This window comes from Sarcophilus harrisii, chromosome 1, assembly GCF_902635505.1.
Source record: "Sarcophilus harrisii chromosome 1, mSarHar1.11, whole genome shotgun sequence".
In the NCBI taxonomy this organism is placed as follows: domain Eukaryota; kingdom Metazoa; phylum Chordata; class Mammalia; order Dasyuromorphia; family Dasyuridae; genus Sarcophilus; species Sarcophilus harrisii.
Genome location: NC_045426.1, coordinates 581661053 through 581805231, shown reverse-complemented (window position 1 = coordinate 581805231; position 144179 = coordinate 581661053). Strand labels below are relative to the sequence as shown.

The 144179-nt window shown below is 35.0% G+C and overlaps 1 protein-coding gene across 6 annotated transcripts; it reads left to right on the top strand.

Moving 5' to 3' along the window:
• The first annotated feature begins 79873 nt into the window (after positions 1–79873).
• On the top strand, positions 79874–136380 carry RNF19A (ring finger protein 19A, RBR E3 ubiquitin protein ligase). Of its 6 annotated transcripts, none has more exons than XM_031947057.1 (12): positions 79874–80085; positions 83802–83961; positions 103579–103726; positions 112635–113402; positions 116464–116672; positions 122264–122408; positions 123174–123336; positions 128643–128757; positions 129144–129305; positions 131782–131995; positions 133050–133193; positions 134142–136380. In XM_031947057.1, the coding sequence occupies exons 4-12, from the start codon at positions 112783–112785 to the stop codon at positions 134821–134823; spliced, it is 2454 nt and encodes an 817-aa protein (XP_031802917.1). In that variant the 5' UTR covers positions 79874–80085; positions 83802–83961; positions 103579–103726; positions 112635–112782; the 3' UTR covers positions 134824–136380. The 6 variants fall into 6 exon arrangements, with proteins under 6 accessions (XP_031802917.1, XP_031802914.1, XP_031802915.1 ...); XM_031947054.1 differs by lacking the exon at positions 79874–80085 and adding an exon at positions 80376–80631; XM_031947056.1 differs by lacking the exon at positions 79874–80085 and adding an exon at positions 80659–81052.
• The last annotated feature ends 7799 nt before the right edge of the window (positions 136381–144179 follow it).

The following is a 144179-nucleotide window of genomic DNA, read 5'->3' as shown; positions in this document are numbered from 1 at the left end:
TGATAATATTCACTACTGATTAAGCTCCCCATTGAATTAAAGAGACTCATTCAATTCTATTCAATTCCAGCTCAAACTCCACCCACTAGCTCCCATCAGAAGACTTCAGCTTGTAGCCAAAAGCTTCTATTATAAAAAAAGCCAATTTTAAACTCACTCTTCACAGAGGACCTAACATGCCATGCCATGCCATGCTAAGCCAAGGAAACCTCTGCCCACTGGAATAATATTCTCTTTCAGCATTACCCTCTCTTTATCCTCACCTATTTCCCTAATGGGATTTTATACCTCTCTGTCGGGATCTCTCTTACTTCCCTGCCAGGACCTTGCCATTAAGGAATTCAGTGTTTCTATTCATGCATAGCAAAGGCTGACTTCCAAATGCCCATAATAAACCTCTTCTTATCACTCTATCTTTTTGGGTTCATAAATTCCTTTATGAAGGACCTCTGCTCTGCCAGAAGGGGGTTCCCCCAACTCCCTACCTTGTGCTGGATTCTAAGGGGGTATAGGGAAACCAAATCTCATCAAGTCTTTGTTTTTTCAACCCCTCCCTTTTAAGATACAACTTGTGAAGATGATATTAGTTTAGCTTTTGACTATTCCCTCCTTGGGTCTGTTTTCCATCTTATATTGCTTTTATTTTGACTCCATGTATTTTCTTGTGGATTTAATTTATTTCTACACCAATACTTCTTGTGTGTTTATGTGTATGTTCAACCTTCCTTTTTGTGATTCAGATAAGAGTGAGGATAAGGAGATGCTTATACCCTCTTCCCTTTCCTATATGTTTACTTTCTTTCTCACATACCCCAATTAATGTGAAATAGTTAGTTCCTTTACTTTTTTCTCCATTTATTGCCTGGCATTTACTCTTTATTCTCCTTTTTCTTTCCTCTTTTAAAAGCAACAAAACAGAAAAAATCCTCTCCCAGTTTCTAAGATTTCATATTTTTAGAATTCCTCCATGACTTGAATAATGTGGAATTCTGAAGGGATACTTATCTTTTCTTCCCCTTTTATAATGTAAACAAATTAAACTTTTCCAATTGCTCAAATGTATTTATCTTTTAAAATTTCTCTTGCTTTCTTTGTTAGCATTTCAAAGGCCATATTTATTTAAGCTCTTTTTATGAGAAACTTAAAAGTTCTATATTCTATTAATGATCCAATAGAATAATACTCAATTTTATGGCATGTGTTATTTTTGGAAATAAACCTTTCTCTTTGAAGTAACATGTTTCAAGATTTTTCTTCCCATATAGTGGTTGTAGGTTATTCTTCTGAGATCATGATTATGATTCCTTGGTAATTAAATTCATTCTATCTGCTTACAGAATATATTATTTAACTTGGAAACTGAAATTTGACTTTGAAAATCATGGTGTTTTCAGTTTGATATATCTTTCAGAAGATAATCAGTGGATTATTTCTATTTTTACTTCACCTTCTGGTTCTAATAAATTTAATTAGTTTTCTTTAATAATATCTTAAAATATGGTATTTAAGGGTTTTTTTTGTTTTGTTTTGTTTTGTTTAGTCATGGCTTTCAGGCAGTCCAATGGTTATTAAATAATATTTCTTTGGCCTGTTTCTTAAATCAGTTGTTTTTTTATATTAGATATCCTATATTCTCTTCTATTTTTCCAATCTTTTAACTTTGTTCTAATATTTCTTATTATGTCATTGAGTCATTAAGTTCTGATTGTTCCATTCTGTTGTTGTTCACTCATTTCAGTGGTATCTGAATCTTTATGATCCCATTTGGGATTTTCTTGGCAAAGAGACCAAAGTAGCTTACCATTTTACCATTTCCTTCTTCAGAGGATTAAGGCGAACAGAGGATAAGTTATGTGCTCAGAATCACAGAGCTAGTAAGTGTCTGAAGTCAGATTTGAACTCAGGACTTCCTGACTCCAGGCCTGGCACTCTATCCACTGAACCACCCAACTACCCCATTTGTTCCATTCTATTTCTCAGAGGATCCATTACTTTATTAATCCATTAATTTATTCTCCTTCCAATTTTTTTTTATCTTGAGATTTTATTTCAATTTTAGTTTCATTTTTTCTTCTTTATTTCTTTTAGTTCTGCTGCTGATCCTTATAGTCAAGTGATTTTTTTCTTTGTGGCTTGGCTTATATTCATTGTAGAGTTCTTGTCATCTGAGATTACTTTTGGGCAATAACATTTCCACATTATTTCTTCATTGTATTAAGTGTTTCCTTTTATTTACTCATATTTTCCCAGATGTGGCTCCTTTTTCAGCACTAGCAAGCTTCTGGTATTTTTATCTGGACTTGCCTGGATTTCTTGATATGAATTCTTTCTCCCTCTTCACAGAATTCTAGTTCCCTTTTTCTACAGTTTCTGACCAGATGGAGAATCTTACTTCTGTTACTCTGGCTTTCTTTTGCTGGATATATCTAGGAAATTAGATCTCCTAAGTCTCCTTTATATTATCATCTTAGCTGAAAATGTGAGAGGCAGAAACAGTGATGGAATCCAGCTTCAGTGAATACCCAAAATGTGAATGAATATCTGAAGCCAGGAAGAAGATATGCTTTGTAATTTCCATCTGAATGCCAGTGTTTATATATCTTTCAGGATAGTGTTACAATTTTACTAGCACCTTCAGGTGACATCATCTATCCTCCAGGGTTAATGCATAATCCATACTTTGACATTTCAGTATACCAAGGTACTTATCAACACAGAATTATAAATAGCATATAGTTGTGATGCTTATCAATACCAACAGAATTGTAAATAGTTGTGATGTTTAGTAATACCAAAGTACCTGTGGAAATAGAATAGTAATTATCAGAATTTATCATACTAATGTATTTACCTCAAGTATGTCCTTAATTCATTGTTAAGGGGTAAATAGTATAGTTGAAATGCCTTCTTCCTGCAGTATGCACTCTCTATCAAGATTATCCTAAATCTACCAAGTATGTTTTTACAATTGTCAGAGAGATAGTGAGGCAATAGGTTGAATCTTTTGCTCTAAGAGCAGGTCTCAATTCATACCTGGACTGGACTCTAGCTGTCAAAGTCACTCTGTGGCCTCTAGAAACCTATTGACTGGATTGGTGGGAGCCAGGAAAGATCTGGAAATAATACAGTACCTGTAAATGCAGAATTGGTAGAAGAAAGGACAGAGTGCCTAGGTGTGCTAGATTAATGGAATTGGAGAATTGAAGTATTTGATCAGTGGAGAAAGGGTGGAATTCTGAAGAAGCAGCAGTGGACCAGGAAGCTCTGGGGTATGGCCTCTTGCATAGCTGGCTTAATTCTGCCATAAGATTCTTAAATTTTTTATTTAAATTCACTTCAAAAAAAATTTTTTTAATCATTTTAGATTTTCAAGAGGCAAAAGTAGTATTGCAGAAAATAAATATGGAGCATATGTTAAAAATCCATTAGGTTGAAATTGAACCTGCCATCATTAACATTATCAGGGGCTGGGCTTCTTAGGGCAAGAATGAGGTTGCAAGATTTAAATCAAACTTAGATACATGGTACTTTGCTTGTAATAATCAGCTAAGGCTATCCACACAGTGAAGATGACAATTTGTCCCCAATTTTCATGGCCCTGTTTTAATAAACTTCCTAGAGTTATTTTTAAAAGGAAAATATCTGTCTTTGGAAAAACTTTAAAAAAACAAAAACAAAAACAAATTTGACCATTTGAAAATTATGCAAATACTCAACAGAAAAACCTTGACAAAAGATATTAACAGGCCTTTCAAGTCACTGTCCTATTCAGAAGAGAAATGGTTCCCTATGGTCTATAATAGACCTCAAACTTTTAAAATAGGGGGCCAGTTCACTGTCCCTCATACTGTTGGAAGGTCGAACTATAGTAAAAACAAAAATTTTGTTTTGTGGGCCTTTAAATAAAGAAACTTCATAGCCCTGGATGAGGGGGATAATCGTCCTCAGCTGTCGCATGTGGCCCATGGGCTGTAGTTTGAGGACCTCTGGTATCAACCCTAACCTCCTCAGGCTTTCTATAACCTATAACCATCCCCTTTCACATTTCTTATCATAACTTTCTCCTCATTGCTTGCACATTGTCTCAAGGGGACTTTTAAAAATATTTTTCTCAAGGTTATAACCTTCTTTCTAGTTACCTATTATTAGCAATTCATATTTTTTGGATAATGTGTCAAGCACTACAACTTAGGGATGCTTAATTAAGACTGAAAAATTAAGACACTAGGGAAATATCAAATCAGTATTAATAACACTGAAATTTTTTTTTAAGAGTGAAAATGCTATGTTGTGGTCCACACTCAGTTCCCACAATCCTCTCTGGGTATAGATGGCTCTCTTCATCACAAGATTATTGGAACAAGATCTGAATCATCTCATTGTTGAAAAGAGCCACGTCCATCAGAACTGATCATCGTATAATCTTGTTGTTGCCATACACAGTGATCTCCTGGTTCTGCTCATTTCACTTAACATTAGTTCATATAAGTCTCCTCAGGCATCTCTAAAATCATCCTGCTGATCAAATAACACTGAAATAAAAACCTAGAGAATACACACTGCTGCGATATTTCTTTAGGATTCTTATTTTTCATTCCTAATATAAATTAATGGAAATATATCAATATAAACAAATAACATTAAGATTAGTTATTTATATATAAGTAAACTGTTTATATAAAATTATAATTAATATAAACAAGATAATCTACTATTAACACCTTTGTGATATATCCCTGAGATTATTTATGCCACATAAATTTATCAATTTTTAGGCAGTCTTAAGATAACAAAAATAAATAAATCTACCAAATATCAAGTAAAGAACAAAAAGAGAAAAATTTCTAATTACAAAAAAATATATTGTATCTCTTCTTAACTTTACTATGATCAATTTACCACTGGATATTCTGTATCTCATGCTCATTGAAGGCATTTTAATCAGTACAAATTTCAAATCTGAGTATCCACTTTGCTGCTTAAGTTACTAAGAGACATGATATCTTGAACTTCTCTAATGCCGTTATTTCTTGATTTTCAGAACAACTTCTTCTCCTTCTTCATCCTTTTTTCTAAGGGAGCCTCACTTCTGGACCAACTTAAAAAATTCCATTCATTTTTCATTCTTATTTACCTTTTAGAGTAGACCTATGATATCACTCTTTTCCAGCTGGAACTAATTAACCTCATCTCCTCTAAATACACACGATGTCTAAGTGAATGATTCAACATCCAGTCTTTTAAAAGAGGCCAGATTATTTTGAATTAAGACCAAACTGCAGGTTAAATAAATTTAAATAATTTAACAAAATAATTATGTTAAACATAAACAGATTCTTTCACAGTCACTATTCCTCCTTTTTATATATGGCTTATCACTCACATACCCTCTTTATTTCTTTATACCCCTCGGAATTCAACCCATCCTTCCAAAAACCTGCTTAAGTTTTAGGGTTAGGGTTAGGGTTTCCCAAATACTCCAATCCACATGGAACCCCTGCTTCTCTGAACTTGCATATTGTTTACATTCTTCAGTGACCAATTTTTCTTTTAATTATGTTCTATTTCATATTTCTTTTCCTGAGCCCAGATGATCAAATCCCTATCTTAATAAATGGACATTTCTAGTGCTGTCACTAATCTTACAACTTTAGGAGTTTGAGAATTCCTGAATGAGGTGGCAGAAATTTGAACTAGGGTTGTATGATTAAATTCTACAAATTCTCTCTAGTTGATTCAGTGGATAGAATTCCGGGCCTGAAATCAGGAAGGCCTGAGTTCAAAAATGTGAGACCCTATCAATTAATCTTTGACCACTGGACAAGAGGGACTGGTGATGCGTGGATCTAAAGAGCTGATTACACAAAGAGAACCTCAAACTCAGCTAGTAAGGTGTTCCAGTGGTTCCATATATTAATCCACCTCAGATAGTCTGAATATCATTTGTCTTTTATTTCTAACTCCTGCCAAATTCTAGGAATCTATGAATTATAGCAAAATCTTAATACATAAAACAAACAAAACAAAACTTTGAGTACTCTGTGGAGTTTATTGTATGAGATTTGGCCAGGTTAAACAAAGTCCTTTTAGATTGTGATCCTTGGGAATGTCCTAAGGTAAAAGAGCATCTCCTGGGGCTTTCCAGAAGTTTCTTGACTTTGTACAAGACAAAAGTGAAAAGAACCTCCAAGTATGTACTGTATCTGCTGCATTTAAACCAAACCACATATATTTGGCTTCATCCCTCTGCTGTGTACATTCTAACATTGGGCCCTATCTTATGTGCCAAACTGAAACAGAGAACTTAGTCTAGGATATACTGCAAACATGGAATGAATTGTACTTGAGGGAAATAGGTTTTGTAAACAAGGACAGTTCAGTAAAGATTAGAATCACTACAATATTACATCATACACTGCATAAACAACTACATTAATTGCAGGCTAGTCACTTGCCAGTTCCCAGTTCTAAGATAATATTCCTGCTGAAAAGATAGTTGGCTGAGGCTTTTTAATATCCTGGCTGAGTTTGACAACCTGCCCCATAGTAGAGATGCATTTTAATTCTCTCTTTAAGAGAAAACAGAAAAAGAAGACTTTCGGGAAGGGAGAAAATTAGGTCCACATGGAGAGGTGCATGAGACAAATAGTTTTCTAGGAAAAAGGCTGTCTTCTCTCCAACTTAGGCCAAGGTTAAATCTCAATTCAATTCAGCAAAAACTTATGCATCTGCTATGTGTAGGTCACTATACTAGGTGCTAGGGCACAAATCCAAGAGTAAAAATCAGTTCCCATCCTAGAACAATAAGATGGAAATTCTACTGGGATGTAATAATAAAAATAATCATAAAACAGTGATAATGATGATGAATACATAATAATGGCTAACATGTATAAAGGCTTTTGATCCTTACTTCACCCCCATGAAATCAGCACTCTTATTCTTCCCATATTATGAAGAAATTAGGAGAGGTTAAGACAATTGCCCAGGACCATTGGCTGATTGATTGTCCTTCATTTTCAAAGAGGACCAAAATAATATTACTATGTTAGTGAAATTATTGTGTGTCACATAGCTAGTAAATATGTAAAATAGGATTTGAACTGAGGTCATTCTCCTCATCATTACATAATGATGCTCATTATTTAATAAGTTAATATTCATTCATGACTACTTATCATAATATTAATGATTATGATTAATGTTTATATGAAACATAAGAGGCATGTAGTATTTTTATTAAATTTTAAAAATTTATTAAATTCTCATTTGAACAGTTACACAGTTAAGTATAGTATAAGCTAATTTAAGGAGGGAGAAAACACTAAACAGCTGAGAGAAAATAGAGAAAGACTTTATGGAGGAAGTGATGACTATAAAACTTATAATACTATTCAGAAATGGAGTGCTGGTGAACCTTAAAGGAAAACTCTTAACTAATGTAACAATCTATTTTTTTCTCCTTTTTAAATGACATTTTTAAAATAGTTACTTAAAAATAATAAGTAAACTACTACTAGAGCAAAGAAATGTATTTTTCTCCCCCTAAATGAGGTAGTATGGCCTAGGAGAAACACATCTTTAGGTTCACAAAATCCTGTGTTCCAATCTCAGCTGGGCCACTAACTGTGTAAGATTTTAATTTAGTAACATTAACCAATTTGGGTCTCATATTCCTCATGTATAAATGAAGAAATAGTTGGGTCAGGTGATGGCCAGTATCCTGTTCAACTCTACAGCTAGGAATTTCTTTTAAGTCCTGAAATTTAGATCTGAACCAGGAGATGTTGACTATGTTTTGCCCACCCCTGTTGGAATACACGGGAGCCGTCTGACAGTGGCTGCTGGAGATCCAACCCAGACCTGCAGAATGGATCTCTTGTGAGAGGATGATACAAGGAGACAGAGGCAGTTGCTGTTCTCTGACCTCTCTGACTGAGAGACCATTGTGTTATCTGACCTCTCTCCTCTTCCCTCTGCCTCCAATTTATTTCGTTCCCAGTCAGCAACACCTGTGTCAGCAAAGGCTGCCCTGCAACTCCTTCAGATGTTATGACCCACAGCTATGAAAGCTCTCGGAGAACTGACCTATCCCTTAACACACCCCATTGTGATGCATTAGTTAATTGACAGCCTGATGAACATGGAAGAGCAAAGTGGTTGATAATGGCAATGAAATGGTGAAACTAGTGAAACTTTCTGGCATAAGAATTTTTCCTTTTTTCAGTGTTCCCTGGGGTGTATTTTTCATCTACTTACAAGCTATATTCAAGACACCATTTCTTCCTGGAGTGCATACAGTCTCCTAATCACTCTCTAGATAAGTGTTCCACTTTTAAACCGACACCAATGAATGGAAAAACATCAGTATTTGCAGGGAGAAGAGTATTTTTTCCGTTCATTTTTTGGATTTGTTTGGGCATACTGCCCATTGATGTGTTACAATTTTAGTTATATTTTATTAGAATCTTGAAGGAGAAATGTTTAGTCCTAGATAGAAAAAATAAGGAATAACTAAATAAAAGATCAAGAAAAAATAAGTATATTATTCCCAAATAACTTTTTTTAAAATTTTGACTTTTTAGTTAGCACCTTCCTTTAACTAGCACCAATTCTACAATAACAGCAGGGCATGTAGGAAAGTACTGAATTATTGATCAGAGAATAATGGCCCATATTAACATAGGAAGAATGAACTTCAAAGAAAATCTTAACTTCTATGTCGCATGTACCTTTGTATGGACCTTATATTATATGACATTCCTCTTAGCTACAAGCAAGTTTACATTATTATTTTTCCTTTAGTCTATACAAATTTGCAGCTCTGAATCCCACTCCAAGTATTCTATGTTAGACTAAAGCAGATGATTCATGAAATCAGAGGGGAAAAAATTAATAAACAAAGTAAACAGCAAGAAATTGGATCAAGAATTCTGGGCACTAGTGCCCAACTATCTGTAACCGCCCAAATGCCTCTTGGGACTGTTAGTTGGGAAAGAAAGGAAAAAGAAAAACCTGCTTACTTTCTTTAGTGCTGGTAAGAAGAAAGAAAAACAAATCTTTGTAACAAATACACATAGTAAACAAAAATAATTACTGCATTTTCCCTGTCCAAAAATAGATGTCTCATTCTGCATTCTGAATCCATCATTTGTCTTTCAGAAAATGGATAGCATGCTTTACCATTATTCCTGTGGAATCATGATTAGTTATTATTAGTATTGTTATTCTCCTGGTTCTCCTTCACTTATTAGTTCACTTAAGTCTTCCCAGATCTCTGAAACTTTTTTTCCATCATTCCTTACATCATAATATTATTCTTTTAGTTTTACATACCATCATTTGTTTAGCTAGTTCCTAATTAATGGGCATCCCCTTAGTGTCCAGCTATTTGATGCTATAAAAAAAAAAGTTCCAATGGGATCTTTTTATCTTTCTTTGATCTCAAGGTACAGTCTTACTAGAAGTATCTCAAGGTTAAAGAATAGATACAGTTTAGTGACTTAGGAGGCATTTTAAAGTATTTTTTTCCAAAATGGCTGTATGAATTAATAGCTCCACTAATAGTTTATTTATATATAATTTACTGAAACCTTTTCAATACCTGTTATTTTCATTTTTTGGATCAATTTTCCTAATCTGATAGCTATGAGGTAGGACCTGAGTTGTTTTCATTTTTGTTTCTTTTATTATCAATTACTTGGAAATATTTTTTTCACATGACTTGATTTTGTTTGTTGTGGTTCAGTTGTATTTTTTTTTTCAGTCATGTCTGATTTTTCATGACTCCACTGGGAATTTTCTTTTTTTTTTTTTTTTTATTAATTTTTTGGTTTTTTTCTGGTTATTCATGTACATTTATTTTTTAAAAACACATTTCCTTATGAATCATGTTGGGAGAGAAAAATGAGAACAAAAGGGAAAAACCATGAGAGGAAAAAAAACAGAAGGAAAAAAAAAAAAGGTGAACATAACATGTGTTGATTTATATTCAGTGTAGTTCTCTCTCTGGGTGCAGATGGTGTTTTCCATTCAAAGTTTATTGAGATTGCCTTGAATCACTGACTCACTGAGAAATACAAAGTCTTTCATAATTGATCATCACATAATTTTGCTGCTACTGTGTACAATGCATTCCTAGTTCTGTTTGTTTCACTCAGCATCAGTTCATGTAAATCTTTTCAAGTCTTTCTAAAATCAACTTGTTCATAATTTTTTATAGAATAATATTCCAATACTTTCATATACCATAACTTATTAAATCATTTCCCAATTGATAGGCATCTACTCATTTTCCAATTCTTTGCCACCATAAACAGAGCTGCTACAAATATTTTTGCACATGAGTCCTTTTTCCTTTTATGATTTCCTTAAGATACATAAAGACTGTATGCACAGTTTGATAGGCCTTTGACCATAGTTCCAAATTGCTCTCCAGAATGATTGGATCGTTTCACAATTCTACCAACAATGTATTAGCATCCCAGTTTTTCCACATCCCCTCCAACATTAGTCATTAACTTTTCCTTTCATCTTAACCAATCTGAGAGGTGTAGAGGGGTACCTCACGTTTGTCTTAATTTGTATTTCTCTAATCAATAGTGATTTAGAGCATTTTTTCATATGACAATAGATGACTTTAATTTCTACATCTAAAAATTGTCTATTCATATCCTTTGACCATTTATCAATTGGAGAATGACTTGTATTCTTATAAATTTGAAACAGTTCTTTATATATTTTAGAAATGAGACATTTATCAGAAACACTGGCTGTAAATTTTTTTTCAACTGGGGGTTTTCTTGACAAAGATACTGGAGTTGGTTGTTATTGCCTTCTTCAGTTCACTTTACAGATGAGGAAACTGAGAGCAAACAAGGTTAAATGACTTGCTCAGGATCACACTGTTAATAAGTAAGTATCTAATAGCTGGACTTGAATTCATGAAGATGAGACTTCTGGGATCTAGCCACTGTGCCACCTAACTGCTCTTTCATATTATTTGATCATTTATCAACTGGGGAATGGCTCTTAGTCTTATAAATGTGAATTTGTTATAGATGCATCTTCAAAATGAGATCCTTCTCAAAGCAACTGAAAATATTTTGCCCTGGTTATGTTTCCCTTCTAATTCTAGCTGCATTGGTTTTGTTAGTGCATTTTATCTTTTGTATACCTCTCTTTCCTTTATTTGGTCACAAATTCTTTCCCTTTCCATGGATCTGAAAAGTTAAGTTCTTCTTTGCTCTTCTAATTTGCTTATGAAGTCTTCCTTTAGGTCTATCATTTGTCTTTGCAGTTTAGCTTTATATACTGTGTGAGATGTTTCTGCCAGCTTATTTTCAACAGCTTTTGTCAAATAATGAATTCTTCACCCAGTAGCTATCTTTGGGTTTATCAAACACTAGACTATTGTGTTTGTTTACTTCTGTATGTTGTGAACATAATTGGATCCATTCATAGGCATCTCTATTTCCTAAACAGTATCAATTGTTTTAATGATTACAAGTTGGTAGTATCTTTTGAAATCTGTTAGTAATTAGTCAGTTTTAAAGGAACAAAACAACTAAAATTGAAAAAAGGAATAGTTTGAAATTGATCCAAATCATTCAAGCTTTAATAATATTGAAAATAGATTACAAATATTAGCAAAGAAATAGCAGCTTAAAGAGAATAGAATTTATAAAAATCATAGTTTTAGACCTTAAATATAATCTTAGGGGTGAGAATGATAAAACTGAGGCCTTAAGAACTTATGCAATTTCCCCAAGGACACAATAAAAGGATGAACAAGAATTTGAACTCAGAACCTCTGACTATAGATATAGATATCTTTCTACTATACCAGACTGCCATCAAGAACATAGCTGAAAACCCAATGTCTCATGACATATTAATTATACCTCCTTTCATGTAGCATTCACAATAAAGGATGGCAGGTAGTATGTTCAATAATAATTCATTTAACTTCTCATTTTTTCCAGTTTATCTAAAAAACTTAGTAATACTTGCTACTGAGATATTAATCTCATTCAAATAATAAATTAAACTAATGGGTATGATTACCTTATAAACCAATTAGCTTCTCTTTGTACATGACCTAACCTCAATCAACATCTTGTAAATGGAATGTTTTAAATACCAAACAAAATAGTTTATTCCAAAGATTGTAGGAAGTCATTGAAGCTTCTTGAGCAGAAGAATGATTTGGTCAGCCCTGTGCTTAAGGAAGATCACTTTGGCAACAATGGAGAGGACAAATTAGAAAGGGGAGACACTAGAAGCCAGGAGACTAATTAAAAGGCTACTGAGATAGTCCAGTTGAGATGGGATGAGTCTAAATTAGGGTGGTTGTGTTGAGGTCTAGATTTGGGGTGAAATTAGGGTTTAGTTGAGGTCTAGTGGCAGGTTTGGGGTACAGGGAACCAAGCAAAGCTACCCTGAAACCCCCTTGGATTCGGCTCAAGGATATGATGGTAAATGAGGTCTAGTAGCAGCACGAGTCCCCAATAAAAGCATTTATTAGCCCAAGAGCTAGATTGATAGAAGAGGTTTTGTAATGCCAGAGAAACTGAGGCAGGAGAGAGATTAGAGAGTTTTTAATATTTTATTAATTGGAGAGTATAATTGACTGCAGAGGACTTTCATCTCAAATTATCCAGTCAGACAGAAATAGATATACTGGGACCAAGGAATCCATGTTGGTCCCAGGGCTGGAGGAGACTGTCATCTCAAAGAATCAAGCACACTGCATTCAGCAGCCAGCCTCCAGCAATGAACGGGAGAAACCCAACTTCTTAAATACCTTTTAGAAACAAAGAAGGGGTAAGAAGCACGGGAAAATTTCTGTCAGGATGGGGGGAGGCCATAAATCCTAAAAACCCAGAGACAGGATGTCTGAATACACAGAGGTAACGATATCAGTGAGGTATCTTGGAATATTTTAGAGGGATAGTGTAAATTCTTGAGGACAGAAAGAGTCAGGAGGTCTACTCTCTTGTTTATCTTGCTAACAATTTATAACCCCAGAGCAAATGGTCCCCAGTCTTAATGGACCAGAGTGGGAGTTTACAACTTAGGGGATGGAGACAGAATAGTTAAGAAAATTGAGACAAGGGAAACTAGTGCAGGGAAACTGAGTCAGGACAGTTAAAGAGAACTGTGGCATAACAGTTTATTATTGGGTTTGGAAGTAAGGAGATAGGTGAAGGTAGAGATAAGGAGGGCGCTGGACAGAGGGTCCAGTGGACAGAGGGTTCTCACATGGCTGGCATGTTTGGAATCTCTGCAAAGAGGGGTTCCCAGTGTGGCCCTTTTATAATAGGAGACTTAGCTCGAGGGGCTTTTGGGTAGAGCTCCAAAGTTGGCTCAGATCCGGGTGGGGCTGGGACAGGTCCAGATCTTCTATTGGAATTCAAAGGGACTAGGATTTGTGAGTCAAAGGGTAATTACATTAACTAGAGGGGCTTGGGAATCAAAGATAGGAATCTTTCCCACATCAGTTGTGTCATGAATAGAAAGAAGGGGATAGATATAAGAAATACTAAGGAGTTTAGAATTGTCAAGATTTGACTATGCCATATATATGGTGGATAAAGATAAAGAATTAAGAGTGACTTAGATAAGAATAGAGTAGGATTTTAGCAAAGGCAAATGCAATCATTGAAAAAATAAATTGAAACACAAATTCTGCCTTAATGGATTCAATCACATCATCTTTGTATAAGAAAGACAGTACCTACTGCATTAGAAAAATGAGAGTCTCTCTTTCCTTACTTCCAATTCTATTTACTTTTGGTTTAAGAAGACAAGGAAAGAGCTTCTAAGAAGATTTGTGTCATAGTCTGACCTCCCCCCTCCTACTGCCAAACCACCACATCTTCCTGTATGCATGTATGTATGTGCCTGCCAACATCCCATTTAGTATTTGTGTAGGGCATTCTCATCTGAGTCTTTATATTTGATAAAAGACTTGGCACTTAGACTAAGATTACTTCATAACAATTAAATTTTAAAGGAAGGCATTAAAACAGGAAGGAATTGAAAGGAGCTTTGGGGAGAGGGGGGAGTAATAACAATGGTCAGTCACAGGAAAATCAGTGACAGACAACACATCTGTGTCTTCACTCCCTTTATTTCATATATATATATGAAATAAAGGGAGTGAAGACACACACACACATATATATATATATATATATATATATATATATTCCTTTATCAAATGGTCTTTTAGGAGACAGAGCCTGTTGAAGGAGTCTATCCTGGATTGTTGAGATAAGAAATGCCAAATTTTGGCAGAGGTGAATTATTAGGAAACAATATAAATGAAAATTTTTATTAAGGGAAATTCACACAGCCTTAACTTCAATGGCATGAATGAAGCACTAAAATGTAAGAACACATATAATAATGATTTGTTTGAAAAGTAAGTATCTTGAATGTGGTATAAATCTTAAAGTGGCCCCACTGGGAAATCATGAATAATTCTAGCCTCTTGTCTCCTAAAATGTGATTGCCAATCACCCCAATCATTGAAAGTTGTTCACAAAATCTTGGCCTAGAAATAATGTTTTTATTTTGCTATTTTCTGTTACATCTGTTCCTTAAAACATCATCAATAAAAGCCATACTGACAATCACTTTTGCTGCCTTGGCTTTAAAAGACTTTGTTTTCAAGACCTTATGTCTATTTCAGCTTCTCAGCAGTTCTGTTTAATTATTTTCTACTCCTCAGTTGTGTTTTCAGTTAGTAGTTGAGGTTATTAGGTAAATTTGGATTTAAATGAGGCTTAGAGGGTAAATCCTAATTGTTTTCTGTTCTGGCCAGAAACTCTCCCTCCCTGATAAACATTTTTGTGATAGTAAATTAAGCCATTCTCTCAATTTTTACTCAGCTCTTAGTCATTGAATAGGTGTTGCCTCAGACAAATTGAGACCTGGGAAACACCCTAATTTAGAAAGACCATCACCTATTGTATCCCTGACCAGTCTTAACTTTTATCTTGTCACCATTCTTCAATGACTCTGGAAGAGTAAGGCTGACAACTTTGCACAGCTCTGCTTCACTTATCTGCTCTACAACAGAAAGAAGGCTTTCATTCCAACTTCATCATTTACAAAAAAGAGTGACCTTTGGCAAGTCAGTAAACTCTGAGACTCAATTTCCTAATCTGTAAAGTGGAGAACATAGGTGCAATATTTACCTTACAGTATTGTTGAGAGGATCAAAGAAATATCATACATGAATATGTTTTATAAATGTAACTTACATTTATTTAATTGTATTATTATATATAACTAATAATAGCATTCATAAAACATTTTGGAGTGTGCAAAACACTTTACAAATATTATCTGATTGTTATCCTCACAAAAACCCAGGGAAATAGATGCTATTATTATCCCCATTTTACAATGAGGAAACTGAGGCATACAAAATTTTTATGAATTGACCAGTATTTGTTTTTGATTGTTTTTGTTTTTTTTTTTTTTGCTGATGACAATGGTATTAAGTGACTTGCCCAGGATCATAGAGCTAGGAAACATTAAGTGTCTGAGGTGCATTTAAATTCAAGTTCTCCTGACTCCAGGGCTGGCAGCTCTATAGCCACTGAGCCATCTAGCTACTCTTTGTCCAATGTTTGTACTCAATTTCTTGAGATTAACACAACATTGCTCTGTCCACTACACCAGCTAACTATTCATCATTATTGACTAGGAATGTATTTTTTCAGGGTATCATTTTTAGGAGAAACATTAATCTGTCCTTCCAACTGTCCCACACTGATCAAGTTAAAATAAAAAAGAAATGCGGAAAAATAAAGTCCACAGTAAATAGCTACATAATCCAAGAAAACAAATTCCCACACTAGCTATGTCCAAAAACATGTATCTTTTTATACATTTTAAGTTTATCATCTCTCTGTCAGTACATAAGAGGCATGTTCCATTTTCATTCTTTTGGACTTGTGGTCTATCATTACATTGATCACAGTTATGAAATTTTGTCCTAAATGTCTTAAAATTTGTTTTTATAATGTTGTTATAATCATAACATTTATTCTTCTAGTTCTGCTCACTTTATTCTGCATCAACTTATAAAAATCTTCTCAGCTTCTTGTCATCATTTTTAATGACAGTAATAATTTTATCCACATAGCACGATTTGTTTAGTCATTCCCTAATATCTTTAGCTTCCAATTTCTGGAAACCAGCTATAAAAATTGTTTTTCATATATATTCTACATATAATACTGAACTGGGGAGAATGTGAGAATTGTGCAACTAATCAATTAGAGATATTTTGACATTATAGCATGGCATATTGGATTTGGAAGGAGCGGTTGCATTTGGAGTAGGAGGACAATACTGATTCTGCTAATTATTATCTCTACTAATTCTAGAATGTTAGGCAAATCAATTAATCCTTTTGGGTTTCACTTCCTTCTCTGTAAAATAAGCAGATAAGATTAGGTGACCTCTAAAGTCCTTTCCAGGTCTAAATCTATGACTCTGATTCCTTGTGGCTAAAATTTTGAGATGCTTTTTTTGCTGTTGTTGAAATTAGCTTTTCTGAGTAATTCCACCATGGCATGTGGTATTTACTTTTAAAATATTTGGCATTGTAGCACTCACAAGAACTTGACAGATGAAATTCACTATGGAGAGTAATGAATGTGGCTTTGGCCAACACATAAGTCTTATGACTGTTAACATCCACTGATTAATGAGCTCACCAGCATTCAATGGTTCTGGAATCTTTATCTGAAAAATGTATATCACTTGTTATCTTGAGAAGGATTCATCTAACAAAGAATTCAGAGCCATTCCTATAAGGGCAGGAAATATCTGTAGCTTTGCCATTTCTTTATGGACATTTGCCAGCATAGCTCATTGATTTCTCTCTTTAATGAGTGCTTAAAGCTAAGTCTGTAAATGAACAAAAGCATCTCTCCTCTCCAGAATTTCAGTCTGTTAGAAATATTGAAAAATGTGCTTGAGGTCTGAAGTTAGAACAATCTGGTTTTGTTCACAAAATTCTTATTATGACCACATATGTTATCAGTGGAGTTGATTGTGTTAATATCAACAGGCATTACCTGCCTAAATCTGGGGTTCTCTTCCAGTATTCCTTGGCTGACTACATTAATCAATAAGGATTGACATGAACTACCTGTTTATGATTATTTTTCTCTTGTATTTACATGAAGGCCTATCTGCTGACATGGGCTAATTTACATTTTCTCTAAATCTATCTGTTGTCCTACTCTTCTCTCCCATGATCCCAAGACAGCATTAAGACAGCATTTCTAATATCCTATGATATCAAGCAGACAATCAAGTTTCTTCACAATCTCAGATCTGCAATGGGTCTTGCTTCTTAACATTTCTACCATGAATATTAGCTAAAAATCACTGTCTACAGCAGGAACTCACACATCCTAGCAGAGGATAAATGAAAGGAACTCTAAGCTGTCCTATGAATCATGGAGTCAACCTAACTTTCCATAATGGAATTCAATTTGTTGGATTGGATTGGATTGTGGAAGAAGTGACTAGGTGCTAATTTTGAGATGAGTCTTCCTGATTCCCAGCTCAACGCTGTATCCACTGTACTTGATGCTTACCAGATAAGGTGATGACCTGCTACAGGTAAGGGGTGACCTGCTATGGGATGGATAGCTGATCATACAAAAGCTGCAAACTAAGACAGAACCTTCCTCAACAGAGCTTCCCCCAATACTGATTTACAAGCTGAGAACTTACTGTCAATGCCTCCATTAGAATATAAGCTCCTTAAGGATTTTTGTTTATTGTTAAGTAGTTTCTTCAGTTATGTAGTTATGTCCAACTTTTTGTGACCCATTTGGAGGGTTTCTTGGCAAAGATACTGGAATGGTTTCCCATGTTCTTTTCCAGCTTTATAGATAAAGAAACTGAAGCAGCAGGTTAAATGACTTGCCCAGAGTCAACTCTCAGTCTGAGTCAGAGTCAGACTCAGAGTCAAAGTGACTGAGGCCAGATTTGAACTCATGAAGATGAGTCTCCCTGATTTCAAGTTCAACTCTCTATCCACTGTTTCACATGAAGTTTTTCCCTTGCAATCCTATATCCATATCAATATAATATATTGTAATCCTCTATACATAGAATTAGAAAGGAAAGACTCATATATATTATTTTAAAAATGTTATTCTGAGAAGGGGGAGATCTAGATCTCACCAAATTTGTCAAACAGATCTATGAACATTCAACAACTGATTCTCTGGGGTGGGAAGATATATATTCCATACCATTTAAAATTTATTTTGATATATTAATTTTCCTAATTCTAGACAATCAATAAAACAAGCCCTGTTTGCCTATTTCTGAGATATAAGTGCTTATGCTAAAAACCAGCCACTTCAAGCTAGTTCCAGTGCACCACAGTTTCTACAACACACTAACCATATATAGATCTCAACTCATCCAATAAAGCTGGAAAACATCTTCCAGAGCATCTTGTTCAACCCTCTTTTTTTTTTTTTTTAAAGAGAAGTTTGATCCTTGAGGAGGTTAAAATATTTGCTCAAAGTCATGAAGCTAATTCATTAAGTCCATTCATTAGATCAGAGGTTTAGGGATGCAAATCAGCTGAAGCCAGGTAGAGAACCCAAATTTCCCAACTCTCATTCCAGTGTTCTTTCCATAATAACTTCTTTAACAAGTTAAGTCATATTACTGCAAAAAGATTATTTTCTATTAATTAAAGTATAAGGTTACTCTGTAACTTTTTTGTAGATTTGCTTACAGACTTCAAATAATATGTTTTTATTGGATTGTATTCAGGAATTTATAGTAAAGCCCAGTAAAGTCATATTAGCTTAAATATATCTGAAACATATAACATATGGAAGGTTTTTTCACTTTCTAAAAAGGCATCTTTGTAGTCTATGATACTGAGGAATGGTTGGCATAAGTCCATTTGGTGTTATATTTCTACCAATTAAGTCCAACATTTCAAAAATAACCTTTTTTTCCCCCATTCACTTCCTCAACTTTCATGGACATACCCTTTGTATCCTTTTTTTGTTTCTGAGATCTGGGCAATATATCTCATTATTAGTTTATTTCAACTGAGACTTATGTTGACAGTCATGGTCTTTTGATGAAAAGCAACCACTTTGAAGTATAATTTTGGGGGGAATTTTTTTTTTACAAATACATGTGAAGATAGTTTTGAACCCTTATAAAAACCTTTTGTTCCAAATTTTTCTCCCTCCCTCCCTTCTCCCTTAGACAGCAAGCAATCTAATATAGGTTTAAAAAATTGCAAATGTGCAATTTGAAGTGTATTATCAGATAGATCATAATACCCTGTTAAAAGCTCTTTCAGTAAAGACTCTCCTTCTAAATTCAACTCTACAGATCACATGAATTGAAAAGACCAGCAGTCTAACATCTTGACTTTACCTCTTCTACTTTTCAGTCATGACAGAAATGAACTTGTCTAAAATTGCCCTTATTCCAAATAAATGATAGTATGCTAACTCAATGGCATACTGTTAACAGTGACAACTACATGCATTAAATGAAAACATGGAAAAGTTTATATGGCATAACTTTAAATTGAAAATAGAAAAAAGTGCTTACCTATACAATTATATAAACAATATATGCACATATTAATAAATATAGGAAGAAAATTTGGAATATCATAAATAATTCAGTGATTAATGTTCATTAGGTTGATTTTTCATAAAGTTCTCAGATTCCTAAAAAAAGCATAGTAGTGATCTTAAAGTTCCAGAATGACTTCATCAAAATTAGGATATAAACCAATCAATCAATAAACATTTATTAAATACCTATTATGAAGGGCAGAGCCAAGATGGTGGAGAAAAGTCAAGGACCTGCCTGAGCTTTTTCAAATTCCTCTCCAAAAACTTTAAATAATGCCTCAAAACAAATTTTGGAATGAAAGAACCCACAAAAGGATAGAGTGAAACAATTTTTTAGCCCATGACATTTTAGAAGTTTTTGGGGAAAAGTCTATTGCACCAGGGTGAAAGTGGAGTGCAGTCCAATGTGAGCTGCACCAACATAGACCTCACCACAGGAAACCAACAGCAGGCCTTGAGGGTGACTGAATTAGTAGTAAGCAGTAGCCGTGTCCAGAGCTCTCAACCCACAGACAGCAAAGGGGCTGGACAACTGGTTAAAAGAAGATTACAGGGTTCTTTTGCTGGCACAAGGTACAGAACTCTGTTGCATTTCCCATACTCAGATCCAAGTTGCATTCCCAGTGTGAAGAAGAACACTACCGGGGAGCCAGGATCCTGGTCACAGTTCGAAGAGTGAAAAAAGAGTGCTTATGATCATTCACAGACTAAAGCATAGACCAGGTGAGAGGTAAACACATTTCTCCTTAGATCATACCACTTTGGAAGCTTATAGACCTCTCTCTCCTCTTCCCTGCCCCCAAACAAACTCTGAAAATAGTTGCACAAAAAGCCTGAAGCTTGGGACAGTTCCTCCTTCACACCGGGAGCAGAGCCCAACTTTAATATAATATAATTTAATTTAAAAGTAAAAAAATAAAAAATAAAGGGAGAAAATGGAAAAATGAGCAAACAATAACACAAAAATTGTGACCATAGAAAATTTCTGTAGTGACAGGGAAGATCAAAACACAAACTCAGAAGACAACAAAATCAAAATTGCTACATCCAAAGCCTCAAAGAAAAATATTAATTTCTCTCAAGAATTAAACAAATTTGAAACTTTAAAAATAGTCAACTTCTTGAGTATAAGATAGTGATGCCGTGATTAGAAAGTGATGCCATGATTAGTTGGTTCTCCTGGTGATGCTATGTAGCTCTAAGTGATGCAAAAATAAGAATTTCAGACAACTTAAAAGCTAATAAGAAGGATCAAGGTAGATTTAAATAGACTGCAACACATAACCAACTATTACTTGTTTGCAAGATGTGGCATAAAATACACAACTACCTCCTTCCTCCATAAGTAAACCAGTCATGTAATAAGGGTGAGGGATAACAAATAGGCAACCCAAATGCTGAATTGTTATTCATGAAATATGGGGGGGAAACCCAGAATGGTCTTGTTGTTTGCTTGCATTTTATTTTTTCTCATTTTTTTTCTTTTTGATTTGATTTTTCTTGTGCAGCAAGATAATTGCATAAATATGTATTCATATATTGGTCTTGACATATATTTTTTCTATGTTTAACATATATTGATTACTTACCATCTAGGGGAGGGGGGATATTGGAACACAAGATTTTGCAAGAGCTAATGTTGAAAAATCATCCATACATGTTTTGAAAATTAAAAAGCTTTAATAAAAAAAAAAAAAGAGGCTTTGAAAAACTTAAAAAAAAAAAAAAGAATGGTCTCCACTACATTTGGTAGATGATCTATAGAGAATGTCAGGAAACATGCACAAAAAGGGCAAGATAAATAGGTTCAAAGGGTTTACTATCTCTGATAGTGAAAGGAATACTCATATTGATGAGATCACAAAATTGTAGCCATTAATTTAGTTCAACAAGTATTTATAATGCATAAATATAAAAATATTTGCAGAGTTACAGGTGGAAGACAAACTAGACTTATTCTGATTAGCTCCAGAAAGCAAAGTTAGAAGCAATGTATAGAATTTGCAGAGGCAGATTCAGACTCATACCAGGAAAAGCTTCTTTCCAAGTGGTAGATTTCCTCTCATAATTAAAAAGTGCTTAGAATAAGGCCTGGCACACAATAATTACTGTATAAATGTTAGCTATTAATATTATTATCATCATTATCTTCATCATTATCATTTTTCAAGATAAGATTGAATAACCATTCAACAGTGACATTTGGAATACATTTCTTATTCATGTACATGTCTAGAAGGTCTTTGAGATTCTAATTCTGATTCTTATATTCTGTAATTCTTACACAGGAATTTTCACAAATCCTCCACTGAAAATCTCTCACAGAATAAAACTACAGGATCATCACTGACTCCCAACATAACACTCTTTTATGTTACTAAGTTAAAAGAGGTCTTTCTATGTTTGCAATATGATAGAAATAGCTAATGAATCCCTTGGGGTGTCTGTTGTCTTATGGACTTGCTGCAGCATGATCTAGCTATACACATCCTCAGCAATGTATTTTATACCACTTATATATAATGTGTATAGCATGTTATAAGCAAAAGACAATCAGTAGAAGATAGAAAAATTAATTTTCATCCAAAATAACTACAAAATACACAAACCATCAGGAAATTGAGCTTCCAAGGGACTTGAATAAAACTATAAAAATGTCTTTACAATGTGAGAAATACTGAAAAGTTGGGTTTCTATAGTGTTGCAAGCTTCAAAGTAGTGTAGGATAGTAAGTACCACTGACTTAGAGATTTTCAGAATGTGAGAGATTAAGGAAGGTTAAGATTACACAGAATAATTAAATGATCATTAGAAGCCTTGAGCAAACAAGGAATTGAGGAGCTAGGAAGGCACAGGTGGATTCAGCTATTCAGAAAGAATTGTGTGGTTTTGAGAAAACCACAAATTTAAGATAATAGCAGATTCAGCCCATACTAGTTGGGGTCAATGACCTGACTTGACCAAATCACTATTGTGCCTGCTTAATAGGCTAATTGAATATTAAACAATACACCCCATAGAAGGAATTTTTCCACCATTTTTGAACATGGAATATATGATGATGGACGGGGAACATGTTTATACATATTTAGGGGGAAATATATAGTGGACTTATCAAAAAGATTATAACCCAGAAGGTAATGGACCCATCAGGTCTCTGAAGGGAGGAAATGCTCCAAACTAAGAAGTATCAAAGCTTCCCCTCCTTCTGTGCTCACGGCTCCCTCTTTCCTAAGAGAGCCCATTTCTGACCAGAAATATTAAAATGATTCCTTAAGATTCTTCTTTAATAAATTTTCCTAGATATCTGATTTTCAATGCCAAGTGCATTTTTAACAACATGAATAAAAACAAGTCAAATAATGAGAAGATGATTATTATTTATGGTTCGGTTCTGACTAAACACACACACACAATTAAGATTACCTAAATTAAAGGCAGCTAGGTGATGTGGATAGAGCACCAGCCCTGAAGTCAGGAGGACCTGAGTTCAAATTTGATCTCAGACACTTAACATTCCCTAGCTGAGTGACCCTGGGGAAATCACTTAACTCCAGTTGCCTCAGGAAAAAAAAAAATTACCTAAATTAACTTACAGATTTGGTGCTGTATCAGTCAAATTACCAAGTAGTTACTTTATAGAGCTGGAGAAAATAATGGTAAATTCAATCTTAAGCAAAAAAAAAAACAAAACAAAACAAAAAAAAAAACAATACTTTCAAGGAAAATAATGAAAAAATGTAGGAAAGAAGGAGATCTAGCATTATCAGATACCAAACTATATTATAAAGAAATAATTGCCAAGACTATTTGGTACTGGATTTTTAAAAAAATAGGGGGAAAAAATGATCAGTGATACAGGTTGGGTGAGCAAAATTTAAAAGCAATGAAAGATAATAGCCTGATGCTTTGTAGATGCTAATACAAATTATTAGGGCAAGGATACCCATTAGGCAAGAACTCTGTGGCAAATTGGAAGGCAGCTTGGCAGAAATTAAATTCATAGAAAGTATTCTTTTTTAAAAAAAATTATAGAAGCTTTTTTATTTTCAAAACATGCAAGAATAATTTTTTCAACATTGATCCTTGAAAATTCTTGTGTACCAATTTTCCCCTCCTTACTCCCACCCCCTCCCCAGATGACATGTAATCCAATATATGTTAAACATGGTAAAACTATATGTTAAATCCAATATAGACATATATATTTATGCAATTATCTTGCTGAACAAGAAAAACCAGATCAAAAAGTTTTAAAAAATGAGAAAGAAAATAAAATTCAAGCAAACCAAAACAAAAAAAGTGAAAATGCTATGTTATAATCCACCCTCAGTTCCCTCTGGGTGTAGATGATTCTCATCATCACAATATCATTGAAACAGGACAGGAAGCATTCTTACCTAGGAGTCCATTAATTTTTTAAATTGATAACTATATTTCAATGAGATAGATTTTCTTTGTAATGCTGGGTATTTTTTTATGTATTTAAAAACACTATTCTGGGAAATCGATAACTATATTTCAATGAGATAGATTTTCTTTCTAATGCTGTGTATTTTTTTTAATGTATTTAAAAACACTATTCTGGGAGGATTCTGGGAAGATGGCAGAGTAGATTGGTAAATTTCAGGCTCTCCAGATTTCCCCAACAAACAGAACAAATTTGTGTCTCAGGGTGAACATAGACTGATGAAAAATCAAAAAAAAAAAAAAATTGGGGTAGAACAGAGGTGTTCCTGGCATAACCCAAAAAGACCTTAAAAAAGATCCTAGGCCAGGATTAAACAGTGTGAAGTGCAAACATTTCTGGTCTAGCTCCATAGAAATACCAAATGGGGACCCCTGGAGTGAGCTGGGTTTGGCTGGATCCTCAGCTGGAACCACTGAGACTTCCACATGTGAGACTGTTTATCAAGTCTGGGTATGAATTCCCAAGCTCTGAGTGAATCTCAGTTGATTACGAATTCCTGCCCCACACTGATGGCTTCAAGCACATGCAGGAAGAGTGAGCTTTTGGTCTGAGGTTCTAGGTCAGAGGGGAGACTGAAGTGAAACTAGAGGCACCATCCTTCCCTCTTCCCCTCTCCCATTAGAGATGCTTACACTAATACTTTTTATTTTAAAAAAAAATTAAGTAAAGAAGAAAGACCCCAACCATACAAACATAATGAGAACAAAGAAGACTAGGATTCATCTTCAGAGGACGCCAAAATAAAAAAAGCTTCTTCTCCAAAAAGTAGTGAAACAGCTCCCTGCCCAGAGAGAATTTATAGAATTCAAAAAAGGATATAGAGGTACCAGTATAAGACATATAAAGGGAAAGTAAAATTCATGGGATCTTTTAATAAATTGCATGTGGCAGGTAAGAGATAGGGAGGAGTCAAGTACGACACCTAAATTGTGAACCTGGGTGACTAGGAGGATGATGGTACCTTCAATAGTAAATAGAGAGGAGAGAGTGTGGTGGAATAGATAATGAGTTCAGTTTTGGCCATAAGGAATTTTAAATGCCTACAGGACATCTGGTGTTCAATAGGCATTTGGAGATTTGAGTCAGAAGGTTAGCAGAGGGTTTAGGGATAGATAACTAAATTTGAGAATCTTGAGTCTATAATTTATTAACCCATATAACACTAAATATAAAACCTTTTCTTATAAAATTCAGACATACTGTACCACTAATAAAAAACAATGTCAATAAGAAAAATATTTAGAAACTTAAAAGTACAATGGTAGTGAGGGACATATGTGGGAAACATATTGCTAAAGCAATTTATAACTCCAGTACTTGGAGAATCTTTTGTTGTTTTTCATCCTTCCATTCTAGAAAGGACTGATAACATTATGAGGGTGATGTCTTGACTTACTTTGAATTGGATTTAAGTAAGGCAGAACTGTGCAAAGTTATCAGTCTCACTCTTTCCTCCAGAGTCATCAAGGTTCAGAGTCAAGACAAAAGTCAATAGAATTGGCAAAGGCCCAGGATGTAGCAGTTGATCTTGGTCTTTCCCAAGTCTTAGTTTGTCTAAGACAACACCCATTCAATAATAACCAAGTAGGTAAGAATTGAGACAAAATATGTTCTAATTTACAGTTACAAAAATATCTATCTGGGAGGGGTGAGGACAGAAAACAATTACAATTTATACTTTTGAGCCACTGAGGCTTGGGCTGGGAGCTATCCCTGGCCATTCAGTGAAAATCAAACTAATTTGAGCTTAAAGGAATAGTCAAATAGCTATGTTTGAAGCACAATGGATTTTTTAAAAGACTATTTTTCCAAAGCTATATTTCAAGAAATCATAAATTAAAAACTGCACAGGACAAAAATTAAATTGCTCCAATTTTTTTTGTCATAAAAATAAAAAATTTAAATTTAAAATAAATTACAAATAAAAATTGTAAAAACGTTTACTCCTTTCTGAAGTTTTGCTCTCAATTTCTAGCTATCTTTTGAATCCATATATGGCCCTCCTCTCTGCTCCTGAATATGCTCTCCATTTTAAATGACTGCCTCTCTGTGTCTTGTGTCTGCCTCTGGAATGTTTGAATCTATTTACTCAATGGTGCCTTTTGACTTTCTCAAGCTGATTCTATAAATGGTAGATGGGCTACTTCCTTCTGAACATGTAGATCTGCTGGTTGATTTGAGGACAAAAAGAGAAAATCCCCTCTTCCTTCATAAGAAGTGAAGATGTTCTTTCCCCAACTACTAGCTCTTTCTCCAACAGCCAGACTCCTCCAGGGCTTAAAGTTCTGAATGGGCATTGACAGTTTTGCTCAGCCAATTTGATGGCACTACTCCCTTCTGACTGAGATGTGTTCCTACTTTGTGAAGGTATAATAGAATGTTACCACTCTATTAACACATTAATATCTCACAATCTGATTCTATCTGGTCACTATACCAACTGAATTTGGGTTGGGGAAGAGAACCAAATAGCCCAATAAATCAAAAAAGCCTCCTATTTTCTAGTGTTCCAGATATAGTCTGTCATACTCTTAAAAGAATGAAGGGAAATGCTTTCTCATATCTTATCTTTGGGAATAACCAGATCATTATAATTTCATAACATTCAATTTCAATTATGTCAATATTGTTATTTCCATTTACATTGTTGTAGCCCAACACACACACATGCCCAACACACACACACACACACACACACACACACACACATACACATAGTATATATAATTTTCCTGGTTCTGTTTCAATTAGTACTAGTTTATATGTCTTCACATGCTTTTTATGTATTCGTGACATTCATTGTTTCTTACATTATTATTATCTAATATTCATGTACCACAATTTATTTAGCCATTCCCTAATTAAAGCACATCTATTTTGTCTCCAGTTCTTTGCAAATAGAAAAAGTATTATATAGCAATAATTTTGTGATAACAAAACTCTGGAGGTGAAGCAGGTGCCCATCAACTGAAGAATGGTTGAATAAAATGTGAAAAGGGGAAAATCAGGGTCAACTGGTGGGATCAAGGAAATTCAACACCACATGGCTGGGGGTGGGGGAGAGGGAAGAAAGCTTGAGCATTCAAAACATTTTTCTGTCCATTCAGGTCCTCTCTGAACATATTACCTTAGTTCTGAGGAGAGCCTTGGAGAACAATTGGAAGAGGAGATGGAGGAGAGACATTACTTTAGAATAGCTTAGAAAAAACATTCAGTGAAGCCAGTCTGTGCTTGAGAGTCTCAGCAGCTATTCAATGCAATCACCCAGCAATTTACCAGACTAACTCAAGAGTTCTCTGTCCTGTCCACCACAGGGAAAAAATAAAAAACTGGAATTACTTGAGAATTAAGGATTACCTTTAAAAGAGGAAACTAGGTGGTTTAAGGAAGCCAGACACAAGGTCTCCCTGCAATATCAAAACAAGAATCTCACACCATTTCAGGATAGAATGAGGAGGACCAGATTAAAAGACAAGGAATAACAAGATAACAGAAGGCATGGTGTCTATAAAAAGTAAGTCCGTTTTTGACTGTACATTCTACAAAGGAGATATTTATAGAGCAGCCCAGAGATAATGAAAAAAAAACAAAACATTTCCTAAGAGCCTTTCCTAAGAGTGTGTTGGGCTACAACAATGTAAATGGAAATAACAATAATAGTAACAAAAAGTCCCAAAAGATATGGGTCAAATTGACCATAAGGAAATTGGTACAAAGATTTAGTAAGTTGTCCTGAGTCACAGTTCTTCAGGTCAGATTGGAATTCTGAGCTTTCTGCCTATAGTTACTATTCCATATACTCTCCCACCAACAAGATTTCTTCCTTCAATACTTGTCTGAAGGAGCAGGTAGGTGGTGCAGCGGATAGAGCACCAGCCCTGAAGTCAGAAGGACCGGAGTTCAAATTTAACCTCAGATACTTGATACCTCCTAACTGTGTGACCCTGGGCAAGTTACTTAACCCTAATTGCCTCAGTTTAAAAAAAAAAAAAAAAAAAAAAAAAAAAAAAAAGCTCATTTGAAGCTCCAAAATTTAGGAACTTTTCTAATTTCTCCCACTTACTATTCCTTCTCTTTCTCCCATGCCTGTCTTACATTTTGTTTATACTTCTATGTGTATGAGTTAGTTCCCTTCATAAAATGTAAATCCCCTGAGAATATGTCCAAAGGAGTGTAACCAAAAATTGTAAATGGCCTAGAGATCAGCCATTGGAGTATTAAAGGGATATTGGCCATTGGAATTTGATATCTCTAATATAAAGAGTTAATCACAAATTAAAAGCCAAGGAAAATAAGGCTAGTTCCTCTACTTGAATTATTTTTTAAATTATCTGTTTATTCTTCATAATAGCTTTTCCTTTTTCCAAATCCATACAATACAGAGATAGTTCTCGATATCCATCCTTGCAAAACCTTGTGTTCCAGATTTCCTTCTCTTCTCATGATCTCTCCCCTTCCCTACACAATAAGTAATCCAATGTAGATTAAATATGTGCAATTCTTCTAAACTTATTTCCACATTTATCATGCTGTACAAGGCAAATCAAATCAAAAGGGGAAAAAATGAGTGGGGAAAAAGCAAGCAAACAAATAAAAACAACAACAACAAATGTGAAAATACTATGCTTTTATCCACATTTAGTCTCCATAGTTCTCTCTCTGGATGTGGATGGCTTTTTTCATCACAAGTCCATTGGAAATGCCTTGAATCATCTCCTTGTTGAAAAGAGCCAAGTCCATCACAGTTGATCATCACATAATCTTTTTGTAACTGTGTACAATATTCTTTTGAATCTACTCACTTCACTTAGCATCAGTCCATGTAAGTCTTTCCAGACTTTTCTGAAATCAGCCTGCTCATCATTTCTTATACAACAATAATATTCTATTACATTCATATACCATAATTTATTCAGCCAATCCCCAACTAATGGGCATCCATTCAATTTCCAGTTCCTTGCTACCACAAAAGGGATCGCTCCAAAGATTTTTGCACATGTGGGATTTTTCCCTTCTTTATGATCTCTTTGGGATACAGACCCAGAAGAGACACTGCTAGACCAAAGGGTATGCACAGTTTTATCAGCCCCACTACTTGTATCCATTCCATCCTTTCCATTTTCTTCCAAATGTTTGCCTCCTGGATCACCCTATACCAGAATGTTCTTACAAGGTCCTACCAGCCAATGCCAATAGCTAACAGAAAAAAGATGGAACATTGCAGTTTATATACTCAGAGGTGACATACTCCACCAGCTATTGATGGAAATGTATGTCTAATAATTTGACAAACATTATTTATATATCCTCTTATCCAAAGCCTTGGAAAGAATAGGGAAAGAAAAGATCTTGCTCCTTGCAGAGAAATTTGATCAGAAAAGCTAATGAATTAATTAGGAGAAAGGTACAAAAAGAGAGTATTTATCACTTGTTTGGAATTAAAGAATAGATCCTTGTTAGCATAGTCATTTACAGTAAACCAAAAAAACAAAAAACAAAAAACCCACTAAACTCCATCAAAAACAATATCTTTTTTGGCAGTCAATGACCATTTATTAATCAAGATAAAAAGAGGGGGACAGCTTCCTTGAAATATCAAAGACTTGTTGTCATACAGGTATTAGGAGGAAGGAAATTATTGAAAGGGAAATTTGTTTTAAGCTGATCCCTACAATATGTGCTGAGATATCACACAGCAAGAACAACAAATATTAAACAAAATGGAGTCAGTTATGTCAACTCTTAATAAATCACTTTTAGCTCTTAAATGAATCCTCTTTCAACAATCTCCTCTCTCTGTATCTTAAAGTCTCCCAATTTATTGACTTCTTTCCTGTTGCCTATAAATATGTCCAGATCTCCCTCATACTTACAAAGCCTTTATTCAGAATTGTTCCAGAATTTTGGAAAGCAATATGGAACTATGTTAAGAAAATAGCTAAAATGTCCATTTCCTTTGAACCAGATATTTTCACAGCTAGTCATAGATCCCCAAGGAGGTTAAATATTCTGTATAAAGGTCCTATATATATATATCAAAATAATAATGGCAGCATTTGGGAGGGGGTAGGGTAACAAAGAAAAAAAGTAGATGCTCATCAATTGGGGAACAGCTTAAATTGTACTATATGAATATAAAAAATATTGCTGTGTCACAAGCACAATACCACAAGAAATATTGATGATAAAGAATATGGAAAAGCATGAGAAAACTTATAGGAACTGATGTAGAGTGAAATAAACAAAATTAGGAAAAAATATACCCAAAGATAATAACAATTTCAATAAAACACAAAGAGCAGTAAATACTGAACTCTGTAATGTTAATGAGCAATTTTGACCCAAATGTATGTAAGAAAAAATGAAAGTCCTCATCCTCTTTGCGGAAGTAGGGGATAATTAGGATGGAACATTGAATGTGCTATCGGTTTTTGTTTCATTGATTGATTTTGATGGCATGCTCGTTACTTTGTTTCTTTTATTTATTTATTTATTGTTTATTACAAGGAATAATTCTCGGAAAAGAAAAGAGAGGGAAACATTTGGAAATGAACATTATATAAAAGCAAAATACACCAATAATTAAAAAAAAAATCTTCACTGGCCATCACTAGTTTCTCAAACAATTATACCATTTATTCAAGCTATTTATACTCATTGCCTCTACCACCTTCACTTTCACTCGTTTCTACAAAGGTTTACTTTTGCAATGTAGGTTCTAATCCCACCACTTTAAGGAAATAACTCTCTCCAAGGTTACCAAGGACCTCCCTACTATTAAATATAATAGTCTTTTATCAGTCCTCATTCTTCTTGGCCTCACTGCAGCTTTTGATGTTGTTACTCCAAGACACTATACTTGAAATTTTGATATTGTCTCTGATTTTGCTTCACACTTGTCTGACCAGTCCTTCTCAGTCACCTGTGCTGGTTCACCATCCATATCCCTCTCCCTTCACTTGTATATATACTTCCAAGTTCTCTCAGGCCCTCTTTTCTCTCTACTCTTGTCTTTCTCTCCCTCTCTGCCTCTTTTTCTTTGTCTCCGTTTTTTTCTTTCTGTGTGTTTCTATTTTCTATCTCTCTCTTTTTCTTTGCTTCTCTCTTTCTCTGTGTGTGTCTGTCCCTGCCTCTCTTTTTCTCCCTCTGTCTCACTTTATTAGTTCCCATGGGTTGTTTTCATCTCTGTGCAAATATTCCCAATGTTACATATCTATTCCTTTTTCCTCTACTGAGTTCTAGTCCTTTATCTCCAACTAACTGCTGAACATATCTACTTAGTTGTCTCATATATAACTCAAATTTATCATATCCAAAATAGAAATCATTATCTTCCCCTCCAAACATTCTCCTGTTAAACATACTTAACTTTTTACTTTCCCCAATCCTCCATATCTAATTGGCTGCCAAGTTTCATCAATTCTACCTCCACTATACCTCTCCATACTCATTCTCTTCTCTCCAAAGACACAATCACCATCGTAGGTCAGGCTCTTCATCATTACTTATATGGACTATTCCAATAGTCTCATAATTAGCTTCCTTAGATTCAGTTTCTCTTTTCCCCAATCCATCATCCTTCCCCGTTGTCTATAAATATGTCCATAAAGCTGCCAAACTTATATTTTCAAAGTACAGGTCTGTATATGTTACTCCCCTGGTCAAGAAACTTTAATGACTTCCAATTGCCTCTAGAATAAACTTCAAAGTCCTTTGGTATCTATAGTTTACAGCAAACACCCCATCTTTTCCATACATGATATTTTACTTTCCAGTAATTCCCCTCACATTCATCATACCCCATGCCTAGTGTGTTCTCTCCTTCCTCAGTTCCCCATATTCATTCTCCAACTTCCTTCAAAACACACTTAGATGCCACATTTTATAGTAAGCCTTTTCTAATCCCCACTTCCTTTACTCGACCTAAGATGTTTGTGCTTCCCTTCATGCACACACAAAATCACTTTGTAATTATTCTGCATATTCTGAATATGTTTATCTGTATACTGGTTGTTTTCTTTTCAATGGAAAACAAGTTCAGTGGGGGCAGGATTAGTTTTATTTTTGTCTTTGTATTTCCAGTCTAGCAGAGTTCTAGGAACAGTAAGAGATCAATAAATTTTAACTGAATTAAATTGGATTTAACTGAGTTATAATAAAAGGATACAGTTACCCTCAATGAATTCAGTTAACAGGCTAAGATGAACCACATTCTAGAGTGCTGAAAACATGAGTAGATATCACAGAGCTGCTACTAGTGATCTTGGGAAAACCCTAAAAAACTAGATAGGTGCCTTAGGAGGGGGAAGTTAGTCCTAGAGCCACTCTGCCTGTGAGTTTGACTTTGATTCCTGGAAAAAATTTAGAACATATTATTGAAATAATGATTTGTTTAGAAAAGGAAGTGGTATTAACTAGGAGCCAGCATTATTTCATCAAGGAAAGATCAGCCTACACTAATGCACTGCTGATAGGGCTGTGAATTAGAAAACAAGTTAGAGGATTTCTTTTTAATCACTAAATCATATACTCTTTATATCACTATGAGGCATATAACTCTATATGTCTTGGAAATATCTTAAATTCAATGTAGCTAAAATAGATTTCAGTGCCTCCCCATCTCTACCCTCACCTCCAACTTTGCCCTTTTCTTAACTTCCCCATGACTGTTGAAAGTACCTCCATCCTTGGAATCACCCAAGCCTACATCCTAAGTGTCATTCTCTTCTTTCCCTGAGTCTCTGTGTCTCTGTCTCTTTTTCTTTCTTCTTTTTCCTTCCACTCATCTTCTCTCTCTCCTTCCTTTTCCTTTCCTTCTCTTTCTTCCTCTGTCCTCTCGTCCCCATCTTTCCTTTTCTCCCTCCCTGTCTATTTTTCTCTTCTTCATCTCCTCCTCTCTCTTCCTATCTCCTTCCTTCCCCCTTCTTCCCTCATTCCCCTGTCCTTTTACTCCCCTCTTTTTCTCTCTCTCCTTCCTTCTCCATATGCAATCAATTATCAAATTATATTGACTTTAGATTCACAACATTTCTCATATACACTTTGTTCCTGCTCACAGATTGTTATTACCCTTATATGGGCAGATCCTCATCATCTCATGCCCATACTACTATAATAGTCTTTCAGTTGGGATTCTTGGCTCAAGTCTCTCTTCACTCCAGTTCATCTTCTATTCAGCTATCAAAGGGATCTTCTTAAAGGGCAAATCTGACCATGCCATTCCCCTATTCAATAAATTCCTGTGATACCTTGTTACCTACAAGATCAAATAAACAAGGCTACCGTGTCTCTCACATGTAGTATGGGAGTGTCTTTGTGTACTTCAAAAGAGGGCAGAATAGATTTTACTAGTCTTTTCTCTCTCAACCCTTCTCTAGGAGGGATTTCAGTTTCTATTAGGAGGAAAAGTAGGATGTTAGTCACTCTGCTCTCTTCAGAGAGAAGGAGTACTAAGTTACATTTATATCTATCTGCTCCCAGAAATATTGTTAGCCTAGGGAGATGTCATTTTCAGGTTTAAATTAAACTTCTGATAACGGTTTATTAATGTAGAAAGAGAAACATATGGAGTGTTCAGGGAGGACTAGCACCCTCTGGAGTGAGGGCTTGCTAAGCCCTTTTCAGGGCTGCTCATCCATTTTTGGTGTCCACCTTTACCCAACTTTCGCATGTGGCTGGCTCCAAGAAGTTGTAGCATGCACAGTGGTCACACTCTAGTAAAACCATTTCTTCAGACAGTCTAAAGCAGATTGAAATCTCAAACCCATCAGATTTAGGGAGATGTCTTCTCCAAGCCCCAGGGAAATGGGTAGATGATAACAATTTGTTCCAATAGCCATGAAGGCAGCTGAAGTAGGTACTGTGGAGCACCTAGATCTTGGTGAGACATCAAAGATGCCAAGAACAGCATCTTATGTGTTAGGATTTTGTATAGATCAAGTAAGATAAGAATTTGAGGTGCCTAGCACAGTGCCTGGCACTTAGCAGATGCTTAATAAATACTTATTTTCTTTCTTTCTTCCCAGTAGCAATGGAAATATTGATTTTATTAAGTTTTGTTGAATGCAGCTGACTATGAGATGACCTATCCTGATCTCAGATCTATGAGTTGCCCGAGGGCAAAATTAGTTTTTAAAAGATTATAGAAACCAGTTTTTTAAAAAGGGAAAAAAAGATGTAGAAGATTCTGACCAGATGTCTCCACTCCCCAACCTCCCCAATCCTCTCTATGGACTTTTGGTTATTATACAAAACCACCAAATATAATGGCTTCTCAAGTTTGTGCCTCCTAAGAGATACTCTCTCTGTTGAAATGTATCTAACTCTGCCCACCTCTGCTTCTCTAAGCCACTTCAGTATTTTGGTGCTGCATGGTGCCATGCAATTTCCTTGTCTACATTAAAAATCCTAGTTTTTACTACTTTGACAGTCTTTATTTAAGACTGACAGTTTCCAATTCTGAGAAGAGGGAAGCAAGAAAATGCAAAGGAGATGTGCAACTGCAAGGAGGCAAAGTGAAGCTTGTGTAGGATCAGCCTGATACTGTAGACCATACTTGAGATATTCACAAATCAAGACCTCAGAGCCTCTAGACTGTCAGCTAGAGGTGAACTCTCCCTAGAACTCTGTACCAAACATAACCCCCAAAGACAAAAGTATTGGCAGTACCAATCCATGAACTTAATTCCTAATCTTTATCAAATCTTTACCTGTTGAAGGGATCTTTAATCAAAATGTAAGAAGGGATCAGGCAAGCCTTCATAAATAATTCTCCACAATAAACCACATCTTTATAGTCACATCATTGACTGAAAAGTACAGAGAAAACAAACACTATTGTTTATTTCTGTCAATTAAGAACAAAAAAGAGACAAAAGAACAAAACAATCTTAAAAGCATTCCTTCAATAAAGAGTCTCTGATGAGTATGTTAATATTGTAGATTTCTAGACAAATTCAAACTCAGATAAATCTGTTTATTGGCTCTTTGATTTATAACATCCAGTAAGGCATAAAACAAGATCTATGCTTATAAATATGTTTCCCATGATCCTAAAGGATGTCTTTGCCAAAGCCCAAATAGAAGATAGATTCTTTATATATGGTAAGAAAGATTCACTCGATGCTTTCTGGCTCATGAATGATATTGTGCTTATTATATTTAAAACACAGAGCACTGCAAGGCTTCCTCAACAAGGTCCATAATTATTCCAAGGAGATTGGCTTAACAATTCAAATGAGAAAAAAAAAACAAACTCAGACACAATATGCCTATTGTGCCTATAACATACAGCTGAATGGACAATCCTTCAAGTCATACATCATTATACATAATTGGGACAGGAACTGCAGATGGATGTTGAATTGGCTCTAAGCTCAAATAGGGGCAAAAAAGTTACATTATTGTTTTTATCCTTTGTTTTCAAAGAAGACCTGTAACATCATGAAGTAATGTCTTGACTTGTATATGAATTGGATTTAAATGTTTTAACTTGCACAAAGTCATCAGCTTCACCCTTTCCTCCACAGTCATCTCTGGTCAAGTGCAGGAGAAAGACAAAAGGAAGAACAATTGATGATAGCCCAGAGAGGCAAGAAAGTGGATAAATTTGGAAAACTGTATAGTACTTTTAATGACCAAGATTCTTCTTTTGAGCAAAAACTCATTATTTCAGCACCAATGTCTTCCTGGTGATTCTATATAACTTTAGAGATATTAAAATTGTGAATGGCCCAAAAGGCAGTGCCAAAATGAATGATGGGTACAAATAATAATAGCAACTGATGGCAAAAAAGTGCTTTAAGATTTGGAAAGTACCTTGTATACAGTATCATAACAACTCTATAAGGTGAAGGATACTCCTGTTACTATCTTATTTTTACAGATGAAGAAACTGAGATTGTTAGAAGAAAAGTGATCTGTACTCATACAAATGGCATTTAAGATAGAATTTGAAACCAGGTCTTCCAAAGGTTCTATTCACTGCACAATATTGACTCTCCAGTACACATATTTATTTCCATTGGTATTTGTTGTTCAGTTTGTTTTTCAGTTGTGTCTATTTGAGGTTTACCAGAGTGATTTATCATTTTCTTCTCCAGTTCATTTTATAGATGAGAAGATTGAGACAAAAAAGGTAAAGTGACTTATCCAGAGTCACAGAGCTAATAAATACCTGAAGGCAAATTTGAACTCAGAGACATAAGTGTTTCTGACTCCAGGCTGGGTGCTCTATCCAATGCACCATCTATCTTACCCCTTTCTATTTCTATGACTAAGACTTAAGAAGTAGCATAAGGAATATCATTTTGAAAATATGTGATTAGTAAAAGAGGTGGGTAGGTCATAAAGCAAAAGTAATAAAGAAATAGATGGACAGCTTCAGAATTCCCATTGGTATCTTGAAACTCAAGCATACCAAGAGGAAAGTTTCCTAAATACTTATTGCATCTGTTGTGAAGAATGAACAGAAAAACATGGACAAGAATCACACAAAATTAGGTAAGAACAAGTTGTGATCTGTATCAGTGGAAGGAAGACCTACATTGATAAGATCAGAGATCTGTTGAAGTATTAAGATATTATTTTTATTACTGTTATTATCTTAGTTATTACCTTCATGGGAAAATTCTCTATAAAGCACACCTAACTACATAAAACCTGTTACTTTCTCATTTTAATTCTTAGTTCAATAATATCTCTTGAATTACTTTTCTTCCAAGAAGCTACAATATTTCCTAATAATTTTCTTATGTTGTAAAAATCAAATAAATAGAAGTAGTTTTGTTATTCCCACTAGACATATGTGAAAACTAAAACACAGAGAGAATAATAGGCCCAAGTTCATACATAGCTGATGTAAAAACAACTATACTCTTCTAATATGCCTTTTTTGTGTTCTTTATTTGTGGGATTAGCAGAGTCCTTACTTGCTTTTGTTCCAGTTTTCATTTAAGACCCTCACAACATCAAGTGATAATGACAACGATTCAAAAACTTATAGGGCCCAAGGGGAGAAAAGGAAAGAGGAAAAGGGGAAGAAGAATAGTTTGAGGGTAGACTTCACCCAATGGAGCTGAATGGTTCTGAATCAGTCCCAGTAATAACAAAAGGGCAAACTGGGACACTGAAAGGGCTTCTTCCCCTCCAAGCTAATTCATAAAGAAGTTTATGCCCTCGTTGCAATCTGAAATATGCTAGTTGTATGTTATGTGTACCTTTGTGGTTTATGACCTAATTGTCAGTTCAGGCCGGTCTTCCTATTCTATATCATTTTCAACCTCACTTCTTAAATGGGCAAATGTCATTCCTATTAGAGCTTACCCTATTCAAAGACTGAATAAGTGGTTGCTGATATTGTACTATTGCAGGGTCAAAGAAAACCATTCCTTTTGTCCCATCACATATAGGCTACCACTCACCAGTTTACACTTGAATGCTTCATTTCTCTAGGCCAAAGCTTCTTAAACTTTTTCCACTTTTGACCCCTTTTTGCCTGAGAAATTTTTATACAACCCCCAGTACAAAGGTATATAAAGGAGATACACAAATCAAACATTTATTGATTTAAAAAAATCATAAATGCATGACCTCCACATCCAGTCATGAGACTCCATGGGGGTCACTACCTATAGCTTAAGCTTTGCTCTAGGTAAGAGTTCTTAACCTGAATTCTGAACGTGGGTTTTGCTTTAACTTTTTTGTTGATTACTGTATTTCAATGTTATTGATTTCCTTTGTAATCCTATGTATTTTGCTTTCCACATTTTAGAACCAGATCTATAGAAGTATCTGTCAAAACAATCTGTGATAGAAAAAAAAAGTTGATGATCCTTTGTTTTAGGGTAAATTAGACAAAGATTTTACCCTCTTAAAATCAATGGATCAAAAGAATTGAAATCACAAGGTGATATCTTGTCTTACATGTGAATTGGATTTAAGTGAGGCAAAGTTGCACAAGACTGTCAGCCTCAATCTTTATTCCTGAGTCTCAGAGTCCATTTGTAAGTACAAGATGAAAGTCAAGATGACTGTTGATGGCCTAGGATGTAGTGGATGACTTTGGCATCTTGGATGCCTGACCAAGTTGTAAGCATTCCATAGCACATGCTACTGCTGTCTTTATGACCAATGGAACAAATTGTTCCCAAACACCTATTCCACCAGGGAAGTTTTTACATGCTTGGGTAGACATCTTCTTACCTCCTTCCAATCTCCTCAGGTTTGAGACCTGTTGGTTACCCTCAACCTGGTTGAAAGGTATATGGGGTATTCAGGAAAGACTAATACCTCTGGGTTGAAGGCTTGCCAAGTTCTTTTCAGGGCTGTTCATCCACCTTTGGTGTCAAACTTTCACCTACTTTTTCTCCAAGAAGCTGTAGCATGTGCAGCAGCCACGCCCTAGCAAAACTTATCAAAAATTAGATGGAACTTGATCATATCTTCCTTAGACCAAATATCTCTTGTTCTTAAACTATACTCTAACTTGCTCTAACTCAGTTTTGGACCATGACTTAGACTTCTGCTAAGATCTTTGGATTTATTTATCCTGGTTCATCCCCAACAAATATTTTGTCCATGATTCAGTCTATGCCCTTTACCCCCAGAAAGGTTCTCTTCCTTTGGTCCTATTAAATACCTTTACTCATTTAAAGGGATAAGCATCTGATTCCTTTGTTTCACTTCATAAAACTAGTCCTAACCTGTAGCTTAGAAATGGCAAAACTGCCTCCCATCCTTCAGGTTCTCCACTTGAGAATTCCTAGCTGCAAAACTCTTCCATAGTACAGTATTCCAGCTATGGTAACACTAGACCTCAACCCCCAAGATCAGCAGAATTTTTGTGGCTCTAAAGGAAGAAAAAAAAATCTTCAGTCTTTTGAAACAATTGGCATCAGCTTCTTTTGGCTTCCAGTAACCCAACTGACTTCTCCACATTCTTTCAATATACTCATTTATTCAGTAAAGATTTATTAAGCACCTATTCTGGCCAGGTACTGTACTAAGTCCTAGGAATAAAAAAAAAAAATAAATAAAAAATAAAGGTATTCCTTACCCTCTAGCATCTTCCAGTCTAAAGAAAGAAACAAAGGAATTTTCAGTCAGAGATTTTCTGGAGCCAGTTGAAGATTGTTTAATTTCTAGGGTGAGTGAACACTTACACTCTAGACACAGGTAAATGTTCCAAAACAGGGCTGGCTTTTTGTTGATTATCTAGACTTTTTAAAATGATGAGAAAAATGTCATTAATGCAGATTAAGCATAAAGATATGTCATGCACATAAATATACATCTATGCATGTAAATATATTACACACGTGTTTATACATACACACATAGAAATATATATATGCTTTAATATATTTTATATATACTTTTGTGTATATGTATATGAACATACACACAAACACATACACACTACATTTTAAGTGATCCAGCATTTAAACATTTATCAGAGTTTGATATAGAATTTGTCTCACCTGATAGGGAAGTAAGAAGGGAAAAGGGAAAGGAAAGGTAGAGACTAATAGAAGGGAGAACAGAAGTAAAAGGGGAAAGGAAGAATAAAGGGGAGAAGGGCTGTAAAAGGGCAGATTGAGGGAGGTATAGGTCAGAGGCAACACACTGATGAGGAGGATATGGGGGGAAAGAAAGAGTAAAGTATAACTTGGGGAAAATAAGATGTCAGGAAAAAAAAAAACAGTTAATAATTTTAACTGTGAATGTGAATGAGATGAACTTTCCCATAAAATGAAAGTGAATAGCAGACTGGATTAAAAGCCAGAATCCTATAGTATGTTGTTTATAAGAAACACATTTAAAGTAGAATGATACATATAGAGAAAAGGTAAAGGGCTGGAGCAGAATCTATTATGCTTCAGCTGAAGTAAGAAAAGCAGGAATAAACATTTATTTGGCTATAATCTACTTTCCAGATTTATTTTTTATATATGTTACTCACTTTTATATATGCTACATTACAGTCAAATTGGAGGATTCACTTTCCAAACTAAATTCCATCTCCCCTCTCTATGTATTTGTATAAACTATTCCCTACTTTGAATGTACTACCTCCTCATCTATGCGTTTCGGAATCCTTATCTGCCTTCAAGGATCAGCACCAACACTACTCCTCCATGAAGCCCTTAAGCCCCTCACATTGTTGATGTTTTCTTCTGGCTTACATTTCCCCAGAGCCCTTTATCACACATGACATTCCATCTCCTGTTTCTAAGACTTTGCATATGTTGTCCTCCATGTCAAGAATCCCTTCCTTCTTAACATAATATACTTTTACATATTTATTTAACATGTATTGGTCTATCTGCCATCTGGGGGAGGGAGTGAGGAGGAGGGGAAAAATTGGAACAAAAGGTTTTGCAGTTGTCAATGCTGAAAAATTACCCATGCATATATCTTGTAAATAAAAAGCTATTAAAAAAAAAAAAAAAAGAATCCATTCCTTCTATTTTATGTTGTTGTTGTTTAACTGTTGTCAATCATGTCTGATCCTTTGTGACTCCATTTGGGGTTTTCTTGGCAAAGATACTAGAGTGATTTGACATTTCCTTCTCCAACTCATTTTACAGTTGAAGAAACTGAGGCAAATAGAGTGGAGTGACTTACCCCAGAATCACACAGCTAATAAGTGGTCTGAAGATAGATATGAATTCATGAAGATGAATCTTCCTCCAGGCCTGGTATTCTATCAACTGTACCACTTATCTGATCCCTCTAACTCATACACAATGCCTTTCCTGGTTCCCCAGATATAAGTGCTTCTCACTTCAAAAAAAAAAAAAAAGGATCTTGTATTTATTTTGCATATGTTCAGCATATGTTTATATGGTACTCTCTCCCAGTTCAGACTCACACTTACAAGTTGGATTCCTCCTGAGAACTGGCTTCCACCCAAGGTTCTAAAAGTAAACTTTGTTGATGATTATCCCCCTAAAAACTATCATTAGTAGCACTATTTCTTAGGGTAGTGGAAGAAGCATGGTAGTAGAAGGAAGAATGGGAGAAACTATTTCACAAGGAAGAGCTTGTACAGTGGAGGGGAAAAAAGGAGAGGTGGCAGGCAATGTTTGAATTTCACTCTCACTAGACAGTTCAAAGAAGGAAGAATATATATATATATATATATATACACATACACATAACACACCCTCAGTTGAGTATAGAAATCTATCTTATCCTACAAAAGGGGGAGGGAAAAAGAGAAAGTTATAAAAAGGCAAGTGAATGTTTGCAGTGATCAGAAGCAAAACAGAAGAGAGACAAATAAGCAACAGAAAGTAGGATGAAGGGAATATACTGTAAGAAGAGGAGGATGAGGAGGCAGCTAGATCAGATTAGTTTAGGGATGCTTATCATCAGAAGACTATTCTTGAGGGTTTGATTTCTTTTTATCTTATTTTATTTTATTTTGTTTTTGGTCAGAAAAGCTCAAGAAGAATCTTGATTCATCTATTAAGACCTGAAAGGAATCTGTTCTGATATCCTGAAGAAAATATCTGAGATGAAATCATACCTCTTTTAAATTATTGATATTTATATTTCTAATCTCCTCAACCAATTTTCCAATTACCTCTCTCCCTCCATGAGAGAAACAACTAGGGGATGGAGTAATGTATTTGGAATCAGGAAGACCTGAATTCAAATCCCACCTCTACCATTAGCTAGTTATGTGACCATGTGACCATTCTGAACTTCATTTTCCTCATTCGTAAAAAGAGAAAATAAAATGAGATCACATAAAACACTTTGAAAACTTTAAAGCATAAATGTCAACTAGTATTCCTTGGTTTTCTTCCAAGTAAATAACAAATACCAATAAATAGTTACTGATGGAAAAGTCTTGCTTCATTTTCAAAGTTATTATTTTGCATTAGTTTAGTGCCCAATTAGACAAGAAAAAGTTTTCCATACTGTTTTTATTCATTTTTTGACATGTCAATAATAAACTTCTATACTCTGTATATCTTTGCAATTATTTCATGATTCATCAAAGGGAAGAAAATCTGGTAGTACATAGTCATTTTAGACAATATTATCCTGTCCACATCCACTTCGTGACTACCATCTAGTCAAGAAAGAAACTGTCTTTGTGTTATTTTAATATAGCAATTTGACTGATTTTTCATCATTCATGAGATGATTAATACATTTAAAAAAAACCTTTTATCTATGTGTAACAAAAGGCATTCTACCAAGTGTTTTGATTTCATCAGAATTTAGATTTTTAAGGATTGTGATACACTAAAGAATGAATAAAATGATATAAAATTGCATTGCAAAGAGTTTATGAAGAATAAGTAAAAATACATAGGACAAAACCTTGGTAGCATTCATCTAAATAGCCAACATGAAAATCCAAAGCCCAGGAAATTTTTTTTTTTAAATTCCAAGTTGACATATTTTACTCATAGAAAATATCTTTAAGGTCTTATTTATTTGCTATTATTTTACATAAAATTTAAGCAAGTTTAGTTATCTAGTCTCTAATCTCACAGACAACTAGAAGCTTCTAATTAGATGACAAGGAGAGCTTTCCATATTTGGATGAATTTATGATCTCATCATTGTGGGTACCACTTCCAGCTATACAAAGTTCAAGACATCTGGGCTTATTCTTGTGTGTATCCCTTGCCTCTCCACCTCTTGGTTATCTACTGAGAAGCTGCCCTTGAGAGTGAAGGATGTAGCTTCATATCTAAGATAATCACTCTCAAAGCTGTAAAGATATTTAGCCTGAAAAAGAAAAGACTAAGCAAGCATGTGAGCCTTCTTTTCAAAAAATAGAAAGGATGGCATATGGGAAAGAGATTTCACTTGTTCTGTTTCTCACCTGAACTAGGAAAAATAACTAGAAGTCAATAAAAGGCAAATTTAGGCTGGACATTAGGAAAAATAAAACCCAACCAGCAGTGAGGATTGTCTCAGCATTCTCTTCACTGAAAACCTAAAACCTAAAAGAAAACCTGAATGACCATCTAGAGATGCAAAGGGAGGATTCTTTGAAGGAACTGTGATTATTGTTCAGTTCTGATTCTTTGTTGCCCCATAGACCATGTTGTCCACGAAAAGACACAAAAATAATTTGCAATTTTTTTCTCCACTGGATTAAGGCAAACAGAAATTAAGTAACTTGCTCAGTGCCACACAGATAGTAAGTATCTGCGGTCACATTTGCACTCAGGTCTTTCCAACTCCAAGCCCAGTACTCTTATCTACTGTACCACCTAGCTGCCTCCAAAAGGTTGTTGTTAAGTCATGTCCAATTCTTCCTAACCTGAAGTTAGGAACAACCTTTGTTGTTTGTCCTTCATTCTCAAAGAGGATCATGACATCAGGAAGGTGGTACTATGACATGAAAATAAATTGGATTAAGTGAGGAAGGGCTGTGCAAGGTCATCTGCCTCACTTTCCCCTTCAGAGCCTTTTGGGTCAAGTGCCAAGATATAGATCAAGACAGTGGGAGATAGACCTGGGTGCAGTGGAGAAACCTTGGCCCTTTAAAACTAAAGCCTTTAACAGTTCTCAGTATCAACCAAAACCTTCTCCCCTCCTTCTATTCAATGGTGGGTCCATTTCACTGTTCAACTATATAGCCTATGACATATGTAACAATGAACAACCTTTATAGGTTGCCCATACAACTACACATCAATCTGGAGAATAGGAATTTTTTATCCATTAGTTTCTTCTTATGTGACTAGATAAGCTTAACTTTTTTTGAGGGTTATAAATTTCATTTAGGAAGTTCTATAGTATTTTGGATGTTGATGCAATCAGTATACTATCATTCATAAATGGGAGAATCTGGAGTACCACAGCAACCATAGGGAATTACTCTTCCATTTAAAATCTTTGCTGGAAATCTGCTGTGGTGCTGTTTGTTTATCTTTGTAACTTATTTGTTATCTAAAATCAGAGAATCAGCAAATAAAATAATCTCTTATATCTTTCAAGGACTTTTTTATGCTTTTAATAAGTAAATGGAAAATACTATCCAGAAGAAAGCCCTTCAGACAATATTTTGCTGTGTAGAATCAAAAAAAAAAAAAAAACCAAAACATTTTTTATCAATAAATAAGATATATGGTAGGATCTTATAAGTATCATCACCTTTCAATCAATTGTGTGATTGTAAAGTTGTGATCTGCTATAAATGTAATTTGCAAAAGTCCTTCTATTCTCTTTTCACACCTTCATTAAGAAAATCTTTGATTTATGTATTTGTTACTCATAAAATTTTTTTACAAACATGGGAAAAGCAAGTAGATAGAGATCAATAGTTATTGATATTTTCTTGGTTACTTTTATTTGGTAATAATGTTGTTCTTTCTGTTTTTCAAAAGTATGTTAACTACTTCATTTTCAGATAGCTTGAAAATCAATCCTTCAATTTCTTTGAAAATTGTATTTCTCTGACACAGACCTTTCCTCTATATGCTTGGTACAGTTCAGATACTCTTCCCCTTTAATTCTCTTTAGTCTCCTTTCTAATATTCTTTATCCAATACATTAGAGTCACTTACATTAGCATGCAGAGATCATTAAGAAGGAACAGAATTTAAGAATACTTAGAAAGACCATACTGTGTCAATAGATGCACAATACATTTTTTAAAATTCACAAAGCAAAGAAAATAGAGATAGGATAAAAAATTTTATGGCAAAATAAAATTATAATGAAAATAAAATCAGGCAAAATTGATGTGCCTGATCCTTCTAATGTTAATGGAGAAAAAAAAAGTTTCTTATAAAAATTGACAGATTTTGATTTTTAAAAAATCTATTTGTTGTTCTTTTCAATTTCATCCTTAAAACTTCTTAGCATACTTTGGCCTAAGTGGGTCTCTCATCAAAATATGAAGTCATTTTTCACTTCATTGCTTCTCATTGTTTATTACTCACTTCTCAGTGTTTATTACATTGTTTCTACTTGTTATTATACTTTTCATTATTTGTTACATTGTTACTACTCATGGTATTTACTTCACAAGAATTTTTGTAAGGATCAAGTGAGAAAATATATATAAAATGTTTTGAAAACCTTATAGTGCTACTTAAATATCAAGTTATTATTATTGTTAAATAATAAATAAGCATTTTGTTAAAATGCTTAAGTGGGTCTCAGTGGGTCTCTCACCAAACAATGAAGTTATTTTTCACTTCATTGATTCTCATTATTTATGAAGTGAAAATGCTCATAATCTTCTACCATAATCCCCTGTCACACTTTATAAATGAGTTTATATTCTTATGTAGTATATGTGTGAGTGGTCTCTGTCATATAGAGACATATAGTTGGCAGCATGAATTATCAGATCTGAGATCTAATGCATCTTTTTTCTCCAAAGGAGTCTGCAATTTCCATCTTTGTGAAGAGTAATGGAAAGGATGTAGGCTTAGAAATCAGAAAGGGGAGAGTTAGGGTCAATCCCGGACCTCTTCCCATGGATACATAGTTTCTTCACTTTATCTCTAAGAAACATATCAGGCTACATTATATCTATCTAGTAAATGGAAATATGTGTTGTAGAGGATAAAACAGGACTTCAAAAAGCTACTCACCCAGATCTCTCAAAGGGAAGGTAACAGTTAATTTATTCTGACTGAGTTCCCTTTCCCCAAATAATACTTACACAAAAGATATCACAAATAGCCTTTGCTGTTGTTCAGTCATGTCCTTCTTGGGGGTTTTCTTAGCAAAGATACTAGAATGGCTGCCATTCTTTCTCCATCTCATTTTATAGATGAGAATCTGAGTCAAACTAAATGGTGTGCCCAGCATCACATAGCTAGTAAGTATCTGAGGCTAGATTTGAATTTGGGGAGATGATTATTCCTGATTCCAAACCCAGTGCTCTATCCACCATACCACCTAACTTCCCTTTCACAGATAGCTAATAAATTTCGCAGTAAACAAAAATCAGAGAAGTTATATAGATTGTGACTGATAATAGTAAATAAGCTTTTTGACTTGGGAGTGAGATAAAAAATGACTAGGCAACTAAGGAAAGAATGATAACATCAGGATAATTAATTTTTAGCAGTATCTAGGGTTGTTGGTGCTGGAAATCAAAGGACATGTTACAGGATCAGCTCTCACATCTGTCTGCCACTCCAAAGAGATCTACAGTCTACCAATCAAAAATTCAAATTTTCCTCTCCAAAACAAATTAAATCCATGAGCCAAATCTAGCCTACAATTTAAGAGTTCAGGAGAAGTACTCCAGAGCAGGGATCTGTCAACTATAGATTGAGGGCCAAATTTGGTCCTTTGCCTGCTTTTGTATGACCTGTGAACTAAGAATGGTTTTTGCATTTTAAATAAAGGTTTATTTAAAATTTTAATATATAAGCATATTAAATTTTAAAATATTTTAATTAAAAGTAGAAAAAAACTTTTATTGTAATAAAACATTTTTAAAATATACAAAAATTACCTACAAAAGGAAATGGCCCATCACTCTAGTATCTTTGCCATGAAAACACCAAATGAGGTCATGGAGAGTGAGGCATACCTGAACAACAACCTGAACAACAACAAACCATTCTTAGCTTGCTAGCCATACAAAAGTAAAGGCCACAGTTGGCAAACTCCTGCTTGAAAACACCTCTCTTGAACTCCTTTTCTGAAATGTTTGCTTCCCATGCTACTAAGATGTCTCTCAACTAGGCTAGAATCACATCTCCCTCCACATAATTTGTGTGCAGTTGTACCTCAGGAAAATCACCCTACACTTGGGTTGGAAGGTGGGAGGGGATCATGTTCAGGATGATAGATTCAGCATTAGAAAGAACCTTAGAGATCATGTAGTATTCATTTTACAGATAAGAACACTAAAAGCTAGAACTAAAATATGACTGTCTTGTCTTTCTGCTTGGTAAGAAAATCAAGTATTTGCTGGCTGATGTGGTTTCTAAGCTCATTAGATCTCAATCTGATGGTAATTGATTTACATTGGTTCAAATTCATGAGGAGGAAAAATTATAGTCTGTGTCAATATCTGTTTTTATACATTACCCACAGCAAAATTGAAGTTGTCTAAATTATGTATCATGTTTTTTTTTTCATTTTAATGATTTCTTACGTAGTAATTTTTATTATTTCCTATAATTTACTTATTTTAATCTTTAATAAAGCAATGGTCAAACTGTACTCAGTTCAGAAATCACTTTCACATCAATAAGCGATTATTTTCTATTGATCATAATATAATCAATTTCATTTTTGTGTGTTGTTTTTTAGTGATCCATGTGTAGAATGTCCTAACATGAAGTACTATGGTACAGTGGAAAGAAAAATGAACTTGAAGCTAGAGGACCAGGATTCAGATCCCAGTTCTATCACTTACTACCAATTGGACTTTAGGAAAATTACTTTCATTCTCTGAATCTTGGTTGTTTCATTTGAAAAATCAGAGAGGTTGATTGAATGACTTCTAAGGTCAGTTCCAGGTTTAATGTGATTATGTGTTGATTTTTTTTAAGTATTCATGATATACAACAATGAAAAATTGGTCTCTATGAGTCTTCAGCACTCTCATTTCTTACTCTTGAATCACCTTTTCCAAAATTCCTTTTTTTACTCTTCTCTTGACATCGAAGTATTAAGACATTAAAGCATATCTTGATTTAAATTGGAATAAATATCTTAATAGAATTTCTCTATTTCCTTATCTTTTTCAACATAAACTGACACATGAACTGTGTATCTTTATGGTACTCTTTTTGACTGCAATCAAAGATGACTAAGCATTCTAAGAATTGGAGATTCTTTTCCTGTTGTCATCAGACACAGTTAAACCAACAACAAGGAATTCCTATATTTGCCTATTTAAAAAGAATCTGTAAGCCATTCTTTCTTAAATTTAAGTGTAAGTTCCTTTATCCTCTATTATTATTTACAATTATTCTTTCCTCATCATGACTTTCCCCATCAAGGTTTCAATATATCAGTTTGATATATCCTGGATTGGCATAAAAAATTAAATAGGAATTGGGAGGGAGTTTTGCAGAAGCACAGACAATACATGAAAACCAGAAGAAGACACAGAAAAATACTCAACCCAAATTTTACAATAAGGTAGTGTAAAAATCCCATAAGAGAAAAAAAGAAAAAATTCAGACTTTTCTCCAAAATATTTAACCTGGATTTTCTAGATCCTGAGGACACCATGCCACCAACTCACCCCTCCCCCCATGTGGAAAGGATAACTATATAGTGAAAATTTGAAGACTGGGATGACTTGGGTCCTCCAACAGTGACCACTCTTTGGCCACTGGCTAACATTTCACACTTAGAGTCCCAACTATTTAGCTAATATCCAAGTCTGGAAACAGAAAGACCTAAGTTCAAATGCAGCCTCAGACACTTACTAGTTGTGTGACCTTGGGCAAGTCACTTCACCCTATCTTCCCTTATCTGTAAAAAGACCTAGGGAAGGAAGTGGCACACCCACTTCAGTATCTTTATCAAGAAAACCCCAAATGGGACTACAAAGAGTTGGACACAGCTGAAAGATGACTTTACAACAATAGCCTTGTGATTCTTACCAACTCCTAACTTTTTTAAAAAAAAAGTTATTATCTCAATGCAGAAGTACATGGGACTGCACAGGACTATGAGTCATATTGTATTTTTCTTTGTTTCATGGGTTACCATAGCCAAGAGTTCATCACCAAGTGGCCAGAATACTAGTGATGAGCCTTTAAGGACTTAGTATTGAAAGTAAATCTAATTTGTTTCTGAATCACTATTTTTTTTAAAAGAAAACAAAACAAAGTCAGAAGTATCAGGATATCAGAGAAATAGGGAAATAATGAAGATCAAATTCTTTTGTTGTTATTAATTCATTTGTTTATACTTTGTAAAATGTTAAAAATTTTATGGGCTAAACTTGACCATCTCTGAACTCCCTTTAAACTTGGAATTCTATACTCTATAGATTCTACAGATCTGTAATTCTACAATGTAATATTTTACTCCTTATTTTGTGTGTTTGATTGCCATTTTTTAAATGCTTCCTAGGATGATAATGAACTAAAAACAAAAACAGACATTTATACTTAACAGCCTTTAATATTTGAAGTCCTTAAGTATAAGAGCTAATAAATTGCCCTATATAGATAGCCATATGCTTTAATAGATAATGAGAACACTATACAGCATTACAACACAATCAAACAACTGGTATTCATAATGTTGACCTTGCATCATCAAGGCAAGGTTAAAATTACATGCAGTCTCTTCTATTTAAGAAGACAAGTATCAGAGCCTGACCATAAGCTAATAAGAGTCAAGGAGTAAACCAAGGCATCTGAATTCAGTTTAATCTGAGTCCATCTATAGCCACACAACTAACATGGTAGAAATAGTACTTTTCCCAGTACCATCATCCCAAAAGGTACCTTTCCTTTTCTCTGTAACCATCCCTATACCTTATAATGTGGACAACTACTGATGTAGGAGACATCTTTCTTCAGGTCATCATACCTAAAATTTAGAATCTTAGATTTGACTGGAACCTGAGCAACATCTAGTCCTACCCATATCCAAATAAAGATTTGAGTCATCTATATCGTAGGCTCACTACTACAAGTCCAGTGTTATAAAAGTAATATTTTTAGGGCCCTGACATATAGATTAGCTTTTCTATAGGCCCTGCTCCAGTTAGATGAGTCTAGTTTTTATTTAAAAAGCATTTCAAGAGTCAACAAGGATAGGAAAGAGTGTGTGTGGTGTGGGTGTAGCTGTGAGTGTGTGTATGTATCTATGTATCTATATATGTATACATAAATATATCTTTTCTTAAATGTAGCTTGCTTGGGAGTGGGGGAGATGAAAGGGAGAAAAGAATAAAGTAAATAAGGTGAGCAGCAGAGAACTAAAGAACAATTTACAAGAAAGTAAAGGAAAACTGGTCATTCAGGATTATAATTTCTTCTTTCTGTTTCTCAAATAAATTAAATCTGGGTCCATGTGAAATTTTACATGCCAAGCGAACTTCCTTTTGTTAACTACCTAATATTCCACATGTGGTTCATTTTATTCCAATTTTAAGCCTGACATACCTGCCTGGACTGGACAGGCTTGGTTAGTTACCAGTATACGTCCCATATCTCCCTTTACCACGTAGATTCTACTTGAAATCTTACAATGAAGAAGAATCCAATATCATCTATTACACTTTTGGGATAGCTCTAATTGTTAAGAAATTTTCCCTATCAAGCCTACATTTTTCCTTAAAACAAAACTAAATCTTCCATGGCAACCCTCCTCTGGGCCTGCTTTCTGACTCAAAATTAGATGGTCCATTTATGTGTTCCATTCTACCCTATAATTAGAAATGAATTTACCCTAATTTCATTTTTGTCTAGTTAGGGTTTTTTGTCCCAAGTATATTTATGGCTAATTATGTCTACCTAGTCCTCCTAGAACTAAAAAACGAATCCGGGGGGTGGGGGTGGAAAAGTCCTAACATCTTATAAAAGTCAAAGGAATGCTTCTTGAGTTGTATATCAAATTCAGGCAAAATGGGTAAATAAAATTCTGAGGGAACAAACATCAAACAAAATTAATCACCAGTATCTATGCAATTTTAAATGCAGTACTAAGAAAAGACAAATTGAACAAGCTAATTGAAAAGGGGAACTAGAAGCTGTAGATATTTAAGGTAACAATCACAGTGAAACTCGATGGGTTTCTCAAGGATGGGCCAGTGCTGATACAAGTTGTTGTGGGCCAGTCTATTTTTAAGGGAATTATGGATGTCTTGCCCCCTCCAATATCTTAAAAGGTTTATGGTTCTCTTAAAACTGAATCCTGACAAATGGAAGCTCATAATTCATTTTACAAAAAGTTGCATCCAAAACAATTTAATTTTTTACCTCTGTCAGTACTTAAAGTAGCATCTACTCAACTATTCAGAATAGTTGACTCTCTAGAATAATTCCTTTCTTCAAGACTTCTAAATCACTATGGTTTGATTAAAATGGTACAGTATCTTGCAATATGTCTAAACTGTAATCTCTGTAGAATTAATATTATAACAGATGTTGGAGGGGTTCAAATGAATTATCCACAAGGATAAGGGAAGTGTTTTAAAGCTGAGAACTAAGGGTCTTATAGTCCTTTGCTTAGCCTGGGAAAAGATGGAGGGAATATCACGTATTAGGAGGCATTACATAAACCTGTGAGAAGCTTGAATTGGTCTAGAGTAGAAAGAATTCAATTGGGAGAACAAAAGGGTTCCAATAGCTGAACAACAGAAGCAGTAGAAGTAGCCAATATACCTTTCTGTCCCCTGAGAAACAGAAGAAGTAGTAGAAATCAGAAAACTAGAAATTGCTCATGATCACAGAAACTTGCCCTCGATAGCTTGAGCTTCTGATTAGGAGGAAATATCTCTGGTAAAAGTGTATGAACTGAAGCATTTCTCTCCTGGGAAACTGAGAAAAATCAACAAAGTTTTTTTCTCTCTCCAATTCTTTTCAAACTTGCTTGGACATAATAATCAGGCTTCCTTTATGATTCTGGTCCTTGTTGTATACTAAACTATTCCTTTATACTGAATTTGCTCTCTCTTCACATAAATTTGTGGTTAACCCAGAAATGTGTATTTCTTGTGTATGTCTTTGTCACCTCTAAAGAGTTCAAATATGGGAAAGCCTTTAACTCTTTGGCTACATAGAATTTAATTGTCTGGGAAGTTTCTTTTCTGGTTTGGCAGCTAAATGCAATCAAGGGCATGACAAGCTATTATTTTATTTTATCAATTATCAATAATTCTATAAACTTCCAATAGGCAAGACTTTAAACTGAATCTGGAATTCTTTCTCTTCTAGAGAAATTATCCTTTGGTATGGGTATAGCTAAGTCTCTTAATCCCAAGGATGGTCCTTTAAGGAAAAAAAAAATCTCTGCCCCTTACCTGAAAGGAGAGAATTCAAGAAAGAGGAATAGATAACAGAAGCAGCCCATAAATGGTGGCAGATGAGATTTAAAAGAATTCAATTACTTCTACTCTCAGAAAGGATGAGGGAGGCAAATATTCCTTAGCCTTCCAACTTTGACCTCCAAAGCAACATCTGCAGATTACAACCCATTTACCATCCAAAATTTAGAGGGTACTTTATCTCATCACTCCCAATCCTACTACAAGATAAGTGTTTACCCAAAAAATAAAGATATCCACAAAGACTGAAATTGATACACATAAATTCTTATAAATATAACTTAGACATTACAGTAATAATTTTCATATAATAGTCTGTCTTACAGTAAAGTAAATCATAAAGAAAGACTAAAAACCAAAAATGCCCATATAGAGAGATACAAATATATCCCACTGTAAAACTATCTGGACCAAGGACCTTACAGTAACATTCAAGATTATTCCAGTTGCTAGAGATCAGCACAATGCAGACTTGCATGTGCCCTTGATTTGGTCCTTTCTTAGCACCCCATACCGAGAGCCATCCAAGATGACTCCCATCTCTACCCACCTTCCTTGTACTTTTTCCCTTCCCTCCTCTCCTTTTGATCTCTGTTCCCACTAGCTCTACTCTACTCATTTCTAAAATCTCCCCAAACCAACTTTACTTGAAAATACCTCAGATACTTTGCCTCCCCCTATTCTCCACAAACATACCTCTCTCTTTCCATGGACCTAGGATCACCCAGTCCATTACTGAGCCAGGGTTCACAAGAGTTACTATCCCTGGTTTCAATGGGCTTAGTTCAGGCCTGCCTTTCAGTCCTGCTACTCAGGGCTTCCCCAACCTTTGTGTATACCAATTCCCATCCTCTTGACTCCACAATCTCCTCCCCATCCAAGGAACTTATTTCCCATTTATAACATTCTTCCTGTAGAGTTAGTTACTGTGTTTCTTCCTTTCCAGGATGTCCTCCACTTCTGTCTCTTCACAGGACTTTGTCTACCATACCATGAAAACTGCTTCCCCCTGGAAGTTCACTACACTATCTGACTACTTTCCACCCCTTTGGCCTCTCCTTCTGATTGGCTGGTTCCTTCCAGAACCTCCATATTAAAAGATCAACCATGTCTTCTTTCCTTTCCATGTTTCAGTCCTGACTTTCCCCAGAACATTGTCTACCATGCCTCACCTTAAGGACCTTCATCTCAACCTCCCCATCCTGTTCAGCTCCCTTTTAGAGTGTTGTCTTCCACCCTTAGAATGGGGGCAAGAACTCTTTTTCTGCTTCTGTTTGTATTCCTAGTCCTAGCACAGTGCTTGTGCTATAGAAAATGTTTAATAAATGTTTACTTGCATGACTTGTGTTCATCATAAGATTTTGTGGAACCACTCAATTACATTCTTCACAGAGTGCCTGCTATGTACTTTTGTAGACATATATCAATAGTGCTTTAATAGATATGTTTTTAATGTGGACTATATGGTGTCCTTTTCATCCATGTATTTTGATGCAGGAATAAGAGCAGCACATAACACAATTTTCTTTAGTACAGACATAGAAGTAGACATCTGTCAAGTCAAAATTGATCACCTTTGCAAAACAACAAAGCAAACACCAGATGGTAAAATCCTTGGCCTGTGAGGTGTCCAAGACAGTCACTTTTCATGTCTAAGATCAGCACTTGGAGTTGACTACAGTGGTAACTAATCACTTCCTGTAAACAACAAAGACAGCTGGAATAGGAGTGGAAAGAAAAGAGATGGGGGAGGGTCTAAGAAGAGCAAACTGCAGCAAACTAAACCAGTATTCAGAAGGAATAGGAAAGAGGTGCTGAAAACATATAAGCCCACAACTCTTGGGAGATGGAGCAGAAAATCCATCCCTTTTCTCCTATTATCATTAGAGAAGGAGTACAAGACATTTTATCATAACCAATTAACCACAAAGAGGGAACTAATGGGATTAAACAAATAATCAACTATTTATTGTGTGTCTGTCAGATTATGTGAGATATATCACAGGACCAGTATGGTGATAGACACTGTGTGAAATACAAAACTATATAGATAACAATTCCTTGCCTTCATAGAATTTCCAATAAATTGAGATTATTAAACTAACACATATGAAGGAATTTTGTTGTTCAATTGTATCTGACTCTTCATTTGTGTGACTACACTTGGGGTATTCTAGGCAAAGATACTGAAGAGGCTTGCCATTTCCTTCTCCAGTTTATTTTACAGATGAAAAAACTGAGATAAACAGGGTAAAGTGAGTTGCCCAGAGTCACCCAGCTACTAAGTATCTGAGGCTGGATTTAAACTCAGGAAGATGAGTGTTCCTGATTCCAGACCTAGCACTCTAGCTGCTACTCCATGTTGCTCCCTTGAGAAGAAATTTAAAGAATAATCAAGTGTAATAATGATTATTACTGGGGAAAAAACAGGGGGAACAAAAGTGTGGAAAGTGGAGACCAGGATTTGAAGGGTTAACTGAAAGGCTCTAACAGCTGGGTCCCAGGTGGGGACAGCAGAGATCCATAGCTAGGAAGTCTCCATAACTCCAATCCTTTTCAGGTTTATAGTGTCCACACTGAGGAAAGGAAAGAATTGATTATTACCAGATGTAGCTGTGGCCAGATGAAGCAGGATTCATGTGAATCAAAACTGCTCTTGGGAAATGGGGAGATGAGGCTATGAGAAAAGAGAAAGATTCTGAGTCATCAAGTTCAAGAGAAACCTAAAGAGGGAAATGTGAGACAGCAGGTCAGAAGTCAACATGGAGCAAGCTGAAGGAACAGACTGGGACTGCTGAATCAAGAGAAGCCAGAAGCTTCTGTGAAACCACATATGGCGACCACCTACTGCCCAGAGGTGGAGTCAGTTACAGGGCTGGACAGGGAGAAGTGTGCTCCAAGTAGGGCTTGTTCATCAATGGACAATAGATAGTTGGTGCTGACTGCTGATGGCCCATATGGAAAGGGTCTGAACCATGCATGATTCAGACAGTACAGAAAGTGCATGATGGCACTCTTTGGGTTTTGTGAAGCTATTTAAGAATTTCCTAGTTAGAGGGTGATGTCTGTCCAGACAGTCTAAAGAGCCTAAATTCAATTTAATTATCTCATCTGTGAAGTTTCCAAGGAAACAGTGGCCATGGGCAGAACTCATTAGAGGCTTAAGGCAGCAATCAGCCCTCACCTGTTTGTCCACAAGCCCAGATTTGAAACTGACTGCTGATCAGTGGATCTGAGGAAACCCTCAGGAAACTGAGGAAACCATACCTTCATACTGGGCATAATTTACTGATAGAATATAAATACAACATGATGTAAATTGTGTCCCCTTCAATCTGTGGGGGAAGGGTGATCCGAGGGTCTCAAACCCTTCCAACCTCTTGAAGGGGCATACTCTTCTGTCTATAAGAGAAATTTCCAAAATAAGTAATCTCATCCAATTGGAGATCTTGGCCAGGGGCACAATCACTGCCCTCTATTGAATTGAAAATTTAGCCCTTAATCTCTTCAACCTCAAACCTCAGAATGCTAATAAAAAACCACTCTGAACCCCAATCTTTGCTAAATGCCCTTCTGGACTTAGCTCACTGGGTCCTTCTCAATGTAAACCATCTTTGCTAATTCCTAACAGGAATTTGCCTGCTAAGAAAGCTGTTTTCTTAGTGTAAATAAACCCATTCTTTGCCACAAACATCGAGGCTGTATTCATTGGGGTTTGTGAATTCACAAAGCCTGCCACTGGCCAAGGGGATCCCATTGCTGTTGGGGGATCTCTCAACCCTCAATTCTCACACCTCAACACACACACACACATATATATTTTTTTTATTCAGGAAAGATTTTTAAAAGATTAGGATTTGATTTATTTATTTATTTATTTATTTTTTACTGTGATGGTAGGAATGCTGAGCAGTAATTACTAATCCCGATCCTCTCTCACCAGAGAAGTTTTAAGGTAATTTGCCTGGTCTGGTTACAAGCTGTCTCAGAAGCATGATAGAAATTGAAAGGTAAATAAAAACCATACATGTATTCATCATCAGGCTAATGAAGGTCCAAAGACTGTATCCTGGAGTATACAGGCTATATACTCTAGGTCGGGGAAGAGGTGAAAAGAATTCACCCTCACCCAGATAGGAGTTGAGCACTTGGGAACTTTCTGCAGGAGAGAAGGGAGGTGTTGCAAGACACAGAATTAAGATCTCAGCAACAACTTGGTGGTGTTTTCGTATATTAGCCAGGTGGAGGCCTGGTGAACTTAAGAGTTAAATGTATGGTCCTGAGGTTTGTTGACTCAGGGCATCTAGGTGGTGCATTGGATAGAGACAAGTCCATGGGGTCATGAAGAGCTAGACATAATTGAACTATAAATATTGGCTTCTCAAAAGAGTTTCCCCCAAGCAAGAAAAAGCCATAGCTTCATCAAAGGACTTCAGCAGATGGTAGAAGCAGCTTGTCAGAAAAGCTGTGAGACCGCTCTTCAAAAGCAGATACATGAGATGGGTCTGCAGATTCTGGAAGCCAGAGATTATGAGATCTTCACATTAGAAAGGATAAAGTCCTAGGAGTGGTCATGCATAGTCATGGATGGCTGATATAAAAAATGTAAACATAGATCAATGGAATTGAAGGTGGTTAGCCACAGTGAAATTGTGGATATAGTTGAATCATCAATAAATACCGTGAAGTGATGATGGTGTTAGGGACTGAAATAGAGCAGACAAACATGAGCTGTATGATGAAAGCCAGTATAAAAGTGGAAATGAGTTCTGGGATATGGTGATGGAAAGGAGTAATAGACAACTAAAGGAATGATTTTAAAAGGGTAGTAGAGATGTAGGATCTCAAGTGAGAAGTAAAGAATAAAGAATAGAAATCCAATAGTATAGAAATAGAACTGGGAAACAAATACAGAAGAAAGCAAGACCTCTCTGGGAAAGACCATAATTCAAATTAATTCTAGAAGCATTTGTTCATCATCTACAGGGCCATACAGGAACTAAGCCAGGCCCTACATGAGGTGCTAGGGATATAAAAACAAAAATGAAATTGGTCCTGCCCTCAAGAAGCTTACATCCTAGTAGGAATAGGTAAGACATACAGGGATAATTGTAAGAAAAATAAAAATACAATAAATATATTAGAGCAATTTGGTTTAAAGCATTTGACCTTAGGCAGTCGGGTGGTACTGTAGATAGAGTGCCAAACCTGGAATCAGGAAAATGCTCCTCAAAAACCACTGAATAACAATGAAATTTCACCTTTCAATTTATTTAAGGAAGAAACAAATAAGTGAGCAAATCATCATCAATCTTGGTATAAGAGACCCACTTGCCAGCAGGGGATTTGATATTTTTCAGGGAAAATTCAGGTTTCAATTATGGCAAAGAAATAGAGAAGAGCTAAAAAAAAAAAAAGTTAAGATAAAGTTGATTTTGCTCATAAGAGAGTGGGAATTGTACAGGATACAGTAAGAAGGTTTTAAGTGCAGAGATGATAAAAAGAGCAGAGGATAACTGTTAATCACACAGAGTTGGTGTGAATGGAATGAGTAGATGTAGGTGGGAATCAAGTGGAGATAGTAGGAGTGTGAGGTATGCATAAAGGGAGAGAAAAATATATTTATGTGGGAATCAAATTAGAGCTTCATCAGAGTAGCAAGGAACTCAGTAATGAAACTGTTTTGCAAGGCCAGACTTGCCCTGGTGGCTAACTAGTTAGTGTGAAGCTATATCAGAGCCAGTTAAATAAACTGTGACTGCTGCAATTCATTTCATAATGTCTAGTTTGTGGCTGCTATGATCCTGCTTTAAAGCTATACTAGCTTTTTAGGAATTCTGTAACTTTAGGTAAATGTAAATACCATGACACTACTTTCTAGTAATGTAAATTTTATTACCAATTGCTTGCTGGTCCATCTCATTAATGCACAACACAACACTACATGAAGCACTCAACACAAAACCCTGGATGAATATCAGTCTCTTCACTATACTTTTTGTTTTTGTTGCTGGGTAATTTTAATCATGCCTAGATTTTGGGACCCCATTTTGAGTTTTTGTGGGCAAAGATTCTATAGTGATTTTCCATTTCCTTTTCCAGCTCATTGCACAAATGTAGAAGGCAAACACAGTTAAGTGACTTGCCCAGGGTCACAAAGCTAATAAGTGTCTGCAATCAGATTTGAACTCAAGTCTTGCTGCCTCTAGAAGCAATCTCTATCTTATGAAGTGTGGGGATGAATGAGTGAGGTTCCTTCTGCTTAGAGATGCTAGTTCAGAAGTGAAAGAATTCTTTAATCCCAGAAGCTGTGGCAAAAGAGGAAGTTTTATTGTTTAAAAAACACCAAGAGGTGTTCTCTTAGTGGGCATATCTTTCTCAATGGAGAAAAATCTGCAAAGAATCAGTTTCCAGAAGACCTATTTTATGAGTAAGTCTAGGGGAAGTTTGATAATTCTCAATTGAATGTGAAATCTTTCCTGAGATTGTGACTTCCCTGAAAAGATCACAAAAACCATGTCCTTTTCGATTTTTAGACTCCAAATGGTCTCACATCATGTCAGAGTGCAATAAGCTGTACCATTCAAGAGCAAATCAAACTCTTATTAATCTTTTCAGGGAAGTCACTCATGTCATCTCCACTGAGCCACATTGGTTTAAATGGCTTTTAAATTACCTTCCAAGCCTAAGTCTATGACTTTATGTGAAAGTTTCTGATTTAGATGATCTATAACAGTTAATATAACCTTACAGCCATTTCCTTCTCTAGCTCAGTTTACAGATAGGGAAACTGAGGCAAACAAGGTTAAGTGACTTGCTCAAGGTCACACAGCTAGTAAATGTCTGATAACAGATTTTTCTGAGAAATGCCTCAGATGTGAACACTATGTAAAACTGCTCCAGGAACACCAAGGCAGGTGATTTAACATTTTAAGAGGAAAAAAACTTGCAAACTCAGAAGAATAGCAATAATTCAAAAAGCTATGTGTTAGGAAGTGGGGTGTAGTAAATCTACCTCCAGAATGTTGGACTTTTTCCCCTAGCAATGATCTGTTATGCCTTTTTTTTTCCTATTTGGTCTAGACTTGTAATTTCATCAATGTAGGGACTAAAATACTCAGAATCTCATTTGTAACATAGCAGGGGCTTTGAACCTGGAGTCTTAATTTTTAAAAAAATATTTTGATAACTATATTTCAATATAATTAATGACCTTTGTAATTCTAAGTATTTTATTTAATGTATTTTTAAACATTCTGGAAAAGAATTTATAGGCTCTAGATTGCCAGAAAGATCCAGGACACAAAAAAGATTAACCTTTTACATTTAAAGTCTTAGAAAGTTACCTAGGGTACAGAGAAATTAAGAAGTGACTTGCTCAGAACAACAGCTAATTTATTCAAGAGGTTATACTTGAATCCAGAACTTTCTGACCCCAAGAGCAGGCTGTCCATTCATTGCTTTACACTGCCTCTCCCTACCTCTTCTAATCTCTAGTTCATACCCTAATGATATAAGCCAGTCAGAAACAATCCCAGTTTTGCTTAGAGAAGGGAGAAAGATTTTTTGTTGCTGTTGTTCAGTCATTTTGCAATTGTGTCCAACTCATTGTGACCCCAGGGATTTTCTTGATATAGATACAAGTGATTTGTTATTTCCTTCCCCAGCTCATCTTACAAAAAGGGAGATAGGTACATAAATATAGCTAGCGTGATAAATGAGCATCTATGATTGTAGTCCCTGACTCCAAAGTAATTCTGCCAACTCCCTTCTTTATCCTTATCTAACAGTGCTCAAACTATGTGTGGAGAGTACATTTTTTGTACACATATAACTTCATTTCCACAGGCCAGCCGAAGGGGGAGCCCAGAAATTGTCATCAAAGCAGATTGGCATATGTCTTCCAATAGGTTTCCAGAAGTATATGTCTACATAGTCTGATGTAAAAGGACTCTGTCCCCCTGATCTTTGTGGAGGGTGGATCACCTGGCCTGGGAAAATTCCTAAAAATGATCTACACCCACCTAAATCTCCCCTGGTAAAGCTACCTGGTTCCCATGGGAAACTCCCACTTCCCATTGATCTGGAAATCACTTTGATCTGGAAAGTAATCACCACCCTTATCCCTAGCCCCAAATCATAGAAACCTAAACAAAAAACAAGACTCTGTACTCAAACTTTGTGAAAACTCAAACAGTGAAAATAAATCCATTTTTTGCCCAAAACCTCCCTTTCAGATTGGGACTGTGAATTCTTTTGCAAAACCTGCAATACCAGCCTGGGGACCCCAATGGCTGTTAGGGTATCACCCCTCAAAATAGTCTATATATTATTTCATAAACTTTGTAATTAAAACCTTTGAGTATGAATCTGATATAAACAGAACTTTTGGGGGGAAGGGTTGGAAAGGCCCTGATGTGAACCCCCTTTAATCTGTGGGGGAAGGGTGATTGAGTGTCTCAAACTCTCCTCTAGGAGGGGCATAGCTCTTATCCATAAAGGAAACTCCCAAGATAAGTAATATTCAATTGGAAATCTTGGCCTAGGGCATAGTCAACATCCTCTATTGAATGGCTCAAACTCCCAGTTAAGTAATCTCATTCAATTTTTAATTGAATTGAAGCCCCAAGCTGTAGAGGGTTAATAAAAGGCGACTCTGAACCCAAATCTTTGCTATTTGCCCTCCTGGGCTTAGTCTACTGATGAAGATATTTCTTCTCAGGGTCAATCCATCTTTGCAGAAGTCCTAATGGGACCCTGCCCACTAAGAAAGCTGTCTTTTTAGAAGCTGTCTTCTTAGTGCAAATAAATCCCCTTTTGCCACAAACCTCCTGTCTGTATTCAGTGGGGTTTGCGAATTCTTTCCCAAAACTTGTGCAACTGGCCAAGGGGATCCCATTGCTGTTAGGGGATCTCTTACCCTCAATTCTCTCACTTCATCAAATCTTTGTGTTTCCTGTTTCTAATTACACTAGCACAATAAATTTGAATTTTTTTTTTGTTTTTGTTAGAGCTTGCTCATTGCCTGGAAATAATAACCTTTAATGTGCCAGGGTTAGTTACCTTCCTGTTGTTCTGCCTCAGATACTACAGTTGAGAAACAGGGAACCACCATCAACATGAAAGACACTGTAAATTAGCTCCTCATCACCCTGGAGAACCAGCTCTGACCCTCTCTACTGCACAGATTTCATTGTGTTGGTCACATCTCAAGCATCTCTACAATTGAACAGCAGGGCAGAGAGAATATGTCTGCATCACATGCTCAAACATCCTGACTTCCTAGGTGGATCTAAGAGGATGATAAAAACAGGTCAATTGATGATGCTTCTGTCATCTTTCTGAATTTCTTTGGCCTTAATAAATCTCTTTTGGTTTCTTATAAAAGAGAAACCAGATGCTTTCCCTGAGGGAGGTATTTGCCAACAAACTCTGAAATGAAGCCACTAAGAGATTATAAAATATGTCTAAGATTTTTGCAGAGATTATGACCACAAATAAAATAATGATTGACACTGACATATTGGAGAAGGCTGATGACGAACTAGTACTGCAAATAATAAGCCAGAAGTCCTAGATAGAACAAGAAAACACAAGAATAGCGTACACTAAAATCCCAATACTTCACCTAACCGGTACAAATTCAATTATTTAAAATAGTAATAATTATAACTTATACCTTAATCAGGTCAAGTATAAAGATCAGCGATCCAAGGCTGGATATGTGGATCTGTTTCTTTGTAAAGTGTCTGGAAAACAGTCCAAGTAAAACATGCAAGCGGAAGAAATGCTGGCTTACCTACTATAGAAATTTAAACCATATCCAGAGATGTCAAATGCACTGGCTCCCATGATGATTATTTTGGGTTAGTATAAGAATTTTAATAGGAAATAAATAAGATGTCATCCCACAGAAGCTGTGCCAATACTGGTTTTAAACAACCAGTGGCCTAGAGCAAATACCCCCAAACCAAAATTATAAAAGATTTTTTCAGCATTTCTTTCATAAGAGAGAATGTCAAAACATAGCTTTCCGTTTGCAACCAGGCTTTATGTTTCAAATAATATATGTATTTTTAAGAATACAGAATAATTATTCAAACTATTCAAATTATTCAATCCAGAGTCTTGGAAGAAGGAGAAAGGCCTCAAGTATAGAGGTTAACCTTGGAAATGAGGAGGGAAATCTTTTCTTTTTATCCCTAGCCCCAGGGCACTGCCTAGCCCAAAGCTTCTTGAATTGAATTGAATGGAGTTGTCAAAAAGAAGAGGAATTTGGTGAAAAGAAATCTATGGAGAGAGAAATGAGAAGGAAAGTGAGGGAGCTGACATCCAATAGCCTTGATCTTAATAAAGTGAGGGTCAAGGTCATTTCCTGAGAGTGTGAGAAAGACTAAGAATGGAGTTTGAAAAGAATGAGAAAGATGTGGAATATTCATTGTAGGGAGTATACAAAGGAATGATCAAGGGATCAGTTAAAATTCTTAATAGCAATGAGGGCCCATTTGAAGTTAGAGAGCCTGTACCTCTAGTGGGATAAGTCAGTGAAATTCCCTGTTATTTTCTGGCAATGCTCTTCATCCCATAAGAAGGAAGACAGAAAACAGATGACTGGAGATATCCAGTTTTTGATAATGGTGCAAGCTGGAAATTTAACCTTTAAGAAACTGCAAAGTATGATGATATTTCAAGACAAGTCAATAAGCATTTATTAAGCTCTTACTCTGTGTTAGGCACAATATTAAGTATTGAAAATATAAAGGAAAAGAAAGACAGTCCCTGCCCTTGCAGAACTTGCATTTCTCTAGAAGCAATATGTGAATTGTTTTAATTGATATTTTATTTTCTGTTGCCAGAAGATTCTAGGCAGTTTTCTTATATTATTTCTTAATTATGGATTTCAGAGTCTTTGCCTTACATTGTTCTTCTGGGACACCTATAATCCTTAATTTGCCTTTGCGCATCTTGTCTTCAAGATTTGTATGTTTTGCTTGTATGAATATCATGTTTTCTTTTTAAATTGTTACCTATTGTTTCTGTTCTTTAAGATAATGCTTCACTTCTGTATATTTTCATTCCCAATAAGTTAATCTCTTTTTTGTTTCTTTGATAACATTTGCCAGTATAGATTCAAATTTTTCTATTCTATTAACTATTTCTGGCATATAGGATATAAATTCTGTTTTCACAATGAATCCATCTACAGAATGTTGGACCCTTTTTTTTCCCCCAGAAATTAATTATTTTGTCTTTTGAATTTACAGCTAGTATATTCTAGAAGCTAAACTTGAATATGTTTTTTTTCTGACTTCAAAGTCAGACTGCCTATTTATTGCATCACACTACTCTTGGTACCTCTTCTAATCTCTAGCTTATGCTCTAATGATGAAGGTCAATCAGAACAGGCCCCATTTTTTCTGACGAGAGGATGGAGATACATATACAGATATGGCTAGAGTGACTAATGGCAATCCATGATGCTAGCCCTTCATTCCAAAGTATTGCCAACTTCCTTGTTTAGCCTTATTTGACAGTGGTCAGACGGTCCAAACAGAACTGAGCTCTCTCCCTCAGGTTTAGTGAACCACTGCCTAGTAACACATACACATCCTATCCCAGGCCCTTGTACTCCTCAGTTCTGTGACTGAGCTTAATAATAGCACAGAGTGATAACACACTGACTCTCAAACAGATCAAGTTTCCACTCTTTGTTTTTCTCTAGCAATGGAAATAGGGAGGGAATTGTTGATCTGTTACAAGCAGGTAGGTTCATTTATGCAGTCTTGCCCAGAGGGTTGAGGAAGCTGAGGGAACCAGTGAGAAGTAAAGAATTAGCCTTTTCCACCATTAATTCATTAAATTGCTACTCATTTGGTACTTGCCCTAGATCATGAAGATAGCTGAAACAGTTTTATTTCTTGCAGACAATCTTTATTTGAAACAGTTATAAGAAGATGTAAAGATTAGAGAAAATATCTGGTCCTCCACTTTGGAGGAAGCATAAGGAACTTACATTCTGATAGGGAAAGGCACCACATAAAATTTTTAAAATAGAAAAGTATGTGTAGGAGTGGGGGGTGGGAAGGAGAGAAGGTACCCAAGTAGGAATATGGTAAAGAAAGAAGCCGAGATTGTCTGTGGTGTAGCTCCTTGAAAGTAAGGAAGGAGTGAACATAGATAGCCTGGGTACTTTCCATAAAATGGCGATTTCAGGATGACCACTTAAAGGAAGGGGCTTTAAAAGCAGAATGATCTTCTAGGGTGACTAGATTTTTGTGAAATGGTGGAGAAAGAAGTCCTGGGGAGTCAGTAAAGGAACCTGGAATGGAAGTTTAAATGTAAAGAATGGAAGAGTGACGTAAAGTGTAAGGGCCTGGCTTCCCACTTTGAGCAAGATAAACATCCAAACATCCCAGTCTACTATCTACATGATAAAGAGGAGCCTTTTTGAAAGTCTGTGTGGCTAAAACTGAGGTGCATTCAAAAGGCCTCAATTAATAAGGATGGTCTCTTGGTGAGGACTCTTCCCAGTTCACTGGCATTGGAGAAGGATGAGCTGCTGAAGGTCTCTGGAGATAAGCTACAACCTTCTGATCTTCAAAAGAGAGAAGGAGTAGAGGGAAAAAGGAGAAAGATAGAGACAGACAGACTGAGAGAAACACACACATGTACACATGAGAGAGAGATAGAAACACAGAGACAGAGAGAGACAGACACATACACATAGAAAGAGATAGAGAGATAGATGGACAAAGAGTCAGACAGACAGAAAGAGACAGAGACAGAGAGAGCACTACCAGGAGGTCTACAAACATAATCTATGCCAGGTTTACTGGCTCAATCAGTAAGTATCTCATTGATATCCTGAGAAATAGCATTCAGGACCCAGTACAGCAGTATTGGAACACAGATTCATCTTGTAGCTCTTCCATATTTGGAAATGAACTTGGTGGGGTAAATGCTTTGTAAAAAAGTAGTTAAATTTGAGCCCTCCTCTGCTCAAGAACTAAAGTGACAGAAGGAATACCATGCCCTGAGGTTTTGAAGAGAAATGTGTTATATTTCTATTTTTGCTATGTCTCCAAAGTAAATATCTGTTTGTAAAAATCTAGTTGATGTTAACTGGTTGTAATACTGGGTAGTTAATCTCTGGCATTAAGAGTGGTTGGAATGGATTGGAAAAGAATCTCAAGCTGATAGCTGTAGAAAAAGACACCCATGGTCTTTTGGTTGTATCCTAAAATCCTGAAGAAAGAGATATAACCAGCCTCATTTGGGAGAGTCAATGGATGAGGATGTCTAGTTCTTCAGGGTTCCCGGTTAGGGAACCAAAAATATGATGAGGTTTAGGTTTTGGGATTCCCTTTCAGGGAACCAAACAATGAGGTCTAGATTTAGGAAACCAAAATGAGATTAGGATTGCTGATGGTCACGGAGGTAAATGAGAAGGTCTAGTATCAGGTTCGGGGTCCAGAGAACTAAATGGAGAGATTTGGCTCCCCTGCAACCCCTTAAGATTCTGCACAAGGGTAGGGAGTTTTGGGAAATCCCCTTCTGGCAGTGCAGGGATTCTCTGTAAAGGAATTTACAAACCCCAAAAGCTAGATTGATAAAAGAGGTTTATTATAAGCATTGGGAAGAAAGGTTAGAAATCCTGACAGAGAGGCATAAAGTCTTGTTAGGGAAATAGGTCAAGGTAAAGAGAGGGTAGGACTGGAAAAGAATATTATCCAGGAGGCCTCTGTCTCCTTGTCATAGCAAGCCTGGCATAGCTGGCATGTCTAGAACCTTTGCAAAGAGAGGATTTTAGATTGACTCTTTTATAATAGGAGTTTTGGCTATAAACTGGGTTTCAGCTTGAGCTGAATTTGAGTAGAATAGAATTGAATAAATTTCTTTAATTGAATAGGGTTGGAATTCTTTTAGCTTAGGACTGAATCAATCCCACCTAGATAACAGAATGTTTCCCTCGGGCAGGTTCCCTCACTGAGGCAGAGTTGAAGGAGATTTTCTCCTTCAAAGAGTTTTAGAGTTTCAGGGTCCCTTCTTCAAAATCATTACATTAGTTCAAAAAAAAATTTTGTGTCTCCCAGAGACTAATGTTAAAATGGGTGACTATGGATACAGTCCAATTGCCAAAAGTGGCCTAGTTAAATTAATAAATATGGAATCCCGAAGGACTTCAGAGATCTGCAAATCTAACCTTACCTGAAGCATGGATTCCTCTTAAGAAGACCCTCCATAAGCTGTGAACCAGCAGGCCCTTTTGAAGCCCATTTCATTATGTGATCCCTCCAATTTTTATGCTTGTTTTCTTTATATTGAACCAGAATCTGTCTCTATATTTCAATTCAATTCCATTTCATACAACAAATATTTATTAAGTATCTACTACTCATCCCATCCTGATTCTGTTTTCTGCAACCACACAGAAATATTTTCGGCTCTCTTCTACCGAAAAACCTTTCAGATATTTGAAGACAGCAGTCCTTCATCCCCTAACTTTCCTGTTTTCCAGACTAAGCACACTCAGTCCTTTTAACTGATCCTAAAAAGTCATACTATGGGAGGGATGCTCAGTTTGTAAAGGTTGAAAAGTAGAGTATTCTTGTGATGAGGAAGAAACCAGTTTGTGGGATAAGGATGATAGGTAGAGCTGAAAGGGATATGGTTTAGGCATTTTAGGATCTGGTTTAATCATTTTCTGTTTTAGAGATGAAGAATCTAAAGCCTAAAGTGATTAACTCAAAACTGTATAGGTAGCAACTGTCAAAGATAGATTTGGAATAGAGATTCTAGGACTTCAGAGTCATTATTCTTTCTATTGTTCTATGAGGAAAAGGCTTTATCATTCTTTTGTAAATATGGAAACTAAGACTAATACCTATGAGTCAATTTTGCATTACATCAAGATTTTTTACTGTATTTAATTTTTTTTAAAGGAAAAGCAGTGGATTAGATATGAGTTGAATTGTGTACTATAGACATAGCCTGTTACCCTAGGGGAAAACTTGAACTAAGAGAAAGCAGTTCTAAGTGGGGGAGGGGAGGAGGGAGGAAGAAGGGAAGAGGGAAGGAGTTTGATGTTTAGAAGTGGGAGGAAGCTTCCTTACAAGCAGCAGCTCTCAAGCAAAATTTCCCTCTCTTGTCTACTCCCACAACAAAATCAAAGTAATTCACCTCCTGGAGGGGCAGAATAAAGGCATCAATTTAGGGAAAGTTAACCCTACTGTAGAAATCTGAAGGGAGGACTTGGGAAAGAATTGGCTCTATTCCCATAAGAATGGGGACCAAAGACAAGAAAATATTCTTATTTAGCTAAACACTGCCAAGCCTAGACTCTGCTACACACATACACACACACACACACACACACACACACACATATATATATATGTAATAAAACTCATAAAGTATAATTGAAAAAGAATATTTGGAGAACTAGAACAAGATGCTTTTTTTTTTTTTAATAGGAGTTTGTTGTTTAGTCATTTTTTTCCCAGTCATGTCCAACTCTTCATGATCCCATTTGAGGTTTTCATGGCAAAGATACTGGAATGATTTACAATTATTTTTTCCAGCTCATTTTATAGTTGAGGAACTGAGGTTGTTGTGCCACAGTTCCCTTTTATTGTCCTGCCTCAGTTTCCCTAATTGGCCCTGCCTCAGTTTCCCTAATTGTTCTGCCTCAATCCCCTTAGTTGCAAACCCTCCCTTCAGTTCATTAAGACAGATATAACTCAGGGCTACTTAATCTAAAGTTATAAATTGTCAATGTGTAAACTCAAGATAAGGAGGAGTTCAGACTTCCTGGCTCCTAACTCTTCCTAAGTCATCAAAAATTTATGGTCCTACCCCCCCAACCTGTCAGAACTGGATAGATGGTCCCTGCCTGGAGATTCCCACTCACCAGAGTTTGGTTTCCACCTCTTGCCTTTGTTTTGCTACCTGAGCTAAGAGCTATAAATAGGTCATTGAGAACTTACATTTCCTGCTGGATGCTTTGGACATCAGCCCTGAGGGCAACATGCCCCCAGCACAATCTCTCCCTCTCAGAAATCCAAATAAAATATTAAAAACTCTCTATTTTCTATCTTGCCTCAGTTTCTCCAGCATTACAAGGTAAACAGGATTAAGTGACTTATCCAGGGTCACACAGTTAATAAGTGTCTAAGGCCAGATTGAATTTAGGAAGAGTTGTCTATGTTTCAGACCCAGTACTCTATCCACTATGCCACTTTGCTGGTTCAAGTTTTTCCCTAGAGTAACAGTAAAGATTCAATAAATCTTTCCACTGCTATGGGGAAGTTATATAAAATAAATTAAATTCTCTTTCATTTAGCTCTGGAGTCTCTAATTGAGAAGATCTTTCCAATTTCCAACAGAGTCTAGTTTCTCTGTTTCCTTCTCTCTGAATAATAAGGTAGGTATTGCCCTCCTCTCACAGATACTATTCCTAATAATGAGACACATACAAATCAGAAATTGAGATAACTAACCATACTTTTAATATCTTTCAATATTAAATGAACAGAAACATAAAAAACATTAAGGCACAAAGTGAGCTTTGGACTTAAACTTTTCTAGGTATGAAGAAAAGAGAGGAGGAATCTATTGTAAAATTCAGCAATGATTAGTCTATCCAAACATGCTTCTCATTTTTGATCTCAGGCTGTTCTCCCACTAGTTGAGGAGACAGCAATCATGGTCAAGCTACAATGCATAAGCAAGCACAAGTTGCCCTACTCATCTCATTACTTATTCTACTTTCTTTCCAGTCTTTCTCCAAAATTCATGCCAGAGAACTGAGTTTACTTTGAAACCCTACATAAATCTCATCTTTTATAAAATTTCTCCAGGGTCAAACAAAAACAACATGGTTTCTTTTAGGCACAATTCCTCTTTAATCAATGAATTAAAAAAAAAAACAAAAAACAAAAAAAACAACTGAACTATTCCAATCATGAAGTTTTATCCAAATGCTCTAAAACGATTAGAAGAGGGTACAAAAGGGAGAGTTGTACTCAAAACTACTAGAAATATTTAGGTTCCTCAGAGGAAAAATTTTTATAGGAGAAAAGGTACAAAAAGATCCATTAAAATAATGCAGTGAAGACAATACCTTCTCATTGTATAAAAAGGTAAAATAGAACTGAAAGAAACCATCTAGATTACCTAACCTGTCATCATAAATTGCAAGATAATTTAATACTATATTTTAATTTTAGAGAACAAAAATGCCACATTTCCATTTCCTGCAAGACAAGTAATCCAGAAGAATGCTGAGAAAGCACATCCTCTATTCATAATTGATCATCTACTTAAGACATCTAAATTCTTGAATTTGATACATACTCTGAGTCCCAAAATAATTGTACTAAATAAATACTAAACAACTTGAAGATTTAAATAGGGTTAGGGTTAGACCAGAAAACTAAAAAATGAATTTTATGAACACTCACTGTCCTAGCTGTAGGTACAGTAGATTTTTTTCTCTAGTGAAAATTATAGTTTTGACATTTACTGCATATGGATTTTATTCCATATAAACCAGATAGTATTTGTGATCATGTGATTAAGCACCTTTAGTAAGCATTAACATTTCTAATCTTGAGATGTCACTTGAAAACTGAATTTTTTTTTAATTTCAGAATAGGGATCTAGTAATTTGGAATAGAAATATATGTCTTGAATGGAATTCTTCAGGAGTTTTAGATTCTAGGAGACATTTTCTAATTACTGCTTAATTACTTCACTTGATGGATGACTTTGAACCAGTCCATTAAAGTTTTTTGAGCCTTGATTTTTAATTCTACTTCCAGAAATAAAGTTCTTTTATCTTAATAATAATAGTATTTATGTAGCACTTTAAGGTTTACAATGCACTTTAGAAATATTATTTTATCTTTACAACTACCTTGAGAGATCCTACTATTATTTCTATTTTACATCCTAGGAAGCTGTTTTAGTGACTTATCCAATGTATATACAACTGTCTGAGGCTAGATTTAAACTTCGTTCTTTCTGATTCCAACCTGTGCTCTATTTACTGTGCTATCCAGCTGCCTTATAGATAAGATTCCTGATGTTGAGTTTCTTCTCCCTTATACAACTATCTGGTTATTTTAACATCTTGTTCTCTTTGATCATTGATAAGCTTGTTGGCTTAGCACACTGTTTTTTGTTCCAAGCTGGTGATACTTTTCCATAACTACCAAATCTGGACTTTGCCCAAGCTACACAGGTCTGTAAATTCCCTATTCTAATAGTGAATGTTTCTATTGTTGTACTCACAGAATTTAATGTCATCTTCTGCTCATTTTTTTAAAATTTCATAAAGACTTTCAATATGATATTTTGAGACCTGGCTATATGTACTAGGAAGTAACTGTTTAAACATGTCTTCTCTAAAGATGTTTATAATGGGATTCCCCTGGCAAAAGTATATGGGATTTTTTAAAAATTGGAACCATCCTGGAAATGGAATTACTTTTGGGTAATTGCAGATGATTTTCCTGAATAATATGAATGGGACAAACATGATCATCAGTATGAAAAAGGGAAGGCAGGTGAAAAAGAGGGAAAGATATCATCTTCTGAAAATACTGTTATATCTACTGGTCATCCTGTCATCTGGGGGAGGGGGTAGGGGGGTAAGAGGTAAAAAATTGGAACACGAGGTTTGGCAATTGTTAATGCTGTAAAGTTACCCATGCATATATCCTGTAAATAAAAGGCTATTAAATAAAAATAAATAAATAAGTAAATAAACAGAAAAAAAAAAAAAGAAAAAAAAGAAAATACTGTTATTATCTACTGGTCATCCTGCCATCTAGGGGAGGGGGTGGGGGGGGGGTAAGAGGTGAAAAATTGGAACAAGAGGTTTGGCAATTGTTAACGCTGTAAAGTTACCCATGCATATAACCTGTAAATAAAAGGCTATTAAATTTAAAAAAAAAAATTACTGAAAAAAAGAAAAAAAAATACTGTTATTGTTGCACTTGTATGTTCTAAGTTGGATTTTTCTTTCCTATTTTTTTCTTTCTGCTTAAATATTTCATGGCTTTTTTGTTTTATCCCAGTGATTGATGTGACAACAGTTGTGTATATCATAAAATAAAAAGTAGAGAATAAAAATATGATCATATATTTGGAACAATTTGTAACAATAATTCACAAGGCTTTAAAGTTTGTGTAACACTTTATAAACATTATCTCCTTTTAATAGTCAACAACCTGGGAAGGAAGGGATGGAGGTGCTTTCATTTTCCCTATTTTGTAGACAAGGAAACAGAGGGACAGAAGTTGGGATTTGCCCAACTAGCAAGCATCTGATGTCACATTTTAACTTAGATCTTCCTAACTCCAGAACTTCTAATCTTTGGCCCACTAAGCTGCTGCATAGGCCCTGTAGGGATTTTTTTTTTCTAGCAGCAGGTATTTACAAAGGGAATATATGTTTGATATGGCAGTACTAGGCTTTTTCTAGAAAACCTTCATTTTGGAAGATAGTCTAATAGGGAGGGTTTTATTTCCATAGTATTTCTGTGATATAACTCAGCAATATTAAAAACCAGTATTTAAATTTTACTCTATAAAATATTTGTTTCACAAAGAAAGTTATTGAAGAAAGCTATCATTTCATAAAAATTTTAAATTTGCATTTTTCCAGGCATGTAACATGAAAACTAACATCTCTATAGCCTTTTAAGTTTTGCAAAATTCTTTTATAAATTAGCTCATTTCATCTTTGGAACAATCCTTTGAAATAGATTATGACAAGTGTTATGACCATTTTACAGATGAGGAAACTGAGGATCAGGGAAATTGAGTTGTATAATTAGCCATCAGCAACTAAATTTAAATTTTTCCCCTGAGGCTGTTGGGGTTAAGTGACTTGCCCAGGGTCACATAGCTAGAAATTTTTTTCTTCTTTTAAAGCAAGACTTTTCTCAGCTTTTTCCAATCCATATCAAAGATTTCATGAATATAGCAAATAATATAGATGACTATGCCTCAGGTTTATGAGAGGAAATATCTTAAAATAGTAGAACACAGTAGTAGTAAATGCCTTTGCTAATTATACTTATTAACTAAGAATTAAAGAAAAGTTCATAGATATATGTTCATAGAAGTATGATTTAGACCATAAAGTACCTTGAACGTGTGAGTAGTCACTTTTTGGAGACTCAAATTCTTAAGTGCTGAATTAAGGAAGTTGTCATGGAAGAAGTGTTACAATTACTACTACAATCACAGCAATCATCTCTTTGAAAGTTACATAGCTACTTCTCCCATTCAAGTCCTTATCACTTCTTGCCTAGATTATTGAATAGACCTCCTAATAGGTCATCCTATTTTTCAGTTTCTTTCCTTAACAATCTGTCATAGTCCCTTTTGGATTTATTACTTATTGTTCCATGGTGTAAACAAACATGCCAACTTGCATTTTCCTTTATGTGACATCCTATACCCTATTTCCATATCTTTACACAAGCTTTCCCCATGCCTCAAAAGTATTCTCCCTCCTCGCTTCTACATTAAAGAATCCCTAGTTTAACTTCCAAGCTCAATATGAGTCACTTCCCAAAAGGCATCTAGTTTTAATCCCTTAATTTTTATTAGTGCCCTTAGAAATTGCTTAATTTTCTAAATACAAATTGGTTCCTCTTTAAATAAAGTATAAATTGTTTTATTTCTGTTTAGTTCTCAGCATCTAGCATAATTCCAAACTATATACTAGTGGAATATCACATATAGAATAATTTGAATTGTTCCTAATGTCATTTAAGGCTCTACATGAACTTGCCTTCTCGATTTCTTATTATCCCCTGACAAAATTTCCATTCCAGCCAGATGAATATCTTCCTTGACTCCCTTCAATAACATATTCATTCATAGCTCTAAACATTTTTGCTCATTTGCTTTGCCTAGAATGCATTCTATCTAAATCTCATTCATCTTTTATGATCAAATTCCAGCTTCCCCAAGAAAGTTCTCCTGACTTATATAGGTTAAATGCATTTATAGAAAATCATTGTCAATTTGTAATTGTAGATTCTTGTCCAGAGTAGATGAAGAGTGTTAATGGGATGAGACTAGTGAAGAAGGGTAGTTTAACTATAGTTTTACATAATAGTGGGAAGTTAACTATCTCCTATAGTATTCTTTGCTTGTGTCACTCATTTGGTGACTTAATCTTTTGCTTTGCAACTTTTTTTCATGTGAATATGGCAATACAAACTGCTGTCTAGCTAGCACTTTAAAGTTTACAAAATGTTTACTTACATCATCTCTTTTCAGTGTTATATCACCATATTGTAAACAAGGAACAGGCATAAGGACTTTAAATGACTTGATCATAATACTGCTTATCAGGGCTTTTTAAACTTTTTCCATTCTCAACTCCTTTTTGCCCAAGAAGTTTTTTATGCAATCCCAGGAATATAGGTACATAAAACAGTATACAAATCAAACATTTACTGATAATTTATTTTAAAACAATTCCTTGGTATACATATAATTTTATCATTGATTAAAGACAAAAGCAAATTTGCATACTAATGAGATCGATATGCTTATTTATTTTTATATAAAAGATTAAATATTTGATACCTTTTATTGTTGCCAAATTTTTCACAATCTCCAGGTACAGTAATGTGACCCCACATGGGGTTGTGACCCCACAGTTTAAGAAGTTTTGTCACAGATAATTATGGTCAGAGATAATATTTGAAATCAGGTCTTCTTCATCCTTATATCTAATATTCTATTCATCCTACCTTTAATGACTTACTTTCCAAACTACATCATAAAGACCTGAGATTCTGGAATAATATCTTAAACTTCTTTTCTATTTTACTCTTAATACAATGTTCACAGTACATAGTAGGGCATCTCATATTTAAAGAGTGAATATATATTTAGTGAGATTCCAAAGACATCTGAGCAATGAAGGTCAAATTCCATTTTCAAGAACTTAAGTAAATATGATCTCATTCACATTATCACAAAGTAGAAAGGGGAGATTGATCATTTCTTTAAAAAAAAAACTGATCACAAATTTTCCTGTTGAATTTATAATTTTAAAAAGATTTCATAGTGTGTTGCAAAATCAGTCATCCTATGTATATGGAATATTTTTCTTTTATTTGTGTGTGTGTGTGTGTGTGTGTGCATGTGTATGTATGTGTTTTAAAGGACCTGTTTCTATCAACTCAGGTAGCTGTGTTGATTCAGTTGAATTGATTTCAGCATCCTATAAGAAGGAATAAAACATTTCCATACAGATCTAAAGTTTTCACTCCCAAAGCTATGGTTATATGACAAGTTCCTGACAAATTTTGGGAATTAAGTTGTAAGGGCAAAAAATTTTGTTATAGAATGAACCCCTAGTAAGAACAGAACAACTCTTCAGTGCTCTGAGAAGGGGGTGGGGAGTGGGGTAGGACAAGGGAGGAAGCCTCCTAGAAATTTAATAATTCTCATAGTATTTCTACATTTTAATGTAATTATGTTTAATTAATGTTTAGTGTAATTAAATAAGCACATTTTGTAAATCATCAATACCTCTTCAAGATAATTTCATTTTACAAGAAATTTAATAGAGCCAATAGTTCAGATCTTCCTACATGTAAAAGTAAGCAATATACTGTTAATTTTAAGAATGATCAGAAATGTTAAAAAAATTAATCAATGTAATGGAAGTACTGGAATTATTTAGATATAATGGAAATATAATGGAGGGAACACTGGACAATTTAAATTCAAATCATCCAAGATGATCTCGTCAAATCATTTTAATTTCTCTGGCACTGTTTATACATCTTTTAAATGAGGAGGATTGGACTAATTGGCCCCTGAGGTCCCTTTTTCAATGATATTGAAAAAAAAATCTTCCTCAGCAACTTTATTCTTTTAATTAAGTGGTTGTAAACTCTTTTGAGACAGATCACCCTTATATAGAAATAGTTATGCTATTAGTATCTGTTGAGAAAATACACAACAACAAAAGAGCATGAATTTAGCAATGGCTTTAAATGAATTGGTATTTATTAATCATAATTCTATATATACATACTTGAACATATACAGCATCTTAGAACTACACTAAATCTTCAAGGATACCCAGTGTATGCAAAACAATTTTTTCAGGCTACAGAAGGTATGAGAACTGACCTCAAAAGTCAAGGTAGCTTGTCAAGACTATGGTCTCAACATATATTTGTCTGTGTGATCCTCAAGTCTCTGTGCCCTGAAAATAATTCTCTCAGACCAAAAACGTTACAGTACAGTTGCTGGTCTGCACTGAAGTAAACAGTTTCCCCACCCAGAGATGCCCTGGCACCAATAAAATAAAAATCCTGATGTTTAAAAAATATTAAATATTTTGCTGTTCAGTTGTTCTTCAATTGTGTTCAACTCTTCAAGGTTTCACTTGGGTTTTTCTTGGCAAAGATATAGAGTAATTGGCCATTTCCTTCTCTAGCTCTTTTTCCAAGTGAGGAAACTGAAGGAAACAGGATTGTCACACATCTAATAAGTGTCAGAAGCCAGATTTGAACCCCAAGAAGATGAGTTTTCCTGCCAGGCTTAGCACTCTATCCACTAGGCCACTAGTTGTCCATTAAAAGATATATTTTATTAATTAAAGTGATTTAATGTCATTCAATGAAATAACTGTTGCTATCTTGAAGCTTTCAGAAATTAGATAAGCCTGGATGAAGCAATGACAATTTTAACTTTAGATTTGGTTCCACATCCAGAATTTTGATGTCAAATACAAGTACAGAAAATCACATTTCACTAACATGTTATGGGAAAAGGCTCTGAGTATTTTTAGGAACTTAGGTTGAATGTGAGAATAGCTGGTGTTTATATAGCTTTTCAAGGTTTGTAAAGCACTTTATGTAATCAAATTATTTGAGCTTCACAAAGACTCTAAAAGTTATTATGTACTAAGATTATTCCCATTTTGCAGATGAGGAAACTGAGGCTGATATGAATTGTGCTTTGAGGGTGACTCAGGGTTATTCCAGGCCAAGTCAGTAGAGGTATACTGTATGGCTCACCACAAATGGGTTACCATCTACATTACTGGGAACCATTGTTCGCTGAGAACTGTAAAGAAATGGATTGGAGATGATAAAAGTAAATCTATTGATAAGGAAATCAAGGTTCACAGAGACTAAGTGATTGGCCCATGGTCATTCAAATATTAACCATATGAGAGATGCATTTGAATCTTAGCATTACCTGACTAAAAGACCAGTATTCTTTCCACAACATTGCAAAGTCAGGAATTTTCGTTAAGATTTTTTTCACAATGCAACATCAATAATATAAAACCTCCACACAAAACACATTATTCCCATTGTATATCTTATTGGAGTAAAATGAAGATCAAAATGAAAATGCATAATGAACATGGATTCAGAGATTTCATGTTATAAATCAAGCACCCATCTTCTCCCAGAGAAGTTGGGAGTCACTATTCTAATAACATTTATTGTGTTACTAAAGATGCTTGATAGGCATCTGGGTAGCATATGGCCTCAGATGTTTATTAGCTGTGTGACCCTTGGCAAGTCACTTAACCCTGTTTGCCTCAGTTTCCTCATCTGTAAAATAAGCTGGAGGAAGTGGCAAACCACTTGAGTATTTCTGCCAAGAAAACTCCAAAGAGGATCACAAAGAATGGGATACAACTGAACAATAACAAAGATGTTAGGCAGAAGCAGAAACTGCAAAACAAAGTTAGAAAACAATAAATTGTTTTACATAGACATTTAGCTAGTAATGCAGTGAAAAAGATTGCCAGATTTAAAATTATTGCACCAAATTCAAATCCCACGCTCTGGTGCCTACAACTTCTCCAGGACACACACACACACACACACACTCTCTCCCTCTCTCTCTTTTTATCTTTCTCCCATCCCCTCACCCCCCTGCAAAAATGTTTGTGGCAGCCCTTTTTGTAGTGGCAAGGAACTGGAAACTGAGCAGATGCCCATCAACTGGAGAATGGCTGAATAAATTATGGTATATGGATGTTATGGAATATTATTGTTCTATACGAAAAAATCAGCAAGATGATTTCAGAGAGGCCTGGAGAGACTTACATGAACTGATGCTAAGTGAGAACCAGAAGAATATTGTATACAGCAACAACAAGATTAAATGATAATCAATTCTGATGGACGTGGCTCTTTTCAACAAAAAGGCCAGATTCAGGACAGTTCAAATAATCTTGTGATGGAGAGACATATCTGCATCCAGAAAGAGAACTGTTAGGCCTGAGTGTAGATTACAACATAGTATTGTCACCTTTTTTGTTGTTTGCATTTTGTTTTCTCATTTTTTTCTTTTTGAGCTGATTTTTCTTGTGCAGAATGATAATTGTGAAAATTTGTATGGAAGAATTGCCCATGTTTAACATAATGTTGAATTACTTGCCATCTAGGGGAGGGAGTAGGGGAAAGGAGAAAAAGTTTCAGAATACAAGGTTTTGCAACAGTGAATGTTGAAAAGTATGCATGTGTTTTGAAAATAAAAAGCTTTATTAAAAAAAAAAAAAGCTATATGGCCCTTAAGATTTGGAGACAACTAAGTGGTTTTATGATTAACCTTTTTCAACTTATGCCTTTTAACATTTACTAGCTGTGGAATCTTATGCAAGTCCCCGTTTCCTCAACTGTAAAATGAGAGAGGTTGAGTTTGATGATCTCTTAAGTCCTTTCCAGTTCTAAAATCTATTACCTTCCTGTTCTTTAATTTTGCATCTTATATGTATATAATACACAATGCATATATTGATGTGAAATTAAGACCAAGATTAAGTGTGTAGGGAGGGATATGTAATCTAAATTCTGAGTGGGTTTGTACATGTGTGCTATGTGTACATGTGCCGTGTAGATTTTAAATGTCTACATAGGTTTGTCTAACCAAATAAAGGCAGTTGTCTCTTAGAAGGTAAATAAGACCCGAGTTCTAAACTATCTCTGAAGAATGGAGGAAAGGCACGGAGGAAAGCACCACCACCAGCAGGCTGGCTGAAGGAAAGGAAGGAGTAGATAGTATCTTGAGCCTGGGAACTTTTTTCTCATCTCCAAGAAAGGTATAGGACTAGATTTAGAATATTTGCCACTCTAAATATTGCTGGTCTAAGAATATATATAGTTTTTGGTATTCAAAACAAAAGCCATTCTCTCAGTAGCTCTTTAAGGATTTAGCTTGTAAGTGAAATGAGCAGAACTAGGAGATTATTGTACGGGGCAACAGCAAGATTATACCATGATCGATTCTGATAGACAACAGTGAGACTATCTCAACCGTGGGACAATCTAGGCCAGTTCCAATGATCTTGTGATTATGAGAACCATCTACACTCAGAGAGAGCAGATCGTGGGAACTGCGTGTGGATTACAACATGCCATTTTCACTTCTGCTTCTTGAATTTTTCTTTTTTTTCCTTTTTGATCTGATTTTCTTGTGCCACAAGATTATCGTATAAATATGTATGCCTATATTGGATTTACATATAAATTTACCATGTTTAACATATATTGGATTGCTTGCCATGTTGGGGGGGGGGAAATGGGGAAAATTTTAACAGTTTTGCAGTTTTTGCACATGTTTTGAAAATAAAAAAGCTTCAATAAAAATATGTAAAAAAAAGAAAAAAAATTATGGTTTCCACAAAACAAACAAGGATTAGCTCGATCCTTTTCTACTATTTATTGATCATGCCTATAGTTTTGGAGGAAAAACGAAATTAAACCTATTTGGAGGACTTTGAAAGAGTGGAATGATAGGATCGCATCATCCCGTACAAGTCAACTTCATGTTATCGGCATTCTCTCGAAGTTATTTTGTATTATTTTGCATTTACTTTCATGTGTACATGTTGTATTTGGCAGTATCACGTCTTTGGGAGCTGGGACTTGGAAGCCTGACGATGAGTAGGACGGACCTTAGAGACAACGCAATCAAAGTCCAATCCCTTCATTCTACATACAGGACGCCTAAATTTTGACTTAGTGACTGCTCAAGGTCAGGCGGTAATCGCCTAACTAGGGAGTTGAACACCAGGTCTTCTGACTCCAGAGTTGGGGACCCATCGGAATTAGGCGTTGAGAAGGAACTCCCCACTCCCACCCCAGAGGAGGAGCACTGATTAAGCACCAGTTGGGCACAGCGTCAGCATTGAGGGATACCAAGAAAATGCAAAGACAAGTTCACAGCCTAAGGTGCACAGACAAACAAGAAAAAGAAAAATTATCGTTTCCACAAAACAAACAAGGATTAGCGCGATCCTTTTCTACTATTTATTGATCATGCCTATAGTTGTGGAGGAAAAACGAAATTAAACCTACTTGGAGGACTTTGAAAGAGTGGAATGATAGGATCGCGTCAGGAAAAAAAAATGGAGGTAGTTTCGGAAGAAAGGCATTGAGGGAGATTAAGGCATAAAGGTGGCGTAGAGAACCAACACAAAGAGCACTTAGGACGGGTTCAGCCAAAGCAGGCACGCAAGCCGCCACCTGAGAACTTGCTAAGTGTATTTCGGTGCCGTCCTCCGCATTGAGAACATTATTCTGCAGACTTCCCGGTCGGGCCGCCCGGACTCGCTCCCCCCGGCAGGCACTTGCCCCGCCGGGCTGCTTCCCGGATCCGAGGCGACCACAACCCACCTTTCGGGTGGCCGCCGGCGGCGGGCGGAAGACGCGGAGGCGGCTACGGCCGGGCTCCCCCTGGGGAGGCGTCAGATGCGCCGGCCCGGCTTCCAAACCAGCCGGCGGGGCGACGCGGGAGCTGCGGCAAGCAGGTCCGGGGGGGCCCTAACCTAAAACCCGGAAATCGGCAAAGAACACGCTAGGGAAGAAAGGACAAGAAAGGCAAGCGCCAGCCCCACGGTCCTTCCGCCGCGGCTGTCCGGCAGCAGCAGCAGCTCCCCAGGCGAAGTGGCGGAGGCAGACCAGGTGGGGCGAGGCTGCGGGAGGCAGGACTCGGCGGGGGAGGGGACAAAGGGGGGGGGCGACGCCTCCAGATGCCCCGCCGGCGAGCGGGAGCGTTAACGGCACTAACCGCTTCTCAGGACCGCGGGGGCGGGGGAGGGGGCGGGGAGGGTAGGGAGAGCAATGCAAGTGCCCCGCGAGAACGGGAAAGCGGCACCCCGGGCAACCGCCGCGTTCTCGAAGCTCCGCGGAAGCAGGCCGAGGGGGCGTGGCGCCGCCATGACGCAGCTGCGGGGCACGCGGGGCGGGGCGGAGGCGGAAGGTGGAGAATGGCAGTTGTCGGGAGGAGCCGCCGAGATCGGGCCGCGGAGGAGGAGTCCGGGAAACGGGCCGCCTGGACCCCTCCTCCATAGCCACCCCACTGCCCCATCAGAGAGGCGCCTCCGCCCGCCGGACCCCTCCCCCCTCACTTCCTCCTGCTGCCGCCGCCGCCGGGAGATGGGCCTGGCCGCCAGCAGACAGCGGTCCCCGGCCCTTGCCGCCGTCGCCGCCGCCGCACAGGAGTGGAAGGTACCGGGCCTCCGGGAGGGACGGGAGGAGAAGCAAAAGAAGGGCGTTCCTGGGATTGCGGCTCCCTCTCTGGAGCCGAGGCCGCGGCGCTTTCTCTCTCCGGGACGCCCCTAGAGCCGCAACCCTCGGGGCGGAGAGGCCGGGGAGCGCCGGGCCGGCCTTGGGGTTTTGTGTTGGGTTTTGTTTTTTCTGGGTCGGCCCTCCTCGGACCGGGCCGACGCCCTGCCGAACTGAGGGGAACCGCCCCGGGAGTCCAGTCCGCCCTCCCCGCCCGTGCTTTCCCGGGGGGTCAGCCCCGGCTGTATTGTGACGGGAAGGGGGGCAGCGTCTCCCCTTGAAGCACTTCCACCAATCTCCTGAAGAAGGGGAGACCTGAGCGGCGGCCGCCGCGGGGAGGCGGCGGGGGCGGAGCACATTCCTGGTGGGTGAAATCGGCTCTAACGGGACCGTTTCCCGGTCTCGGGCGTAAATTCCGGAGCCGGGCCACCCCTCTCCACTTCACTCCTCGCCCCCCGCCTGCGGGGGACCCCAGGGCAGGGTCAGAAGGGACATGTCCCCCCAGAGGGGGCTGCGGGGGGAGATGGCGGTGCTCACGGAGGTGTTCCACGGGAGTCCCCGCCTGTTGAGCCTTGCGAAGTAGGGCCCCTTCTTAAACATCATGCCTCTACCTTGGCGGTTCTCGTTTTTCCTGTCATTGCTTTCGTTTCCTTGCTCTATTGAGGGAAAAGACGCCAGTTCAGTAATTCTGGGATTCAGTCAATAGAGAGGAAGTCGTTTAGGCTATCTATATATGGGAGAAGTGTTTACTTTTCTCCATTGAGCTTCAGCGATGGAAATATGTAGGAAAGACGCCTTATTCGGTTTTTTCCCCACTTAGGGATTTCTCCTGTGTTCTACTACTGTTAACCCTTAAAAGTGTTGAAGTGCTCCCTTAGTTTTCAAACATGGATTTTTGATTGGGAATACATGTTGCAAATATTAGTAAGCAATAGAGAGGCGTAGTCAGTCATCCATCTGATCCCTTCTGGTTGTCTTAAATTGGTTGTGGAGGTTCTTCCCCAGGACGTTTTTCTGTGGAAAGTTACAAACTTATTTTTTGTCTTTAAGCATTCGTGTAAGATGTGCAGTCGTACTGCTGGTGTCCATTTACATTTTTTACTTTTGTGAACAAGAATACTGTAGAAGTTTTGTTCCCAACTTTTCCATTCGCTTATTAGGATCACAAATTGGGCTTTGCATTGCCTTGCAAAAAGTATAAACAGTACTGTATTTGGAAAAAACTCATGTCTAGCTGTTACTTCGAAATAAACACTATTAAACTATTCACTACTCTTTCTACACTATTGTTAAGCTATTCGCTACTCTTTCTATATGAAGTTTTGTTATTCAATACTTTGGAGCCAGAGTTGAATTAAAGTTTAAAGACATACCTATCTGTTTAAAAGGGGTTGGATAGAAATTGTCTTTATATTGAACTCATTTTCAAAAGTTTTTTTCTTTTTTAAAGAAAACTTATAGCTCCTTTTTAGAATTTTTTAAATGGTGAGCTTTTTTTTTTTTTGAAGATCTTTTTATGAATATGATAGAATGGGAAAGCTTGTTTAAAAAAAAAGAACAAAAAAATCTCACTTCTTGCAGAAAAACACTTCAGAAGAATGTAAGAATTCTTATGGTGATTAAATTGAAATACTTGCTTTCCTTTCCTTTTCTTTTTATTCGTCTACTCCCATTTAAACTTTGTTCTCTCCTCCTCAACCCATCCTGAATAGGAGATATTTTCTCTTTATAATTCCTGTTTGGATTTATCATGTGGATGAAATGTTTAAATTTTAAAATCATTGTATGGATTTATAAGGATTATGAAAATTGCTTAGTTTTTTAAAAAAACTCCTGTCAAAAAATCTTTACATTTGGAAATTGATATTACTGTCTGATAAATATTTCTGAATTTCATACTAGATTTCAGTCATATTAACTTTACCCCGTTACTTTTTTAAAAATAAGACTTGGATCTGGAACAGGCAAATTAAGTATCTGCTTTATTTTTGGTTGCTTCAGTTGGCCATTAATTTTAGTATAGTGGTAGGTAGTATTTTTTGTTTTACCGTGCATGGAAATATCTAGTATTAAAGGTTGTTTCCTGACTTTAATGCTGAATATGAGCATAGCAAATCAGTTAACTTTCGAATGGCTTTTCATTTTATTGAACAGGATTATGTTAGTTATTTACAGGAAAAAATATATAAAAAGAAATGTAGTTCATAAAATTCCAGTGTACTTTGTTGGAATCTTACAGTAACATTGTTGACAAGTCATCTCTCCCTTCTCCTTTCTGTGTGACTAAATATAAAGAATATAAAGTTTGTATTATAGAATTGCTGTATGAATTTGGATGAATTCATTTGAAGGAAACAGATTCTTAGGGTTTATATAATTAATTTTAATTCTGGTATTTCAAATATTTTTTGATTATGAAAATTTAGGTTTAACACTGAATGCCTGTTTTGCTTCTAATCACGTTTTGGTTTTGTAGCAAAGAATGTTGAGTTCAAAAAATTAATGTTGGTTCATTTTTCTTTGCTTTCCATAAAATTTGATAAACTATTTAAAAGGTTTCCTTCAAGTAGCTACCATGTTTTTGGTACTAGTCAGTAGACACTTAGCAAGTCTCAGTTGGATGAATAAGAATTCCATTTCTGCAGGCTATTTAAGAACATAGTGACTTTTGGAATATACTTTCATATATCTCTGAAGCCACTCAGAAAGACCTTTTCATTTGTCAAATGTACTCTGGTTTCCTCCAGACAAAGCATATGCTTTCATATCTTTAAGGTCTGTAGACAAAATTAGGCCACTTTGACTATAAGTAGAATAAACTAACCATTTCTGAATTTATCTTCAACAACATAATGCACTATGTTTTGCAAACTGCCAGGTCAAGCAGAAATACTTTAATAATTGACTACAAAAAGAGACTACTCTCATGTATGGAACACTTCAGTACTCAGAAGCTTTAGTTTGATTCTTGTTCAGCAAAATGTTAATCTGATTACTGATAAACCCTTCTCCATCACAGCTAAATTTTCCATACTTAATTAAGCTGATGATTTGGTGAAGGCTTTTTTCCCTATCAGAACCTAATTTCATCTTCATTATATTTATATTTTCAGTTTTAAGATGTCACTTCTTTGTTACCTGAAAGAAGATGCGCTAAGATCAAAACAATATACATGTATAACTACACCTGCACAGTTGAACACAGAAGGGATGATATTGCTTTGCTAAGTACATCTATCTATTCCAGATGGTGGTAGACTTCAACCAAAAAAGGTAATGAGATATTTTGAATACCTATCACCTTGGTTGTTTCACTCTCCTTTTGATAACTTCCATTTTTATATTTTCTGCATTTAAAGTATGAAAAACTTGTGACTTTTCAAGTATGTGGGTTTGCTTTCCCTAGCTTAGATAACCAAGGAATAATCAGTTTGTTCTCTTGATGGCAACAGTGTTCCTTCAGGATATGACATTGGCCTTGAAAGTGTTCTAGAAACCTCAGTGCTACTGATAACAATTACCTTTTGTATTAAAAAGCATTCACTGAACTATTAGCCAATTATAATTATTGTATGTATTTGGAGAAGCTTATATGGAAGAATTTGAGAAGCATAATTTGTATATTGATTTATCATGAAGCAAAAAGCTGCTCAGAAATTTATTTTGTTAATAGAATTATAGAATATTGGATCTCAAAGAAACATTAGGTCATGTTGCCTGAGCTCTTTGATTTAATAGATGGGAAGTTGAGAGCCAGAGAGATGAGCCAACTTATCTCTGGCCACATATAAACTTAGTAACAGAGCTGGAACTAAAGTCTAGAAATTCAGGCCCCCTTTTGGACCTAAAATCACACCAAATTGCTGTTTTTAGGTTCCCTCTTGTTAGAAAGACCCCTGGATTATAAATAGCCTGGCATTATGTTAAGAGCATTCAGAATGACTGACTGGGCAGAAGAGGCAGTCTGAAGGAGATAAGTCATAGGGAAGAAACATATGTGAGGAATGATATAAAAGGGAGTGAAGAGAAGTTAGGGAAGAGCAGTAGAAGAATCTTACAGCATTAGGCTTATAGATAAACACTGCTTTGTTATTTGTACAGTATTGAATCTCTACTTCTGCTTGTAAGATGTCACTAAGGTAGTGGATGTTTGTGTATTCCCAAAGGATGTCCCTTCGGATACCAAGTTACTACTCAGTTAACCTGGTTTTGAGGCTTCTTTTTATTCTTTGAAACTTCACTACCATTTCTTAGCTGCTTTCTCTTCTCTCTGTTCCTCTGGCTTTTTTTTTTTTTTCCATTAGTGAGTTTTTCCAAGCACCTCTGGGTGCTGAGGGAAGGCCCAGACAAACTATTTTTCTAGACCTTGTCACTATTCCCTTTTACATTCTGTGAGTGGACACCTCAACCTCTTCTTTTTCATCTCTTTTATGTATAGAATTCTCCCATAAGAATGTAAGCTGCTTAATGGAAGGGACTGCTTTTCTTTTTATTATTTTTTTTTTTTGTATCCAGCAACAGCATCACTCATTATTAACACACTACTTGATACATTTTTCTTGATTTGATTTGAATGTGACACATTTTGAAACACAGAAAAGTAGCAACACAAATACTTTAACTCTTGATAATTTTATTTTAAGATGTATTATAAAAATATGAAAGAATGTAAATAAGGCCAAATATTATGCAGTATTACTTGTATTGCACACAAGAACCAATTGCAGTTTGCAATAGGAATTCAGGATAGTTGTTTGTTTAAATAATCTGAGCATTGGTTTTTAACCATCTAGCCCAGAGATCTTATTTTGGCAGTCGAATAAAATCTATGAATCCCTTTTCAGAATGTTTCTTGCTTATGTTCATAATAGAAGAAAATAAGCAATTTTAACTATTGGTTAGTGAAAATAGATATTTTTACCCAGTAAGGTCACGGATCCCCTGAAATCTATCTTCAAACCCTAGTTTAAGAATTTCTGATTTAGCCTGATCTTTTCTAGTTGAAGAATTTGTGATAAGTAAGTAGTTTGTGGGGCTTTTTTAACTGAAACCTTAAAATTCAGAACCTTGGTGGGAAGAAAATTAAAACAGATCCATTTTCTACTTGCCTTTCTTGCCCCTAGATAAAGTACTATTTAAAGGTATGTAGTCCTGACATGAATGAAAATATCTCCCTTCTGAATCAAGGGTGCCATTTGAAAGATGAGCAGGTAAACTGGGGAACTGGGTGGTAAAATGATACATTATTCATCATATTGTATTACACACAATATAATACATATATGATAAATCTTCTGCTTACTGGGATTAACCCATGGTTAATGAGGAATAGATAGAACTTGAAGTCAGGAAGACCTGAATTCAAATCCAACCTCAAGACACTTCATACCTTGGGCAAGTCATAATCAGCTTTAGTTTCCACAGCACTTCTAGACCATGGTGTTATCATCTTCACTACCCACCTCTTAGCCCTCCACTTATATGTGGTCCTTATTTGAATGTAAATTCCCTAGAGTCAAGGACTGTTAAGTATGAACTTTTATATCTCCAGTGCCATCTAGCACAGAATAATGCCTAAGAAATGTTTCTCATATCTTTGGCCTCTCCTTAATGATTCCCTTCTGTTTATGCACATGCCTAGGTCTTCCCTTATCCTCAAAAAAACCATCCATCCCTATAAGCTATTGCCCTATATTCTCTTCTCCCTATTGTGTCTAAACTCCTTGAGAAGGCCATTGACAATAGTGATTTCTACTTTTCCTTTTTCCTCATGCTCTTAACTCTCTACATCCTGATTTCCTATCTCATCAACTGAAACTGCACTCCCCAAAGTTAGTACCTCAACTCCAAATATAATGGCATTTTCTCAGTCTTTACCATTCTTGACCTCTCTAGCTTTGATATTTTCAGTCACTCCCTTCCATACTTTCTTCTCCCTAGGTTTTCGTGACATTTCTGTTGAAATTCATTTCCTACCTGTCTTGACAGCTTTGACTCATTTTCCTTTGCTCGATCTTCATCCTCTAAACTGGGAGTCTCACAGGACTCTGCTTTGGCTGCTCTTCTTTTGTCCCTTTATATTATTTTGCTTGATAATCACATCAGCACCCATGGGTTAAATTATCTTCTATTTGTTGATGATTCTTAAACGTTTTCCATCCCAACTTCTCTGCTGAACTCCATTCTCATGTCTCTTAATTGCCTCTTATTTTAGGTATCTTGAATTTGTATTTCTTAGACATCTTAAAACTCAGTATATCCAAAAGTGAACTCATTCTTTCTCTCCCAAATTCTCTTTTTCTGTCTGATGTCTCTATTACTATCTCTTTCTCTAATTATGTCTTTACTATTTCTAGTTTCTCTGTTAATATCCTCTCAATCACTTATGCTTGCAAACTACCTTGGTTCCTCATTCCCCACCCCACCCCCCCCTTCCAGTCTATTGCTAAAGCCTGCCAATTTTACCATCATAATATTTCTTGTATGTGCCCCTTCTTTGATATTAAAATCATTCTGAGGTTCAGGTCCTCCTCATTTCATGCTTTGACTACTGGCAAATATTGGTTGATGTGCTGTAAGTCTCTGGTCCAGTCCAATTTCCATTTAGCTGCTAAAGAGGTCTTTGGTTGAACCCTTTCACACTTATACTTTCTTCTTTCCACCGGATAAGAGTTAGTAAATTCCAGTGGCTCCCTTTTTAGCATTCAGAGACTTTCTACCTATCCTTCCACTTTATGATCCTCTCTCCCTCTTTCCCCTCCACCCCCACATTCAGCTTTCTAATGGGCTCTGTCCTGTTACTTGAATACGACAGTTCATCATCTTCCTGACATAAGCATTTTCAGTGACTACTTCGTGCCTGGGATATTCTCCTTATTTCCACCTCTTAGATTCTCTGACTTCCTTCAAGTTCCAACTAAAATCCTATCAGGAAACTCCCCTTAATTTTGATGCTAGAGGTTCATTATTTCAACTTTATCCTTTACATAATTATTACATAGCTTTTTGTAGGTTGTCTCTTGAAGTACATGACTATGTGTTCCTCTGGTCAGAGACTGTCTTTTCTTTTTCTTTGTAATACTTAACAAAGTTCTTGGCACATAACAGGCACTTACTAAGTCTGTATTGACTGATTCTCAGGTCACTTTCAATTCCAAATCTGTGAGCCTATCATCTATGCCAGCATCAAATAGTCTGCTTTAAAAGGGATTGGACTAAAGGAAAACCATTGTGTTCCTGAAAGAAGCTAGGACTATTAAATTAAAAGCTGAATAAACATAATATGGCATTACCATCTTAATCATCCTAATTTTTGTCCTAATATTCTTGACACCCAGTATAATGTCTGGCATATAGTGTATGCTTAATAGATGTTTATTGATCCTTAACAGACTTTTCACCTATTCTGTGCAAAGCACTGTGCTAAGCTCTAGACATATAGAGAAGGATCTTTGCCTTTGTGAACTTCTTATAGTATTGTTAGAATATAAGTGCTAGACGGATGGAAAAATTCAGAAAGAATCCTAGTGAGCTTCAGCATTTAAGGGAGGGTTTTGTGGTGGTGGTAGTGATTTTTTGTTTTGTTTTGTTTTTATTTTTTGGAGAACAGGAGATTTTATCTAGCTGTTGAAGGTTGGTTAGGATTTAGATAAGCTGAAGGAAGGAAAGACTAGAACAGAGCCGGGGACTAGACTAGAGTAAATACCATGTGCTGAGAACATAATTAGTCCAGGCTTAGTAGAACATAGAAGTTGGGATTCATTTGAAAAGGATTTAAAATGCTATAGAAGTTAGCATTTTATCCTAAAGAAAATAGGGAACAACTTGAAATTTCTTGAGTAGATAGTAACATTGCTACTCATGTTTTAGAAATTCAATTTGTAAGGTGTTTGTGGAGGATGGATTGGACAAGGGAGAGATTGGAGGCAGGTAGACCAATTAGGACGTTATTGTAAGACATGATGAAAATTGAACTTAAGAAGTCTTTGAAAGGGATAGATAGATAATTTGGATGTAGAATTAACTGATTAAACTGGTAATTGCTGGAGTGGGATGGAGGGAAGGCAGATGTAATGAGGAAGAGTGAAGAATTAATTAATTAACTCCTAAGATTGTAAATATTAGTAAATATCTCCGATGGTTGCGCCTTTTATAATATAATAATGGGGAAGATCAGAAAAAATGAAGGTTCTTTTTTGGATTTGTTGAATTTGAAATCTATGAGACATTTAAGTAATGAAATTCAGCAAACAAGGATGCATGAGATAAGGTTTGAATGTGTCTATTTAGGCATCAAAACATCCTCAGATGTAGTCACCTCAATATCCTGGTTTCCTTCTTTTAGATATTTGGCAGTATTCTTCTAAAAGCTATTCTTTGTATTTACAAAATATTAAGCAATCAGTATTAGTGTACTTTTTAGACTATTCTTATTGAGTTGCTGTTTAATACAATTGATATTTTAAAATTCTATATATTAGACTTCATTAATTTGTATGCAATTTAGGTAGGATTAATTTGTATGTATGATATTACTGTTCTGTCACAGAGTGCTTTTATATTTTCTAGTAAAGCTGGATTTCTGACTCTAGAAGTTTACTTTTTCCTTCTTTATCCAGTTTGTCATCTTTAGAGATCTGACTGTGCCATAACTTTTACTTCTTTCTGGAGGAGTTGCTGATTGGAAGCTTATTGTGCTGCTGATGTAAACTAGGTTATGGAATAATATAGAGTTCTAATTGGATAGGAAAAGTTACATTTTTCTGGTTTCAGGAATAGTTTTAAGTATTTATTGTGTGAGCTTCCCCAAAAAGCTTAGCCTCCTGAATCCCTTTGAACTTAGCCTGGTTCTCAAATCAATTTCCAGTTCTTTTATTGGTAGTTTTTCTAGTTTTCAGGACCTTGTTAGACCTTATATTCTGAGACTTTGGTGTTTTGAGTTCGGGGTTACTCCCAAGAAATGGTTTGAAAACATCTGAGGGGAATACTTTAGTGGAAGATATAATTATAATAGTAACCAGTTTTCCTTTCTTGAAGTCTCTCTTCAGTCTATCTCCCACACCATCGCCGCAATTATTTTCCTTAAGCACAGATCTAAACATGTCACTTGCCTCCTGAATCAATGCCATTGCTTTCATATTGCTTCTAGAATAAAATATAAATTCCTCCTTTTAAAACTTTGCCCCATCCTTTCTTTCCAGCATCATTATATATTATTGCTTCTTCCACACTGCAGTCTAAATTGACCTTTGCATACCTTCTATTCCTGTTCCTTTGTACTGTCGTGCCTAGAATGTACCATTTCCTCACTTCTCTACTTCATAGAATTGTGCAACTTAAGCACTTCCTTCTTTATGAAGACATTCCAAATACCCACAAATGCTATTTAACCACTTTATATTCATTCTATATGTTGCCCTAGTTTGAATTTAAGCTCTGAGTAGGGATTGCTTTGTTCATGGCATTTGTATCTCTTATCAATCTAGCACAGTTCCTAACATATTTGTTTAGTCATTCAGACACATCTGACTCTATGTGACCTCGTGGACTTTTTAATGTTCCACTAGGGTTTTTTTGGTAGTTAGAAAAAACCTGAGCATTTCTAATACCCCTGATTCACAAAGCAAAGGGGGGGGGGGGGGGAAGGGAGGGATTTGCAGGTTTAAAATGAGAGAATGAGATTGGTAGTATTCCATGCTTGATTTTTTGGTACCACTTGGGAACAGAGATCCCTAAAAATACAAAATTAAATAATCCAGGCCTTTTTTAGCTTCCAAATATTTTTTAATTAATTTTTTAAAATTTGGATGCATCAAATACATTTTAATTTTTAAAATTTTAAAATTTATTGATATAACTTATTTTGATACAAATTGCCTATAAATAACCAAGCAAATTGCCTTAAAAGAAATATTCCCTGAAAGTATTTGTTTTCACTATTGTTAATAAAAAGGGAAATGTCTTGTAATTTTGACAATGCTATTTGTTGATTGTTGCATTTGAACAGTGGAATTTATTTTGAGTTTTTATTTTTTAAATTTTTGGCAGCTGTTAATTTTGTTTACATTATTATAATAATTATGTATATTATTCCATTTAATGTTTTTTTATAATTGTCTCTTGACACAAATCTTCCTATAAACTTCTTTGAATTCTTCATGGCATACTCATATTAGATTACATAATAATGCTCATACACTTTTCTAGTTGTACATGTATTTTGTTTCCAAATTTTAAAGTAATGTCACTATGAACATTTTAAGCAAATCTATCTTCTTTCTAGGAACTTCCTTGGAATTTAGCATCCGTTTATAGAATCTCCAGGTTAGACAATAGGGACAATCCAATGAAGTTTCACAGTTCCATTGATGGTAAATTAGCATGTCAATTTTCCCACATCTTTTGGGAAAATGAGCATGCCTATCTTAAAACATTTTTTGTTGTTTGATAAATTTGAGGTGTAGGATCTCTTGGCTCTTCTAATTTGCATTTCTCAATTACTAGTGGTTTTGAACATTTTTGTCAGGTGGTTATTGATTGTATTCTTTGGAAAACTGTTCCTATGCTTTGGGAATGGTAATTTCTTTTAAGTACATTTTACTTATGTATTTTGTCTTTATAATCACAGGCATGTTTCAACACCCATTTCAGAAAGTATTTTCTCTTGTGATAAAAAAAAAAACAAGCAAAACTTCAGATATTGCCATAAGCAATGATGCATACAATATGTGTTCTGGAGTGCCCTACCTTTCTGCTTTGAGGGAGATTTGTTTGCTTCTCAGCCTTTGTTAAGTTTTCTGTTATTCACAATTCATCTTCCTTTTATCCATATTTTCCTTAATATTGTTTTAAGTAGTTAATCAATAACATTAATTGAGCACCTACTGTATGCCAAGCAGATACAGAAAAAGTTAAAAAGAGTCCTTGCTCTCAAGAAGTTCACAATCTAATGGAGAAGACAACTTCATAAACAATTGTATACAGACAAGTTATTTACAGATTAATTGGAGATACCAGCAGAGGAAAGATACTACATTTAAAGGGATTTAAGGAAAGCTTCCTCTAGTCTGGGACTTTAGCTAGGACTTAAAAGGAAGCCAGTGAATCTCAGAGGTAGAGATAAAGGGAGGGGGGGAGGTATTACAGGAATGAGGAACAGCTAATGAAAATGCTCAATCAGAAGATAGTTTATCTTGTTCAGGAAGCAGCAAGAAGACCATCGTCACTGGAAAGAGGAAAATATGTGTATGTATTAGAGATTCGGGGTGGGAGAAGCATAAGCATAAGGAGACTAGAAAGGAGGGGTGGAGGGCAGATTATGAAAGTCTTTGAATGCTAAACAAGATCTTATATTTGATTCTGGGGGCTGTTTGGGGGCCACTGAAATTTATTGAATGGAATTAGCTTTTGGAAATGGGAATCTGAAAAGATTAGAGAGGTTAGGACTGGATAGATCTGAAAATTGTCAGCATAGAGAGAATAGAGATAATCAAGTGAAAAAGTATAGAAGAAGAGAGAGAGCATAGGATAGGAGATCTAGTAAAGGAAAGTTGAGTTAAAGCACCAGAAAGATAGAAGAACCACAGTAGAATAGTGTCATGGAAACCTAGAAAGAAGACAATATCAAAAGGATATACTATTAATTAAAAAAGCTATTCTCCCAATCAGTAGATATCTACTTAATTTCCAGTTCTTTTGTATACCACAAAGAATACTAGATTTAATTGTTTAATAATTGGGCCTATGTTTTCTGTCTTTGACTTTTTGAGAAATATATACCCAGTAGTGGAATAAATAAGCAGATTAGAGGGCTTGGAAAATTTTGGTCACTTTTCTTATATACTTCCAAACTATTTTCTTGTATTTTTGGATCATTTCACAACTTCCACCTATAGTAGAATCACCTTCCTGTGGTTAGTTCCTCCATCATTGTCATTTCCCATAGTTTTTGTATTTTCCAGTTTGCCTAGTAATCTCTTAAATAAGGTAATAAATCCGTTTATTATGCTCTACTAAAAATTGTCAGATAATTAACACATTACTATTATGATATTTATCTAGAGAAAGAGTCACAGAGACTTGGAGACCAGCAGACAAAAGTCTCATTTCATATTTTAAAAAAAACTGTTTAAATCTTAAAATAAAAGGGGGGAGGATCACTGAAAACTGAACCAACACTATCTTGACTGATCAGTAGGCTTAAAAAGCTATGGTTACACTCCATTCTCAGGGTGAGAGGGTTCAAAAAAAGAACAACTGAAATTATTTGGGGAATGGAATAACTACCAAATAGATGAATTAAAATTGCCAAAGCCTAAAATATGATTAAATAGGTATATGATTAAATATGTAGAAGGATGAAGTCATGGTCAGGTAACATAGATCTGTTTACCAAATCCAAGTGCATTGGAACTTGGAACTTGGACATTGGACTGAGTTCCAGGCATGGAATTGATTGACTCTGGGAAAGTTAATAAAAACTTCTGTTGACTTTTAAAGCCTTTTATAATCTGACTCCTTACTAAACTCCTCCACTTATATTGGCTGACTAGTTATTCTTCACACATGATACTCCATGACCATTCTCCATGCCATTTCTCTGGATGTCTGTCATATCTCACCCTCCTTATTTTTGCCTCCTGGTTGCCTTGGCTTCAGGACTTAGCTCAAATTCCTCTTTCTCTAGAAGACATTTCCCAGTCCTCCCAATTGCTGATGCTTTCCCTTTAAGGTTTGCCTTACATTTATATTGTAAATCTCTTTTATGTACATAGTTATTTGCATGTTGTCTCCCCTCCTTAGAATTTGCACTTCTTCAGAGAAAGCACCATCATTTTGCTTTCCTTCTAGGCACAGTGCCTAGTACATCATAAGTGTGCACGCATAAATTCTTGTTCACTAACTGATCATTGATTTTATTGGAAAAACTGTCAGTGTTTTTTCATTACAAATAATGCTTACTTTTTGGTTTTAGGAAAAATGCTTTTTATCAGATTAAGGGGAAAGATTTTTTTTAAATGCTTTTTAGGGCTTTTAACATAAATGAGTGCAATTTTTACAAATGCCTTCTCTGTATCTGTTTGTGTTACTTCCATGCTAATTTTTTTTTTCTGAGAAATAGTTTAGTTAAGATTCCTACCTTTGAAGTCAGGAAGTAATCCTTGATTTAAATCCTTCCTCCCACACATAATGTGTGACTTAACTTTTCAGTGTTCCCAGGGAGTTCACCCTGGGAGTTGCTCATAATAATAAAATCACAGGTCTAAAATTTAAAAGTTTCCTAATATTTGGGCTAACCTTATGTTCTTGATGTGAATGAATGAAAAATAAATACGTGGCATTATATAAATGTTACATATCAATATTTCATGTATATTTAGATGTAGTAATTATTTTTGCATATATAAAAAGATATCAGTCTTGGTGTGAGAAAGGTGAAGTCTAGCATAAATTCCCCTTTCCCCTCCCCCTCCAGGCATTTAGGGTTAAATGACTTGCCCAGGGTCATTCTGCTAGGAAGTGTTAAGTGTCTGAGATCAGATTTGAACTTAGGTTCTCCTGATTTCAGGACTGATGCTCTATCCACTGCCCCACCTAGCTGCCCCTTTAGCATAAATTTAACTTGATCTTAATGAATACTTAGAATATATTGTTCTAGTCTTTTTGCCAGCCTTTTGTTGAAAAATTTTGCATCAGTATTTGTTAGTTATTGATCTTGTGAGTCTTTTTCTCTGTTTTATTTCTTCTTAGTTTGGGAATTGAGATTGTATTTGACTCAGAATTTTCGATATGGTATCTGTGAAATTAACAATTTTTTTTTAAATAACTATAAACTTTTCTGCTTTTTAATACCAGTATTCTTTTGACACTGTATGGCTACTAGATTCTGAATTGTAATTTTCCAAATGACTGAAAATGACTATCAGCCGCAGAAAGGAAAAGATGTAAGATTGAGTGTGAGTGGGTTGCAGCATATTACAGACAAGGAGGAGAAATGGAATAAAAGATCAAAAAAAAGAAATGTATAATGGAAAAGATAGGCTGGTCATATGGTAAGAGGAAAGGATAACTGGTGAAGAAGTACTTTGGTATTCTCAGCATTACAAGAAAATGCTGAAAACCCCTAAAAACATTGGATAGCTACTCTTAAGACATACTGGTGACATGACTTGGACAAGATTTGCACGTGCATAATTAGTTTAGAAACTGCATCATTTTATCACTACTCTTAGATTGGCTAACATGACAGAAAAAGATAATGACGGATGTTGGAGGGGATGTGGGAAAAATGGGACACTGATATGAGGTTGGTGGAATTGTGAACAAATCGATCCATTCTGGAGAGCAATTTGGAACTATGCCCAAAGAGTTATCAAACTGTGCATACCTTTTGACCCAGCAGTGTTTCTACTGGGCTTATATCCCAAAGAGATCTTAAAGGAGGGAAAGAGACCTGTATGTGCAAGAATATTTTTGGCAGCTTTTTTGGAGTAGTAAGAAACTGGAAACTGGGTGGATGTCCATCAACAGGAGAATGGCTGAATAAGTTGTGGTATATGAATGTTATGGAATATTATTTTTCTGTAAGAAACATTGACCAGGATAATTTCAGAGAGGCCTCGAGAGACTGACATGAAGTAATGCTAAATGAAATGAGCAGAACCAGGAGATTAGAGGGGGATTTTGGAACACAAGGTTTGCAAGGATTAATGTCAAAGAATTATCCATGCATATGTTTTGAAAAATAAAAGGCTTTAATAATAATAATAAAAAACTTTATCATTTGAGATAATCCATGTAAATGTCATCACAAAATCTCTTTTGAGCATTTGAGGGCTTGTTTGTTCGTTTGATTTTGTGTGCTAGAGCACATGATCAATTTTAAAGTCCCACCAGAACCTAAGAATATAGATACATAGCTTATCTATTTATTCTCTGAAATTTCCATTCAGAAGGCTTCTCTTATTAAAATCCAAGGGGATTTTTTTCAGCATTTTATTCAAGCCTTTAATTTCTTTATTTTTTTTAATTTGTTCTGACAAATGTTAAATCTAATTCAGTTTTCCTTTAAAAACTTTATTGTCCTGATATTTTGTCCATAGTTATTTAATATTGATGTTGTTTCATTTTGATAAATATAGTACTTTTAATTGTAATATAGTTTTCCTGTTTGCTTTTGCTTTATCTCAATCATTATGTCAACTCCTGTTGAATCTTAAGTTCTTCTGTTTTAGGCTTATATTTTGTAAGCATCAGATTCTTGGGGTTTGTTTCCTAATCTTTTCTGTAGTTTAATTCCTTTTTATCGGTGAATTTGGCCCATTAACATATAGTTATAATTGCTAAGCTTGGTTTTACTTACATTGAAGCCGGTTAATTATTTTTTCATATCAGTACAGTTTTTTAACAGTTCAGTTTTACTCCATTATCCTAACATAGTCAACCTTATTTGCCTATACCGTTTCTTTGCTCCAAATTAATTAAGCAGTTAAGTTCCTTCATACATACTATTCACTGTTAGACAAAATAAAATAGCTCTGCTTTCAAGTGAATTACATTCTATACTAATGGAAGCAACATATAAACAATTAAGATAGATATAAAATACATATGAAGTTGTTTTTGGGAGAAAAACTTTCTTTTACTTGGAGGAAGAGAGAAAGTGCTAATATCTAAGTCAAGGGTCCTCCAACTTTTTAAATAGGGCGCCAGTTCACTGTCCTTACTGTTGGAGGGCCGGACTATAGTAAAAACAAAAACTTTGTTTTGTGGGCCTTTAAATAAACAAACTTTATAGCCCTGGATGAGGGAAATAATTGGCCTCAGCTGCCGCATTTGCCTCACAGGCCATAGTTTGAAGATCCCTGTAGACCAGCAATGAGCTTATGAGTTGAAGTTTGGAGAACTAGCAATTGTAAGAGGCAGAGGTCTGAAGGGATGGCATTCTTGACATGGAACACAACCTATAAAAAAGAGACTATAAAATGTGTCTTGTACAGGAAATAGGTTGTGTGTGTAGGGGTGTAATTTGAAATTAGTCTGCAAAAACTGATTGGAATGAAATTATGAAAGCTGTTAAATGTCGGAGAAGTTTGAATTTATTCTTAGAAGGATTAACCACTGAAACTTCTTGAATGGGGGAAAATATGGTCAGAACTGAACTTTAAGAACATTAGTCTGGCAGTTATATTAAGAATGCACTGGAGAAGGAAGAAACTGTAATTAGAGGGACTAATGTAAGAGCTATTACAATAGTGTAGGCAAGAGGTGCTGATGTAAAATTAGTGGCTTTGTGAGTTGAGAGAAAACGGATGCAAAAGTTGTGGAAACAGAAAGACAAGACCCAGAAGCTGATTGATTGATGGGAATAAGGGTGAGGGAACTGTTGAAGGTAACTGTGATGTTATTAATTAAACAAGGCGATTGGAAGGATGGTAGTGTCCCTGACAACAGAATCAGGATGATTAAGAAGGATGGGCTTAGAAACAGTTATGTACTCCTGGCTATTTACAAGGTTTTCCTGTTGAAGAGTTAGTTTTTTCAACTTCATCTCTCATTGAATTAAATTTTGAGTTCTACATCAGTGTCTTCTGAATCTTATTAATTTGCCTTCTCTTTTCTGTCTTTGTACTATATTTTGAGGGAAATAGTAATTCTTTATCTGTGTTGACATGACAGACTGTTGTCTTCTAGCTATACTGATTTTGCTTTGTTAGAAACTTAGGTTATTTTCCAGATGAGCATCCTTCGATATCTAGTTCCCTATAATTGCCAGGAAATTGTACATAAAATTTCCCTCTCTCCCCAGTTTTCTGCTTTTCTTCCAATCTTAGGCTATTTATTTGTACTGACCTTTCTAATTTAACATAATCAAATTTATTTTACTTTGTATTTATAATTCTTATCCATAAATCCAGTAGGTAATATGTTCCATGTTCTTCTGATTTGCTTATGATATACCTCCTTTTATGTCTTGGTTATTTGTTCATTTTTATCTTATCTTAATAAATAATATAACTGCTAATAGATATTAGAACCAGGATAACCAGCTGAGTTTTCTTTTTATGCTGAGTAATTTTTCCCTCCACTGCCATTATATTGCTTTTCTTATATCTCCTTTACCTCTTAAAAAATTGGATATGAATTGAAGAATGATTATTGAGTAATCATTCTGTTTTCTTGGAGAAGTTGTTTTGGAAAGTAAAACAGATCTCTCTTTTTCTTTCTCTCATTATGTCATATGAGATAATTATATAATATTTATATATCTGTTACACACACACAGAGATATCAATTGCTGGACAGAAGCCTATGGCACTTCAAGCAATTCTAGGTTACTACATAAATGGATATATTTGTGTCCATTGCCTCTCGAGATGCTTTTATTTTGAACATTCCCAACCTCTCCCCATTGAACCAGCATCTAGCATAGACTTGCCTCAGGATCAGAAAGGGAATGATTGGTAGCTGAATTATTAAAGACTTGAAAATTCCTATGATTATGATATAAACACAAATATTATCTTACTTTCATCTGTATGAAATCATCTTTAGCCAAACTGTAAAATGGGATATTTTTGAAGGTAAAAAAACTGACTTCTCCTTGAAATGATGATTTATAACTTAAATTCAAAACCTGACTGTCATACTCAGTTGAACATAAATATTTTTAAAGCTATCATAGCTTCAAATTGATTGAAACTACATTTATGTTCCAATTCCACTGCAGTTCAGAATAAATGTCCATACTGAGAGAAGATGATTCTTTAGTTGTTAGATCTAATCCATAGATATCTGGGGTAGGATTTTGAAGAAAACCCAAATTCATAACTAAATTCCTTTTATGTTCTAATTGGTTTTCTGAATCTTATGTACATTGGTATTTTTTATATTGTAGATGCTAAATTTATGCTAAACTTGTATGTGCTTATGTGTACTAAATTTCATATATTGGTATAACAAAAATGGTTTTTGTAATATTAGCTAAGGAAGAGGATGGTGTTTGATTGACTTATTTTTCCCTTCAATTAGCATTTATTTTCTTTCCTTCCCAAGCCCCCTCTTCCCGGTTGCAAAAAGGAAAAATTAAAACCTTTGTATAACAAATTAAGCAGTATACATTCCTACATTGACCATTTTAGTGTTAGATTTTTTTTTTCTGCATCTAGAATCCATCTGTCAGGAGGTGGGCAGTATGTGTCTTTGGGAGGCATGATTTGACAGCAGTTTCTTCTGGTTCTTCTCACTTTACCCTATATCATTTATGTTAGTCCTTTCAGATTTCTTTGAAACTGCCTTTTTTGTTGTACAAGTCCTGGCGGTTGTTTCATCCAGTGGTTAGAGCCCTGGGCCTGGAATCAGTTAATCCCTAAGTTCTGATTGGTATCAGGTACTGCAAACCACATAATGAGCTTGAGCAAGTGTCTTAACCTCTGGTTGCCTCAGTATCCTCAATTCTAAAGTAGGAATAATACCTACTTCACAGGATTGTTGTACAATGCAAATGAGATATTTGTTTTTTTTAAAAGGCACCTAGTACAATACTTGACACATAAAGGACTATATTAAATTCTTATTCCCTTCCCTTCCTCCTGCCTTCCCACTGTCTTTGTGTATATTCAAGTCTTTTTTATACTAAAAAAAAAATTTTCCTAGACCCCACTATATCTTCTAAGTATACCTTGTGTGTGGGGGGGAGGGGGGATGCCTTGTTTTCTCTGAGTCAAATTCCTTTAAAAAAAAAAAAAAGCCATCTATAATCAGTGCCACTGATTATTCCTTTCTCATAAGTAGAAGAGAGCTGAAACAGTTCTCCAAAATGTGATCTCTAAAACGGTGATCTGTTTATTGTCAATTTTATTGGCCTCGTCTTAGTCTTTTTCTTAACACCTGTCTGTTTCCATAAGTGTATAATGGTGGTAATAATAACCCCCACTTCTAGGATTGTTAGGAAGAGCAAATGAAATAATAATTATAAAATGCTTAGAGCAGTGTCAGACACATAGTAAGCACTGTATAAATGTTATCTGCTATTATTATTTTTATTAATTTCTTCTTCCCCTTATTGACTACCTTCTGGTTACTTTCTGCCTGCCTGCTGTTTCTCACTCTCACACACATCTCTTCTAGTTCTTTTACTTGTCAGATCTATACTCATTCATAATCCTTGTCATGCCCATGAATTGTGGATATACTGTCCTCAGCCCCCCCTTCTTTTTTTTCTTTTTAAATTTTTTCATCCCTTCTCCAAGTTCAATTATTATCTCTATGCAGATAGCTCCTAGGTCTACATCCTGAGCCCTGATCTCTTCAGAAGTCTAATTCTTCATCATAAGCTGCTTGTTTGAGATTCTGAATTATAGTTCCATTAGCATCTAAATCTTACTATAGCCAAAGTAAAAATCCAATATTAATTTCTTCTTCCCCTTCACCCTAATTCACATTTCTTCAAGGATATACTCACTTTCCAGTTATAACTTTGTCATCCTCAATTCCTTTCTTTTAATTCACTTCACATATCCAATAGCCTTTTTTTCCTGCTAAGGACAATTTGGATATTTATAGCATCATTCACGGGCCATATAAAATTATCAATTTATAGAATTCAAGCAGTAGGAGGTTGTTGTACCTAGCTTTCAGCTTACCATCTCCTGCAGTTGCCTTAGCAAATGTTTTGAGGGCCTTATACATGTCAGGTTAGATGTTGCCCACCCCTGCTCTAAATACACCCTGTACTTCTCCTGTGTCTTTGTTCTTTGCCTGTGTGTCCTCTGATTTTATTCAGAAGGTATAAGTGGAATGTCCAGATTCTCTTGAAACTTCTGCTGCCTTGCCCAAGCCCTTTTGTCAAACTCCAGGAACTCATCTTCTCTGGCTACCTACCACTTTACAGGATCTGGCTTGCTTTCTTCATTACCACCATTCCACCACTCCTTTTCTAGCCACACACAGCTAGGACAAGTAAACTTCAGAACAGATTTCTATAGTCAGGGATGACCTATCTGAATTCTTCAATTATTAACCTATTTGTATCCTCATAGTCATCTCCCATACTATGATTCTGAACCACTGTTAGCTGTTCTTCATCCCCCACTAACTGCACCCTTGTTCCCATCCCCCTCAATCCCTTCTCCCCTCCACCCTACTCCCGAGGCATTTATCTCCACTGTATTCTCTGGTAATAAACAAGCTTTCTCCTTAAACCATCTTTCTGAGTCTTTCAATCAACTAAGCCTGGCTGCTTCCTGATTACTTAGTCCAGTGCTTTAAAGACCAGCTCAAGTACTCTCTCCTTCATGAAACTTTCTTTGATACTCCTTTTGTTTTGTTCTGTTTTTGCTGAGGCAATTGGGGTTAATTGACTTGCCCAGGGATACACAGCTAGGACCTGTTGAGTCCGAGACCAGATTTGTAGTCAGGTCCTCCTGACTTCAGGGCTGGTGCTCTACCCACTATTCCATCTACCTGCCCCTTGATCCTCCTTTTGTAATGATGATGACCTTCTTCCTTAAACCTTACAGTACTTTACTTTTCTCTACCTCATACATAGAATTTAGATCTTGAAATATTAGAGGCTACATATTCCACATTCCTACATATTCCTTTTACAGATGAGGAAACTAGTCCTAGTCAATTGAATTAATTTCCTTACAATCATGTAGCAGGATTTCGATTCAAGTTTAGACTCCCAAAGCAGCATTCTTTCCTTTATACCATGCTTTTAAAGTCCCTGTTCACATGAATCTTATATACTTATGGGGGAAATAGGAAATATGTACAAATAAATAAGATGTAAATAAAATGTGATGGCAAAAGAGAGATTCTGACAAAGAACCATAGGACAATTTGAGGAGGAAGATGACTTTTAGACTTAAGGGATCAAGGAGGTGATGTTTGAATTGAGTCTGCAAGGAAGAGAATTCCTGTGGATAGAAATGACACGATAAGGGCATTTTCCCAGCTTGGGGATTAACTCGTTTTCTAGTTCCTTTCTTTATACCTTCCAGGACCTGAATAAACTTAAAATATATCCCATTTCATCTTTATTTCTTAAAATTCTTAGGTTCTTCACCTATTTCCTATACAAAGGCTTTCTTGCTCAACATCCTACCTCCTTTATTTTTGGAAATGACTTTTTTCCTCAGATTGCTTTTTATTTATCCCATTTAATTGTATCCTTGTGATTTTGTCTGTTTTTATCTAAACTGTGACTTCAGAGGAGGGATCTGTGTGTAAGTAATTCCTAATTGAGTATGAGTTATATAGTCTAAAAGGAATTGCCTGGGACACTGATTTTAAGTTGAGAAGTCACTCAGCTAGCTTGAGCCAAAAGAGTGATTTCAACCCAAGTTTTCTTAGCTATATCTTAGCTATATCCTTAGCTATATCCTTTTTTCTGCTTCACACTGAATCTTAGAGATAAGACTTACTGTAAGGCTGGAACTGTATTACAGAAGGCTTAACATTCCAGAATAAGGGATTTTTGGGGGGTTTTTTTGGGGGAGGGGTGGAGTTTCCCAAAGGCAAGAGAAAATCACTAAAGGTTTTTGAGTAGGGAGTAATGTGTTCAAACTTGTATTTTGGGAAAATTATTTTGGCAACTTTCTGACAGAATAATGGAAGAGGAGAAATGGGAAATATTGGGACCAATTAGAAGGTCGTTATAATAATTTAGAGAAAAGATTGACATGAAAGTACCTAAGCCATGGTGTTTGTGGCAGCATGATTTTGAGAGGGGGAAAAATATAGAAGATATATATATATATATAATTAATTGATAAGATTTGGCAAGTAATTGTAATTGTAATGAGGAAAAGCAAAGAGTATAAAGTTTCAAACTTGAAAATTGCACTGTGCACTGAAAAAGAGAAAGTAAGGGGAAGGACAGTTTTACGGGTTGAGTTTATAGACAGATTGAGATACTGAACTATTCACATGAGTCTAAAGTCTTGTCTACTTGTCCAGCCCACAACTTTAATGGCAGGTTCTTTAGAGATTTAGCATTAGTCCTAAAGACACAGAATAAGTAGTTTTAGGATTTTCAAAGAAGCCACAAAATAGGAATAGATATTTCAAGGGAGGGAATGCTTTTAATATGTGAAAAATCTTTGAAAAACTTAAGCTTTGTTTAGCCATTTTTGCTAGAAATGCTTCTAAATTTGTACTTTTCCCAGGGCTTCTTAAATTGTGTAATGCAATTTTGTAATTCATCTGTGTCTCATAGGTACTTCATCCAGTGGTACAGATCACAATCCATTCATGCTTCACATAATTCTTTTCCATATCCTGTAAATCTTCCAGAGGAAATCCATCTAAAATATGCGGTGCTTTGTTCTTGATTTCTAAACACTATATAGGAAACTAGTGCAGCATGCAGATGGCATTGTTATCCTTCTTTTTGCTACATAACCAATCTATCCCCTTTTTTAGTCATATCTCCATGTACTTTTACCAGGTTTCTTTTTTATTATTACTTATTGGAAGCATGATGCATTCTACCCATTCTCATAGTGTATTTCTCCATTACTCTTTGTGTAAGCTGAAATTTTGATTGTTCAGAAGCTATGGATATTCCAAGAATCAAAGTTACATAGCATAATTGCTAAAATATTGGTGTTGAGTTTTGTTTCAGGCAGAAGTTTACGTTTATTAAAACCATTATTCAGTTTCCCATAGGCAATCTAAACAATGAGTTTGCACCTCTTCAGTTTTGGGTCTAGCTCTTTATCTTTGTATGATGCCTTTCTAAGACATAGGTACTGATGGACCAGTTATATGGTCTTTCTATTCAACTATATTTAATAATTTGAACAATAAAAATCCTCCATCCACTTGCTTTTCCCTCTGTGGATAGTTAGGCTAAACTCTTGAGTGATTGTGAATCTCATTTAGGAGGCTCAGCAGTGTTCCCGGGCTTGATGTAATCAGCATAATGTCACCTGCAAACAGGAGCATCTGGAGAACTTCACCATCCATAGAGAATTCCTTTCCATTTGGACTCTGTGCTGGACATCCTCCATGACAGTGGCAAACACCTTTGGTGAGCATGTGTCTCCCTGTTTTATGCCTCTTTTGATAATCAGAGGATTGTTAAATATACTTATTTGTTGCATCTTTCAGGGAATCTTGTAATACGGGAGACACTTTGGAGAAAAACCTTTAAAGTGTGCATTTTATTCCATTGAATCAAATACTGTTTTTTTAAAAATTACCAGTGAATGTTAGGCACAGTGGAGTGTGCATTTTCTTTTGACATTTTCATAACAGATAATCCTGTTTGTGTGTGTGTGTATGTATTGATCATTCTCATTAATATTTTAGAGGGATAAGAAGGCAGACTCAATTATTGAACTATATTCCTCTTTCAGTTATATTGCCATATCTGATTTTTCCCCAAATCATCTATATCTTCCCCTCTTCAGATATCCGGGAAATGTACACAATACTTTAAGAATTTTTATTTCCAACATGGATTTCTTCTGTGTGTTTATATAGTTCAGTTTTTCTTCCTGTCTCAGTTTTTTTGTGCCATTTCCACTTCCTCATCTGGTATACCGGATACTGAGATATTAGGGTATGCATGTGTAATTTCTGCTGATATTAGTGGTGAAAATAGTATAGAAATGTTGACATTTTATCCCTGAAAATTTTGAGATGATCTGGCTTAATTTGGACTCATGTCAGGCTTTTGGAATTTTGTTTTCCCTTCTCTAGTGGTTTTTCTAATGTTTTGTTGATACGTTACATTGCTGTCATTTCTCAGTACTATCCTTCCTTCGTCCCCCAATAGAACCATTTCTCATAATAAAGTTATAGTGAAATAAATGTTGGCCTTCTTAGACAACATAAATTTCATTTTACACCTATCTAGAGTCCACCTCTTCTCCTTAAATAGGAGAGTAGAAGTATTTCACTGTCTTCTGAATTCAGAATTGGTCTTTGTATTTGTCAGAGTTGTGACATCTTCCATTTTTTTTCCTTTACATTATGGCAATCATTGTATAAATTGTTTTCTTGGAAGATTATGTGATGATCAACTGTGGTGGACTTGGTTCTTTTCAAGAATGAGGTGATTCACGACAATTCCAATAAAGTGTCATCCACATCCAGATTGAGAGAACTATAGGGACTGAATAGTAATTGAAATAAAGAGAGTTTTTTCTTTTTAACCGTCGTTGTTAATTTCCTTATTTTTTTCCTCTTTTTTTGCATAGCATGATGAATGTGAAAGTAATGTTTAGAAGAATTGTACTTGTTCAACCTATATCAGATTTCCTGTTATCAAGGGAGGAGGGAGCAAGGGGAAGGAGAGGGAAAAAATTTGTAGCACAAGGTTTAACAAAGATGAATGTTGAAAACATTTGGAAAATGTTTTTAAAAATAAAATGACATAAAAATGGATTGGCATAAAAAAACTCAATGACCAAAAAAAAATTTTTTTCTTGATTCTCCAGTTTATCCTAGATCAATTCATACAAGTCTTTCCAGGTTTCTTTGAATTCTTCATATTTGTGATTTCTTAAGGTATTTCCCAAGGAATAATAATATTCCATTGTATTCATATATCATAATTTCTTCACTGATTCCTTAATCATTCCATAGCCACTTGATTTGTTTCTTTGCTACCACACATACACACACACACACACACAAAATGCTTCTATATATTTTTTAAATAAATAGGACATCTTTACTTGTCTGACTTTGCTTAGTAATGGAATCACTTGTTTCAAAGGGTAAAGCATAGTGTAGTAACTTTATTATTTATTATTCCAAATGGTTTCCCATAACAGTTGGCCCAATTCAGATATTCAATAACAAAATAGGGTAACTTCCATAGCCTTTCCAATATTTACTGTTTTTGTCTTTTGTCATCTTTGTGTGGTGAAAACTCAACTTTATACTTTTGCATTTCTTTTTTTAATGATTTGGAGTATTATTTCATGTTATTGTATATTGTGTGCATTTCTTCCTTTGAAAGTTGGCTATTTGTATTCTCTTGACAACTTAAATATTGTGGAATATATGTATAGTTTTGCAGATGAGTTTCCATTAGTTATTTCTTTTTGGTTGCTGAGTTCCCCTCTTGGTAAGGAGATCATGTGCTTACACATTTTTTGAACTCTTTTGGCACTTGCTTTTTATCAGTTTAAAATGATGTGAGAAATGGTGATAGTTTGGCAACAAATCTTTATTAAGCATTATGTATACCTGGTAATCTCATCAATGTCTTTTCCTTTACCCATTTCCCTCTGTTCAGTAGTATTACCTAATCTAATTCCACACTATATTATCTCAACTTTATCCTTTCAATTTATTGTTTTATTTTAACCTTTTGTCTAATTAAGGTGGCAGTCTGTGTATACACAATCTGGTGGTACAAATGATATAGGTGATACAGTAGAGTGATGGACTTAGGGGGTCAGGAAGACCTGGATTTGAATCATTCCTTAGAAACTTGTGTTTCCTCATCTGTTAAAAAAAAAAAAAAAAAAAAAAAATTAGTAATATTTATTTTATAGGCATATTTTGAAAACCAAATGAAATGATTGTGTAAAGCATTTTGTAAAGCTGAAATTAGGAAACAGATACTCTGGTGGTGGGGGTGAGGATAGTGACGGTGAAGACATTAAAAGTGATTCTGACACAGATAACTATTTCTGGTCAGTTTGGATGTCCGTTTTTGGTGATATTTAGTGATTTCTTACTCTTTCTTATAGAATATGTGCATCATAAGAAAATTTGAGGCTTTTGAAATAATATAAAACTTTTGGTATCTTGTTTTCTGATCCAGAACCATATTTTACAACTTTTTTTTTTTTTTTGCTAACTATACTCCCATGTCCACTTTTGCATCAGTGATTTGCTATTAAGTTGTGTATTCTGACTTAATTTTTGTGGCCTTCATAGCTTCATTATCTTTTGAAACAGATGTTGGAACATTCATTGCAGTTATCTTCAGAATACTCTTTTTGCCCATGCTTAAGAGGAACAGAAGATGATTAAGTGTCTCATGGTTACTTTTGGGATAGTTCCCTTATTTGTATCTACAAACTAAATCTGGGACCCATCTTTTAATTTAGTCTCAACTTCCTTGTCTTTTAGTTCCACTTAGATTGATAATGTCAGTATGTGTTGGTCATGGAAAAAAGAGCTGATCTTATGTGGGGTATCAGTTCTTGGGTAATTAATTACAAAGATATATAGAAAACTAGGGACTTAGGCATTTATTATGTAATTATGTCTTATTATCATTAGTAGTTGTTGTTCATAACTCCATTTGAAGTTTTCTTGACAAAAATACTGTAGTGATTTGCCATTTCATTTTACAGATGAGTAATTTAAACAGACAGGGTTAAGTGACTTGCCCAGGATCACATAGCTAGTGTCTGAGAGCAGATTTGAACTCAGGAAGATGAATCTTCCTCTTAACTCCTTCACCATCTACCTGCCCAATTTAATATTTATTAGATAATAATTAGATATACCAAACCAGTAATTAGGATCAAGGTATTGGGGGAATGGATACTTAGGACCTTAGATACTAAGAATTTAATATCAAGTATTTTAAATAATTAGGTATTTACGTGGGTAAATAGGTAGAATTACTTATGTAATAGTGTACTTAGGGACAGTGCATCTGGTACTTAGGTAATCATTTAATTAGGTTTTGGGGTGTATGAGTATTCAAAGAGGACTAGTACCTCTGATCTAAGGATTTAGAGCTCTTTACAGGGCTACTCTTTTTTTTTTTTTTTTTTTTTTGATGTCTTTCTGGCATTTTAACTCTTTTCTGTGGTTCCAGAAAGCTATAGCAATCACATCAGATACCCTTGTAAACCTGGGCTAAACCAGGTTAAGGGTCACTAACTAGGTTTTAAGTTAGGGGGATGTCTTGGTGAAATGGATGGATAAGAAAAATTTATTCCAGCATCCATGAAGATGGCTGAATTGACTCACTTGATTCAAGGTCATTCATTGCATCCCAGGCCAAAACCAGTCATCTTAACTTTTGCTTTGCTCCTACAATGATGACTTTGGAAGAGAGAGTGAATCTAGTGAGTCTGATGACTGGCTCACACTTAGTTAAGACATTACATTGTGTCCTCTTTCAAAATGAAGGACAAAACAACTGTAAGACTAAATTCCTGTTTCAGTACTTAGTGAGGTGGGCACTTAATTATTTAGGTAGGTATCTGGACACTGAGATAGATTCTTAGGCATTTAGATATTAAATAATTAGGCATTTTATTACTGGATAGAACCAGTATTAGTAAAATTAATGTTTACAGCTGTCTAAAAACTGAATTGTACTTCGTACCCTCCGTTCTTATGCCATCATTCTTCTCCTGCTGTTACTGCTGAAACAGAAAAAAACCTTCCCTGGACTGAGGGGCCTTCATAAAACTGAGGGCTTTTTTGTGTTTTTTGTTTGACTTTGACCAAAGAATTCATAACTTGAGTTAGTAGGAATAAACCTCTTTATAATTAGGTAGGCTTGTCCTCAGGCAACAGTCTTCTAGGACTGTATTTAAAAAACTTTCCAGTTTGGTAGAATTATGGTGTTTTTTAACCTTTTTTTTTTTTTTTTTTTTTTTTTTTTTTTTTTTTAATAAATTTTCAGTTAGCAAAAATCTCTCCCTTCAACCCATCTCATCCTGATTAAGAATGAAAGGAAAAATTAATTTTATCCTAATTTTGCTGTCACTTTAACATGCAATATATTCCTATTCTCTCCATTTCCTTTCTTTTTAAGCTCATAGTTAACTTCTCCTCCCAGCGCATCAGTCTAACTAGATTCTGTGACCCCTAATGATAATACAGTTCAGAGTGGATATGTGTATCATCTCTCCATATTGAATGTAAACAATTTTTCCATGATTCTTTATATTTCTAGTTTTGTACTTCAATTTCTCTGAAACTCTGGGCTTTTCATCAGGAATGCTGAGAAGTCCAATATATGAAGTATCAAATCCAGAGAAACTCTTGAGATGTATTTACCACAATTTTGACAATATAATACAAATAATGTGATTTTTTTCTAAGTTATTATGGAGTCCACAAGAATCCATTTCTATTTGAATTTGACACTTTTTACTAATTATATAATTAAAGGTCCATTTTTCTCTATAGGTTTATATAGTTTTACAGCTAAACTATTCTTGGTTGAAAGTCCAGTGGTATAGTTTTGTGAAATATCATACAACTTCCATTAAATTGGTTATTATTCTGCCTGGCTTTTTGGTACTTAAATTCTTTTTTTTTTTTTTTTTTTTTGACTAATTAATTTCTTTGGCTTACAAACTCTGGATTTTGGTTACTATGTTTTTAAAAGTTCTTATTTTGGAGTTTCTTTCAGGAGATTTGGTAGATTCTCTTTTATTTACACATTTGCTATTTTCAAGAGATCTGGACAGTTCTATGACTTTGAAAGATATCTTAACCTTTTTAGTCATGGCTTTCAAGCAATCTTCTGATTTTTAAATTTTCTTTCCTTGATCTTAGTCATTTACTTTTACTACAAAAGGCCTTATATTTTCTTTTATTTTTAAAAACCTTACAACTTTTAGTATTATTGTTTCATGAGTATTTAGAAGATAACTTACTTTTCAGAGTTTGGTCCATTTACTTTTCAGAGTTTCTTGCCTGTGTATCTTTTGTGACTCTCATTTATTAATATGATTTTTTTCAAGTGCTCTCAATTTAAATTTTTTTTTAAACAAAGCTAACACTTGCTTAATAATTAACCTGTGTTTGCCTCTGAAGTTTTGCTTGTAAATGTTTTGGCATAGTTTTCTTTTAGGTAATTTCTTGAATATCGTTATCACTATAATGGGTTTTTATTGTGAGATTCTTTTTGGTATGTTCATCTTTCAACTTAATTTCCTGTTTATCTTTTTATTCTCTTGAATCTTGTGTTCGAATGCCAAATTTTCTTTTCAGCTGTGGGTGTTTTTTCAGTAATGTTTGATGATCCAATACATTTTATAAATTAATTTGGTGATTTGGAGGGTTGGGGTTCAGGATATGGTGAATTTGGGCATTGGGAGAGAAAAAACATACTATATTATTTATTCCTATTGTGCTATTTTCAATCTCCCAGCTTAAAAGAATCTTACAGAACTTTCGGCTGACATTTTGAAAGAACCTTGGTTAATCTCTATGCCATAAGGAAGCATCAGAGCAACAACACTTTTGTGGAGTTACTAAATATGTCAAAAGAGTATGAAGGATTTCACATGATTAAATTTCAGATACATGATATTCATTCAGGAACTATGAACATACTTAGAGGAGAGCAGCAACATGCTAGATATTGAGAATTATATCACATTTGGGTAGGGCATAGTCCTTGTCTTTCAAGAGTTTACTAAATTCAGTATAAAGATATAATACAAACAGGTAACCATATAGCATTATATACTCCATTACATGATATATTAGAGAGTTTTGTATTATGGTATGTTATAAATTTAGAAGAGAGAAAGATCATTGTGGTTTTTTTTTGTTTTTACAAAGAATGGCGTCATAAGAGAAATGAGATTTGAGCTACATAGACCTTGAAGGAAGAAGAATTCAGTTTGGATAGTCAGAGAAGATGAAGGATTTATCAATATACATATAAGAATGTATTTGGTATATTTAGAGAATAGTAAGGAAAGCAGTTTCTAGTTGGGGTATGGAAGGTTTGTATAATTCATAAAAACAAAAGTTGGAAAAATGGTGATGACCAAATCATGGGATAATTCTGAAATTCAGGATAATTATAGGTAGATAGATAAATACATCAATACATAGATAAGTATAGATTTTTTTTTTCTGGGATGATTGTTTTTTTGATAGTGATGATTATATTGTATTTGTACAAATGGACCTTTGAACCCAAAATTTGTTTTGAAACTATAGGAATATTGCTGACAGTTTAAAATTAGAAGGGCAATTTTATTTTCTTTGAGTGCTTATCATTCTCCACCTCTTCTTCAGAAACTATGATGAAGTCATCATGAACTGTTGCTACTGTGAAAGGATGTGACAATCTTTTCTCCTGTGATTCAAAGTGCTAGAAATTATTTTGCATATATTTCTATATAATTTTCTATTTACATGTTTTTTCCTCTATGTAAACTTGCTGAGGGCGGATACTTCCTTTTTTGTCTTTGTCAGAGCCTGGCATATAATACTTAATAAGTGTTTGTTGAATTGATTTCTAAAATGTGACATAACTTGATTTCAGAAAGTGGTACTTTAATAAACTGATTTTAGAAAGAGCCTTCATATGTGACAAGAGAAAATGCACATATCCCCTCTTTTTCTATAGAGTACTAAATTTGGAGTAAGGTAGAACTGAGCTCAAATCCTGGCTTAAATACTTACATGCTAGCCACTTAACTTTTCTGAAACCAGTGTATATTCTTTTCTCTTGTTTCAACTATCCTTATTATTTTAAATATGGCATTCCAAGTAAGCATTTTCATTAGAAGTTATTTTCATTTGGTTATGGATAGCCCCGTATCATATTGTTACTTCTTAGAAAATAATAAAGCATGAGAGATGTGAAGTGGACTCAATCATTGATTTGCTATACGGGCATGGGCAAGTCATTTCATTTCAGATTCTTAGTTTTAAAATTTATAAAATGGGGTGGAAAGTCGATGAATGGTTTTATTAGATGATCTCCAAGGTCCCTTGAAGCCCTTAATAGTTTGTGGTTTTATTTGATTTTAGTTCCCTATGATTATGTTGAAATTTGATTTTTCTCATAGCCTGTCTCCATCAGTATGTCGAAATCATTCGTTTTAAATAAAAATCAATATGATTCCTTTAAACAGAGGGTATTTTAAACTTCTAAAGCAAGAGGATTGTGTCACCAGCATGTAGAATGATGTGTCAAAATTCTCCCCATCCCACCTAATATAGGTTTGAAGAATTGCATGTAGCCTTTGATGACAAAAGTATTATGATTTTGAGACAAGACTTGAATGCCAAGTGGTCTTAACTCCAAAGGCTAGTCTTATATATAGCCCTAGATCTACTACATTATTACCCTGCCTCTTATACCCTCTATTTTCTCAGAAGGTGTAGCAAAAAATTTATCCTCTTTATTGTATCTACCATTTTCATCATATTTCCATTTTTACTGGTGGTATTCCAGTTTCTTTATTTGTAAAACAAAGATAATAACCTATCTTTCTTATTTTCTCATAATCTTATTGTAGGGATCATATGAAGTAATGTAGCATGGGATTTCAAGTTAAGAAAATTTATATAGTGTCTTCTATTTAATTTTAGCTTCACACCAGATAATATTTACCAAGTATTTCTAGAAATTAACAGATCTGGAAAACAACCAAAATTGTAAGAATTTATTGACAATATAGAAAATTTTATGTGTCCAGAGGAAATATAAACTATTCAAAGAATTTTGGAACTTTCCCCTTCATCTATTAGCTGGTATTTTGATTGAATTACATATAATATTTATAAATACTCTACTTTAAATATCAAAAAATGCAATAGCTTATAAATAAGATTTTTCTAATTTAAAGGAGCTTTTAAAAAGGCTGTTTTTGATTTCTTCATTTTTTTTTTTCATTTCTTAACTATTCATTGAAAAGACTGGCTTTAAAATAATGCATTAAAGAATTTATAGCTTACTTTTTTTAAAACAAAGCAGGACTTAAATTAATTTTATTAATAGTTTTTATTTTTTATTTCATTTTTGGGGTTCCTTTTTGGGGAAGATACAAATATTTTATTTTAATTTTCATAATCTTGTGAATAGACATAAAAATAGCCCGTATACACACACACACACACACACACACACACAATGACTTATAGTGCAAGAAATCTTTCTAGCCCAGAACTTGATTTACAGCAATGGAATCTTGATAACCAGTGACTGCCTTTCAAAAAAATTAAGCTAATTCTTATTTTTCCTCCTACAGAACATCTATAAGAACAATCGCTTGGAAATTAAAACTGTTGTGAAGGTTCTTCAGCAAGAACTAAGAAGGATTATCTCACATCATGGCCAAATCTTAATGCAGAGACAAGAAAAATAAAACTTATTACTAAATATGATGAGGGTTATGTATGAACCCTGACTTTGATTCAGTTATAATGAGTATCCTAGACATGAGTTTGCATCGGCAGATGGGGTCAGATCGGGACCTTCAATCTTCTGCCTCGTCTGTGAGTTTGCCTTCTGTTAAAAAGGCACCCAAAAAAAGGTCCTTTAGGTCATTTCTATTTAGGAAGAAAAAGGATACCAAACGTAAATCAAGGGATCTCAATGGCGGGGTAGATGGAATTGCAAGTATTGAAAGTATACATTCTGAAATATGTACTGATAAGAACACAGTTTTCTCTACATATACCTCTAATGACAATGGAACAATTATCAACAGCAAACAAAATGGAGAGTTTATGGAATGTCCTTTATGCCTTTTGCGGCATTCTAAAGAAAGATTTCCTGATATAATGACCTGTCATCATAGATCTTGTGTGGATTGCCTACGACAATATCTGAGAATTGAAATCTCTGAAAGTAGAGTTAATATCAGATGCCCAGAATGCACAGAAAGATTTAATCCCCATGATATTCGCTTGATATTAAGTGATCATATCTTGATGGAAAAATATGAAGAATTTATGCTTAGACGGTGGCTTGTTGCAGACCCAGACTGTAGGTGGTGCCCAGCTCCAGACTGTGGGTAAGAATATACTACGTACTATTGGGAATTTTGTTTGTTTTTCTTACATGCTGCATTAAATTTTTCTGTGGATGAAATTAAAATTGCTGAATAATATGCGATGCAAATAGTCACCAAAGACTATCACTTTTTGAATTCAGCTTTTTTTCCTTTTTATTTTTGAGGTAGTTGAGGTTAAGTAACTTGTCAAGAGTCACACACCTAGGAAGCATTAAGTGTCTATGAACAGATTTGAACTTTGGGTCCTCCTGAATTCAGGGCCAGAGCTCTATCCACTGCACTATCTAACTTCCCCAAGACTATCACTTTTTAAGATTTTATTTTGTTTGAAATGAACAAAAAGCTTTATTTCAGTAACTCCCAAGTTAATCAAAAGATAAAAAGCTCAAGGTTCCTTACATAATCAATATAATTTAGAAAGAATTTCAATAGTGGAAGATAGAGAATGCAGGAGGAGATGCTAGTAAAACAAAGTAACAAAATGTTTGTATTTAAATTACCACAAAAGATGGGAGGATGAAGTTTGGCCAATTTTTTAAATTGGCAGTGATGCTACTATTAAGTATCTATATAGTATAGTTTCCTTCAAATAGAAATACATCAAAGTAAAATTTTGTGCTTTGTGTTTTTTAATGTTTTATATGTTTGATTTTTTTCAGTAAAAATGAAAGAAAATTTAAAGCTTTTAAATTTTAAAATTGTATTGAAAATATAACACACTTATTGTGTGTTGAAAATACCTTAAATTATATTAAATGTTTACTATAATTCATTGTAAATTAAAAATAAAATCAAGCGTGGCATTTCTTAATCTGGGTCTTTGGGTCCACATTTATGTTTGAAGAAATTTCATATACAGTAGATTGATAGTGAACTGTCATGAAATCTAAATCTGACATGTCAGTTAAAATTTTTTGTTAACTAAACCACTAATCATGATACCCCATTTTCAGATCTCAGTAACAATTTATATGCCAAAGAATTACATGATTTAGTTTTCTTTACTGTGATATATATATTTTTTGATATTTGTTTGCATTAACTAGCAAAAGAGTAATAACATAAATTTGGAGAGGGGTTGCTTATTCATATATATATGTATGTTCCTCCCATTTTAAAATATATTTACATAATTTTTTTTTGTCAGATGCTTAGCATTTATCATGTCCAACACGGGGAAAGGGAACAAGAGGATCATGAAATTATTTTAGAATATTCCTAGTAATCACTCAAAATTAGCATTTATTAATTGCTTATTGAAACTCTGTTAAGTGTTGGGTCTATTTTTAAAAATGCAGGAATACTTTATTACCCTCAAGAAACTCAAATTCTAATGGGAAACAAAAATGTAAATAATTTATTCACATTGCAGAATTAAATACATGGATTCATCCTGTGAGAAAACAATCTCTTGGGTTTTAGTAGAAAAATTATGTCACCATTAAATTGATAGAACAATACTATAGTGAGTTTGAATTTTGATGATTTAATATTCTTACAAGAAGTAGACTCTTGGGGGGGGGAGGGGGGAATGGTTGAAGGCTAGTCTTAACTAGGGCTTGAACATTACTGATAGACTTGAGATGGGATATTTAGAGATGAAAGGGTTCTTAGAGACCATCTAAACCAAAACCTTCCCCTTCTCCTGTTTCATTTTGAGCTGACACATCTTGCCTTAAAAATGGATTAATAGTTTTCTATAAGAAGAAACCTATACTTAATAGTTACAAGAATGATACTATAAGCTTAAATACTAGAGAAAAGCTATAATTTTTTTTTTAAATCCTAATAGATTGTTACAGTGTTATATACCAAGTATAGAAAGAACAGCTTCAAGTTTTCAACACAAAGATAATGGTTACACTGACTTTTTTTTTTTCTTGTTACACACATTGCAGGATCTTTTTCAGTTCAGAGAAAATTAGCCCTTGCATGCAACTTAGAAATGTCAAACAGCTAAAGAATGAGATGTAGCAAGTTTTTTTTATTTTGTTTTAATTGGTGGGGGGAGGGAAAGAATTCCCATTGACACTGAGATTCAACTGCAGAAATAAAGTAAGCATAAAAATTGATTATCAGGGTCTGCTTAAGGAAATGTTCACGTTTGCTAATGTGTTAATCACAGATCAATTCTTTGTTTTTGTTTATTATTATTATTATTATTATTATTATAGCTTTTTATTTACAAGATATATGCATGGGTAATTTTTCAGCATTGATAATTGCAAAACCTTTTGTTCCAATTTTTCCCCTTCTTCCCCCTACCCCTTAAAGGCCCCCAGATGGCAGGTTGACCAATACATTTTGTATATGTTAAATACAATATATGTGTATATGTCCATACAGTTATTTTGCTGTACAAAAAGAATGAGACTTTGAAATAATGTACAATAATGTACAATTGTACAACCTGTAAAGGAAATAAAAAATAAAAAATGCAGGCAGACAAAAATAGAGAGATTGGGAATTCTATGTTCATACTCATTTCCCAGAGTTCTTTCCCTGGGTGTAGCTGGTTCAATTCATTATTGCTCTATTGGAACTGATTTGGTTCAACAGATCAATTCTTACTGCTACCCTATTCATGTTTAGAATGAATGTGGGGTGGAGGTGGGTGGGAACAAGCTTTCTCTTACCTGAAAGAATAAGATGGGAATGGAATTATGGAAAAGAGGGGCAGGAGGCACAGCATGCCATAATGGAAAGAGCTCTGGATTTAGAATCAGATGATATAAATTCAGTGTCAGATTGTCTACTTATCAGGTTGGTGACATTAAAAAAGTCACTTAATCGGTCTAAAACTTTGTTTCTTCATCTTTGTATAGCAGGGAATCCCCAAGATTCTTTTCCAGATCTAAATCTGTGATCCTGAGCTACAGTATGAATGTACTGTAGCATTCATTTCTTTATCTCTCAGTAGATTATCATTTAACTTAAACATTTGTTTGTGGGCAATTTGCTAAAAATAAAAATTGTTAAAATTATCATTAGGTTATTTTGAATATTTCTTGTATTTATGTACTTATTAATTCTCCTTATCTCATCTTGATTATTTTTCAAGATATGCTGTGATAGCATTTGGCTGTGCTAGCTGTCCAAAATTAACTTGTGGACGTGAAGGCTGTGGAACAGAGTTCTGTTACCATTGTAAGCAAATATGGCACCCAAACCAGACCTGTGATGCTGCTCGACAGGAGAGAGCCCAGAGCCTCCGTCTGAGAACAATACGTTCTTCTTCTATTAGTTATAGCCAAGAGTCTGGAGCAGCAGGTATTTATGTTCAGTTATTATCTTTAAAATGTTTGGAAAATACATTTATTTCAGCAAACATAATACAGTCAACAGCTTTGAATTCTCTGTTACCATTCCAGTGTTTAGAGTGTTGTGATATGGCATATCTGTTTTCTGTCCTGGAAATACTTGAGAAAATTATATGTGAGGAAATATTTTTATTTAGAAATTGTGACTAAAAAAATAAAAATATTTGTTTTTTAAGAAACAAAAGTGCCATGACTATATACTCAATAACTAAGAATGGTCATAAAGTTGTACTTATAGTAGAATTAGTCTTTTGATCAGTCTTAACAAAATCATTTAATTGAGAGGTAGATTCTAACTGTAACACTATAATGAATTACTATTCTTTTTTTAAACAGGAGAATGTTAATTATAATTTTTTAAAAAGCCTAAATTGCAGAGAGAGTATTATTTTGCCTAACTTTTAAAATACTTTATTACAATAATTACAAATGTCGTGTATGTATATGTATATGATTAATTTGCATTTGTCTCTCATTTCCACTCACAGAAATTTAAGCATACTTGATAATTGAAAGTTTACAAGTCTAAATCTATATTTTCAAATCATGAGTTTGAAATTCTTTGAGGGTTCATTTGTGAATAATGTATGTCTTCCATGGCCAGTAGGAAAAACATTTTCATAAGCCACAGAATCTCAAATTCAGATTCTCTGACCCATTTTATTGTTTATCCTGCAGGTGTTTATAAAAGGCTCATGTTCCTTTTTTTTTTTTTTTTTTTTTTTTTTCCTGAAGCAATTGGAGTTTTAAGTGGCTTGCCCAAGTTCACACAGCCAGGAAGTGTTAAGTGTCTGAATGATCTGAGGTCAAATTTGAACTCAGGTCCTCCTGACTTAAGAGCTGGTGCTCTATCCACTACACCAACCAGCTGCCCTCCTCATGTTATTAACTCCTAATGCTTTCATTGGTATTTCAATAAAACAGATCTATGAGAGAAAATATTTTTGCTTTTGCTTTTGGGGAATGAAAATCTTGATCTGAATGTAAAATGTAAACATTCTGTCAGTTTGTGTGTACCCAGAAATTTTTTCATAAAACCTCAAGAGCATTAGAGAATAAAATGAGATAGAAAAAGTGAGAGACCTGAAGTAATTATTGAAGGAAGATGAACTCAAAAACTAGCTAAGCAATTAACTTTAGTGTCACCTGAGAAATGACATGCCCCTTCTCTGAGTTGGATGGCATCCATCAGAAATGGAATCATAGAATTTGAGATTTAGAAGGAACTTTAGTGTTCTTCTAATCCAATTCATATTTAAATGAATCTAGACCATATCATTTCTGACAAATGATTTTCTTAAAAGAGACCTACCACCTTTTGAAATAGAATAAGAGTTAGTAGTAAAGAGGATAAATGAAAGTACTTTAATAAGGAAAATTTGTTTGCCAGTGAATTTGCATGTACCTGAACTTATATGTATACACCCATATATATATCTGTATACACACCTGTGTATATGTATGTATGTACAATTAAGTGTTACAGTTTTTATTAGCAGACATTATAGTTTATACCCCCAAATGCATTCATCCCTGTAAAGGTTTTTATTTCAGTGAGTCTATCTAAAGCATTTCTAAAACTGTTCTTATGAAATTATTTTCAGAACTTGTGCATTTGAGGAAAACTCTAGTGGCTCCCAGTCACTTTCAGCATATAAACTTTGGCATTCAGAGCCCTTTGCAACATATATTTTGATCTTTGCTCTAAAAGGTCATGAACTTATAGTTTATTCAGTCAACATCAATAACAAGTGCTTTCCTGTCTCAAAAAGCAATTGCTTTTTCTTTTTTGTAATTTTTATTTGGTCCTCAATATGTTCAGCACCCCATCTCCATTAAAGAGATTCGTTTTGACATATGGGTGTTAAATTACAGGCCTAACCCTCTCCTTACTCCCAACGTATTTATTAGCTTCTTTCACCATCATTCTCTGGGCCTACCTTTGCATTGAATTCAAGGAGACTGATGATTATAACAAGAGGCTGCCACATTTCCCCACCTTTTTTTTTGTTTGTTTTTTTTAAGTACATGGCTCTGTTATTTTCTTCTCCTTATATTTGAGAACTTAAAATATACACACGTCAGTATCCCTTCAAACTTAGCAATTCATAAACTTCTTCAGCTCCTATGACCTACAACTTAATGAACGGCCACATACAGGGATTGTCCTAGTTTTGATTTGTTTATTACCTACAAATGTAAGTTTATTTAGTTCTAAACTTTTTACTTTGAAATTCTTCTACATGACATGACTTTCTATCTTCCAGTTTCTCTTGTGCTTCTTTTCTCCCAAAGCTCTTCTTCATCCTTACTTTATAACCTTCTGTCATTTTACACCTCCCTCCTTCCTTTTATTACTCTGGTCTTCCTTGCCTTTATAATCTTTGTGCTACAATTAGGCAATCAGCTTTATTCAATTCTCCACCCTCATGTTCTTTGCCTCCCTGTTCTACTGCTTCTCATTTCCCTTTAAACTTCAACTCTAGATGACTTTTCATCATCTTATCTATCTTTTTTTCTTCTTTCTGCTTGCTGTGTCCCAGTGGAAGGTATTAACTGGATCAACTACAGATTTTAAATATCTAATATTAATTGGGTCTTCACTACTGCACAATAATTCCTTTTCTGTGATTACCATAATTCCCACAATGTGTGTTTAAAACCTCCTCCTTTCAAGTCAACAAGTCTGCACTGTCTTTGAAAGTTGTTTATATTTACAATATTGTTGTTTCTAAAAAGATTGTTCTCCTGGTTTTGTTCACATTGCAACAATTTGCTAAAGTCTTCCAGGTTTTTCTGAAACCATTTCAATTCAGTAAACATTTTTAAAGTTCCTAATCTGTGCCAGGCACTTGGGATACAATTAAGGGGGAAAAACATACTCCCTTACAAGGATCTTCTAACCTAATAGAAGAAGATAGCACATAAAAGAAAGCTGACAGGGACAGGGAGGCCACTAATGGATACTTGGCCAAAACGTGTGCTATTCCCAGGAGTTGATGACAAACAGAAATGCTGATGGAAAATGAATTACCAAGAATATTATGAGCCTTCTACAAAGGAAGGCTTTGATGAAAGGAGTTTATTTAGTACACTACCTTCTAGTCCTCCATTCTGAGGGGAGAGGCAACAGAAAGTTTGTTGAGAAAGTGTAGCGTGAGTATCAAAACCTGAGTCATCCTTTGTGATTTCTTAAAACACAATGTGATGTATTCCATCACATTCATATGTTATTATTGGTTCAATCATTTCCCAGTTGGTGAGCATCACCTCAATTTCAATTCTTTGGCGTTATAAAAAAAGCTGCTATAAATATTTTTGCATAACATCTCTTCGATTGGCTAAGATGACAAGAAAAGATAAGGATAAATCTTGGAGGGGATGTGAGAAAACTGGGACACTAATACATTAATAGTAGAGTTGTGAACTGATCCAACCATTCTGGAGAGCAATATGTAACTGTGCCCAGAGGGCTATGAAACTCTGGATACCCTTTGATCCAGCAGTGTAACTACTTGGGTTTATGTAATGTTCTTCTCTAAAATATAATATTTTTTGTGAACAGGTTTCTTGGGGGGCTTCTGGGAGCAGCCTTCCTTTCAGTTCCGTAAATAACCCCAAATGCAGCCAGGGATTAAAGTCCAAATCCTTTATTGTCTCTTTCCAAGTCTTGTCTCCTTTCTTGAGCCCAGTTAGCTTTCTTAGAGGCCTATCTCACTCTTTGATTCCAAGAACTCCTGCTGCTAGTCCTTTGCCTCTGCCAGGTTCTGCCTCTAGCTCCCTCCGAATGTCTCCAGCCAGCACAAAGGTGGAAGATGGAATGAATCTGTCTTCTCCCACACTTTCTAGTGAGCTTCTCTTCTTTGGCCTAGAGAGCTCCTCTTTATATATGCTCTCTTAAAGGTGTGAATCTTGTGGAATTATATTAAGTACTAAGTACATGTAAATTAAGAGAATCATTATCTCATCAATTCCACTGACTTGGCACCTTGTAAGAATCCTAACAGGTTTATATCCCAAAGACATCATAAAAAAGGTAAAAGGACCCACATGTGCAGAATTATTTGTGGCAATCCTTTTTGTAGTAGTAAGGAACTGGAAACTTGAGTATGTAATGGACTGAAACTGAGTTGATGCACTGAGGTCCGAGCACTTAAGGCTAATTACCAATTGGACAATAGTCTATTAGCATATGCTTGGAGAAAGAATGTCCCCTGCCCACTACTCTGTGCAGATTTGGTCTGTTTGGCCTATAGGGAGATTGAGGCAGGTTTTAGAGAGTGGAGTAGGACAGTGGCTCGGAGGGAGAGAAGAAAGAGGAGATTTCTGTGTCTGGGAGCTCTCCTCTCCCTTCAATAAAGAATAAAAATCAAGGACTTCAGCTTATCCTGACTTGGGCTGGTTTTGAAGTATCCAGGGTGCTAACGCGGTCATCACATGAGTGGATGCCCATCAGTTGGATAATGGCTGAATAAGTTATGGTATATAATGGCAATGGAATATTATTGTTATGTAAGAAATGATCAACAGGATGATTTCAGAGAGTCCTGGAGAGAGTGAAGTAAACAGAACCAGGAGATGATAGTACACAGCAACAGCAAGATTATGTGATGATCGACTGTGATGGACTTGGCTCTTTTCAACAGTGAGGTGAATTGAGTCAATTCCAATGGACTTATGATGAAATGAGTCATCTGCATCCAGAGAGAGGACTATGGGGACTGAGTGTGGATCACAATGTTGTATTTCCACCTTTTTTGTTGTTGTTGGCTTAGTTTTTTTTCTCTCATTTTTTTTTTTTTCCTTTTTGATCTGATTTTTCTTCTGGAAATATGTATAGAAGAATTGCATGTTTGACATATATTGGATTGCTTGCTGTCTAGGGGAGGGAGAAAGGGAGAAAAGTTTTTGCAAGGATGAATGTTGAAAACTATCTTTATATGTATTTTGAAAATAATAAACTTTATATATATATATATTGTCCATATGGATTCTTTTTCTCTTTCTTTGGGATATAGATCTCATAGTAGAATTGCTATGTCAAAGGGTATGGATATTTTTTTAGAGTATAGTTTCAGAATAGTTAAGACACAGCTTCTCAAATTAGTGTATTTGTTTTCCCAAAGCTCCTCCAGTATCTGTCATTTTCTACTCATTTTAAAGAAGATACACTAAGTTATAACTTATAATCTGTAGTGTTAGGAGAAGTACCCACATCAGTAAAGTTCTTAAGATGAAACCTCACCTTCTCTATAGTCATCCCTAGGACTTATTTTCATTATTCCCATTCTTTTTGTCCTTGTGTTATTTCTTAGTTTTTATCATACTTGTATTTTGAGAAATCTTTGTGATTGGAAATATCTTTTGTCTTTCAAAGAAGAGAAAAAATGTACTTTATAAATTAAATAGTACTGAATAGTGCATCAATGGAAAAATTTTGGTGTAGGTATCTTTGTAAATATTAAGATTCTATTGGAAATTTTGAGGAATGATTATTGATTTAATTTTATCAATAAAAGTTTTTGTTCTTTTTCTTAATAGCTGATGATATAAAACCATGTCCACGATGTGCTGCTTACATAATAAAGATGAATGATGGAAGTTGCAATCACATGACATGTGCTGTCTGTGGTTGTGAGTTTTGTTGGTTGTGTATGAAAGAGATCTCAGATTTACATTATTTAAGGTAATTTAAAATCAAAATGGCATTACAGTTTTTTCTCACTAATGTTTTAAAATTTAGATTTTGAAACATGCTTTAAAGTAGTTAATTTTGCTTTAATTCAGTAAATGGTAGAATAAACTAAATTTTTAAAATATAATTAATAACCAGCAAAATTTCTAGAAAGAGTGAAATGAGACATAGGTTTGCAGAGTGCTAGCTTTAAAGACCTGGAGTCATATCTGTTAAGACACTTAACTAGGATATGACCACAGTCACTTACTTAACCTACTTGACCCTTTGGCAAGTCTTTACAATTGTAAATAAGGATGTTTTATTGTATCTTGATGTTTTTGCTTTGACTGTATTCAGTCTCAAAACTACTTTTAAAATTTTTTGTGTGTAAATCATTTTTTTTTAACTGCCCACAAAGAGTATATATATATCTAATATGTGACTAAAACAGGAATGTTTTACTGCTTGAGTAATGACTAAAGGTTTTCTGGAATGTTTGAGTACTAAGAGCCAATTCTAATTTAATGACAGCTTGAATTTTTTTCCTCTGAAAACTACCTGTTTATATCCTTTGGTCCTTTATCAATTGAGAACTGACTTTTTCTTATAAATTTGACTGTTATCTTTATATATCTTAGAAAATGAAACTTGTGCTATATACAAACTACATTTTTGTTTTAAAAAAATCTTTTGGTTGTATAAAAAAATACTTTAAGGGGAAAATTCTATAACCTGCCTGATAATCACTGCTATATTGGCTTATTTTTTCTTTAGCCCATCAGGATGTACTTTTTGGGGGAAAAAGCCTTGGAGCCGTAAGAAGAAAATACTATGGCAGCTGGGAACACTTGTTGGTGCTCCTGTAGGAATTGCTTTAATAGCTGGCATTGCTATTCCTGCAATGATTATTGGAATCCCTGTCTATGTTGGACGTAAGGTAAAGTGCACAATTCCTTATTTGATATGGGACTGTTTTTATTTTGTTTTTGAAATAGATCATTGTAAATTACTAATATATAGTTTTTTCCCCTTATTTAGGGATAAACTGTTACTTAGCCATAAGGTTGTCAGTTTCAAAAGTCTTTTTCAGACTTGTTACTGCTTCATTTCCAAAATTGCAGTATCCACTGCTTTAAATTCAGTAAGACAGGCATTTATTAAGCATATAGCTAGATCACTGGATTTGCTATCAGGAAGACCTCATTGACTTTTAGATATGTGATCCTGTGTCATTTAATCTTTCTGGGCCTCAGTTTTTTCATCTGATGTCCCTTTCAGGCCAAAATCAATACTCCTAAGACTTAATATATAAAGGCTCCATTCTGGCTTCTGGGGTTAACAAAAATAAAAATAGAATAATCAAGCTTTTAGGAGTCTATAGTTTTCTAGAGAGCAGAGCAAATATACAAGTTTATTTAATTGCTTATTCTTTTAGTCAGTCATTCAATAAATATTTATTAAGTACCTACTATGTACCAGAAATAGTGTTAAATGGCACAGAAATTCAAGTGCTAGGGATACAAGGAAAGACAAATGACAGTCTCTTCCTTAAGGAGCTTAAAATCTAGTGGAGAAATCCTGTGGGAAATTAAGTGACTGCCTTGGAACCCATGTTCAGTCCACCAAAGGAAAGGAGGAGGGATACTTGAGACAGGAGAATGGTGGGGTGGTATGAGTTTTAAGAGTTTTAGAGTTAATATGATTTTGGAGAAAGAGAAGTTTCTAATCTAAGAGAATAACTAGGTGGGAAACTGCTTATTCCAAGTGATCTTTTTATCACAAGTATTAGCATATGAAAGTGATTGATTCTCTTCTCTGATGAATTTAAGACTTTTAAAATTCATTCATGCTTCAGAAATTATTAAAGTTTAACTTTTTAAATGGCTGTTTTGTCCTAAAGTGTTACAGAATTGGGAGCATAATTAGATGGCAGTATGTCTGAAAAAGATGTAGGGATACTAGCCTAATGAAGAATGCTTATTATGAGTCACAAGTAGGATATGGCAACCAAAAAAAGCTAATGCAGTCTTGGAGAACTTCATTAGCTGCTTGATTTGTGTTAAGAACCTTAGTTTTCAAGAATAAGGAGTACTACAGCACTAGTCAGACTACATCTGGAATATTACTCAGTTCATCAACAGTAAGTTGGAAAGCAGTCTAGGATGACAAAGGGCCATGAGTCCATTCCCATATAAAGACTTGTCCAAAAAAAGGGCTACATTAAACAATGCAGCTTAGATAAAAAGAGACTCATGGGGGACATAATAAATCTTCCAGTAATTGAAGGGCTATCATGTGGAGAAAGAGTTAGAATTATGTTTGACTGAAGACCAGCTTAGTCGAAGAATCTTAAAATTGGATGCGACCTTAAAGGTTTTCTAATCTGACGCACACCCAGGCAGGAATCCTATTTACACCATGCCTAACAAGTAATCTGCCACCCAGCCTTTACATATAGCCCTCTAATGATGGAGAATATACTATGTTCCAAAACATACTAATTGCATTTTTGATAGTTCTATTAGGAAGTTTTTTTCCTTATTTCAACCCTTAATCTGTTTCCTTTTAATGGCCACCTATTTTTTTCCTAATTCTACCTGTTGAAGCCTAGCAGAATAAATCACATTTCTCCTTGCCATAACAGCCCTTCAGATGCCTGAAAACAGTGATTATGTCCCCCATAGGTCTTCTTTTCTCTAGACAAAATGCACCATTTGAATTTTTGTATGACATGATGTTTAACCTTAATATTCTTTGTTGCCTTCCTCTGGACATACTCTTAACTTCTCAGTGCCTTTCCTGAAATATTGCACAAATAATTAAATACAATATATCCCAGTTACTATTTTACTAAGACATAATAGGGCTACATTGTAAAGTATTCCCTACATAATATTTGAATTATTCTCAGTTATATATTTTTATTCCATGTGTAGGGTTTTACATTTATCCCTACTAATTTTCATTTTATTAGATTCAATCCACTTTTAAAAAATCTTTATTCTATAATCTTAACATGTTCTCTCAATTTTAGGTTGTTTACAAAATTTTAGGGAGTATAATTTCCCTTGTTCTGTACAATGCTTGGCTGTTAAGATTATTTGTAATGCTGTTGACTTAGAGCGTTTATATAGTCCCTTAATCTTTTTCACATAAACTTTGTGTTTTTTGTTTTTTGTTTTTTTTTTAAACACAAGTATAGTTGAATATAGTTATTTTGTTAAAACTTAATGTTGTTAGATAGGGCCCATTTTTTAAGACTGTTGCAATTTTTTTTTTGTTTATTTTGGATCCTTGCCTGCTTTAGTTCAAACTCTTGATATCTTCAAGAGTGAATAATTCTCAGTGTCACAAGTTGCAAGGAGAATGAGGACAGAAAAAGGTCTATTTGGCTTGGTGATGAGGTCATTAATTACTTGGGAGATGGCAGTATCACAGTGATGGATATGACAGTCTATTATGTTGAAAATGATTGAGAGAAAAAATGGTGAAGAAGTAGAGGTAAGGAGTATAGACCGGTATTTTAAAGAATTGAGCATCAAAGGGAGAAGAAGAGAACAGATCAATAACTTGAGGTGTGTCGATCAAAGGAAAATTTTTTAATGGATAATAATACATACAAATAAACTTTAAGGCTTATATGGAATTTTATATACATTATTACATTTTATTCTGACAACAATCTTATCAGATAGGCACATTTTTACAAGTGAGAAAACTGAGGATCAGATTAAGTGACCTAACTCTTCCCACAGCTAGGAAAAATATCTGAGGCAAAATTCAGCCTCAGATCTTCCCAGATCCAAACCCTATTTGTTGTTGTCTCCTCAAGAATATTTGAGTATGTTTGTAGACAAAATAGGAGTTTTCATTAGCCTCTAGTCTGAAGAATTCATCTTCACTTGGTTTGAAAATTGGAACATTTGTTCATGTTCTGGATCTGTTTTCCATTCTCTATTATTTTGCAAAGATCATTGACAGTGGTTTACTAATTACATCCAGAATTCTTTTATTGCCCTGGAATGTAGATTATTTAGGCTTTATGATTTGAAGAGAAACTAGGAAATCATCTTTTGACTTATTTGAGATTCTAATATTTAGTAACTGTTTTTGTTATCTTTTCCAATCCAAATGTTAACCACCAGGCTATATTGATTATAGCAATTAAAGAATTCTGTGAAGAATTTTATTTTCTGCATTGATGAAAGGAATACTCATATTGACAATCACTTTTCTTTCTAAGTTTTGAAGCATATAGTTGAGTGTAGAGGACCGCAGATAGTGGGAGAACTCTGGGAAAAGTATACTTGAAACAAGGATACATATCAATAGGAGAGTGCTTTTAGTTAACGCATGCACAGTGTGCTGTGGTGATGTAATGGTTCTACAGTTGGCACATGCTCAGTATGCTGTAGTGATGTGATTCTACTAAGGTATTTAAGGGCTGAGAGGACTTGAAATAAACGAACTCCATCTTTGACCATCCCCGTGAGTCTTCTGATTTCTTCATTCCTCCACTAAGACCAAGACTCAGGCTGGTCCCAAGGTCCTCCGGAGAACTCCATCTAGTTCAGGTGATATATTTTGGCACGGTAGCGTGGGGGCTCTAGAAGGCAGGATATTTTAATCACCCTGATGTGGGAGCTGTAGAAAGCAATGGTATGTTTTGTCATCCCAACATGTAGTGTAGAAAGCACACTACAGTTGAGGATATTTTAAATTTAAGATAGTGTTATAACTTTTCAAAATCTTAGCACAAAATCTTAGCACATTCCTTCTTACACTCCCTCCAGCTCAGATCCTTTACATTTCATATGCAGGTCTGGTGGTGTTATGCAGATTATAACACATGAAAAAATGGTTTATCTTCATTTACCAAGATATCACTGCTACATTTATTTATGAGGTGTAGATAAACTTTTCTAAACATATATAGTCATGTTATTCCACCTTTGTTTTGCAGGCTAAAATAATAAAACTCTAAAATAATATAAAGACTATATATATAAATAAAATAAAGACTCTAAAGCTACCTGTCAACAGAGTACACAAATTATGTTTCCCATGTTACTGAAGGATTATTATGCTATCCTTATCCCCATGCATATTTTGACAGTCTTTGAAGGATTTTGTCCAAAAGGAGATTGTTAGGACAAGAATATTACTCATAGATTATGAGGGGTCCTCAAACTTTTTAAATAGGGGGTCAATTCACTGTCCCTCAAACTGTTGGAGGGCCGGACTATAATAAAAACAAAAACTTTGTTTTGTGGGCCTTTAAATAAAGAAACTTCATAGCGCTGGGTGAAGGGGATAAACGTCCTCAGCTGCTGCATCTGGCCCACGGGTCATAGTTTGAGGACCTCTGGATTAGATTCTAGCTTAAAAGGTTGAAGAGTGTTGCTGTGCTGTATCTATTAAGAGAGTTAACACAGATCTATTCCCTGCCTTCTAGGAGCTGTACTTTATAGCCTTTTTTTTTTTTTTTTTTTTTTTTTTTTTCCCCCTGATCCTATTCCAAGTTGCTGAGCTACAAATTTGCATCAAGATCCAGAGTTATTTGTCAATTATCTTTATTCACATAAAGGGAGTAGAGGGGAAAGTGGCTATCCAAAAATCAAGGCATGGCTGTTAGAACATTTTTTGTGAAATTGGTAAAGAATGAAGGCTTTTTTGGGCATCCTATAAATGCCTACATACTACTTAAGGATCCTAAAATAGGATGAAACCCATACAATTTACTTGGATATTTAAATATCTAGTATGTAACCATGTTGAAAATAAACTTAGTTTTTCTAATTTACTGATTGTAAAAATTAAGCTACCCCCAAATCAAATAGTTATGGCTCACTTTTTACTGGAGATTTAATTAGTATAAAAAAAATTTTAGTACTTAGGACCAATTCACATGACTATCATAGTAATGGTAGCCAGATTGCAAGAAATTCAAAGTGAAAAGGTGGTAAATAATTAGAAGCAAGGAGAATAGACTAGTATTTCTAAGTAGCACATTGTAAGTCACTTTTATAAATTAAATTTTGGAAAATATTAATTAGGGATAAAACAAAACTTGTGAAAATTTCAGTAGAGCTTAGATTTGCCTTGTGTTAGAGACAGTCTTTTTTTTTTTTTTTTAATAATTATAAAAATGAGAAAATATTTTAACTTTTTAATAGACCAATTCCTTCTAAATAGAATATGAAATGTATCTCTTCTAACGATTTCTCATTCTTTCTACTCAAGATTCATAATCGATATGAAGGCAAGGATATTTCGAAACACAAACGGAATTTGGCCATAGCAGGTGGTGTAACATTGTCTGTAATAGTATCTCCAGTAGTAGCTGCAGTAACTGTAGGTAAGCAAACTCTGAACACCTTCAGGTACTTCAAACTTAATTTTCATTAATATTTTGAGGAAATTATAAATAAGGAATTTTGAAGTTAATGTTAAATATGAAAGTTTCGATTTGAACATGATAAAATATGCCTTTTGCAATAAAAACTAATAATAACTTATGTGTTGTGTGTCTTCATATTTAGTGTAGAGATTGGAATCTAATTCCAATGCAGATTATTAAAATTTTAGTGAAATAAATTACTTTTGTATACATAAGTTTGGACTCTGGCACTTTTATTTTGTATTCATCATCTCTTTAAAATGCTTTCCAAATCTCATTTTTTCATTGTTTTACTTTTTGGTTCATAGTGACATTTAATTTAAATTCTCTCTCTCTTTTTTAAGGCATTGGTGTTCCTATTATGTTGGCTTATGTTTATGGAGTCGTTCCAATATCTCTCTGTCGAAGTGGAGGTTGTGGAGTGTCAGCAGGCAATGGAAAGGGAGTCAGGATTGAATTTGATGATGAAAATGATATAAATATTGGTGGAACGAATATAGCAGTAGGTAAGCCTGTTAACCAAAGGAAGCATATTACCTGATAGTAAATACTTGAACGTGATCAAGTATGATCTAGTCATAAGATTTGGGTTTGAATCCTGGCCTTTGCCATTGACTCTCCCATTTAACATTGGCTTTCTCATATTTAAAGTATGGAGAGTTGACCAAAATGAAAGGAAAAAAAAAGATCTCTTTCAACTCTAAATTAGAGATTCTGTAATCCTAAGTGATAGAATCCTACTACTCTTTGTATTTATTTGTTCTGTTATGAATGAATGAAGGCCCGTTTTAAGTAAAAGTAATTAATTACAAAATAAAATCTTTTAGGAAAGGGATATGCAGTGCAGTCCAAACTTAGATCATCTTATTAGGCTTCCATATTCAATTTATCAAGCATTTATTAAGCACCAATATGTGCCAAATGCAAGGATAAAAAGACATAACTCAATGACTTCTTTCCTTGGGCTTCCTTCTACTCTGTGAGTAGATATCACATATCACACTGACATATTGAATTTGCAGTTCATTAAACTTACAGATCTTCAGATCAACTGATGATCTGTATCTTCCCCCATACTACTGAAGCTGATTTTTTAAAACTCAGGGGTAAGACTTTTCATTCATCCCACTAAGTTTCATCTTAATAGATTAATATCCTGTCAAGATATTTCTGAATTTTAATGATCAGTTGTCTATTGTGAGAGTTGTTTGTCCCAGATTTGTATTATCTGCAATTCTCTGTTGGATAGGTCTATTCATCCAGTCACCTTCAAATCCATCTAATTATGTTATCAAATGTATTTTCCTTATCTTTTGATTTAGTAATAGTATCAAAATAAGAAGTAAGTTTAGTGTGGTATGACTTGATGAAACCATGTGGCTTTTCATAATCAACACTTTCTTTTCTAAGTGTTCCCTGACCACCTTTTTAATAATATGTTCTCACATTTTGCCAAGAATTGAAGTTCTATTCATTAGTCTATATGTATAGCTTGAGGACTTTATTCTTGTTCTGAATATTTTTTTGGGGGGGGGGAGGACAACCCTTCTCCAGTCCTTTGGTAATTCTGTTCACCATAGTCATTAGCTTAACAATCATATTTGATGCTTCTTTTAGGTCTAGGAATATAGTTAATATTGGGCATACGACCTGAATTCCTTAGGAGCAACTACTTGCTTTTCATACTTCATCAGAAAAACAGAATCAAAATAAGACTTTTAACAGCTCTTTTTTTCTCTTTATTGTCAGTTTTATCTCACTAGCTTCTCTTCAGACCTCATTATCCCTTACATTTCTGTAGCATTTAACACTATAAACTTCCATCCCTTCTTTAATTATCTCTCATCCCTTAGTTTTTGTGATACTTCTTTTTCCTCTTATAGTTCTATTTCTACTTTTATGACTCTTTCTTGGATCTCCTGGAGTACCTTCTTTTTTCTCTGTTCTGTGAGAGTTTTCTAATAAAGTCCTGTCTTTTACTCTTAATCTCTTCATTTGTGCCTTCTCCATCACAGATAGGCTTCTTTGAGAAGATATTCTTTTGCACTTGAGGTTCAGTCCCACACTGAAATCTAGTACATTTTTATATTTTGAGTACATATAATGAGAGTGATACTTGGATTTTCTGCTATTAACTTCAATTCAGTATGTTCAGAACCAAACTAACTTTTTACTATGTAAAACCTAACACTTCCAGTGTCACACTTTCTTCCAGTCACCTAGGCTTAAAATTTCAATCGAACTACAATTTTCCTTATTCTCCCCCATCCCCCATCTAGTAATATCTTAAATTCTGTCAATGTGTCTTTGTAGACTTCTGGAACTAGTGGTCATACTCTAGACAAACTTATTTGCATCACCTCAAAATAGCAATGAATTGACCTAGTAAAATAAAAGAACAATAATTTTTAAATGGATAATAAATTTTCACAGGGGAAACTTCATAGAAAATCTAGTGTAAACAAACAAAATAGAAATCCTTTTATAATGAATAATAACAACTATAGATATTATCCTCCATAAGAAAGAATGGAATGAGGGGCGGGGGAGGGAGACAGGGGAACATCCAGAGAAGTTTAAAAGCACAATGAAAGAATTAAAGGAAAATAAGAGGACAGAAATTAGGTCTTTTAAAGAAAACTTGATCATTTCTCCTTTACCAAAGCAAATTAGTGAATTTTCCACCATAAATTATCAAGTATATGTATCTATAAATACATGCTTCATGTCCACATGAACCCTTTGAAATTGAAGTAATTATAACTTTTCATTTAGTTCAAAACTAGTCAGATCTTTTTGAGAGATTTAGTCAAATCCCATCTTGTTGCATTTTCTTGATTATATGTTCACTCATTGTTTATTAGTTGTGTTGTTTTTATCAGCTTCCATCTATCTATCTTATGTTGGAATTTCATTTTTATCTTGAAATTTTCAGCTGTTATAATCAAACTCATTTCAGTTTTTAAAAATGTTTTTACTTAGATGCGACTTCAGTAGCAGAAGCACGCCACAACCCTAGCATAGGTGAAGGCAGCGTTGGTGGACTGACTGGTAGTTTGAGTGCTAGTGGAAGCCACATGGATCGAATAGGAGCCATTCGAGACAACTTGAGTGAAACAGCCAGCACTATGGCACTAGCCGGAGCTAGTATAACTGGGAGTCTGTCAGGAAGTGCAATGGTCAACTGTTTTAACCGGTAGGAAATGTTCTCTATACTATTGATAACCATGTGTAAATTATTAAGCTGGTTGTGGAATCATTAGATCCTAAGACATTATCAATGAAAATTACTTCATCAAATTGAACTGCCCTTCAGCCTATAAGGTTATAATTTACTACTAACACAATTCTAATAGATTCATTTTGTTGTTTAAAGTATAAAAAAATTTCTAGTTGACTGTCTTAACTTTTCTTCTCTTTGATTCTGCAAGGCTAATTTAATATTCATAACTTGTAGCTTGCCATAATCACATATAAATTTACCTTTTAAACAAAGTATTATGAGAATTTAAAAATAATATAGAATAGGTCAAGAGTTCCTTAAGTTAATTAACTTTTTTTTTTCCCCCTGAGGCAAATAGCGTTAAGTGACTTGCCCAGGGTCACACAGCTAGGAAGTGTTGAGTATTTGAGATCAGATTTAAACTCTGGTCCTCCTGACTTTAGGGCTGGTGCTCTATCCACTGCCCCACCTAGCTGCCCCTATTATTTAACTCTTAAAAGAGTTCTTGCTCTTAAGTACAAACACATACTTTGCTGTAGTATAATTCATTTGTAAAATACATATAATTTGGTCACTTTTATCATAGAATATTTGGGTTCTTTTTTGTGTGTGTGCAAAATGTTATTATTCAAAATTGATTCTAAGTGTAGTTAATTTTGAAATATTTTTGAAACAGAAAATATGGGGTGCTAGAGTCTGAAAATGAGAGTAGATAAATCAAAATTTCAAGATTTGTTTCATGTTTCTGTTAGTAAATATACTCAGCATTTAGCTCATAATTATCAGCATCAAGTCCGAATTACTAGTACAGTATTCTTGTGTTTCAGTTGACTTAAGTAACCAAATAAGAGTACTGTTTTAAATGAGTACTTTGGAAAATAATTTTGTAGTTGTTTCTATAGTAATCATTCTCATTTATATGACTGAATATTATTCTTTCACTAATTTTTAATACATTGTAATAGTGCGTGGTAATTGCTTAAAACTTTAAACTTTTCTCGTTTATTTTTTTTCCCACCTCCCCAAGGTTGGAAGTACAAGCTGATGTACAGAAAGAGCGGTACAGTCTAAGTGGAGAATCTGGCACAGTCAGTTTGGGAACGGTTAGTGATAATGCCAGTACCAAAGCAATGGCAGGATCCATCCTAAATTCCTACATCCCATTGGACAAGTAAGAAAAAAATTTATTAGATCAGTTTTATAAGAGAATTAAGTCAAATGATCAGTTTGGATAATGATTTTAATCAGCAAGTTTCTCATGTTAGAATGTAATACTATAAAATTATGTAATAAAATTGCCAAAGCAAAAGAATAATTATAAAAGGAGTATAATTATAGGGACCAAAAGTTTGTTTTTTTTTGTTTTTTGTTTTTTTTTAATCTTAAGTCCTTCAGAGTAAGTATGGATGGGAAACTTTTTTTTTTTTTTTTTTTTTTTTTTTTTTTTAAGACAATAGTGGTTATAGAATAGAAGTGGATGTTCTCCAGTCCTGGTATGTTGATTAGGAAGGAAGTAAAGTTTGAACCTAGGGTGGTGTAGTAAATTGAGTGCTAGACCTGGAATCAGAAAGATTTGTCTTCCTGAGTTAAATTTGGCCTCAGACACTTAGTAGTGGTGTGACCCTAAGCAAATCATTTAACCCCATTTGCTTCAGTTTATTCATCTGTAAAATGAGAGTTGGAGAAGGAAATAGCAAACCATTCTAGTATTTTTGCCAAGAAAACCTAAATCGTTTTCTGAATTGGACTTTGAAGCCAATAGGCTTCAAGAGAAGACTTAAAATGGGTTGAAAATATTTTTTTCCCCTTAAACCATACTGAGTTTTAAGATTAATTCTTCCTATGTTAATTTGGCTTAGTGGATTTTATAATAGCTTTTTACTCCCTCCAAGAAAATAGACCTTTGTTGTACCAGTCAAGTAAATGTAATGAAAGTTTAAAAAAAAAAAATTACAACTCATCTTGGTTTGGTTGTTTTTGAATGGCATTTAAGCATTTTAATTGTATTGCTTTGAAGTGATTTTTAGCATCATAATCAAATTTAACGTAATTTATTAAAGTGAATTTCTCTTAAGACTTAAATCAGATGTTTATATGCATCATGAATTTTATATTTCAGAGAAGGCAATAGTATGGAGGTACAAGTCGATATTGAATCAAAGCCAGCCAAATTCCGACACAATAGTGGAAGCAGTAGCGTGGAAGATGGTAGTAGTGCTCTTGGCCGTGGTCATGCTGGTGGTTCATCTGGTGGTGTGCCAGAAGGTAAATCCAATGCCACCAAGTTGTCCAAAGAAACAGCAAGCAAAAAACCTAAAGGTAAACTGAGGAAAAAGAGTAGCATGAAGATAAATGAGACCAGAGAAGACATGGATGCACAGCTGTTAGAGCAACAGAGCACGAACTCCAGTGAATTTGACTCTCCATCTCTCAGTGACAGCATTCCGTCAGTAGCTGACTCCCACTCGAGTCATTTTTCTGAATTTAGTTGCTCTGATTTGGAAAGCATGAAAACTTCTTGTAGTCATGGATCCAATGATTATCATACACGTTTTGCTACTGTTAGCATTCTTCCTGAAGTAGAAAATGACCGATTGGAAAACTCTCCCCATCCAAATGGCATTCCTGTGCTGACCACCCCTGCTGAAGTTCCACCAGTGAGTTATATTGCTGAAGAGCATGAGAGCAGTGTGACAACTGCCAGTGTAGATCTCTGTTTTGGCGGGGGACTAAAGGAAACAAATAACAATGATTCACAACAGGTTATGGAATTAAATACTACAATTCAGACTGAAATTTAGACTTGTAAATGCTGCAAGATATTTACCACTGAACAGCCCTTTCTGGAGCTGGTTGAACTACCTGTGACTACTGTAAGTTTCAAGTTACCAGCAGAAGCCAGGTTTCATAATAATGATGCAATTAGATTTTATATGGAACAAGGCAGAATGCTTCATGTGGATCTTAGTTACCAAACTTTGTGAAGTGAAATGAAGCTTTAAAAGTGCATTATAAAAGGACAATAAACTATAAGATCAAAGCTAATGTTTTGTGTGTTTGCCACAAAATTTTGCTTTAAAGTACATACATGTGTATTCAGATAGAAATTTGGCTTAATTTATAATATATAAAATACTAATGTAGTTCAACATTCTCACAAAAACTTGAGGCTTTCTGATAAATGGGTAGTTGCAATTTATTGAAAACCACTAAGGGATACTATTTAAAAGAAACATGAGTCTCCCAGAATCCTTGCAGGTTATTCTACAATAGCTGATGTCCTTTATAACATTTCTACTCATAACTGGGCACAATTGTTTTCCCTTCTGGGATAAATCATATGCAATGTGGATATACAGAACTAAATGCAGCCCATTTACTACTGTTTGGATACTTGTACACTTTGAGCAATGTTATGGCAATTTTTGCACAAGTTTGAAATAGAGAAACATGGTACGTGGTATATCTTGTATAATGTTTATATCATCTTACTAGAAAGGTATAATGGTAATTAAGTAGACAGACAGCAACAAATATGGTAAGATATATACAAAATGTAAAATAAGACTCCATTGGTTTATAAGCATTTTAAAGAAACAGTTACTTTTTTCATCAAGGGGAAGGATGTGCCCCACTGATTCTTGGTGCCTTTGGAATAGACTGGGTTTTAAGTGCCTGGTTGATTGAGGATTTTACTGTGTTGTTTTCTGGAACATCCTCTTTGGCCACCTTGGATTATAAAGAAAAACCACAGAACCCAAAATGACTGTGGTAGATAGGGAAACACATAATTCTTGTTGCTAATGGTGATGAAAAAGTATTAGCCTACCAAAGACTCACTCAGGCATTAGGGGACAAGTTTTACAGCAGTTTGCAAAACACATGCCCATCTCCAATCATTGATTCAAAGCACAGTGCAGGCTCACACAGGTAGAAAATGCAGTTACCCAGTATGGCCAGCTTTATTCCCTTTAACTTTGCTTACAAAAGAAGTTGACGCTGGCCAAAATGCATGCACTGTTCACTTTCCTGCCTAATTCACTAAATGCAAAGCAAGTGATTCTGAAAAAAATAGTAGTAAAAATGTTCTATCGTCTCTGTTTCTTGTAAGTATTGCCATTATGGTGCTACCGAGAGTTTTGGCTTGATTAAAAAGAAATGCCATGGGCTGCAGTCCTCTTCCATGATTCTTCCTTACCAGTTCCATTAATATGCTTATAACACTAGTGCCAGTTATGTTATTTGATAATGCTTGTTATGATATTTGTATATTTGTTTGCAATCCAATTTTGCTCAATAATATGCGTGTAAACTGCATACCTGAAATAAATCTCAGTACTAATATTAATGTCTTTTGATTTGTGCGTGAGCTTCTTTTGTAAGTACAGAATATCATTTACTATGTAATTTTCCAAAATTACCAGCAATCAAAATATTTCTAATTCTGAGCCTAAAATTACTAATAGATCTCAGGAGGTAGCTAGATAAAATATGAGAGCTGTAATAACTTGGTGATTTGAACACATTTGAAAAAATACTCTTGTTCCTTCAACCAAATGTCCTTTGTTAGGGTTTTTAAAGCCTTTCATCCCCCTCGTTGCCCTTCTTTGGACTCTTTGTCTCCCTCATCAGTTTTCTGCCTAAAGTTAATAAGAATTGAACACATCACTGTAAGTGGAGTCTGATCAGGGCAGAACTACCACCTCCTGGACACAATGCTTCTTTTAATGTGACCTAAAATTGGCTTTCAGATGAATTACTGTTCCGCATACTTCTGCCACCTTGTATTGGTAAAGATGACTTGCTTTTACATTTATCCCTATTAAAATTTGATTCTAGTTCTCTAGCCTGTCAAAATCCTGGTAGTCATCAAGTACATTAACTATTCCTCCTGGCTTTATAACTTGCACAAATTTGATAATTTTTTTTTTAATCTCTGAATAATGGTTTAATTCAACTAAACAAATCAATAGCAGTTGAGCTTGGTCCCTTCTAAAATGTTGTATGCCATTAATAAATATATACCTCATTGATGACTAGCATTCAATGCAATCACTTCTTTTCAGCTTCTGACTTAATTCACTTAAAATCTCCCAAAATAATTGGTAACTTGCACATAATGGAAGACATGGACAAAAACTCTAAGTTTATGAGCAATATGTATGATGCATTAAACACCACAGGTCCAAGTACACATTTGGTGTAGAGGGTTAGGAGATGATGCACCAAGTGTACATCAAACTAATTATTTTGGGGTTCAGTCATTCTACTAGTTTAGATGCACAATTCACCATCATCTTGGTTACATATTTTTTACAAGAATAACATGAAAGACCTTACTGCTAAAATGTAGGTAAACTGAACACTATTTCCTCAATCTGTTAGTTTAGTCCATCAATAGAAGTAGTAAGGTTAGTCTGGTATGACCTATTTTTAATGGCACTTTTTTTTCTCTCCTATTGATTTATCTTTCTCTACTCCTATGATACTTTTCTTATTTACAGCCTTTAAAGGCCCCAGACAGTTGTTAGTGTGCTAAAGGGAAGTCCTTCCAGGTTAGGTGACTTGACTTAATTACAGGCCATAAACTGTATGCTCTTTCTTTCTTTTGAGTACTGGTTTCTTGTTGGGTATATTTTTTCCTTTCCTCTGAATTCTGAAAATGTGACTTACGTCTGGGGATATAAGGGACAGGAACAATTTGCCCAACCATCTAGCATTCTTTGTTTTGTTCTTAGTATTTATTATTTATTTTATTATTGGGTTAAGTGACTTGCCTAGTGTCAAGTACAGCTTGTAGGCAGGATTTGACTCCAAGAGCTGATGCTTTGTCCCCTGGACTACCTAACTTCCCTTAGCATTCTTTCTTACCTAGTAATAAGCAATTGTCAACCCTTTGTCTCAAAGACACTGAAGAGTGTAACATAAAACATGAGCACTATATTAGATGTTGACAGCTGCAACCCAAAAGAACAAATATAACCTTCTTGGATCCCTTTCCACTTGTATATCTATAAGGTGAGATGTGCTTTGCCTGTGGCAGCTGCTAAGTAAATGTTAGTGACTGAAAATTTAACTCATACTAGATAGTACTTAGCCCTGAGGTTTTTGTTGTTTTTTGCTATTGGATGAGGTTTCTGCAGTCATTAAATGCCACCTGACCTTTTATAATCACAGGCTTTACTGTGATTTCAGTGGTGCCATCTGCTAGGACTTGGAAAAACATGTGTATGTAGGGAATTTCTTGGAAAGACATTGATAATGGTTAGATGTGATTCCTGTAATTCTTCAAGTTATTCTCAGTAGTCAAGTTTTATTAAGATTCCCAGCCTTTTTTGTCAAACATTTAATTTAAACTCCATCTGAAGTTTAACAGTTTTAGCTTCTTTTATTGTTATATACCTTCATAACATTGGTGAACCCTACTTACTTTCCTGCCTACCTAATAATTGTGTAACTTTTTTTCCTTCTGAATATCTTTGCCACATCCCATATAATTCCAACCCAACATGTGGCAAATCCTTCTGAAATACATTTTTAATACATTTTTAAATGATTTCTTAAGTATTGTTGTATATATATTTGTGACTTTAAATGCTTATCTTCCTTTTAGTTGCCTTTTAACTTTTTATTCTAGTATGTTATATATATTATTCATGTTACATTCTCAATTTGTAGTTTTTCTTTAAATTCTATAGCCAGGCCCTTAGACAAATTACGTGAAAGCGTTTTATATATAACAACTCTTAGGTGATAGCACATCACTTAAATTAGCACCTCAAAAAATTTTAAGAAAATTGATTTATATACCTTACAAGGTATATATTATATACCACATTATATATATATACATAAATTTTCTTAAAATTTTTTGAGGTTGGCATTATAAATTCCGTTTTACTGATGAGAAAACTGAAGCTGTTAGGATTCAAGGGACTTGCCTGGGTGAAGTCACATTGTTAAAAAGTCTCAAGGCAGAATTTGAATCAGGACTCCGTACTAAGAGAGTCTGTGCTCTTTCCATTACACAGTGATGGTTCTCTGAAAAGGAACGTGAATATGCAGGAAAAGCATCTATCTCTGAGAACCTGTCAAATCTATTGTTAATCTTTTTTTTTTTTTTTTTTAATGTTTTGCCTGGAATTTATCAGTTTATTTTTAGATCTGATTTTTACTTACATCTTCCTAGTATTTAATTTTTGATTATTTGATTGTATCTTGAACTTGAAACTTGAAGATCAACAGTTATAAAACTCCTGCAAGTCAGAGAGCTAGCTTCTTGTGAGTCTCTTTGATCCCTATCCTATCTCTTAGGTAGGTCAGGAATTGGAAAAGAAAAGTTATTATAGAATTTTGTAAAATTGTCAAAAGGTTCCCTTATTTCACATCAACACAATCTTAAATGTAAAACACCCCCTGTGCTGTTTGCCTAATGATAAATATTGCTCCTTTCCTTAGCCATTGATGCTGTGTCCTTGTCAGGAGGAAAGAAGTATTGAGCCACTTCAGAATAACCAATTATTGACCAAAGCCACAAACTAGCATATCTGTTATATCTCTAAAGAACAAAATCATGCCTTTTAGTTTTCTATTCCCCACGGTATGGAGGACTACAATATAAAGGGATAAAGAACAAATGTCAGAGTTAAGAGGACACCACATTTATGATGGTGATGATAATGGGTCTTTGAATATACTATTAAGTCACTTAGAAGTATCATGCCTTAAAATGAATTATTTAAAATGTATAGTAGAAAAACAATAAAGGTACTTGAACAAAAGTTTTGTATTACTATTACTGGAAGAAAAAACACTCTATTATAACTTGGTGAATGGGTAATGCAGTACATGCCTCCCAGAAATTTGGTATAGGTATTGTTTTTTCCCTTTAAAAGATTTTCTTTTTTTCACCTAAATAGAGAACTTTGCTTTGGATCCTACATTTTGGTAACTTAATACACAAAATTATTTTGCAGTTGACTAGTGAAATGACTACAAGTTGCATTTGTTGTCTTATGTTTGATAATAGAAAATACCTTAAGAATCACTTAGCATAATCACCTCATTTTTCAGATGGGGAAACTGAAGACAACACAGGGTAAAATGAAAATGACTTCCCAGATCACACAGAGACAAGGCTTCCAAACCCAAGTCCTCAACTCCAAGGCTGCTCTGAATCCACACACAACTTTAAAACATTTTTCATCCCACATGTGTGTGTTTACTTGAAAGGAATTGGAATGTGTATAGACAATTTTGGGTACTAATTGTACCAAATGAATGCAGTCAACAGACTGTCCTTAGTGGAAATTTGTCATTTCCTTCTCTCTAAATGCCTCTAACACAGAGATGAACATAAGTGAGTAACTGACAGAACCAAGCTTGAAATCAAAAAGCCCCAGGACTCAAGTCCAACACACAAGCTGTATAGCCATGAACAAGTCACAGTACTAGAATGACCAAACAGATCACACAAAAATTTGCTTGGTCCTTTGGAGTATTCTTAAACTGTCAAGATTCTTTAAATTAGTGTAGTGCTGCTAGTGGGTTGTTTCCACACAAGAATTTCCCCACATTGGTGAAATCACAGGTCTGAACCAAAAAAGAAAAAAAATGGAGCTTTCAAACCATTTCTCCATAATGAGTTTTTTCTTGAGTGATCTAGGGTCTCAATTCCCTTATCTGTAAAATGAATGGGTTGGACAAAATAAGGTCTCTTCAGTTCTGAGTCCCATGATCATCAGGTTTTAACTTATCAAATAAAGAATTGGGGCTGATTTGTTGATTTGACAATGCAAAGTAGTGTGGTTTCCATCCGGGAGAAAAAAGTCCATAACCTCTTAATGAATCCAGAGCCCCCTTCAGATATTTTTGGTATGGAGGAAGAGGATATCCAGGGAGCATCTGAGAAGAATGGGCCAGTGAACTTAATGGTATGCTTTTACCCTGTTCAGTTCTTTAAAAGAAAGGCTATTTGTTTCAGATTTTTAAAAGTTTTCAAAGAAAAATAATTTCTACAATGAAAAAAGAAAATAAATCAGAACAAAGTTGAGGTGGGAGAAACTTTGGCACATAGGATCATAATATTTGGAGTTGGAAAGTTGCTCTTAAGTATCAAAGTCAGGTTCAAACCTATTTTCTTTCTCCAAATCCATAACTCTTTATTAAACCATACTTCAACCTGTAGGGGGGGTTTTTGTGGGTTTTTTTTTTTTTCAGTTTGGGTTTGTTTTTTTAATAATTGATTTTCTGGAATTCAGAAAAGTATAGATTTGATGATTTGCTTCTTAGATCTATCTATAAAGTGACATAGGTGCTTTTTTGTTGCGTTTTTTAATTTTTTTAAATACATGCAAAGATAGTTTTCAACATTAACCTTAGCAAACCCTTGTGTTGCATTTTTTTTCCTTCCCCTTTGACAGCAAGCAATCCAATATATGTTAAACATATGCAGTTCTTATAAACATATTTACATATTCTTCGTTCTGTGCAAGAAAAATAAGATCAAAGGGGGGGGGGGGTGAGAAATGAAAAAAAAAAAGTAAAACAAGCAAATAAAAAAAGTGAAAATACCATATTTTGATCCATACTCAGTCTCTACAGTTCTCTCACTGGATGCAAATGGCTCTATCACAAGTCCATTGGAATTTGCATGAATCACCTCATTGTTGAAAAGAGCCAAGTCCATTAGAATCCATCATCACATAATCTTGTCACTGTGTACAATATTCTCTTGATTCTACTCACTTCACTTACCATTGGTTCATGTGAGAATCTCTAGCCTTTTCTGAAATCACCCTGTTCATTTCTTATAGGACGATAATATTCTATTACTTTCATGCACCACAGTTTAACTCGGTCATTCTCCAGCTTATGGGCAGTTCCTTGCCACTACAAAAGGGGCTGCCACAAATAGTTTTGCACATGGGGGTCTTTTTCCTTTTTTATGATCTATGGGATGGATATAAGCCCAGTAGAAACACTGCTGGATCAAAGCAGAGTTTGATAGGACTTTGGGCATAGTTCCAACTTGTTCTCCAGAATGGTTGGATCAGTTTCTAACTATGGCAACAATGCATCAGTATCCCAGTTTTCCCCCACCTCCAAGATTTATCTTTTCCTGCTACTTTAGTCAATCTGAGAGGTATGAAAAGGTACCTCAGAGTTGTCATCATTTGCATTTCTCTATCAATAAGATAGGAGTTGCAATTTTTAATTGTCATAAAGTTGATTTGTCATTTTGTCAGCAGAGAATACTGAGATAAAAGTCAATAAAAGAGACACTGGGATGACCCTTGTCATTAAATCTGGAAGACTGATACTTGGGGCTCCCTGTACTTCTAGGGCTGTGCTAGATACTGATTACACAGAGTGAGAAACATTTGTATGCAAAACTACTTGGTCTACTTATCTTAGTTCTCAATAAACTCCAAGTAAAAATAATTCTGCCAACATAGGGGACCTCTGCTTTTTGAATCAGTACTTGCTAAAGAATGTGAATGCCAGTCTTTTAAAAAGAGAGAATCTGTTTAATTTGCCTTTTCTAGACTGCAAGTAGAATAGGCATCTAGGACACTGTATCATTTCTACTATTCCTTTCCTCTCAGTAAAACATTAACCTCAAACTTTTCTTGGGAGTTCCTTTTCCTAACTGCTCTTAATGCAGACTTTCTTCAGTACTTGGAGAGCTCCCAGTCATGTCTTCCCCCACAACTGAGGTAGATGATTATGCTTATATTTCATATTCATAAATTAGGACCTGCCCTGCTTTGTATAAGTAAATCATGGTACTATTATGGTTTTTCTCCCTGCCCAAATGTTTCCGTATCTGCTGTTTTGCCAGCTCTGTCTGAAGGATCTTGAAATAAGAACTTTTGGTGTTAGGAAACACTCAGAACAAAAAAAATGGTTCCTTAGTGTTGTGAGGATATAACATATGTATGTATATATATAAATATGTATGTATATATAATCTAAAATTACATGCTCTGTGATCTTTCAAGGAATGAAAACTAATCAGCCTCAATTATTTTAAAATATATTTTTGTTCCACTAAGTATTTCACAATTTAATTTTTTTATTTGAATTTTTAAAAATTGAATAAAAATGATTCTCTCTCATCATGTAAGAAGGCAAGCAATAAGATGTTACACACATGAAATTATGTAAAACCTCTCCATATTTGCCATGTTGCAAAGGAAAACCAAAAAGTAAAAAAAAAAACCATGCTTCTTAAGAGCTGTCAGTTCTCCTGATTGTACCTGAATATAGACTGAAATGTTCTATCTTTTTTATTAAACTTAACTTTTCTTGAGGGTTTTTATTTTCATTAGGATGGGATATCTATATTTTCCTTCATAACTTGACTTTTATAGAAATGTTTTGCATAACTTCACATGTGGTTTCTCAACTGTGGGTGGGGATAAGGGAGATAAATTTTGTTTTTTAATGTAATGAGAAAAATACATAAAACTACTAGTTAATTTTTTTTTTTAAGTTCATCAGGTCTTTTTGAATGTGGATGACATATTTCATCAGGGTGCTTTGGAATCATCTTAGATCACTGTCTTAATCAGAGTAGCTGCTTTTCACAGTGATCATCTTTACAAGTTGCTGTTACTGTGTAAAGTGATGTCTTGCTTCTGCTTACTTCACTTTGTATCAGTTTATAAAAGATTTCCCAGATTTTTCTTAAACTGTCCTGCTTCTCACTTCTTATAGCATAATATCCCATCAAAATCATTTGCCACAATTTGTTTAGTCATTCCCCAATTAATGAGTATTTCCCCAACTTAAAGTTCTTTTCCACCAGAAAAGAGTTTGGGCATGACTCCAGATTGCTTTCTAGAATGATTAGATCAGTTCACAGCTTCAACAACAATACATTAATGCCCCAGTTTTTCCACATCCTCACCATCATTTGTCATTTTCCTTTTCTATCATGTTGGCCAAAGTCAATTTGATAGGTGAGAGGTGGTGAAGTAGTTTAATTTGCATTAATAGTAATTTTAGAGTATTTTTTAAATTACTATTGATAACTTTAATTTCTTTGAAAGCTGCCTGTTCACATGCTTTGATCATTTATCCACTGAGGAATGGCCACATCAGCCTCTATTGTTAATTTTAGGGGAGATCTGGATCTTTATTTCATCATGGC

What these genes read in the sequence shown, in the direction of transcription:
- RNF19A (XM_031947057.1), top strand. Translation starts at nt 112,783, where the DNA reads ATGAACCCTGACTTTGATTCAGTTATAATGAGTATCCTAGACATGAGT. An exon ending in CTGTCTATGTTGGACGTAAG is followed by an intron (nt 123,337 to 128,642) that starts GTAAAGTGCACA and finishes TTTCTACTCAAG; the next exon opens with ATTCATAATCGATATGAAGG. An exon ending in AGTAGCTGCAGTAACTGTAG is followed by an intron (nt 128,758 to 129,143) that starts GTAAGCAAACTC and finishes CTCTTTTTTAAG; the next exon opens with GCATTGGTGTTCCTATTATG.